Here is a 144,179-nt window from a genome sequence, read left to right as displayed (position 1 = left end):
AAAACGAATTTATCTTACATCACAGCAGTTTCTCCATACACATGCACTCGGTCTCATTCTAATGAATAGCAAACCTCAATTACTGAAGATGCCAAATGATGGGGAAATTCTGGTCACATTACAGATGCCACTAGTTCCCCCAAAAAATGTTATTGCAAACTTGGACTTGCCTCATTTCAACTACTCACAAAACTCAGAGACATAAACAGACAAGGCTCCCTGGCAGAGCCACAGAAGAGCTCACTTCCTTCCTTTACTGGTAGTCTTCTAATTGCAAAACCAGCAGCCTAATTAAACAGGACTATGATATAGTGTCTATTAAAGACAAAAATTATCAAAAATACTCACAGCATACAGAAAATTTTACTTCAATTTCTCAGACTTCCACTGATTTGAGTCATTGACTTCTCTCACTTCCATTGCCTCATTCTGATACCAAAAAAGTAGATATGAATCTATATTATTTTCACTACACAGTCAGCAGTACTCTTCACTTATACTTCTCAGCAGGATCAATTACCAATGAATAATTAAAGAGTCCTTGAAAGTCCAAAAATACAAACTGTAAACTGAAATACTTCCAGATGTATGCGTGTGCTTTATCAATCAATTTTACTGTGGCCAATCACAAAATATTTCTTAGCTTTCTTTTTCATGGCTCAGATTAATACATTTGGTCCTTGCCAGGTAACATACAAAAAACCCAATCATTTCAATGAGACCACAGTTTTCAGGGTTTTTTTTTATCTTTATAGACCAACTTTAGAGTAAAAAAAAAAAAATAACTCCTGCAAAACATACTTGAAATTTAAAAAAAACCTGACTTTTAAACTTTTGACATCTTTTTTCACTATGTTTTCTGTTCTTAGGAACCACTATACATAAAAGCAGAAGTAACATAACAGAACAGATTACTATATTATCTTCCAGAGAGCCAAAATGGATTGGGGGATAACAAGGTGAAAGGAAAGTTTCAACAGCCAAAAGTACTGATATTGACTTCCCACTTTACCTCACTTGCCAGATTAATCCCTTGTAAATGCTTTGTTCCTAGTAATGCAGCATGTGACCTGCTGATGAGAAAAAAAGCCTCAAAGTCCATGCTTACAAAACTGCTCCTTCTCCATACCCAGCAGGGATGCGTGATGCTATGCATTTGTAAGCTCAAATATGATTTTAGAACACAGAATCTCAAAACCCTATAGATTCTGCTCAAGTATTAGGGATGCCAGTTATAACATTACAGTTCAATAAAAAACACAGCAATAATAGCAGCACAACAAAATCTTAAACCACAGCAACCACTGACACAGAAACAAAAGAAGCTACTTACCCTTGAAAGGCCACAGGTAAAGAGAGAGATCTCCAACAAAACGCTCTCGCTTCCACTGCCAACCCTTAAATGAGGTTTGGGAAGGCGTGGATACTGGTTTCAACCCTTCCAGTCACTCAGGTACACTACATGCACCTGAGCTCCCTTGGGTTGGCCCTGCCTTCCCACCAGGTGCTCAATCACCGCTTCAAGCTGTGACTTAGCATTTCCACTACACCAAACTTTCATCCCTGAAGTCTGACTGCTTACTTGAACATTCACTGACAACCCTAACCACCCTCGTCTCACATCTCAGAATTTCTATTTAGAGAAAATTGGGATTAAGTGAGGTTTATGAAGATAATTTGTAACAACTACTCTCAGCAACTCTAGTCACTGCCTTCTAAACTGGCAGTGCTCTCCTATGTTACTTTGGGTTTTTTTTTCAGAATTTGTAGCCAGATTTTGTTTTACTTTCTCCCATTCCCTTAGAAAATATTTCTAAACTGTTTGTGTTAGTCAAATGGAAGCATTTGTGCTTGGAGGTCTCCAGAACAAGAAACAAAGAAATTAAACATTCACAACAGACAACAATTAAATGAGCAAAAATATTTCAGAAGTGCATCAACAAATTTATAGAATACTTTAAAGAAAAAAAAACAAAAAAACACTGAACTAGTTCATGCTTTCTGAACTATACAGAAGTATAAACACAATATTCACAACTTCAGTGAATAATGAATATACATTTTATGCTTCTTATGGGCAAAAAACAAACAACAAAACAAAACAAAAAAAACCCAGCATGATCATCAATAATTATAATTATAAAGCTTGAACCATGTATTTACGAGTAAATATATAAACTCTTCACAGTGTCAAAAGTGTACTTCAGTGCATGAGAAGAGCTGGCTGTCAAATAATGCTAACTAAAAAAAAGATTCTTCAAGAACTCTGGTGCTTCCTGAAAGTTCTAGCAGAGTAGTAACCAATAACTAGGAACACTGATGAAGCTTGCACAGTATCTGATCTCATAAAAAGCAAGAGAACTTTCTTGAGTTCAGCGACATAAGCCCTCAGTAATTATTAGCTAACAAAAACCAGGCCATTGCAAAAACAAAGAATTGCCAGTGCTGTCTTTTCAGATATCTGTATCTATTTTCACATACATATCATACTCTGAGATGCTGGATTGTATGGAAACTGTTGAATCACAGCCTGAACCACTGATTAATCACCTGAGGTGAGCACTGAGTCAACCACAGGAGCACAGATGAAGGCAATGTACCTGTGTGACTGGAAGGGATGGAGTCCGGCTTCACCTTTCCCAGACCCCACGTGGGCTGATCACGATTAGAGAAAGATCTTTTGTTGGAGATCCCTCCCTTGTGATATCCTGGGTGAGTCTTTATTTACTGGTTGTATACCACCCAGATAAGCCCTGCAAAATATATTATCTACCTCATTGTTTTCTGTGTATATTGTTTTTGTGAGGGGGAGTTATTTACCCTATGCTGGATGGTACTGCTTTTCCAGTGCTCTTCTACAAAAAAAAAAATAAATAAAAATAAAAAAAAAAATTGGATTGTTTGTTTTAACTAGCAAACAGGGTAAATGGGGGCACAGGAGAGCAAGCATGGCAGCTCCAATTTGTGTTCTAGAGCTGTTTTACAGCAAGCAATTGTTGAACTGATATGCACAGTCACTAGAAAGTTGATGGTTTTCTTAGAGCAATACCTTTATGAGAGACTTCCACGCATTCTACAGAAGAGAGGCTTGGTCCTTGATGATAAGGATTGGAGGCAATTCTCATCTTCCTCACTTGTCCCAGATCAGGAGTGAAGGTACACAGAGCAATACAACACTTGTGTGGCACTAAACCTAAGAAGAGAGGTAAAAGTATATTTTTCTTTGAAACTGACTGGTTTCTGGAAGAATACACATAAGCAAAAAAGTGATTTGATTAAACTCAGTGTTAGTTTTCAGCTAACTAGCATTGAATTCACAATAGATCTACATCTGATTGCTTATTCTTTGTAAAGTAAAGCAAAACCATGCTGTTCTGGTTTGGTAGCATTTCACACTCTGCATGGTGAAAGGTTATGGTGAAATGTTGCTGAGAACCAAGCCCGGGCACTGTTACAAGCCTTGGCTTGTTACACTGGGGATTTGCTAGGAACACAGCTACACCGGTGCAAATCCTCTATTGGCAGAGTCAACAACTGACATACAGCGCATTGTTGCAGTCCTTGGTGGTTTCAAGCAGAGGTAAACTTCTGCAACTCAGGTTAGACAGATTCTTTGGACACAGTGCTTTTACCAAATTTTGCAAGAGCACACAACCCCATACAAATAGAGGGACTTCTTCCCTATACTAAATCCATCCTTGAGCTCTGCGTTTTCAGTGTAGGAGGAAGGATAGGATAGGAATTTTTTATCGGTTCTTGCTCTTGGCTTTACATCCGAACTCAAGGATGGAGAACCTTCAGACAATCTAATACTATATTATTTTATGATTCTTTTCCTCTTGAATCAACTGGGCTTTTTAATGACATCATATAAGCTTCACTTGCTGAATTTTGAAGATAAGTTAGGTGTGCCTAAATGCATTAAATGATTGTGTTTTATTAGACCACAGAAATTAATGAAGGGTTTATTTCTGTAGTCTTTTTCTATAACACTATTGTTCTTTCCAGTGTTCTTTGGAGTGTATTCTTCATAGGTTTGTCCAACCAGGTTATAAGCTTTTTTTACTGAACAAGAAAAAGCTGTAAGAAAACATCACTTTGAGTGATGCTTGATAAACAGAAACCATCTGTCAAAGCAGAGCTAGTAGAATTTTGTTTGTAAGAACTACTAGACTTCAGGAATTCTGTTGTCCCTTTAATCCTGCCACTTCTGAGACCTAAAGCAATAGGAGATAAAGGTAGGCTTGCCAAAATTAGGGATGGATCCCCTCCGCATGACTTTGTCATTGTACTATAGATTTGTCACTTCCCCAACCTAACTACTATTTCTGCTCAGGCTAAAATATTCTACTGTTACTATAATCTGCCAAAGAATTTTTTTCCTTCTCATGTAGTTTCCAAGCCAGTATCTCTATCCAACCAAGCCTCTTCCAGGCTTACACAGATTTTTGTGGTACAATCACAAAATGATTCACTGCAGTCATTGCTTCAGCATTTATATCAGCCTATAAAGATGATCTAAACCTTTGGCAAAATTTTATAAGATGCCTTCTGACGTTACATTCAGCTGTTGGTCTGCCCACAATTCCCACTGAACAATGCAGTGTTTTATATGTGGGCTTGCCAAAACCTCATAAGGAAGAACTAACATCTTTCACTTCTCAGGAATGATTTGTTAAAATACAGCTTTAAGATATCATAAGGCTTTCTAAGAAAGGCTCTAAAAGTCATGAGTAGATGAATCACTGTGATTCTGGTGTCTTTTGGGACTTACAGCCAGTACAACCTTTGCCACACAGAGATGTGGAGGGCAAGAATTCTGCCTATCATCACATCAAATAACAGGGGATTGAAATGTATACCAGAGCTGGGCACAGCCTGTGGGATGTTATGGGCACAGAGAATACTCAGCAATGGGATACCACTATCTGAAGCCTATTTCTGGTGTAGAAGTAAAAGGCTGTGTTGACCACAGCCATAATTCTGAGAGTACCTTTGTGGCAATAGAGAATAAAATATTAAAAGCCTCTCAATGAACTGTAGTACAATAAGCCATTGTCTTCCAAGCCTAGCTGGGAAAGCCAGAGGCTTTACTTTCCTTACCAGCTCATCATTACCTCTCGTATGACCTCCCCTGTTACCACAGCCCAGTTTGCAGAAATGAGTAGATGAACACTCCTATTCCTCCTATTCCACCACAGCACAAAGGCCTGTGCTTTGTTAAATGTGTGAGATATCATGCTCCTGGGCACTGTTTGAACACAGGTGTTAGTTTAGGTAGTGCACATCCATCCTATTTGCTCAGTGGGTGCTGAAGAAGAAGACAATTGCGCCACTCACGCAGAACAGTCTTTATATCACTTTTCTATGGAACAAAAATATATATCAAATCTATTATCTCAGATTTATAACGGAAAGCATGAGTCATCTGAAGCTACTGTAGTCAGAATAACGTAACTGCAGCTCATTTACAATGGTGCACTAATGATAAGACTCACAATCATAAATATTTTTGCCACTACAGTATCTGCTGTGAATGGGGAGCAGTGTAATCACAGTTTTGACATCATGACTGGTATCAGTTTGTCTTGTGTCTGAGTTCAAGAGATACTGTCATAAAAGTTACACAACTGTCGGCCAACAATTATTCCTGACAGCAAATTTAATAAAATACTCAGTAATCCATTCTTGGAAATGTAGAATTTGTGTGGCTTCTGCTCATCTATTCCATGCCTATTTTGAAAGATAGTATCACACTCTCCATGCCTTATTATAGATTCAAGACGTTCAGTTTTGCATAAAAAGAAGCTACATCTTAAAAGTATAAATGCATTTGTCTGCAAAAAGCATTACAGATGATAAAGTTGGTGAAAACACAATAAGTATGCTGTGAAGGCAATTAGGTTTCCATAGTTCTGCTTAACAGTACTTAAAGGCTGAAACAGAATAATCAGATGTTAGAAAACCGATGGATTACTAATTACTTGCTTTTTTTTAATTAAACTTGTAGTTTTAGTATCCAGCATATAGTTTTAATGTAAGATATCCTAGACCCAGTAACTATACGGTAGTGAAGAAAGAACTTGACAGTTTAAAAAATAACTGCAATCCAGTTTCTGACAACTTATAAAATATTTTCCACTGATAGGCAAATATAAAGATTCCAATTTTTCCTCTTCATAATCTTTGTATTTCTGTTAGCAAAAACAACCTAGCAAACTTTGGGCATCTTGACATTGTAGTATCAAAATGTATTTAGTATTCTTTTCTAATAAACTGAAAGTTTCCTTGATAGTTGAGGAAATTATTAGAAACATATCAAATTAAATTACCTTCAACATCCATGAAAAGCTGGTGTGCCCCAAAAGACAATACCTGCTACTACAAGAATTGCTCTGAAAGTAATGTCTTCTATTTTATTCTGTTGGCCCATAGTGTCAGAGGCAAATGTTGGAGGTATGACAGTAAAGGCTGAATCTCTTCACCCATTTCTGTTCCATTCTGTTGCTGTGTGACAGATGGCAACAGAGGGGAAGTCTGACAAATGGCTTCTGACCTGAAATCACAGATGAAGCAAAGGTGTGGAATTCTTCCATGTAGAAAAAAAAAAGGCACCTATTGATGTTCATCAACAGTTGCTGAATGTTTCTGGAGACCAACTACTGATGCAAGCACAGTGAGGTGCTGTGTGCTGCATTTCAGTAGCAGAGACAGTGACAGTGGTTTACTTTCTCCAGTGCAGATTTTTACAAGTGTGGTGTGCAGCCTCTTGTTCGCTGCTGACCAAAAACATAGCTAATGGTTGTGACTAGTTTTGTAGGTGAGAATTTGCTCTATCAAACAGTATTATTGTGCTCTTTGTACTTATTAGAGTTTTCATGGAAATAAATAGAAGGCATTACTTTTGGAGAAACCTATGTATTTACTTGATCATTATATACTGATATATCATGCAATCGGTGATTAAGAAATCATTTTTAAGTTAACAATGTAGTCTTTAAGCATTTTGTATGGTTACTTAAATTATACTTTCTTTCAGTTCATCCCTATAATCCGAAGTCTTTTGCAAAAGTAGAGTTGTTTTGTACTAGTTGATGGACAGACCCAAATAGTAAGATTTTCTTTGTTGGTTTCTGCAATTTACACTGTTTTTTTGAAATATTCATCAAGTTACTTGGTCTAGGTATATTTTCCCATTAAGTCTTAAAGTGAATAGCCAGGCACAGCCCCCAGGAAATCTCACCTTTGCTGGTATAAACAAACTACCCTCAACCTAGAAAAGTTTCCTGCCCAATAGCACTGAGAAGCCTGCTTGCTTGTGCTTGTCCTAATCTGGGGTTAAATGCAGGAGTTCAGTTTTCAGGACTGTCAGTGAAGCACCTCTGACACAGACTAAATTCATTTTGAAGTGCTCAAGAAAGGCACAAAAGAGAAGCAAGTTCTTCAGCATTCACAAAAAAACCCCAAAAAAAAAAAAAAAAACCAGCTGATTTAAAGCAAACCATATCACCTGTTGCATGGGTTGACTTTTATCTTGCCTGAGTTTTCTAAGCAGAGCTAAAAATATTAGCCAATACAAAGTTTGAGGCCATGTTCTGAACAAACGCAGACGATAACCTTGTGAGCTCAGCTGTCTGCTCCAGTTGCCTTGTGAATGATATTGTGTTTTTTCAGCATGAGTTACAGGAATTTAGACAGAGTTTGTACTAATTGAAATTGCACAACTATACACTTCTGCACTCAGATGGAAGCACAGTGGAAGTTTTCTCACTGGGTTTCTGAACGTGGTTTCTAATATGGATAAACTCTTAGGAAGCAAAAGAACCCTTCCACCTGACACAGTAACTCTGGCCCAACAACGTCTTTTCCCTTAATACCATACATGCAACAAAGGTCATTTGCTTTCAGGATTTACTCAAAATTTTAAAATACAACCAACTTACTAACACCTTTTTTTTGTTGTTGTTCCCATAGTGAGGGGCTCACAGTAGTGAGTGTCATCTATTTTCAAGACCCATTTCCTAGAATCCTATGAATATCCTCCTACATTTTTCTCAGTTAAAGCACTGTGTATGCTGGTGCTTGCCAGTACCCTCAGGCAATGATATATGTGTTGCAGGCAGACTAGCCAAGGCTGCCTGGAGCTCCATACAGGCCAACATACCCTGCTGCATGGTGTAGCATATTGACACAGCATGCATGACACTTATACAGCAGGTACAGCCTTCCAGGCCTTCATCACTCCACAGGAAAGCACATGAAAGAATCAAAAGCAGAGTAAATTCAATGAACTCAACTTTTGCTCTCCTTCCCACGGTTTGGGGGCTAGGTTCTTTAGTTCTGTACAGAATCGTGACTTGCTTCTGCTGTTCAAATGGAAGAACAGCAAATTTAGAACGTATCTCCATCATATGGCTAGCTCGAGTTGTCTGCAGGCCTTGTGTCAGGTTCTTCTCCACCTAGCAGAGCTGCGCTGTCAATAACCCTCTGCAACCAACACCGGTGTCACTGCAGCAGGTGACGCTCCCACAGGCACGTCGGTGCCGAGCACCTCCGCTCCTCCAAACTCCCCACACAAGGCTGACAATGGAGACACCAAGTCAGTGGTGCCGTGCTACGTCCGCTCAGGGCAGCAAAGCTCGAAGCACCACAGAGCACCGCAACGCCCGCAAAGACACCGCGTGCTTCAGCGCGGTCACGTGACGGCGCGGTGCAGCCCGCCCCAGGAGGCTGTGCTTGGTTGGTCGGGCCGCCCGCAGCGCCGGGCCGGGCAGGGCGGGCCGTGCCGCGCCGAGCGCAGCGCTGCGGGTGGAGGCGGCGGCTGCTGTCACTTCCCCTCGCGCTTCCCGCTCAGGTGAGACGCGCGGGCCCGGGCGGGGAGGGACGCGCCGCGCTCGGCTGCCGCACGGCTCCTGCTCGGGGAGGTCGGGCGGCGGATGCGCTGCGCCGGAGCTCGGGCGCGGGGCGGGAGCCGCTGCGGGGGAACGAACGGATGAGGCGGGAGAGGCGCTGCCCGGCGGCGGGGGCAGAGCCCGTGGGGAAGGGCACCTGCCCGGCCCTTCCCTCCCGCAGCGTGCCGGAGAGAAATGCTAAAATGCCGCTGGAAGTATTTCTTAACGCTGTTTCGCTGGATGAGCGCGGTGTCAGCAGTGCGTTTCATGGCACGTCTGATACGACTTTGGTTTGTTCGTGGAGAGGGCTTTGCTCTTGCTGTTTCCCTTCGTTTGGAAACTCGATGGGCAGAGTTTCAATCTGTACGTGTTTTCCTTTCGGAATAGCAATCTGGCACATCTACTGCAAAAACTAAACTTTCTTCTCGTGTAGATTCTCCGGGCGCTTTGTGAATGGACTTTGTTTGAAAAGCCATTTGCCGAATTAACGTAGCGTGCACAGAGATAACTAGAGTTGACGTACCAGTGAAGTAGCATCTATCGCGTGAGCAAAGATGGTGTTCTTGCCCCTGGGTTCCTTAGTCTTAAATGATTATTGGATCTGTGCACTATACAAACAAAACTTGGAATGGGTACGGAGTGCAGATACCAGTAAGTAAGAGGACTGGTTGTGCAAGTCAGCCCCAGGAGGGGGACTGCAGGGGGAGAAGAGTGGGCTGCACCTTGCCCAGCAATACTGCAGCTCTCAAAACAGGAATGAGAAAAGGGCAGTGCTTTCTGCGGGGGGATGGGGAACGTAGGAAATTAGAGCTTCAGCACATGCTTTGGTTGAGTGCTTGTTTGACCTCACTGTGGACACTGCTTATGAAGCATGTTAACGGCATTGATGGTACCCCACTTTCTTTTAGAACCTGGCTGCCGAGTTGAGTAGAAGTATTTAGAGCACACATGTTTGATTACTTCGTCTTAAAGGAGAGCTCGGGTAAAGACATATTCATAAGGACTGATGTAGGAAAGGTGAAACACTCCCATTGTACCAGGATTCTGGAGCATTAAAGGCTTGAAGATGTGTTCAGAGGAAACGCTAGCTTAGATATCAATGGGAAGTAAGATTTCTACTGTCTGTTCAACCGTGTAATGTACAGTAAGTGAGGTGTGTCACAGCAGAGATTGTAACAGCAAACTGAGTTTCTACTCTTAGTTTGATGTGAGCTTTTTCCATACTGACAATCTTAAAGGGAAAGTTTGAAATGTATTAAAGCAAAAACATCATATTTATAAGCCATTTTTTTTTCTTCCACATAATGCCTTCAAGCTTGGTGAAGAGGTTTCAGGCAGACATACTAAAAATGTTTAGAGTTACAGAAATGTGAAATAAATAGGTAGAAGTGACAGGCTGGTCAAAGTAGGCTTTTATGTAGTTTGAGATGATAAAGTTCTGCAGTATTGTTTGGTAATAATCCTCTTAAAAATAAAAATTGGAAAAGAAAAACAGGTTGTACCAGCATAAGCCACTGAACAACCCAAAGGTGCAACTGTTCAAGGAGTAAATTTTACTCTGTCAATCCCAGATGAATCCTCTGCAGTAGAAGAAACACTGGCTCTGAGGGTCCATCCAAGGAGCCCAGCATTTCACATGGTCTCATCTGCATCCCTGCTGGGCCTGGCTTGTGCTGTAGCTGTATTGTCTGCCAGTCTGCTGCAACAGCCTCCTGCTCCTCCGCTTCCCAAGAGTTTAACATAAATCCACCACCTTAGAGAATTAGACCATAAAAGTACTTCCCTCACTGAATTACTCCTTGCTCCAACTGGCTTTTTTTTTCCCCCACGGTTTATGATGTCTGCACTTTATGTCCTGCAGACAGCAAGATAATGCTCCTGCAACACCTATGTGTTGCATATAAGCATCAGTCCAGGCAGGAGCCTGTTTCCTGCCTGAGTGAAGGAACTGCACTGCCATAGTCAGAATGAACACTCTGTAGCACAGAAGTGCAGCGTAAGAAATGCTTCAAGCCAGGTCTCTACAGCTGTGAGCTCATTAAGACTCAGATAAGGAAGTTACACTTGTTAAATCACTCTGCTCTATTTCTGTGATGACGATCTGCACTTCGGAAGAGCATCAGGTCTGCCTCCACTACCATGGTAGTAAAGATCCTTTCTAAGTTAGAGCTGTAGTAAGGAAGTGCAGTGCTAATTAAGAGCATTTTATCTTATGGCCTCAACTACCTTCAAAACCAGAAAGAAGTAAGACTGAAGGGCATGGGGGTGTGTGTGTGTGGGGGGGTGAACCAGAACCTTTTTTTCCTTTCTTTTTTTAAGCGAACTGGAACTTTTAGTCCTTTCCATAGTAATGATGAAAAAATCAGATTTAACTGCATTGTCTGTTTACACACAATTAAATAGTCTTCCAGCAAGCTGGAGAGTCTCATTGTGGCCTTTAACAGAACAGCAGTGTAAATAATTAATGATTTCTGAAGAATTATGAATGAGTTAGTGGGAAGGCTTTGCACATCTGCTTGAAAGTAAGGAAGATCTTAATCTATCAATGGAGGCACTATTTGTGGATTTTAATGAGGACAAAGCAGAGAAATGCTGTTTGAAATCCTGAAATCTCAGTGAAATGAAAAAAGAGGGAGCTGTGAGTTTATGATAGATGCATCAAGTGTTTTTTTGAAAAATGTTGTCAAAAAAGATGCAAATAACTTTGAATCTGACATCAGTACTGAGGAAACAAAATGCTCATGAATGCCACAGTGTCACACAAATAGGTCTTTGAACACTTTGTGAGTCCTATGTGCACCAATATCTACTTTGTTCATGATTTAGGGTTTGTTCCATTGTGGGATTAGGCTGTGATTTGCTAGGGTTGACACTTAGAGGCTGTTCAGGCCTGCCCTAATGGAAGTTGGGGTGAAGGTAATAAATAACATGCTGAGAAGATTCTTAACACACAGCTGCACGAAACAGCAGCTGGAAGACTAACGTGGTCTTGGTAACTAAAATACTTTGGGCTGATTAGCAAAGACACTCCTTCTAGGGCAGCAGAAGTACTAGATGATCTTTAGAGGTCCCTTCCAACCCTTGCAGTTCTGCAATTCAGCCCTAAATTCAACTTGGATTATTCTCATAAAAAAGGAGGTGCCTAGGAAAGCTAATCAGGTCACTCTTCAACTGAAGAATCTGCATTTTGCTTCTGCTTTTCAAGCTAACATGGAACCTCTAAAGCTGCTTGGCACTGAGCTTCCAGGGCACCAACAGGGGTAAAATCAGTGTTGCTTCTACCTTAGGTTCTTAGAAAATCTCAATACTGCTCCTGGATGAGAACCTCACCACAATAATGTAGATATTTACCACCCAACATAACACTTCTCTAATTAATTTCCTCTAGAACTGAAGGTGGATGCAACGCAAACAAGAAAATCAGGCTACCACTGCATGTCTTAGACAATCTTGTTACTTTGTGGAAGGCAGCAACAAGAAGTTGGTTAGTCTGTTGCTGACCTACGAAGAACTGATTGACAAGTTCCTGATACAACAGTGTTTGGTTCTAAACCATAAAGTGCTTTTTATATCCACACCTGACAGGAAACTACATATATAAAAAAAGCTTTTTTTTTTTTTAATAAACAGAGGTGAATAATTGCCAGGTACGCTTCAAAATCTCATCTGTACTCATCGTTTTTTCAGTGCACTGGAGTGAAAACTTTGTGTTCTAGTGCAGATACTCAGCTTACCCATGTTTGAAACTTTGCAAGATTGTTTCGTTGACTAAGCAATCTTACTTTACAATGTAAATAATGATGTCTTAGGTATTATTTTTTACAATCTTAAGCTTAAAATTGTAAGGTTTATGCTCTCCTTTTTTTCCTCTCTATTTTCCCCTTCAGGAAAACCACAGTAGAAGACATGAAATGCCTTTAATGGAATTCTGATTCTGATCAAGCAGTTAAAAATGGATATGAATATTTTCTCTAGTGAGGTAAGTATTCTTAAAGAGAAATTAAAGAAAAACTGATACCTTCTGCTTAATATTGCTGTTGCCACTGTTGTTATACACGTTTTCAAGCTATAGCATCTGTAACTTTGAGAACTCGGTGCTGAAAGTATTGACTGAAAAGTCCTAGGATTAATCCGATCACTTACAGAATTACTCAACTTTTTACAAGATTTTACCCTAGATAAAAACAAATGTTAAGCGATTTGTGTTGTTCCAGAATTGGTGTAACGTGTGACTTCTACACACTGTACTGTTTCACCAGTGCTAGATGCCTTTCTTGACAAAGCATTGGAGAAATAGAAGCTGCTAAGTCAAACCTGTAAGAATGAATACCGAGTAACTGCAGACAGAGGAAATGAATGAAATGCTAGGGTAAAGGAGTTTATACCGCTTATTTTAATGCATTCAAGCATCCCTCCTTTCTGTGCAGTCAGGATATAAGTTGGGCTATTGGTTGCCTGGATTACAGGCACATATTAATAATGCTTTGGCCAAATCACATCCTCAGCTTCTTCAGTAATGTGCTAGACTTCTACTTTTCTACTTATTCTTCCTTAAGAAATAGCTAACATCCCCTGAATTTAGGATCATAGGAAAATTCAGGTTGTAAGGAACCTTAAAAAATCCTGCTCAAATTTTCCAGTAGTCAATGAAATTCAGACTAAAAAAGGCCACTGAATTAAAATGACTGTTGTGTGTTCAAAAACAATAAGAAAAAATGAGTTTATATTTTGCCATCTGTATTAAATGTACATTATAATAATGCAGATAGGAATGTAACATGTTACTAAAATTTACTGAAGGGAAAATATTTTAATTAAGAAAGGATTGCTAAATATGAATGTAATTTTTTTCTTAATGGAGGAAACAATAAATCTCTGATGTATTCATTTCTTGTAGTCACATATGAAGCTTCTTGAGATCATCTAACACAGTTAAATGCTGCAAATATTTTTGAGAATAGATTCCCTGCAAGAATGACCCCTTTCCCCCCCACTCAGACATCTCTAGGGGATCTATTTATTTACTTTCTCATGTAACCAAATTGCATTCTCACAATAAAGGGAAAGGAAGTGAACACTTCTCTTATTCTGAAATGTGTTTCTGAAACATTTCCTCTGGAGTATAAATATTTTTTCATGGGATAACAGTGACAATGTAAATAAAAATAAGCATATTATCAGGAAGCTCTCTCTCCCCCGGTTTCTCAAAATAAACACAAACCCAATGCCCTTCCTCACCTTCCCCTCCCACACCTGCTCCATCCACCCCTGCAGTTCCACACTACAAAACAGAATAGCTTCTTACATGCACTGGCCAGCAAGGGCCATCCAAACAAGAGGTTAATATTGTCAAGAAGAATGAAATTCAGCATTCAAAGCCTGTTAGGAGACTCACAGAAGGGAAGAGACACGTCCTTGTTTACTTTGGATTTCTGCTTCTCTTAATGTGCTTTGAATTGATCCCTCAAAATTGGTAATTTGATAGCTTTAATAGTTGCATTAGTAATTTGACAAGCCCCCTCCAGCACACCATCATTAACAAATATACATTTTGTGAACAAAAATAGAATCACAGGCAGTGCAGTTCCTGAAAGCCGGTGTATAATATTACATGTATGGAAGTAGCAATGCTATTAATTATTTAATATACAGTGAGAGGATTTCAGCATCATGGATGTATGTATAGCACAAGGTGGTACATCCAGGAGCTTCAATAATGCTCCACCCTCATTCCCAGTATCAAGTTGCACTTCCCAGTTCAAGAGGACTTAATCTGCAGGTCCATACAGAAATTAGCTTATATCTATCACATAGGTGATACAAGCTATGTCTGTGGAAGACATGTATGTGCAGAGTTGTTCTCAGCTCCTTAATATCCCAGTCACAACTTATTTTCTTGTGGGCATCTGTGCCACTTGAGGAGTTATAAGACAGCTAGTAGTAAATTTCTCTCCCTGGCTAAAGAAGCTGCTGCTGTCTCAGAAATGACTTTCTCCAACATCACTAAAATAAAATGGGTATGTATGTTTTACTGCACACAATGATGCAGACTCCAGCACTTAAATTTAGGTGCCAATTCAAGTCAAGAAAAAACCATGCTCAGGACTGCAAAACCAACAGAGAGGCCTATTTGTGTGTGAAACAGTAACCAGCAGTAGAACTAAATGTAGAACAGGTAATTTTAAATCCTAAAATTACTTGAACTAGTTCTTCCCAAGCTAGTGATTGCTTGTGAATAGGGAACATGAACATTAAGGTACTGCTGTGTGTTTTTTGTTAGTGCATAGAGGGAAGGGGCAGTGATGTTGTACCCGTAGCTTTTTATCCTGAGAATTAAATTTACATTCTCTAAGTGTTTATCAGACTGCTGAAATCCTGTGCTATGTACGTTCTTAACTTCTGTGCTTTCATAAAGAATAACTGATTCTCATAGCACCTATGCTAGAACCAAGAAACAACTACCTGTTACTGTTAGGTGGGAAACCACAAAAAAAATGCTGCAGTATTGAAATGTCCATTAATTAAGGGCTCTTGAACAACAAGGTACCCAGCACAAGAAATCCAAGTTGCAATATATATAAACAGCGCTGCTACTCCAGAGCATCCAGTTGCCAATTTGAATTACCCTCACCTCCCACTTCCAGAAGCAAGGCTTTTGCACTCTCAAGATGAGTATTACCAGCAATAAAAACATATAGAGCATGATAGCAGTACTTGGGTTTTGGTTACTTGCTTTTTTTCACTGCTTTACCAGTGACAAGATGGACCTGATCTCTTGAGGTCCCTTCCAACCCCTATGATTCTATGAATAGTTCTGAGCAATAGCACCATTTAGACTTGAGACATATATCATTTTGTGGCATTCTTGACTGTCTGCATGTTCTAGTTCACGATTTACAGCTGTAACACCTCTTAAATGTGGCTTTCTTTCAGAAGCATGTTTTTCACTATTCATGCATACTTAAAGATGTAAGTGAATTCTTGGTCACTAAATAAGGAAGAGTATTTCTACAAATAATTTCCACTCTTCTAAGGGAAACTGTGGGACAAGCTTTACTTGAGGCAGCACAATTGGTCCCATTAGCATTTCTTCAGGTTTGAATCTGGTTCCTTTAATCCTCCGTTCCTTGTGCGCTCGCAACAGAGGTTCCCAATGTAATTCCATAATTAAGGAACTGGTAATGTTTCTCTTAGAGTAGTAACATATTTTTGCCACTGCTTTGAATTCCAATTAAAAAGCTAGCATGAAGAATAAGTATTTTGTTATTAATGTAATAACATTTTTCCATCATTACAATTTAAAATGTTTACCTCCTGTAACATATATTGTTTGACAAATAATTCATATTTTTTTTAATAATTTTGGAAACGAGTTGGGGGAATCATTCACTTGCAGCTTCTAAAATGCTATGAATTGCATTCTGCTGTAGCACTTCAGCCAACAGGTATCAGCACACAAGGTTAATAACTAACTCTTCTCTTCCATTCTTGCTCAGAAAAAGAGATCTTGTCCTAACTCAGAAAATAGCTTAAAATGTTCTTTAAAAGTAAAAATCTACATGCCTTTCTGCCTTATTGAAAAAGTAAAATATATCTACAAGAGTTCAAGAAATCTGGTTGCTATAACTTCCAAGAAATGAGCACACATTTCAAGGCTGTGGAGCACTTCTGACTCTGTTAGAGCTTCACAAATGCTGGATTGAATTTAAAACTAATGCTGACTGTTCTGGTTAGTTCCTATTTGTACAGTATTTAATTCTGACACTGGCATATTTAAATACATTAGTTATCTGTTTGCATATACATAATTGGAAATTGATGTCTTCTTCATATTTCACAAACCACACAGTATACATAGAAACTAGAATTCTCTAAGTTCTTCTTTTCCCTAACTTGTTTTTCAAATGTGTAATGTCAGTTTGACAGCTCTTAAAGGCAGTGTATTCCACACACTCTGTAAAAATTGCAAATACATATAACAAGGGTGTGCTTTCCCAGGTAATGGCTTTTAATTGGTAAAGAAGGAAAAAATTCTTATACCATTCCTGATAAAAAAAACAACTTGGGAAAGACCCCACACAGGTAGCCTGCAGTGAAGCATGCACACCATCATCTACTTCTTCTGGGGCTTTCTCCTCAGGTTAGAAGAGTGGATCTCTTCCATGCATTTCTCTGCAAATCCTGGAGTTACCGTTATCCTTCAGCTACACAATTGTCTTAAAGATTATATAAATTTTTTCTAAGGGAGAAAAGTTTCAACAAGGAGCAACCCCAGTAAACTTTTCACATGTGATATAAGGCCTTGACTCATCAAGGAAGTAAAAACTGTGGCAACTGGATTTGTTTAGGCATACTGAAGTAAACCACTAAAACAGATGAGCAGTGTTTGGACAGTGTAAACCCAGGCTAATTCATGGAATTTCAGTTGGTTTTGCAGAAATAGTCTTGGCAGGGAATCTGTGCCTGGTGTAACGTCATCATTTAATTATAATTAACTAATAAACTGGTGCAAATAGCTATGGGAAACAAAGTTCTACATTCCTGGCAATGTTTTCTCTTTAAAAAAGTTTCAGAAGCAGAAGATGCAGAGTAAGTAATAGTGAATTTGGATCTTGAATTATTAAAGCCACATGGAGAATCACCTAGTCAAAATAATTGAAGGATTTTACTACAATCTTAGACAAAAATTGTAATCCAAAGCAATACATTCTTTAAACAGCCTAATGAAAAAACAGTAAAGTGGTAGGTGTTTCATTCAGCACTGTTTTGTTTTAGCTACTTGATGTTTTTCACTTTATTCTAAGATCTGCATGTTGCAACTAATTCTACAGACTTTCTTCTTGAAATACCACCTAAATTGAAATTCACAGGGGTCAAGTGGAAAGTTTTACTTATCACTCTTGGTAGAATTAATACAGCTACCTATAGAATAGAGATGCAGGAGTAAATCATATTTAACAAGGCTGTTTCAAAGATTAATGGTGAAATTAAGCTGCCCTTGATTCTACTATTTAATTCAGCTCTTCTGTTTTCCAGCCAAGAAGGAACAGAATGTGGTTGTTGGATGCTGCTGTTTTGTGTAAGCAGTGATTCAAAGACCTATACTAGTCTTTGACTACTATGAAAAGGAAAGAAAATACACTTCCATTCTCTTCCTCTTGCCACCTCTAACCTACACTCATTGCTGTAACTAGATATCTCTGTTCAAGATTTGTCTGCATGGTGCTTTATAGCATAAATATCTTGGAACAGCAACTTCACATAGGTGCAAAGTCTCCTATTTATATATTGCTCCTGTAGAAGTGGCAGTCTTTGAACAATATATCATCTTTTAAAATTTGATTTGCATTTTGTATCTTCTACTTATAAAGCTACTACAGTTTTAATACATTAGGTGACTTTCACAGGCCTCAAAAGGCAGGCAGAACACTCATAACACTTCAGAGAGTGAGAGCAGATCTATTTATGTCTGGCTTTTAAAGCTCAACAGCTCAGATCAGGAGGGAGAAGCAGAGACAGTGTTTGCCATTGAGAGCCTCTTATTATAGTTCCCAGATACCGCTTGCTGTTCTAGACTCGATATTCAGAAGTGTGTTCTGACTGATCTGTACAGAGAAGAGACTGAAACCAACAGCCAGCTAGAAGGTCAGAAAGCAAATCTTCCCCAGCTGACTTTTTGCTATGACTCTCATTTCATTCCCCAAAGGAGTTCTTACTGTTCCATAGGCATCTGACTGGATAGCAGAAATATTACAAGAAAGTTTTAATGGCCATGCAGACATTAGCACTACAGACAAAATAAGTGGATAACATACTTCAGACATTAAATAATTGTTTCAAGATGAGGATTTGCTCCTAGGGCTAACCTTTTATGTACATGTGAACATTTTCCTATGAAGTAATAGTAAGGAACTTCTCTAGACTTTAAACGTGTTTCTGACATGCTTCCACCACATGAACAAAAACAGTAGTTACAAAGTAGTCAAGATTTCAGAATTCTTGCATTAAACTTTCACTACTACATTTTTATTTATTTTGTCAGCGTGATATTCTATAATGCCTTTGTAACACAATGGAAAGCAAAGCAATAACTGTAGAACAGCAAGGTCCTCGGCTGCAGCAAGTAAGAATTTGATCAAGTACAACAGACATAAGCACAAAAAGTAAAAAAAAAAGCAGCTACTTACCTTTAGAAGGCTTCAAGTACATAGGGATCCCCCCCCCCCCAAAAAAAAAAAAAAAAAAAAAAAAAAAAAAAATCACAGCTACCACTGCCAACCCTTAAATGAGGTCTGTGAAGGGCTGGATTCTGGCTCCACCCCTTCATGTCACTCAGGTACACTGCATGCACCTGAGCTCCCCTGGGTTGGCCCTGCCTTCCTGCCAGGTGCTCAATCACTGCTTTAAGCTTTAGCATTTTCACTACATGCTCAAATATTGTTATAGAGAACAAGCCATTGATTTTGAAGATGAGCCTCCTCTACTTTGAAAAACCCCTTCAATGCTAGAAAAAGTTGGTAAAGCTGGCATGCTCTGACTGGTTGGAAAAGTCTTACAACACCTCAGGGTAACCACATTTCTAGATTTCTTCCCTCGTGGGAGAAATGTTCCTACTAGTCAACGTTTACTATTTAGTTTGGGTTTAAAAACGTTTATAAGCTGATTGTATGGAAACTTTTGAATCAGGGCCTGAACCACTGATTGATCACCTGAGGTGAGCACTGAGTCAGCCACAGGAGCACAGGTGCAGGCAATGTACCTGTGTGACTGGAAGGGGTGGAGTCTGGCTCCAAATCTCCCAGACCCCATTTAAGGGCTGACCACACCTGGGGAAGGGTCTCTTGTCGGAGATCTCTTTCTTGTGGAGTCCTATGTAAGCTCTCACTGTCAGTGACAGGTGAGCCTTTCTGGTTTTATTTGTTGTCTTTATGTCATCTGTGTAAGTCATACAGAAAATACTGTCTCCTTTCATTATTTTTGTGTAGTTACTATTCTTTCAGGTGGTTCACCCTACAGTGGTTAAATCTTTTTCACTAATGTAGTAATTCTGAGGCTCTATAAGCAGCGTTTATAAACAAAGGAAGCTGTTGCAAGCATTTTTTCTTTAAAAAAGTAATTCTTTGTTTAAAGCAAGACTGTGTTATTGCCTCATTCTAAATCCACAGCCCAGAGAGAGAGCTGTAACTCTTCTGTTTTTTCCCTTGGGAGACTTTTATATAAGAGTTCAGCTGTTCCTTTTGCTGTCCTTATTAAGATGGAATTTTATTTTGTTCAATTCTATCTTGGAAAACCTAATACTACAAATGGAGGCAACTCATGTGAATTCAGTCTTTTAAAGACCAAATGATGCAGCCTATGCAGAAGAGAAGAGCACTTTTAAAGGCGGTAGTATGGTTCTGCAAGGTTTTGAGACTGACAGTAGAACTAATATTATATCTGAGTCAGCAGAGTGCTCTTCTAGAAGCTGAGGTTTAGCCACATTCTGGGCTGTACTGGTGTATGGGAACTGCTGAATCACGACCTGAACCACTGATTGGTCACCTGGGGTGAGCATTGAATCAGCCATGGGGGCACAGGTGAAGGTGATATACCTGTGTGATTGGAAGGGGTGGAGCCTGGCTCCACCTCTCCCAAACCCCATTTAAGGGCTGACCACCACCAGGGAAGGATCTCTTCTCAGAGATCCCTCCTATGTGGAGTTCCCTGCGAGCCTTGACACCTTGAAGGTGAGCCATTTTCTCTTTTGTATTATTTGTATCCCATCTATATAGAACTACCCAAAATATACTATCATCTATACTATTTTGTTGTAAAGTACCATCCTTGGGAGTTATTTACCTCACAACTGGGAAGAGCATAGCAAGGTCAATAAGTGATTTTTTTCTTCATCTTAAGCACTTGTGAAGCTGCAGCTGAATTAATGTAGTTAGGGGCCTGAAATGAAGATGTACAGGGAGAGACTGAAGGAACTCTGTTTATCTGCAGGAGAGAAGTCTAAGAGGGAATATACTTAGTATGTTCAGTTATCTAATAAAGGCCTATTGGGAACCAACTGGTCTCTTCTTAAAGCACCACAGCGAAAGAACTACTTAAAATATCTGTACATTAAGCATTTTGTCTCTTTCCATTAGGGAGAAGCAATGTAGAAATAGAATTCACATGGCAAACAATAGTCACTAGATTTCATTTGTAGAATGTCTCAATAAAATCCTATGCATTATATATGTTTCTAAAGGAATAATGGTCTTGTACTGTGTTCAACATTCAGTGAATAATGGTGAAAAAAAAGTAAATATATGATAGTCTAGAGTTTCTGTAAGGCATTCAGTGAATATACTATTGTATACATTACATCTCCATCTCTGAGAACTGCAGCAGAATTGGGTGGGTACTATGAGAAGGGATGAAGCTGACCTATTTGATTTGCTTTCTATCACAGTTGGCTGACAACAGGTGTGAGATCACTAAGTAGAAGCACCTAATCTCAAACTCTTAAGTTCTGTCCATATTAGACAAAACAAATTACCTTGCTGAAGGACTGCAAACCGTACATAACTTAAAAACTTACATTACTTGTTCATGTTCTTCTGCATTGTTGAAGGCGGGTTTCATAGATTGTACCTTCTTCCCCTGTTAGTCTACCAGATGCAATGTACAGTTTGTAGCCTTAAAGGCTCATATAACTTTCTTGGTGTTACTGAATCCATGGTAAAATTTGTATTTAATTTGGCTAACAGCTTTTTAATCTCAACATGCTTTTAAGTGCTTTTCTAATATAAGAGCCCCAGCATTCAGGAGTAAAGGAGGGAGAACTCCATTTTAACCCTGCTGACTTTGAGGCTGCCTCTATAATGTCAGATCTGCTTTAAAATAATATAATAATTCACATTAGAAAAGTCTAAGATCATGCATTCCAACTGTACACCCACCACTGATGTTGCTCTTTAAGCCATGCCCCTGAGTCCCGCATCTACCCCTTCCTTAAACACCTTCAGGGATGATGACTTCACCAGCCTTCCTCAATGCCTGACTACTCTTTCAGAGACGAAATTCTTGGGAAAAGGAAAAAAATTAGGGAATGTGCAGCTTGAACTTCTCCATCACAACATAAGGCTATTGCCTCCTGTCTTATGGTTATCAAGGAGCGGAGTCAAACCCAATCCAGTAGCTGTCTGTGCTGTTTATAAGTGTATGTCACTTGTTTTAGGAAACTGTAGTTGTGCTTGGATATTACTGCCATAAATGGGGAGGGGAAACAATTTCAGATGTTCTGAATTAAAAGCTTGACAAGCAGTTCCAAGCTGGTAGAAACTTCTCTAAGGAGTTCTGCTAACAACGCATGTTGGAGGAGCAGCCTCTGAAGATGAGCTAACTTTCCAGACCCAGGAGCAAATAAGTTATTTCTAACTTCAGTTAAGGTTTATACATAGCTAATGCTCTCTCATGATGCTTTTAATCTGAGAAATGCATTCTCAAAAAACAAAAGGTTTATTTATCCTCAGAGTAATGTATAAGATATTGAAACATATGGGAATATACCCTTACATTTGCACTTCCAAATATTTCTTTGTCATTTAGTAAATCTAAATAGTTCTAAGTAGAATTCTCTATAGGTGTGAATGCAGTTTTTTATTTTTTTAATGAAATTATTAAGTTTCGTGACGGTCTTAACAGCACATAATGGAGATGCAATGATGGGATTCACTTGGCAGTGCTTTTTGGGAAGCTGTATGGACTTGGCAATCCAGATTCTTGTTAAATGCTAGTCATTGTCCAGTGCCATGTCCTTTGGGATTGCTTGTAGAGATGTAATTTATTTCCTTCTCCCTTTTGCTGTTATCCACTCCATGATAACAGTCAGAAAAGAAGAATCCAAGCTGGCTACCTGGAGTGCTTATACATCTGATTGAGTAAAGCTTTAACAGTTGGACATTTTTAATGCTTATGGTAACTCAGGGGGAGCACTTAAGAGTTTCATATAATCTTAGAGTCCTTAGAGTTTATTACTGTATCTTTTTATATCAAAACTAGAAACTGCCAGTTGCTGTACACTGAGATGCATTCCAGCCACTTCTGAAGATATGTCACTCAAGTTTATGATCAGTACTCCACTGTTCTTTTAAATGTTTAGAAAAATGTGAACACTGATTATATGATGTTAGTGTTTTATACATTAGGTGAGAAGATACAATTTGAATTCTTTAAGAAGTCATTCATTTCTGATGGGCAAGCACTAAATGGTAGAATTTGTTCTAGATGGTCATTAAAGTGGAAACTCCTTAGTAGCCTGGAGCTATTTCCACAGCTGCAGAAGCGTTCAGGCTTTGGATACCCTTTCATGAGACAAAAATAAAGTTTCCTTTAATTTAAAAATAAAGGAAACCTTAAACCTGTATTTAAGCCAATCAAAAGCTAAGCCCTATTTTTTCCCCTTTTTAACCACCAGTCATTGCTGGGTTCTGTTATTTATACTGTTGTATACTAAAACTAACACTCTCCCTCTTCCTGCCCTCATTCTTTACTCCTGTAGGACAATGCTGTACGAAGCCTGCAAGTGGGGATAATGTTATTTTTATAGCAGTCTGGACACTACTAGAGTATTACCAGAACAAGTCTGGTTGCTTTGCAGCAGTTTTCTCCTTGGTGATGCTAACTTACTTGTTAAAACCACAAGGTTCCCTCTGCAGTAGTGGTAGACTAGGTGTCTTTAAGAGACATTGGTTATAAATTTGTGATTTGTCTTTGAAGTGTCTGGACTGTAAAACAAAAGTGATTATACAGAATTAAGGCTTTTCATACTGAAACAGCAAGATTAATACCCTCTGTGTCACCCAGCTGTTTATCACCCTACTTTGCCCAGCTCCTAGGTTAAGTGAGTTGAACCTGGGCCTTGTTGTTTCCTGAAATGTTGTGTATCCTGCAAATAAGTGAATAGACAGGTTTTTTTTTCTTATATATGATGAAAAGTTTTCAAAAGCATTGGTAGAGCAAAAGTTGCTCATGTGGGGCATGAGACTTGAAAAAATAATGCTTAATATTTGCAATGACAGGAATTGTTCTGCTGTACCTAATTGCCTCTGGTGAAGTGGCAGACTGTAATTTTTCTTGACGTAGCTGTGCTCAACTGAAAAGTGTTGCAGTCTGACTTGGCTGATATGAGTTTTGCTTCTGGGTATTTAAAAGTTGGGTATCATTAGTCTGTTATTAGTACTGGTCACTGTTATTGGAGGGAGATGCTCTTTAAATAACTTTGTTTTCCTGTCCAGCGAGGCCTTGGAGACCTCGTGTGCGTTGTACGCGCTCACTCCGCAAACACAGGCGCACATCCTTTCGCTGGGGCTGTAGATGCGTGCAGCCCTCCGCAGGCGGCAGGGCGCGGTGCGGTGCACAGCTGGCTGCTCGCACGCCGGGCGCTGGCGCAGGACCGGCTCACGCCACCACCGTCGCCGCCCCTTTACACGCGGCCCCGGTTTCATGAATGAAATCCAATCGCCGTGCTATTAATAGACCGCGGGGCCGCAGACGTCACAGCGCGCGCAGCTCCCGCCGGCCCTGCCGCCGCCCGAGCGTCCGAGTCAGCGCCGCGGGCCGGGCGGGCGCAGCACCGCCGGCGGCATGCTGCATCCCTGCCGGGTCGGGCTGGCGCCCGGCCTCGCCCCCTCGCTCTAAGAAGCGGTGGGAAGGGGCGCGGCGGCGGCTGCAGCCCATGTCTCCGTCCCGCTGCTCGCGCCCCGGCTGCCGGGCATCCCGCTCTCCCGGGTAGGTCCCGCGTCACCCGGGCGCGATATGGCTGCGGGCGCGGGGCCGGGTCGGGCTCGTGCCGCGCGGTTCCTGTCCGCTCAGGTGCGCTCTCCCGTTCCCCGAGGTGAGGGAGCCGAGTCCTCGATGAAGCGGATCAGTCTGGCTTCCTCTTCCAGCGAGGCCACAAGGTGCGCGACAAAAATAGATGGTGCCTGTGAGAAGCAGAAAGCTCCTGGTGCTTGGCGCTTCTGAGTGTCATTTATTTAAAACCTGAAGGTTTGGAAAGATTTTTTTCCCTCTTTATTTCCCTCTTCTGCTTCGTCTGTGGGTTGCTGTGACAACAGCAGGAGGCTGCTGTGGGGTGCTCGCAGCAGTTTATCAGGTGTCTGTCGGCTTTGACCCTTCTGAGGACCGTGGAAAGGGGCTGCGAAGGAAAACGGGAGTAGGCATTGACTTAAGTCAGCCTTCGGTAGATTATTGTGGCATCCAATACCTAGGGCAAGAGGAAGTCAGTCGCTGACAGACCGTTGGACTCGTGAGAGAGCTCGAGGTTGCCTTCTGCTGGTCAAAGCATTGCGCTGGCTACTAAAAGCATTGATATGCTTAACGGTGGTGGTAACAATTGTAAAAAGCCCTTGAAGCTCTACATATGGTCACAGTGAGAGCAAGGAGGTGATGCCAGAATATTCTCAATGACTTTGTTCATCCTCGGTTTGTGTACTATTTCAGGACACACAGCTGACTCAAAGCCAAACGTTCAGCTTGAGCTGTAAGAGAAGCTGGGCTGGAAATGAGTTTGTTTGTTCAGTGTGCGTCCAAGGGGAGATACTAAGCCAGTGCTATTTCTAGGCAAAAATTAAATGTGTAGAGAGGAAAACACCATTGTTATGTTCTACAGACATAGAGTTGCTATATGATTGTTCAGTGGAGGTGCCAACTGAATGGGATATATTTGTATGTAGGCTGTACTTCAGGACTGGAGATCACAAAACATGGAAACAGAGCAGCTCGATTTCTCTTTAATGATTTTCTGAGGCCCTCTCTCATTAGGTTCTGTTTTTATTTTATGCACGTTGCATTTGCATGTCTGACTTTGTGTCAGGTCTGTGATGCATCCATTCACAGAAAAAAGTAACTTGGTGAGCAGAATGTCCTATGGTTCTTTATTAAAGGCACAAAGATCTGGGACATGCTCAGATGTGTGGAATTATTTTTATCCAAGAAGAAATAAACATTATTTTTAACTCTGCGCAGCTTTCTAAATCTCCTGCCCTTTTAAAACTTCAGAAATACTGTAGAGTAGTATACTGAGAGGAAGAGCTGATTGTTTGACCAGGAAATCCTACTGTTTGACTCTTTGCTAATAGATTTTTTTTCACTAGAAGAATCCTTAAGTCCTGCATCCAGATGTTGTTCTGTGCTGAAGGAGCTGAAAGGACAGATTCCTTGAATTAGGAAAGCAAAAGAGCAACAGGTGTTTGACTTGTCTTTCCCTTGCTCCCATCTTTTTTGCCAGGAGAGTACACAAACGCTATAGAGTGTATGTACTTTGGACCCTCTCCCAGGCAGAATACATTAGAGGGGGAAGAAGTAAGGCTGAACAGTCATTGCTACTTACAGCACTCACAGCAAGACTTCACTGAGACTGAAACTACAGTGATCTGACTAAAGTGTCCTTGGATCATTCATTGGGTTCACCTAAAAAAGCTCAAAACATTGTGGTAAGAGTGGATGGTGATGCATTGTGAGAGCTGGAGTTGCTGCAGACTTGGGTACGTGTGGTGATAGTTACACCCTTAATTACTAGGGGTAGGTTTGTGATATTAAACTGAGAATTCCCTTTGATTCCCATCTAATGCCATTATGTTTTTCTTCTTTCCTGTGCTTTCTGTCTGACATAAAAGATAAGGTATGGCAATTTGTCTTCTTTATTACTAAATAAATAGGCAAATGAGTCTCTGGATAGCATCTAGATGTTACAAGTAAACTTCACACACGCTTGCTTCCAGCATGGTTCAGCAAGTGTCATGGGATTTGCATCTGATATAGAAATTCAGAACTTGATCCGGAATCCGGAAGGGGCATTTATTGAAAGTCTTCTGTCTGGAAGAATTTGCTTTTAGTCAGTGTTTAGGTGAGTGTTTATGTATATACATAATATATATGGGGGAGAGAGGTTAATCTCGATGTTTCATTCACTGTTTATAGTTTCTTTGTAGCAGTCGCGTGTGAGAGTGAATAAAGTCACAGAAAATCTTTCCAAAATATCACTGATTAATAAAATATGAGAAATGTCACCTAAAGTTCAAGGAGTGAGAGCATGGTTCTCTTTGTGAAGAAAAAAAAATCACAGAAAGTGAGTTCTTGAATAGCTTCCTGTGCTGAAAAGTTGCCAGCATCTCTAGAATATTTATCTTTGCTGTTCTAGCAAAATGTGATGAATATTTTCCCACAGAAATGTATGAAAGTTGGGAGAATGTCTTTCTTTTGGGTTGGTTAATTTGTTGTTGTTTCTCCCTGCTTTGTTCCAGGGGGGAGCACTGCTCAGAGTAATGTACCAAAGAGTATACAGTGTCAGCACCTGTCTATATAGTGGGTAAAATTGGTGATAACCTTAATATGGTATTTGTAGTTTAATGCTCTTAACTACATAAGAGTAAAATTAGGGATTTGATGGTGCTTATTACCATGAAAACCAGTAGTGCTGAATCAGGCTTGTTCAGTGACACATCTCCCTTTAATCCCTAGTTTTATATTATATCCCAGGTACTCTTGAGCATTGTAGCCACTGAGTGTTCAGCTGCGGTTTTGCCCTGAATACTGATCCAAACATCAAATGAGGGGCAAAGGCATCTGATGTTCTGTCTGTGTTAGAGATTCTAGTGGTGCAGTAACAAGGGATCTGGAGAGGAAAATGTTGTTGCCAAGGACCCAGTGTCCATGCAGCACGTGTTTCAGGGACAAAAGGGTTTGCTTCAGATTACCTTTCATCTGATGGGAACTGAACACTTACTTGTTAGTAGTGGGCAGATTTATCTTCCACTTCAGATTCATCTGAAATGAATTCAGTTTGTGCTTTCTGTGGCTGCTTCTGATGTAAACCAAGGCATAGTAAGTGATGGTGCCTGGGATGTTTGCTTCAAAAATGTTTTCTTGTCTTAACTAAAATGCTAGTGGAGGTGCACCCTTAATCTGCTACTGAAACAATCTTTTGCTGCAGAAGCAGGAATAGTCTAGGGATTTAAAACACAGTAGTATTTTATATATGGCTGCTCTATGAGGTAACAGCTTTCTGGTGGCTTTTACCACCTGGTCCAAATGAGTATTGTCTACTCTTTGGTTATTCAGTTATCATATGCTTTTAGTTGCATCAGCCGCAGCTGACTTCAGTTTGTGTTGATATGCCATATTATGTAGGATGCACAGCAGTGCTAGAGTTTGTATGCTGCCTTGTCCCCTAAATCTGATGCAGTAATTTCTAGTGAAGGGAAAGAGCAATCAGTTGGAGCCATGTGTATCCCGAGTCCTGACAAAATGCATTTGCAAAACTATATGAGGGCCATAGATCAGTAATGTGCCACCTATTTTCCTCTTTTCAGGTTTGGGTTCAGTACCTCCCTCACATATTTGTATGCTAAAGAAGAAACAAAAGGAGCAGTAAGGCACTGTTCCATGTCATGGCCTGTTTTTGAGGTAGGCTGGGAAGAGTTGGTGAAAGGAGGGGTAGCAGTGTTGCATGCTCACCCACAGCACAGTATCATTCCAGGTACATGCCTTCTGAAATGGCTAAATGTCCTTCACCTGCTCCATGGATTAATTTCTAGAGAGATGATTTCTTCACAGAGGATATTGCAATGTATGTCACAGGTCAAAGCAATATGTAATCTACTCAGAGTAATCAGCTTGTTGACTTTGCACTTCAGGTCTTCTAAAACCTGTTAGAAGACTGACGTAGTTAAAGTTCAGTGCTGAGCTTTGCATTTAGTTCCATATCATCTCTGGATGTCTGTAAGTGTAACACAAGCCCTTTGAGAACTGCATTTCAGGGGTCTCAAGAATATCACCATTTTTGTGTTATCCAAGGAGGTGCTTAAAAGGTGCTGTGTTACTGCAAAAGTAGGTTGGGTTTGATAAAGGGCCCTAATCCATGTTCAGTTATTAATTTCTTATTCCTGCATCAGTTTGCTCTTTTTCAGTCTTTTCTTAGTGTACCTGTAAGCTGATAGAAATTCAAACTGTAGAATCAAATAATGGAGCAGGGCAGTGCCTCATCATTCTGGATGAGAATAGTGTCCCCTGGTGACCTAGTTATCTGATCTCACCTTGAATCTTGTTACCCTTTGTCACTATTTGGTTCCCAGATGCTGAAGTGGTACAGGATTTGCTTGTTTAGTTTAGCAGTTGCTCCTTTGGTCCACCTGTGATTTAATAATATTTATAACTTGTTTAGGTTGTTTTGTGACCTTTCAGCAGCTGGTACAGTGTATCTTGTACTTCATGTTGTGGTTTATTTTTCTAATATACTTGACAAGGCCCTAACCTCATTATTAAATAGAACCAAATCACATACCATTGTTTTTGCCCTCTTTCCCCAAATCAGAGCTGTTTGTGAATGGTATGCCCTTGCAGAAATGAACAGTGAATATCCATGATTTTCCCCCTGACATGTGTGTTAATCTATTTAAATTCTGAAACAGCACGTGGCAGGTTACATACTGAGAACAAACATTTCATTTGTTTGTTCAGACTCAGGCACTCTTTGGACCTCACCAGAGTGCTGGTGCCTTGTGGTTCTGCCCTGTAGTGTTTCTGCTGCCTGAAGAACTTGCCATTTTGCTTCTCCTGTTCCATTTTTGATGGAATTTGCTTTCTCTTGTGAGTTTTTTATACTTATTGTTACATTATTATGTAATGGCCATCTGATGGAGTCACTTCAAAAGAATGCTCAAAAGTGTCTTTAGACTGGGCTGGAATATGGAAATGTTTACAGACAAGTGTATTTTTCAGAAATAAATGTTGATGGACCTTTCCTTTGGCCTGAGTTTTACAAATGATTTCCTCTGACACGCCACACTGTGCTGTAGATTTCAGTGTCTCTTTAGATTTCATTGTGATGATGTAGTTTTGATTGACCACCTGTTTTGCATGTTAGGTTAGTTTACTTGAACCGGGTTGGAATTACTGATTTTTATTTTTCCCGTGGAATAACTTAAAAGCTTTACTGAGTACTCAAGGTCCTGACATGCTGTCACTCTGAACTTTCAGCTTAACAGTTTGCTCTGTATGTGAGAGCTAAGTAACATTTCTTCCTTGTTTTCAGATGCTGCCTCCATCATATTGGATGTGCTTAAGCATTGAGCTAAGAAGTAAACATCTGCAGAGTCACTTTATAATCACTGATTACTATCGATACTTTTGGTGATTTATCTGTGATGTTTTGCTGAGAGCAGCTGATAATTAGCTGCTGTTCTTTCAGTCTTGGCTATGTTTTGTATGTGTTCAGTGATGATGCAAGACATCTAGATATTTCAAAGTGGGTAGTTTGCTGTATAAGCAGTGAGGGCTGTACGGGTAGGTTCTTGATCCCACATAGGATTTTAGAGGAATGGCTCACATGGAAGTTGCTATTGGATTTGGGTTGTCATCCGTTTTTGTTGCAGCAGAGAAAAATATGATTATTGCTTTAGCTGTATTAAACTATATTTCTAAATCAGAACAGGTTCATGATTAAGGTCTGGTTGTATTTTGTACATAAATATTCTTTTGGCTCATGCTGAGAGAGAGTTGGTGTGTCTACTGTTTGTTCTGTGTCCCAGTACACTAGCTGAACTGATAGGCTCCATCTACAGATCTTTTGGAAAATTTCTCTAGAAAACAGTATTTCTTCACTGAGGCTGACTTAGCCAGAAGGATCTGCTTGCCGTAATAACCACAACTGCATTTCAGTGATTAAAAACAACTGGCTCAACAGTGAGAAAAATCAAACAAAAAACAAGCTCCCTTCTTCAATTAGAGTGAAGCAACAGGGGGAAGCAATTAGTGTCTTTTAACAGTTTGCAAGCTATGGTTCAGGACAGTAACCTTATACTTCGTAAATAAATCTGCTTCATTCAAAGTAGTTCTTTCCTACTAATGAAGTTAACTGATAACACGGTTTTATCTCGGATCCTGATCGTATCTGCTCATTTTTGACTGCCTCTGTCTCCCATGATACACATGCAGTAATCACAGGTGACAGTGTAAAAACAGAAACATCCAAAGAGGTTTTAGTGAACCTATGTTTTCTTGTGGGTATCTTATTTCATTTCCATCCATCTTCCTTTAGAACTAGTTTAAGGAGCAGGATCTTTCACTGCTTTCCTGGTAGGAACAACTGTATTTTATCTGATGGAATGTATTTTTCTTGATGCTCTGCATTTGCTCATCTTGCAGTTTTTGTCAGTGCCCTCTCTGAGACCAGTCCCGCTTCCAGTAACTTTCCTCTTATTTTATCCTATTTTCTGTAGTTAATAAACTAAACTATTGCCATTGTAGGTCGGTTTTGACTAGTGTTTCATTGGTCCTGGAATGTTATGCTGTTTTTTCTTGAGCCTTGTATAAGCTGGATTGCTCTTGCCTAACCAGTTTTGTTTTAGCTCCAGTTGGTTTTCTCAGATGTTACCAGCCTTTCAGAGCTCATTCTAGATTTATTTATTTAAAGTTTTGCAAGTACATGTTTGGCATTTTTAATCATGATGCTTATGTAATAGACTTAACATAAGCCTAACCTAGAAGTTATCTTAAAAACACAACAAATGAGAAACTGATTGTGGCTGTATCTTAAAGGTCTTTTACATGTGCCTATGATGATTCTGTACCCCAAAGGATTCTGGCAACATCTGTAAGTTTTTGTTGCAAGATTGCTTACACTGTAATTTGTTGTCATTGTCAGATTTTGTTTGAGATAGTTAAGTATCTGGCTAGGTTTATCTTGGCCTCTTCTGGAGTTCTTTCCTATTTTCCTGTTTTCTCCTTTTGAAAACTACTGAACAATATTGAAGTGATCTGCATTTTCAGGATAGTGATACTCTATATCCACTGGAGTGGTTTTAAGAGCTTTTCTTTGCACATCCACAATGCTTTAGTATTGTTTTAATTCCTAGTTTATTTTGATCTCTGTCCTGTGCAGTATTGAGTCATGCTAAAAATATCTTCATTAGGCTGCCATTGATCTACAGCAGGGCATTCAGGCATGCTGTGTCTGAGTTGTGTTAACTATGCTTTCATGAAACTTTTGATATGCTTATTTAAAAAAAAACACTCATTTTTGAATTTCATTTTTGTGTTCTTTTCATAGGACTCTCAAGTAAGGGTATTGATTTCTCTTGTCTGTATTAAGATTTTCCTATTTAAAACTTGCTTTCCCAACTCAGTACTTATGCTACAGTTGGGCCCAAAATATGTAATAATTTTGCAGAACTGCCATTTAAAAATTCCTGAAAATTTTTGAAGTCAAACTCTTACAGAAAGCTAATTGGACTAACAGTGTTTTAATGCAGTATTGGGTTAGAGGGAAAATGGTTTGGGCATCACTGTGCTTGGTAGTTTAAAACCAGGCAGACATGCTGGCTAGCTGTGTGCTTTCATTTTGTTTTCCAGCCTTGTAAACACATTCCATCTGTGATGTCTAGTCCATGCATGAATAAAATATGAAGCAATTTAATACCACATAATATGTTGGGGGTTATTCTCTATTCTCAGATGTGAAATGAAACTATTTTAGATTGCGTATTGAAACCTCTTGGGTTTTTTTGCAACTCATTCAGGGCCCTGGCTTTCAGGCAGCAGTGTACAAATAATGTCATTTTCAGTAATGTGGAAAACACGATATTATGTGTTCTTTTATTTATATTGTAGCTGTATACTTGGAAGGGATGGGTGGAAGGAAATACGAGCTATCTCTCATTCTAGCTTTCTTATACTTGGTTTCATTGTGATCATATGAAGCCCATGATCCATTCCAGGCATCAGCCTCCTGAGAGCTTGTATGCAATGAGCAGCTGTGGTTAGATGGCAGAAGTAATTGGAAAGTCTCTGTAGTCCTCTATCGCATGGCTATTCCGCTTTCAGGGTGTGGGTCACAACTCCAATGAAGGGATAAAGGCAGGCAGTACCTTAATAGCTTTCATTTCTTATCATCTAAAATCTCTGCACCAGTATAGAATAGTATCACAAGGCCATTGGTTTTACATGTAGTAAATACTACTCGTGTGCTTGGAACTATATTATCTGCTCTAGAGTTTCTGGGTCAGTGTAGACTAGTATAGGACAGCTCTCTAAAATGTATGTGTGTGTGCTGGTCAACACTGTGGCTTTTCTAGAAGCATTCAGTGTCTGTGAAAACATATTGGAGTAACACAGTAGTGGCATAAACTCACTCTTTTAGAGCTGTCAATGCAATCTCTAATTCTACACAGCCACATAAATGCAGATTGAAATAACTGTCATGGCCATTATACAGTTTCTCTTGCAGTCCATGCTTAAAATCTTAAGTGTTTTGATAACATTTAGTCCTAATGCTGGCTTCTGTTTTTGTTTACTTCAGTTAAAGTAATGAAAGAATACATTTAAAATCAGTGTTTGATTCCTAATTACAAAGTATTTTTTTCTTAAATCAGAACATAGTGTCTCTTACACAATGAAAAATGAGCACCGAAACAGCTTCTATCACATATTTTAAGTAGTCTAACAGTATATATTTTATATTTAGGAGCTAATGAGATATGACTATTAAAAAAAAGCTGTTGACATGAAGACACACAGTAATCTATCTGTTGTACTTTTCAGAAGGATAACTCCAGATGGTTGGACCTGTGTTTTGTCAGTTAAACTGTTGTAGGTTTCATTGCTGAAATAGTTGTTAGACAGGTCTTTCTGAACATGTTTGTGCCTTGCACTTTCCTTTTTCCTCCTCCTGGACTGCATTCCCTAGCAGAGACCAGATTGCTGAAGAGAGACTATTAGACACTGGAAAATCAAAAGCTATGATCCTGCATCCCTGTAGTAGGTAATGACAGAGTTCTGTAGAAAATGGGAGAAGTTAATTAAAAAAAAAAAATGAACAAACAAAGTCTCTCGAATATCCTTCTGTTCCATCTTACTTTCATACCCGAGCATTTAATCGGTAAATTGCTGAAGAATATTTAAGTAAATGTTTTCAATAATACCTTTTACAATCAGGATTGTATCTTCAAAAATCTCATTCTCTTTGCTTTCTGGTGTCATGGAAAAAAGTTCATTAGTATACGTGAGTACATTTGCAAGTGCTTGCAGGACTGTTTGGTTTCATTTGATTCCCTGGTCTTTACAAACTTTCTTGGAAAATTAAGAGTATGTAATACATGCAGGAATTAATAGGAGTTGTGGTTTGTAGAGAAAAGAGTCTCTGGAGTAATCTTGCAAAGTCAGTTTTATTGTGTGCATAAAACTAAAACAGTCTGTGTAATTTGGTCTCAGCAATATTGTTTGGAGAGTCCTAAATCAAGTCCTGAATGAGCAAGATTACAGAAGGCAGGTTTATACTGGAGTCTTCCAGGTTGAATCCACTGATGTCCAGTCTTTTCTCCTTAGCATAAAAATTTTTAGCAAGCGGTAGGCTTGTGCTAGCTGTCCTTGTTTCACCAAGATCTGGCTTCTGCAAACAGGCTTTGTTTACAGAAACCAAAACGAAAATAGCTTGTGAACAGCATAAACTGACTGCGGTCAAAATAGTCCTGCATTTGCATAACTGTGAAGTATTTAAAGGATCGGCTAGCTTGCTTTGGTACAGCTTACTACAGACTTTTCCTTGAGACTTAGTCTTCCTCAGACATCTTTGAAGCAAAAGGGTCTGGTTCTAAATAGCCTTATTTCCACAGTGGTAGAAAACAGTTTTAACTGTCTTGTTACAGTTTTTGGTAAATGGACATTGACATGGACTACGAAAGGCCCAACGTTGAAACAATCAAGTGCGTGGTGGTGGGAGATAATGCAGTGGGGAAGACTCGTCTGATCTGTGCAAGAGCGTGCAACACAACCTTGACTCAGTATCAACTCCTGGCAACTCATGTACCAACAGTCTGGGCCATTGATCAGTACCGTGTCTGCCAAGAGGTAAGGACTGAAGACTTACAGAATATGAAGCACGTGCTTTGGAGTTGTGCTAATACTTATTGACTTGCCTTTCTCTGCCAAAATGTAACAGTGCACACAGAAATATTGCATATGTGGTCTCTGCTGCAGCCAGTCTGAATGGCAAGGAGGGTTGCCATCTCCCCCAGTCTGTCATGCCCAAGTGTGTTGTTTTCAATTAAAACTATTTTTAGGAGACACGTGTACTGCTTGTGTTTATGGAATATAGTGTTCAGTGGTGACCACGTGATAGACTCTTGGTGTAGCATGTTTTGTATCTCCTTAGGAGGCAAATTAGAAATGTACTTGTTTTATGGGGGAAAAGAACCAAAGATGTGCTCTGTTCTAGGTCCTTGAACGCTCACGAGATGTTGTGGATGAAGTTAGTGTTTCTCTCAGGCTGTGGGATACTTTTGGGGACCACCACAAAGACAGGCGTTTTGCTTATGGGAGGTAAGTTGACCCAAGCTGAACTTTAAATAGCAATTGCTAGTAAAATTTAGAGCATAAAAATTGTCAGATCATCATTTTTGAAAAGCAAGGACTCAAATACGATCAAGGGTTTTCCTATTCCTGCCTACTGCAAAGAGGATTATATACTACAAGGATTAAAAAGAGAAATATTTTAAAAGCAGTGTAGTTTTACTACACAACATTTCCTTGAAATGCCTATGGAGTGCTCTGTCAACAAATGTCCCATTTCAATTTTTAAAGAACATCACCAGAAATAAGGTTGTGGTTTTACTAAACTGAACATAGGCTTCCTGATAAAGCAGCATATGATGTAATTGTCTATTTACTGCTGAAATAACAAGAGATATTGGGAACCATTGCTAGCGTTCATTGCAATATTTCTTGTAACAAAATGTGCCACGTTGGTTGGACAGCTCACATGAAGTGGACAGCTTACACTGAATGAGCAGAGCCCATTCTATGAAAGGTGAGGTATGCTAATACAATGGCAACAGAATGCCACTATGGGGCAAATATTTAGCTGCAGATGAGGTCTGAATAGTGTTTTTTTCCCATAACTAGCATTTGAACAAGATCTCAATCCTTGCTTTTTTTTAGTGTCAGTCCTACCTTTAGATTCCATTTTGCCAAAACGCACTTAGTTTTCCTTCACTATGTGATTAAATGAGCACCATTGGGAGATGATTGTTTTGTCTTTGTCCGTCAGAATAACTACAGAAGGATTCTGCTGTTTGAGTTCAGTGGTTAAATTTGTACAGTACAAAAATCTATAGCACTTGGTACAAACCGTCCTTTGCATACAGCCCTATGTTAGTAGTGTGCTTTCATGAATTAGCTTGAATTTCCTTTGCATCAGGAGCTAAGGTGCAGCACCACTGCAATACATGGGTACAGAACCTGTTCCGTTTGTCAGTAAGGTCTGTGTGTGACTTAGCACTGATTTAATACTCAGTGCTGCTCCAGCATGTGAGTAGATACTGTTTTAACATCTGTCAGCATATGGAGCCTACTTTGATAAGTAAGGGTGTAACTTAATGATTCCTGACTGTTCCTCTTTGGTGTGGCTTCCTGATATTCTGCAACGGATATTGTGCCACTGAGAAGATTACTTGAGATTAAGAGAACAAAATCAGGCATGTTCTGAACTCTGATCCACCATTTGCTGACAGGATGGGAGAGGGGAAAAACAGCATACTTAGTGTCTAATCCTGAAAACACCAAGCAAGACATGAATAACTGGAGATCTCTTGGGATTAAGTGTGTGAACATGAGGATTCATTTGTGATGGTAGCAGTACTGGGTGTATGTAGAGTCAGATTTGTTATACCTGGTGAACTTCAAAAGGCTGTTTTGAAAATTTACTGTAGCATTGGTGGTTTTTCTTCTGCAGTTCTCAGCAAATCACTGGAAACTCTAAACAAGCTATCTTTTCAATTTTAAAGTTTCCCAGATGTTAACACTTATCGAGGACTTCAAAAATGTGTACCAATGTTTTATTTTAAATAAGCTGTTTTGCACTCTATCTACTTTAGCATTTCTTAACATTTAACCTTTCAATAAATGTACTGAATATTCATGTTTATAGGAATTGATTTTAATTCCACGTAGATTGAGTAGACTGCGGCTCATAGCTGAGTCAAATCTTGGTGTGAACAGTTTATGCTAAATTGCTCAAGGCTACACCTAGAGATACTCAATGTTTGACTATCTAAAAGATTACTTAATGAGATCTTCTTTCAATTCCCAACAAAACTGTCTTATGCAGGTGCTACGTGTGCAAGGGAAGTTTTATTTCAGCCAAGCACTTAACCAAGACCTCTAATTGTTCTATACGTGGTGTAACAAAAACTAGCAGGTCATTAATTCACTTGCTGCATGTTGGACAACATTGTTTTGTGCATTTTTGCAAGATGTTACATAAACAGATACGCTATAAATGACAGGGCAAATGGTTAAGAGGACTTGCAGCAAAGATAAATCCCTCTTAATTCTTTATTTTTCAGATAGAAACATGAAAGAAGATTGGCAAAAAAGTTTTTCAGCTATTTTTTTTTGTGTGAGAAAGGCAGAAATATATTTTAATACCACCGAGGGTGGAATGGCTAATAGTTATAGTGTCATCCTTTAATATGCAAATGTAGAGTGAGATCCAGTCTGTGCTGTACTGCATGGTGTTTAGTATAGTAATCACAATGCTGCAGGAGCTTTGGGAAACAGATCCTGGCAGATTACGGGAGGGAAATGGAGGTTCCTGTGATTTACCGGTGTCCCTGGGAAGCACAAAACTCCATGTTTAAAATCAAGAAAACATCTTTCTTTACACTTCTTCCAGTTTGTCAGGATTCACCCTGTATCTTTCTTTCCAATCTGATTTTTAATACTTGTCAACTTGTCACTGTGTTCAAATTAATTCTAAAAGCAAAACAGGAAGAAGATTGGTTTGTATTTTTTCCCCTCATATAAACATACTCAAGCGCATTTTGATTAATAACCTACAGTGTTTTTTGATACATATAGCTCTAGTATGAGCAAACATGAGCTTAAATCTCATGCAAAAATCTCATATGTAAAATTGAGAGTTAATTCCGTCTTGATCAAATTTATCCTCAGTACTGTGAGTGTGGTTTGTCAGCTAATGCAGCCAGGGTGATTTATTTACTTGCAACTTAGATAAGAGCTGTAGACCAAACAAAATCTGTTTGTACAGATTGGTCCGCAAACTGCTTTTTCCTCGTGACTTACAAATGTGAGTGAGCCTTTCTGTGAAACGGCTGACAGAACTTCTTGAAATATGTTCAGAGTATTTCCTCTGTTGTGAATGGGTTTCATAAGCTTTGTGGATATTGTATGTATGCAGAGGTACACATGCGTTCATCTTTTCCTGTAGTTACAGTTTCCTTAGCAGGTTACTCCCATGTAATTGAATCCATAGATGTACACATTTGGATCACTGCTGAAATGAGTTCATGAGGGTAGATGTTTATCTTCCACAGTTTCCAGCAGTCTAATGGTTCTTTTCTTTTCTGGGTTTTGTTGCCGTTGTTGTTTTTTGGTTTTCTTAAACAGTGATGATAGTGTTTCTCTAACAACAAGACCCAGGTGGCTTTGATGTAAAATGTTATTTGTCTTCAGGAAATTTCTCAGTATTAGAGTGAAGTGTCTTTATTGTGTAACTGCCTTTAGTTAAATCAGTTAGATCATCTGTCACTTGCTGTCTGTGCCTAAGTCAGGAATGAGCCAGCAGCTTTTCAGAAGTGCTTCACATAGAAGCCCACGCTTTTCTCGGGACAAGGAATTCTGCTGCCCTTGTTTTTAAGTTAAGGTGTGTGGAAATAAGATCATTACTCTAAGACCCTTTTACTGGCAAGGGATGGAAGTGGAGCCAGAGATGTCTTTGTAGCAGTGGCACTTAAAATCTTTTGCTTTGCTGATAAAGGGCTAGCTGGTGGAGAACCTACTTGTTTTCAGATATGGTTATTTTTATTTTATTTTCCCTTAACTGCTTCCTTTTGTAAGTGTTTAGCTGCCACAAAAAAATATACATGTATTTTTTTACTATATCTTCAAGTTGTCTTCAATTACCAAAACTGAGCTCCTCCTTTAGAGTGGTTTATAGGATATTTGGGCTCTTCATCAAGTAGTTCTGAAGAACTGCAAAGCAAATTTTTGATATTTGATACAAAATATTTTTCTTTAGAGTTTGATCAACCCCAAGAAACACTATAATAAGTGGAGAGTTTCATAGATCACATTCTCAAGGGATTTTATTTTAAGGAGTATATATGCACAATTTATTTTTCATTATGTACATTAACATTTGAGGCTTTTCTACTCAGTCAGTGCATAAGCATTTGCTTTATGCACTTAAAGCAGTCGAATCAGTGCAGATACACTACTTGTCTTCTCTGCATACCATTGTGGTTCCATACTGAAAGTAGAAAGGGTTTGGAGTTGTTGGTAGGAGTTCTTAAAAGGGTATGTATCAAATGAACTTTTATTGAGGTCTCAGGCTCAGTTTGACATACATGTCTTGAGTAGAAAAAAAAACCTGTAATGAATCAAAGCTTTCACGTAACTCCTTGACTGAAGTAAAAAGGTGTATATCAACTATTTGCTGTATTACGTAGCTTTTCATTTTTTTTCCTTGCTGTCATAATTCACTGCCTGAGGGAGGGAATGGGAAGAGGGTATTTGAGCTGTATCCTAAGGACTGCAGCGCAAAACCAAACTCTTCCAGAAATGCTGAACTGGGAAAGTAACTTTGCAGTAATCTAGATCTGAATTTTTTTCTTTGTGAATATCTACTAGGTCGAGTTCTGCTCTAAAGCTCTTAATCTGAATTTCCTTATATATGTCAGAACGTGGAAACAAATTGCACAACCAGGATTTAATATTTTAAATGGACTTCACTTACTAGTAACTTCTTGACATCAACTTGAAAGTTTAAACTTCCTGACAGCAACTGTTACTGGTTTATTTAATTATTGTTTTGCTGTGTTTTATTTTTTAAGTAATAAATAATATGCTGATTTTGGTGACAGCCCAAAGAATGCAAAAGAAAGTATTCCTCCCCAGAGAAATCAACATCTGTCTAGCATCTGTTAATGTTCAGTTTTCATGTCTGCCATGACTTCAGAAGTTACTCACATACTAGATGCAAACCAGACCCTGTAATTCTCTCTACTCCTCTATTTTACTCCTCTTTTTGCCGTTCTTTGTCCCAGCCTTTTTATTGTTGCCTTTTGTTAGCACTTATAAAAACTCACACTGACTGTTAAGATCTAGCTTTGGATCTTCATTTGCCTGTTTGTTTTCCGTACTCATATCCATTCTTTACCTTTAGGGTTTTTTCTTAATTTCACAGATTCAGATAATATTTCAGCAGGATCTCTTCTTACCTCCTTTCAACTTGGTATTTTTTCTAACAGAGCATTAGTTCCTGGTATTTATGAAGTGGATAAGGTGGGAGTAAAGAAGGGTCATTTATTCTTGACTTTATTTTGTGCAGTATCGGTGATAGAAGTTATTGGTTCTCCATATACGAACAGCATGTAGTTCTCATCTGAAAGCTTCCTACTTTGGAAAGTGTAACAGAAAATAACAAAATAAGATTGAAAATGTCATCTTTCCTTCTGTCTGTTTTCTTCATTGTTTTGTGAGTTTATATTAATCTTACATCCAAAGACAGCAGTCAGTTGACAAAAGCATTATTAGCTGAATCATTACCAGTCCCTTTTCTATGATATTGCTGCCTGTTGCTTTTTTCTCCCTTGATTTGGTGCTCAGGTTTTGTCTTACTTTTGCAAAATCAGTGTTTCTGAATTAAGAATTTCAGACTCCAGTTAACTATCTCTGTAATTCTTTTTATCATGGAACTGTTATTCCTCTGTTAGGATTGAGGTAATCAATCTCTGCTCTTGTGGATGTGTATAATGCAAATGTACCATATTCCAAGAAGAACTTTACTGAGTGTTGCAGTGGAAAAAAAAAAAAGGCAAAATTTGGCTCAGGATAGTATTAAGGTAGTTTGCAGACAGCTTATTTCATTTGCAGAGTTCTATTTAGCACTAAGATAGTGTTTCTCTTATGCAAATGATGAACCAGATTTATAGGTGAACTTATGCCTTATAGCCAACAATAGAATGAACCAAATCCCCAGGCTCTCTAAGGAGTACTTTAAAAATAAAATTGCTTTTCTCTTGTTTCATTTTTCTACACACCTTTGGTATTCTTTTTAGCTGCTCAGACATTTGAACACTAAGAATAGCTCTTACAGGTTTCTGCTATGAAGGATAAGATATCTTAATTCATGATGTCAAAACATTTTTTGCTGCTTATTGCACATGCTCCACTACTTATCCCATGAGTACCTCAAAGGAAATAGACATTCTTTTTAAAAAAAATCATTTAAGAATGATGTGTTATGATGTGTAATGACTGTATGGGAAAAAATTTTTCACTTTCAAACCACAGCTTTGAAATATACATCTTTCTTAAAGGTAGCTTTATCATCTTATGACTTTTGTTACTTACTAAAAATGTTACAGACATTTTAGAAATAGATATGCATGCTACTCATCACAAAATCTGAATATATTTCAGGGCATTTTGACAGTTTCACACATTATACCAGTACTTAAGAATATCCACTGCTGTTAGTATAGAACTAATTGATTCTCTTGCTCGTGTCCAGGGCATTGCATGGTCTTGCCCTGCATTACCTGGATACCTTCAGTTTTTCACATGCTAGGCACCCCCCTGCATTTTAGCTTTCCTATTGTCTCATCTGTTTTGAATATGTGCACATAAGTCCTGTTTTTCAGGTCATTTTGTTATGCTCCATGGATCACTTAATTTCTTCTCATTTCATGCGAGGGCTGCAACTGCATTTACTAAAAACTTGAGTTTAACTGATAACATTTTATCAGTCTTGCTTATAGCTGTCGGCATAATTTTTTTGGAGCTCTGTGAGATGCATGCATGACAAAGTGTTGTATAATTGAGTGAATCTCTCTTCAAAGTATATCTGGATTGATGTGGAAATACAGCAGGATTTTGTTGTGTCATAAATGATATTGTGGATTTGATTCTTAGTCTTCTACAGCCTAAACCTTCTGTGTGTGCAGAAGCTGATGTGTGCACTCAGGCTGCCCTGTAATCTTTTCATTCATGTGGCCGTGCTATGCATTGTCCAATTCTGTCTCAAATAGCATTTGTTTAGCTGTGGCACAGTCCTTTGAGGAACTCCAGGGGAAAATTATGGGATGTGTAGAGGAAAAAAATGAGGGCAGAAGGAGCAAAAGCAAAACAGCATTTTCTTGATAATTAAACTTGTACAGATCAGCTGTTGGTAAAATCAAAAGAGTCCAGCAGTTTAGATGAACGTCTGCAATATAGCGTGCTCTTTAAAATTCTAAGAATAGACTCCCTTATTTTGAACTTGTTTTTTCTCTGAGAAGAAACGATATCTAGATATAGGGGGAAAAAAATCCATCCTGATCTTAAATTTTCTTTTCAATAGGTGTAACAGCCTTGTCAAACAAAATGTAATTTGTCTATCCTTGAACTGATTCTGTCAGATTTGACTCTTGGGTCTCAAGCTCTCTAAAATAAACTATGTACTTCTAACTTGTCTTCTAGAAAGACAAAAAGATAGCATAGCAATGCAGTTCAGCATTTCTCCTGCCTTCTTTCCCACTCCTTGCATTTATTTCTGTATCAGATGCATCTCTTTTTCAGTCTGTATTCCTCAGCTTTATTTCTTTCCCCTTTCCAAACCAAACAGTATTATTCCGTGACTATATAACAAATGGTACCCCATAAACATAACCAGCAGTTGTTGCACACAGCAGTTTTTCCCAGTATCTTGTAAACTATAAACTATGGGGAACTTCTTCATAGGTAATGCAGCATGTACGTTTCAGAAGGCAGCCTGTATGGCAGCACACTGTGTACCTGTCATAGATGTGGTTCTCTACAGGGTTTCTTTTTTGTTCTCTGAAGTTTAAAAGGGGTAGTTGCTTTCATGAAAAGTTGTTAATGTTCAAGCATGTACCACTGAATGCACTGAAGTAATACTTGTGTTTGTAGATGTGTGCATCCCAGTATGTTTATGACATGCTTTCTTTGTCTGTAATAGTTTGTCCACAGCTATGTTTTTAGAGCAAGCTGGGCACACATCAGATGTGAATGTTTTGCACTAAGAATTATTTCCCAAACATAGGTCTGCAATGGGTCTGGTCTGCTGAGCAATCTGGGGCTGTCCTGGGCAAGGAAACAGGTCACCTCTGGCTTGTCTCAGGAGCCCAGCTCTGTGGTCACACCAGCACTGGGCAGTACAAGCACTGGGGGTATTTGTTGTCATCTCCTGCTTAGGAACTCCTGCAGAGTATCCTTTACTTCTGGTTTGCAGAGATGTGTATCCTGTCATTTGTAAAGTCAGGAGTGTTGAGTACTCAAGGTTGCAATTACTTGGCTTAGATATCAGTTTCTGAAGATCACAAGACTGACTGCACAGTTATAGATAGTGCTGGCTGGACCGCCAACACTTCCTGTTCTGGAAATTGTGATCATCTTTAAGCAAATGGGCAGATCAGAATACATCTAACAGATTTTTCATTGTAGCTATACACTGATTTCTCCGTCCTGGATTCTAAGCAATTTTTTCCTGGAGTCTGTGTTGTTCCTGTGTGACCTTGATTGCAGCAAGTTTAAATTTGGTTGGTGTTTGCTTCAGTTATGCGGAAGACCCATGTACTGGCTACTCACCTCCCTCTGTTCAGCAGATAACATTCCAGTTTGAAAAGGCTTTGTCTCTAAATGTGGCAGACTTGTACCTTACATAAACTACAACACATCTGGAGCTGGTGCATTTCTCTTGCATGAGAGTTATGCTCTCAGCAGTACCTGTATTGTTGCAGATATTTTTAGAAGCAGTCCCACTGGCTATGTCTGTGCCCTCAGTGTAATGTAGAAAGCAGCAGTACTGAAGAGGTATTTCATTATTGAAAAGGCAAATGCTAAGGTCCATTGTTCCTTCTGTATATATTATGCAAGCAACAGACACAACATATTAATGTACTACATTAATGAGTAACAGAAGTGAGGTAGACATAGTATTGCTGAGGTCATTCTGCTGACAGCTCTGTACTAGTAAGTTCCCTCTGCCACCCCAAAATGCCCCTTCCCTACAGTCTTTATTCTTAGAGTTTCAATTCGACGTAGCTTTTTTATTTTTTTCTTGTTGCTTTTGCTTTTTGTTCATGAGAGATGCAGGAGTGTGAAAACTGCTTTGTAATGTCCCATTCTAGTTCATAAATAAAGGAATTGCCCCAGGATAGGAAGGCTCTGACACAAATACTCAAGCATGTCTCTGCATTAGGGTGCTAGGTCTAGCTAGTGATTTTGTGGCTGAACTCCAAACTTTAATCCCCATACTTGTGCTTTATAAAGCAGTTTTATTTACTGAAATATTGTCTTCTCTTAAAACGTTTAAAAGCTCTCAAACATCTTTGTGCTTGCACTGACTTAAGGTACTGTCTTGTTCTGTGCTCTATTGATCTTAACTTCATAACACTTTTTGTATTGTAGAAGTGACTATTGCTGTAAATTCTGTGGTAATTAATCTTTTTAACAGATAATTTATTAAAGATGTCAGAAGCACTGCTGTACAAAGTGCAATACAGAGGATACAGCCTCATTATCAAAAAATGCAGTAAATTCCTCTGTGACAAGCTGAGAAGAGGTCTGTCTGCTGTTGTGGCTTTTCTGAAGCTCTCTAATGCCTTTCTAATTCCTAAGCGCCAGTGATCTTTGAATTGCATTGAGGTATTCAGTCAGCAGTTGCAAGCAATGACAGCCCATGGACAAATGTAGTGTAAAAGTACAAAATGGCAAGTTCTACCTCTCTGTCAATTGTTTATATGTGCAGAGATCATCTCTCAGCTTAGAGGAGCAGTGCATCTTAAGTATGTGGCTTTGTGCTCCCATGCTTTTGTGATTAAATGCATAGCTTCTGTCAAACCTTTTGCATGAATACTGTGTATTCTGTTACTGGATGTCAGTGTGTTTTTCACAAAGTAGCTTCAAGCAGGAGTGATGAAAATAGGTGTGAAGTTGCAGTTGAAAGTGTGCTTGATAGGTTTTAATTGACATCTTTATGTTCCCTTTGTAGGTCTGATGTAGTTGTTCTCTGCTTTTCAATTGCTAATCCTAATTCCCTGAATCATGTGAAAACGATGTGGTATCAGGAAATCAAGCACTTCTGTCCTCGCACGCCTGTCATTCTGGTGGGCTGCCAACTAGATCTCCGCTATGCAGACCTTGAGGCTGTTAACAGAGCCAGACGGCCCTTGGCAAGGTAAAGTTTAAACAAGAATAGGAATTAAAGCTAAACCAAATTTAACTTGTAAAGAGAAAAAAAACAGAGCATGAGGTCCTTTTATTTCTTATTTTGTGAAGTTATATGTGCTTGTTGCTTCTTAGTTCTGATTGGGCTCGTTACTTCGTTAACTCAGCAGTTATTGTATGTTTCTGACAACATATTTGCTCATTGGACATCCAAGCATGCATGAGTGCCTGCTATAATGAAAATAATGATTACTGGGGGTTTTCATATATCTTTATCCATCCAAACATGTCATGTCCTACCCTGTCTTTTCTGTCAGATACTGTTTTAAACAGAGAGATTCTATTCATGTATCTTAATTTCCATGTTTTTTTCTGTAAACATAATCCTAGATCATGCCAGAATTTAAGTGGTCCAAATTAAATTGGAGATAGAGAGTTAGGAGTTCTTCTAGAGAAGCTTTGTTTTTCCCAGGTTCAAAAAATAAAATTCACATCTTGCTCGTAACTTTCCCCATTTCATAAGAATTTGAATGATACCAGATTTGTAAATAATATCTGTGAAAATATAGTTAAACTATTTATTGCAAACTGTTATCATGATGGGGTGGAATTGATATTGCATGGGTTCATATACAACTTTACATTGCCTACGTTCAAATTTTTGACTCAGCAATAAGATTTTCATAGGTTTTTTTAAACAGATTTCCTCTGTGTGTTGGGTAAGCTAGACTTTATGGTGAATTCTTTAAAGGGAAATATTTTTCAAATCTCAGAATCTTTCCTCTAGCCTTATCTTCCTTTGATTCGCTATTAATAAGTTGAATTAGGACTCTTCATGTGTAGCACAGACTTTGCCACCTGAACTGATTATTAACTGGCAGCAACAGTCGTCTGGACTGAATTCTATCTGTGCCAGGTTGTCTGTCCAATATCACATGCGGTGCTGAGGTCATATCTTCTGGATTTTTTTGCTGGGAAACTGGATCTCAGCCCAGATTCTTTTCTGATTTGCTTACATGTATCATGTACTAGAGCTGCTCTGGAAATTTATGAGATTCTGAAGCCAAAACAGGGCCTCTTGGTGTGTTTTTTTTCCTGTTACAATTCTGTCATAGGCTACTATGATTTTCTTTAAAAAGCGTAAGCCTAAGAGATGTTTCTTTCTCTATTTAGCTATATTTGAGGTGTTTCTCATGAGAGTTTTCGACTGAGCTTGAAGGATGAATACAAAGTAAGATACTGGTTGAATAGCTGAGCAGAAGAGGATCTGGGGAGGTTTTTATTTAAACAGTGAGAGTTCTCCAGCATCATTTCAGCTCTTCCTACTACAGATTTCTCAGTAATAAAGAGAGGAATAGCTCTGTTTTGTGAAAATGATTTTGTATGTTTTTTAGTAGCATAGACACTTGTAAAGACATCACTGAATCACTGAACTTGAGCAGTATTACATGAGTTATTCTAAAACTCTCTGGTATCAGGGTTGTATATTTCCAAAAGGTTTTGTGCACTTATTTCTATACTATGTATTTGTTATGATTACAATTCTCAGAATTGGTTTTGTGACATTTTGCAAAAATCTGTGCTTTCTGGGTAATTCTGTAGTGATCATAGTGTGAGGAGGTCTGTTTTTGTTTAACCCTAGGCCAATAAAAAGAGGAGACATTTTGCCACCAGAAAAAGGCAGAGAGGTTGCCAAGGAGCTTGGGATACCGTATTATGAAACCAGTGTGTTTGACCAATTTGGAATTAAAGATGTGTTTGACAATGCAATTAGAGCTGCCCTGATCTCCAGAAGACATCTGCAGTTCTGGAAATCTCATTTGAAGAAGGTCCAAAAGCCTTTGCTTCAGGCTCCATTCCTACCTCCAAAAGCCCCTCCTCCAGTTATCAAAATTCCTGAATGTCCTGTACCAAGCGTGAATGAAGCTGGGTATTTATTGGACAGCCCACTGTGTGCAGACGTTATGTTTGTTCTCCAGGAGCAGGACTGCATCTTTGCTCACAAAATTTACCTAGCTACCTCCTCTTCAAAGTTTTATGACCTTTTCTTAATGGAATGTGAGGAAAGTTCAGACTTGGATGAAACGCAGTGCAATAAAGAAAATACAAGTAAAGATGTTCTGACAAGTAACCTTGAGTCAAATTATGACAGTGATGAGATATCCTTGAAATCTGCTGATGTTAAAATTCCCGCACCAGAAAGTACTGATTCTTTAACCATGCTTGAACCCGAACCTGGTGAAACACTTTCTGCAGCAAGATCTCTGTCATCCTGGGGTAAGGGGTTTGTTAGTGTGCATAAGGAAATGCAAGTGAATCCTGTCTCAAATAGGATGTGTCCTGTAACTGTGGTAAAAATGGATTCCTCTGTGCAGGCTGGACCTTTTAAAACTGTTCTGCAGTTTTTATACACAGGGCAACTGGATGAAAATGAAAAAGATCTCACAAGACTGGCTCAGATTGCTGAGATCTTGGAAGTATTTGATTTGCGAATGATGGTAGAGAATATTATGAATAAAGAAGCCTTCATGAATCAAGAGATTACTAAAGCATTTCATGTCAGAAAAGCTAATCGGATAAAAGAGTGCCTTTGCAAAGGGACGTTCTCTGGTGAGTAAATACACGCTTTAACGGGCAAAGTGTTAATTCTGTTACTCATGTTAGTCTCTTCACAGACTTCAAAAGCTTATGTTGTTCTGAGAGATGAGAACAAAGTTACTCACAGCCAACATGGTCAACCTGAGATTCTGCAGTTTAACTTCTTCAGATCTACACAGAGGCTTTTAAACAAGTGGCTGAATTTTCCCAAGTGTTGAACACCCAGTATCTCCCTTTTAAGTTTAAGGGTTTTTTTTTTTTGCTGAACTGTGTAAAACCCTAGGGTTATCTTGGATGAGGGAGAAGAGTCCTTGGTTAACAATGTCTAATTGATACATACATTCTTGAGGCACTTTCACTTTAAATGCAGACTTGCAGTATGCTTATTTCTTTGTTCCTACGGCAGATGTGACTTTTAAATTGGAAGATGGAACCATAAATGCCCACAAGCCACTACTGATCTGTAGCTGTGAATGGATGTCTGCTATGTTTGGAGGATCATTTATTGAGAGCTTGAACAGTGAGGTATTTGTCCACTTTTTTTATAGTGTTTGATTGATATAGGGGAATGGAAGCATCATTCTGTGGCTACTTGAATGCTTACAATAATCCCTGGAATTATATTCTTGGGAAAAAATAAAGAATAAGGGATGCTTTTTTCTTAAAAAAAAAAAAAAAAGGCATTAAGTTGAAATGCCTAGGAGGGTGACATATTTTCTGCAAGGAATGTGACTTCCTCCAAATACTGGAGCATGTGCTTAAAACCTGAAATCCTATTTAAAATACTAAATGTCAAAAAAATTAAATATGAATCCCTAATTTATTTGAAACAAGTTTTAAAGATTTGTGTATATTTATTCTAATAGAAACATTTCAAAGAATACTTGGGGCAAGAGACATTGATATAAAAGGAAAATATTTAAAAATATGGAGTATTAAACTAGGGATGAGAGCTGGCTTCACAGTACTTTGGCAGAAAGCTAAGCTGTAATTCTCTACTGCGCCGTCTTATTCTCTTGAGTAAAACAGCTACAGAGTACAGAAGACCTCAAAGCTTTGGATTAAGATATTTATATTGGGAGCTTTATATTTTCAGATGTCTTCCTGGTCTGTTTTTCAAATTCAAAACACTGCTAACATTTTTTTTCCTGTGTCATACTGTAACTAGGATTTTATATGAGGCTTGGTTGGTTTTTGTTTTAATTTTCTTAGTCCTTTTTTACCATGAAACTCTTATGAAGAAATCAGGTACTTAGTATTTAATGTTCTGAGAGGTTGTGTTCTGCTTTAATTTTTCTTGTTTCTTCTAATACATCTGTAAACAATTTCTTGCCTGGAGGCATGCTCAGCAAGTAGTTCATTTAAAAAAAAAGACAAAACACAGTTTGACTGTAGTTAGCAACACTTGGCAATGGAGAATATGCATCTGTTTTCTACCACCTAATTTTAATGATAAACTTAAGTCTTAGTTCATCTTTCCAATTTGAAATGTTTAGCTTCCACTGTGTAAAGTGCTCACTAATGACTTTGTAAGTTAAATGTGTAGATATGAATTTAATTTTCTTCTCCAATTGGTATACAAAAACAAAATTACATATTTCTTACTTATTACTTTTTCTGCACTTCAGGCACAACATTCTATAAAATCATTCACTGAGTTTACTATTTTCTGAATTAACGAAGTATGTAAATAATGAATGAGTTTCACAATTAGCACTTAGATCTGAACATTTTCCAGAGCATCTGATGCGCATAAGAGCATGCTTTAGCTCTAGCAAATCTGAGTTTGATTCCCACCCAACCAGACAGAGCTGGCTGAAGTCCAAGCCCCCAGAGTTAACACCTAGCTACGTGAGAATGATTAATTCAGTTCTAGCAGGAATTATGTACTGACTGCTTTCAAGATCTTCACAATACTGTAGTGGCTTCTTCAGTGCCAACATCTATTGAGTTGTGAAGATGTAAACTACAAACTGCTGATTAAAGAGATCAGCTATCTTGGGCATTGATTGCCACAACTTGAGACCCATGAGAATCAGTTTTGCCACAGGAAAAGACAAATGTTAACTGTGGTTGAGATGCTACAGTGGTAGGTTACAGTGCAATTTTCTTTTCTCTTCTTTTAAGGCATCCTTGTGGTGACAAAGATTTTAGGGTTGCATTGGTGAAATATTAAATAGGTCTTGTCCCAGTCTCAGGACTTAACGTTGCACAGTAGTTACACTAACTTACATGTGTGTCAGGAGAGGTTTGCATTTTCTTTGCCTCATTTCTTCAATTCTCAGTCCTTTCCCAACTGTCATTTATTTAGATAATTTGGTTATTTTGAATCAGACTGAGAAGGTCTTGGGTTTTGATTGTTGTTTTTCATTGTTTTTCTTCTTAATTTGGGGGTTGTGCCTTTTTTTGGTGGTTGGTTGGTTGATTTCTTATCCTTTCATTTCTGTTATTCTCAGATTCCCCAGAATATCCCTGCTGGTAGCAGATTGCATTCCTCAAGAAGTCTACCAAGGGAGGTCTGCATGGGAAGTGCTCTGTAGATGTTATTTCTAACAAAGCTGTCCATTTGTGGGCTACAAGACGTTGCCTAGATTTACTGTTTGATTTGTAGCCAATTCCAGTAAATTGGTACAATTGTCTGTATTTGAACTGACAAATAAACTGACAAAATGCCTGACTCTGGAGGTAAACTTGCCTGTTGGCAGCTTATTGAACCTGAATGGCAAATTCCTCTTTTGGAAAATATTTTCCTTATATTTCTAAGATGACTTGAGTAAAAAGGGACAGTGCAGCAAAGTGGCAGAAATGATACATGACCCTTATATGAAAAATCCTTGATTAATGGAAATTTTTTGTATCTTTTCCAGGTAGTTTTGCCCAACATAAACAAGACTTCCATGCAAGCTGTTTTAGATTACTTGTACACCAAGCAATTATCTTCCAGTCAGGAACTGGACACACTTGAGTTAATTGCATTGGCAAATAGGTTTTGCCTTCCTCACCTGGTTGCTCTAGCAGGTAAGAACTTGTGACCATGGCAATGCAGTGTCTTCTGCAGCAGCTTAAATGTGTCTTAATGATTTTGGAACACACAGGATTTTTTCACATGTTGAGGAAAATATATTTCTTTCCCTGGAAGGAAAATTATAGAACAACTTCATGTTTTTGCTTATGAAAATGTATTTATCTTCCTCTTGCCTGTTTTAGTTTTGTGCAAAACCATCTTGTTGAAGTATTTTGTTTTAAAAATGGGAAGAGTTAAACCTCTTTAGCCTTGATGCAATATCTGGTTTACAGTATCCATTCTGTTGTTAATTATTTACCTGGAAACAGGATGGACCCTGAACTTTTTGTTGTGCAATAAAGTGTTCTATTATACATTTCTCTTTGAAGAGGTTAACTGAACCAATTCAAAACTCATCAAGATGTCCATGGGTTTTTTTAGAAATATTGTCAGTATCTCCTTTTGCTGCCCAGGTGAGAGTTGAATATTTTGGTATACACATGGGTATTCAACCTTCATTTCACTAAAACTCATCTAACATTTATTTAGAGAGAAATAACAAAATAAGTTACTATTCTAGTTTTAAGATCAAGTCTGCACATCCCCCAGGCCTCTGGAACATATTTTTCTTTGTGTGTAACTTGCCTTGGCCATGTCTTCATAACAACGTCCAAAACTGTCAAGAGATGCACAAAGCAAAGCTTACATGTATTAATAGGAAATAAATTTTGCAAATTCTAACCACTTACCAAATCCTAGCTCTCCTTCAGTTGTACATCAGGAATGTGTATCTTGTCTTCATTGGTTGCGACAAAGTGTTTATTGCCTGATTATTCTTTTAGGAGGTTGAAGCATAAGCATACGTTTACTGTTAAGGATATTTCATTCTATTTAAATCTTGCTCAAGTAATTTTGAGCCCAAAGACTTTTGCCAGCAACTTAACCCTGAAGGGCCAAATCAGCTCACAACTCCCAGCAAACACTGCTGCCTCTAAAATGTTTATGCTTCTAGGAAAGGGTTAAGGTGAATCTCCTGAAGTAATGTCTTGAACATCAGCCCATGTTTAGATCCACAGTAACAAACAATCTGAGAGGGCCTGAAGTGAATTTTTCCTTGTTAGTGCTGCCAGTATGCTGTTGCCAAAAATGTAGCTATTATTTTTTTGGGTAGTACAAAAGCAAAGCTGATGTATTTTTCTAATTTATATTGAAGTTTGTGCGAATCCATTCTGCCAGAAGGAGACAGATGGCTGCTGAATTTTGTACTTCTACAGGTGATTATTAGTTGCAGGCTCATTTTCTGCAAGAGAAAGATAACAATTGTATGTGAGAACAGAAATGAATTATTTCAATTGATGCAAAGAGGAAAATACTGATATGGACTGTGCTCTACTATACTGAGTTTGTACCACTGATGTAGAATCTCCAGTCATAACTGTGAAGGCCACAATTTGACTGAAGTCAGATTTGAAGTTGCTTAGGCTGCTTAAGTTGAATGTGCCACTTGCACAATACTAGAGTTAATGATGGAAGAAGGGAAAGCATGGCTTCTTGGATCTTTGTTACTGATGGATGATTTCACCTTGAAATGTGACTGTTTCCCATGTGAGTGATGTGTTTTCTCCTGTAACAGAACAGCATGCAGTACAAGAGCTGACCAAAGCCTCTATGAGTGGCATTGCAATAGATGGAGATGTACTGTCCTGCTTAGAATTGGCTCAGGTTAGTGTGCACTGTTCTTTAAAGATGTTGATGTTTGTGCCAACTGTAGCACTTAGTGTTAGCACTTATTGGTTCTGATCATTACACTTAAAGCCCTTAGCTCTGAGAGTGACCGACAATATAACTGAGTTTTATTTTCTATTGTAAAAAAAAAAAAAAATTTACATTGGTTTGGAGATGAAATATCTGAAAGTAATCTGGAGGTAGTTTTGTTTCAGATAAGCGTTTTAATACTTCTTGATCATTGAGCTTTCAAGCTCTTCATTTTCATGGTTGTGTCACAGCAACTTGTCGTGTAATGAAGCAGTTTAGATTAGCAGAGGTAGCAAGTGCTCAGGTTCTTCTCCATTCAGTTCCTATAGATGTTTAGACCTATAGGGTAGCAGCAAAAGCTTTTATATTCTTAACACAGACTAGCTACTTGGTCCTTGGATAGCTCAGAGCAGGCACAAATATTGCTGCTTTCTGTTCAGACACATTTCAGTGTTTGTTGAGTCCCAGAAATCATGAAAACAGAGAACCCTCAACTCACAGTTCAATTGCACACCTCTGTTTTTGAAACAAAAGGAATGCTATAGCAGTCTCCCAGATAGAGTAGTACAGGCTAAAAAAAAAAATTATTCTTGATTTCACACTAATGATGAGTCTGGCTTCGGCTTGTTTTCAAGTCTGGAATTTAATATGCACCGAAATACAGCCGAAGCTGACCAGCATGCAGGACTTAAGCAGCTGCTGTCAAATTCCTCTCCTGCAATACCTTTAAACATTGCTGCAAAACAAAGACTGAACCTCCTTCAAGAAAAGGCAGCTTACTTCACTGGATTTTCTGAAGGGTTTTTTTTCGGTTGCTTGAAGACAGAAGTAGTAATTGTAACCACTGTTAAGATATCCTCACTGTCCTATACATGTAACTATGTTATGTTTATATCCTGACATCATAGTAGACAATGCCAAAATGGAAACACGTGCAGTGAAGCTTGTTTTGCATGACAGCTGTTTCTTCCTTATGACTGTAGAAAGCTTGTACTAGGTGTTGTATTGAGCTTTCATTAATGCTTGATTTTTGTCTGTGAAGCTAGGTTTACGGGAAGTTATTTCAAAGCAGGCGTTACAATAACTTATTGGTACAAACATAAGGGAAGAGTCAGATCCAGCATGTCTCAGGTTCAGTGGAACCAAATGTGGTTTGTGAGATGCTGTATATTCTAAACACCTATTTGTAAGGATTTGGGGCCACCATTTGCACTAGCGCAAAAGTGTGACAAGGGCTAGAACATGTAGAGGAGAATTCAGCCTCAAAAGCTTCCCTGTATACTTGTAAGAATGCTGCCAGATACAACTTACTGGGGATCATATTTGCTTTGGTTCTTAGTTGGGACTGCAGAAGGAATGATAACCTCAGGAAATGGAATAAGCTTCTTGTTTTTCTTCACAGTTTCACAACGCTAACCAGCTGGCAGCTTGGTGCTTACACTACATCTGCACCAATTACAACAGCGTTTGCTCCAAATTCCGCAAGGAGATCAAAGCTAAATCTTCAGGTATGGGCAACACTTCTCAGTTTTTGTAAGGTCTCCCCTTCTAGGACATTTAACAAAAAGATAGCTCAGCTGTGAGACTCATCCTCCGCACAGTTATGTGTAGCACTTATACTTTCTTTTAGTGTACAAAGAAGGGCCATGGTCATTAGCCTGATTTCTAGGCAAATGTTATGTTATTTACCTATTTCAGAGATGCTAAAAGGAGCAGAGCTATTTACAGGCCTCATAATTGAAGATAGGCTCTGCAAAGGGTTTGCATTTTTATACTTCTCAGGTGGTCTGAGACTTCTCAGGTATGATTGCTTTCAAACTCTTCACCCTGTAAGTAATGCGAATTGGGAAACTAGGGGAATTTCTGATACGCAAGCTAACACAGAGACTGGATAAATGATTAGCTACATAGTTTTCTGCAAACAATCAAGGCATTTCTGGGATTTGTGTAATTTATTGGTTTGTTTGGGGCTTTGTTTCTTTTTAATCAGATAATCAAGAATATTTTGAGAGGCATCGCTGGCCACCTGTGTGGTATTTAAAGGAAGAAGATCACTACCAACGAGTTAAGAAAGAAAGAGAAAAGGAAGATTTTGCACTGAATAAACACCATTCAAGGCGGAAGTGGTGCTTCTGGAATTCCTCTGCTGTAGTTGCCTGAACAAAGCACATAACTGGAAATTCATAGCCACTATCAGAAGTTAGTCTTCTTCTTAGAAATAAGATGCAGTATGAGTTTTCAGGAAACTGTGTTCCGCATGTGTGCATTTATTACTGTTAGGGTCAAAAGCACAAGCCCACTGAAAGTGAGCCTGGAACAGCTCCTCTAACTCATATGTATATTTTTGGCTAGTAAGAAGATAAATGTATACCATTATTACATTTCTTTTTATATAAAAAATAGTAGAGTATTAGTGTTTCAATCTCCAATTGGGAAATATTTTTATACTGTCTAGTGTATTTTGTTCAGATGAAATTCAGGATTATTGTTTAATTTTACAGACCACAGAACCATGTAGCAGCTTTGTATTAGATTTTAACTATTTTTACTACATGAGTACAGTGAAATAGACAATCCTCAGTCATAAGAAACAGCTTTTAGAGTATCTCATAAAAAGTCATTTTAGGAAAAAAAAATCAAGCTGCCTAGTATAAAAGTTGTTGTTTTTTAAACTAAGTACTGTACATTTGGTAATAAAATTAGATGGGTATTTCTCCTTTCTAAAGTAAGAAGTTAGAATAAGATCCAATAACTGCAAGATATGGAGTGCTTGATCTTTGCTCAGCTGAATAATAGGCAATATAAATTACCTGTTCAACTGCAGGCAAATGTATTTCTAATATTTGCCCTGTAAGTGCAAATAATTATGACCGTGAGCCATGTGAAATCCAGTGATTCTAAGTATTCAGAGGTTTTAAGTGTCTAGATCAAACAGGATATTTCTAAAACCATTTAGAAGGGCTTAATAATGTATACCTTTATGAGTATGGATATGAATACAGAATGCAGTTATACTGCTTGCATTTGAATTGCTGCATGGCAGTTACCTTGTTTGATGTAATCTCAACCATGCTGCCATTCCTCATGCCGAAGTCCATTTTATTTACTTCGGTGCAAGCAAATGGAAGGGCTGCAAAAAATAAGTTATCTAGTAATTATAGTCATTTGTAAGTGAAGAATGACCCTCACACGCTATCACTTCAGCTTGGCCCAAGTTTTTTGTAGCTTTTTCCCAGGTAGAACTCAAAATGGTAGGGTGGTTTTTATTTGTTTTGTTTTGTGTTTTTTGATTAGGTCATGTTTTTCCTCTGGAAATAGATATTCTCTGAAAGCTGGGGGCAAAGCAAAGGTAGAAAGGAGGGAATTTTGTGAAAGCAACGTAAGGAAAAAAGCCTCCAGTGTTTTCTAATATGCTGTTTATAACTTTTTATTAACTATTGCTCTAAAGCTGCAGTGTTATACTAGATTACATAAGAATGAAGCATTTTTAAAAGACCAAAAGTAATACATATAGATTATAGTACATACATGTGCAACCCTGCACAGTGTCTCAGGCAAAATTCTGTAAGTTAGGTATTGTATATTAGGTTTGTTAATACTTTTTGTGCTGGCATCTCAGCATACCAATGTGAAAAGCGTTGTTTTTATTTTCTTTATCTGCAGGCAAGGCAGTACAGTCGCACCCCCATGCTGTTGGTCAGGAAAGCCATATACATCTCTATCTATTTAGGTTTCAATTGGAATAACTCTGGGCAGGTGCTACTGCAGGGTGGTAGAAACTGCTTAGCATGGAATGAGATGCTGCTCTACATACTTTAAGGCAAGCAAGCGACAGATTCCTATCCCTATAACAGATTCATCACTGTACAGTGATGAAGAAGGGCTATAAATGATAGTTGCAAACACAGTCTCCTTACTTCTTGGTCAGTGATGATGGAAACTGTGGACAAGAAAGAACGAGAAAAGGTGTGTCAAGACAAAGGTGAGATAAGTATTGTCATAAAGCATTAGCCATTTTAAGTATTACTACTAGGTTTTACACAACCAAAGCTACTATATGATTGTAATTTTGCCAAACTAATGGATATATAAGTAAACCTGAGGTATATGCAATAAAATCCAGTTGTGCTAGTTATCAGCTACTATAACCAAGTGGCTGGTTCATTTGGTTAATGCTGTCTATGGCCTTCAATCTTGGTGGTTACTTCGTGTTTTTTATTTTGCAAAAAAGCCAATAAAACTGTTTAGTTACAAGTGGTCTCTCTTCTTTTTGAAGAAGCTCTCTGAATTCCTAAGAAGTTTGCCATGCTTTTTGGAGCTGTTTGTAAGCATTTGGCTGTGGGATCATACAGGGATATTTGCTGAGCTGGTATTTGCATGGAATATTAGGATTTATGGCTGGGAATATGACAGGGAAGTCATACAGTGTTTGTATGGGACAGGGATGGGGGAAGGTTGGTGCTTGTCACTCACTATTCAACAAGATAACAAAAAGTCTCCTGCCACTTCTCCATGTGGTTTCTACTGCTTAATTACCATGATACTACCCAAGGGGTATGAAACTAATTAGTCAAGACAGACATGGGGGGGAAAAAATTGCGGGTTAACAGCAGGAAATCCGTAAGGTTTTCAGTATGCTTTAAGTTTTCAACAGGGACTGTTTTTCCTGCTTTCTCACTACTGAGGTTGTTAGCCATTGTACACAATCACTTATTACCTGTGAGTGGCCTCTCATCAACCATGTCCTCATATACGGATATTAAGATTTATAATAGTTAGAAAGATAGTGCTCTTCTTGAAGACTGGTAAGATGTAATGCAAAGAGTGGCATTTATCATTTTTCTTAAACCATTTCAGCAATAGGAAGGACAATAAAGAGTAAATGCTTTGAGCACACCATGTACATTTGTTCTAAAGTGCTAACTTGCAAGAATGTTAGTATCAGCAATCTGTTATATTTTTGGAAGCAAATTTTCATTCAAGTTTGCCATTAGAAAAGGTCATGTCTCAATACAAAAAGCAGTGATAAAAACAAGAAAAATGCTTCTGATTAAACCAGTATCGTGGAAGGATCAAATCAGAATTGTTTCTCTTGGAGCTTTTTGTATGTCTGTATATGCATACAGATATAGTAAAAAGCATAGGTAAAATGCTCAATGATAAATATTTACTTGCATATAGACATTTAGAGTAAGTTGCATAGCTTTTGTTTCTGAGGATACTCAGCTTATTTCTTAAAAACAGCATTCTTCTGTTTGTTTTTCTAAGACAGCAAGAAATTCTGCAAGCAATTGAGGTCTGGCCTAGTGAACTCGTATCACAACTGCACATAGCACTCCAGGAGCCAGAAATTAAGCATTTTGTGAGTAATAATAAAAGATTGACCAGCTGTAATTCACTAATTTCATTTTCTGAAGATGTAGCTGTCCTTGTCTTTTAGTTAGATTAGGTTTCAAGGTGTGTCAAGGAAAACAAGATGGGATTAAATAAGTGGGTACACTAAAAAGGATTACCTCATAGAATAAATAATCCAGACAATTTCAGAGCACTGAAAGCATGATGGTGCCAGAGGAATTAAGGGAAGAGCGGCGCTGTAGTTTATTGGCATAATTCTTCATGAACTTATCCACAGGTATCCATCAAGAGCAGAGCAATTTATACTCTGAAGTGTTTAATTTGTAAAGTGTAGGGCTTTCCCCGTGTTCCTGTGACAATCACTTTGTACAGGAGATGCTTTAAGATAGACTCTAAGTAGGACTGATTTTGATACTCCAAGGAAATGGTGAAATATTTCAGTTCTTCAACTCTGAACAAGATTTCAGTTTGGTAAAGAGATTTGCTGACTTTGTCAGATTAAGTCATGGTTTTTGTCTATATTGTCCCCTTTTTTTTTTCCTGATAAGTCTTTTGTCATCAGATAAGCCAGCATTTATTTGTTCTTGGTTGGAGTCCATGTACTATGCAAAGGTATTCTAAGGTGGCTGTTTGCCACTCCTGAATTCCTTTAGACATTTGTTCTGTTGAAATGGTATACCAGTATTTGTATGAGTCTATTTCTCCTGCAGGTAGAGTTTCTATTGAAATCGATGAGCCACTCTTCAACCACACTTTGAGCCTTGAGTTGCCACCTGATGAATTTACACATTACCACTTGCCTTTGTTCCAGATCCACTAAATGAAATTTATTCTGTGTACTGCATGCACGTACAGGATGAAAGCATGTTAGCAGCAATAATCCCCATCCAGCAGGCTCTGCAACAGGATAACTCATTGTCAGCTAACATATGCCTTTGCTTGCCTTCAGGTAAAAGAAAATCTGTGTCAAGATTCATTTCGCATTAGCAGCCAGTGTAGTGAGACTATTGCATGTCTACACAAGGAAACTAAATCCCTCCCTGCTTCTTATGTGAAAGCCTTGACTGTTTTGGTAGAAATATAAGAAGTTTTTGGATTAAGGCTGCAGCAGGCTGTGAAGAGAACTTGAACATGAGATATGAGTTACACTAATGTATCTGAACAATGAAGGAAGTCCAATGAGAAGATACAATTCAGAGATAGCAGTTAACATAAAACCAAGTTGTGATGGCTCCCTTACAATTGTTCAGCCTTACTATTTCATTTGCTAAGTAGTCATAATCACTACAATGCCCTGCTGGGCTGTTTTACAGGTATAGACGTGCTCTCTTACAGGTTCTGCATGCCCCATATACACGCTAATGTGAAAACATTTTGTATTGCTGATTCATTTCAGATCCTTTCCCATACTGCACTGAAACCCCACCATCTGACCTTTGGCCTTAAAAGGAGCCCAGTACCACCCAGGATATCTATTTTTTGTCTTGTGGAAGAGTATTCCAGAACGGCAAGGTCTTACCCCAATATGTAAAGGATCTCTAGTCAGTCTCTGTTACCAGGACAGCACACAGCAGAAGAACAAAGTTCTCTGAACAAAGACCTCCAGGGATTGGCCTGTTCAGAGATTTCAAGGTAGAGAAATTCATTGGCTTCTGAAAAAACAAAGTCAGTCAGAAAGCGAGTTGCAGATGCACAGGTACAAGCAGTGTGAGAGCGTTCCAGGTACCATGTAAAGATTCTAGACTGAGGAAGGCGAGATTCCCTGTAAATACTAAACCTGATTTTCAGCTTTAAGAAAGCAGCCTTCACCATTAAATAATTAGTGAGCTGGGTGCCATTCCTCTGTATTCTACAGGTCCAAGTAGCCACTCTAGAATAGAGTGTCTCTTTCCAGCTCCTACTCTAGCTTCTCTGAAGCTTAGATAAGCAGCCAGCTGATGTCACCTCACAACAATGATCTTTTATTTTTGGCCTTAACATTAAAAAAAAAAAAATTCTTCATTTCCCAGGGGAATTATTTTTGTTTTAAAGCTGCAGAATAGGCATTACTAATACTAGGAATGCCACGTGCTTAGCAGTCAAAATACCCTTAGAGGTTAAAAAACAAAACATGCAGCTTCTTGCAGATTCTGCAGGAAGAGCTGCACTGGCTTGCTTCGGATGTGATGTAGGGTCACTAGTTTTGCAGTGAGTAAGAGACAGCTCTCTGTAAAATAACATAAATCAAATGCTTGCACGCTCATTATTCATCTGTGGAGAGTATGATTTGTCTCTGCTTCCCAATAGGATTGGGTGCACACTTTCCCTGCTTCTCTCAGACTCGCCTGCTGAGGCAGGTCCTCTCTAACTTTGATCCCATTTGATTTCAGCTGGTTAAGGGCAGAATAGCTGAAGGATGTTGAAGTGATGTGTGACCCACCAGAGTGCATCTCTAGAAGTCTCTGTGGTCCGTGGAGAACTGTAGCCCTCACAGCTGAATATACTTCTCATTCTCAGATTACTAATGATGGAAAATGAATAGCAGTGATGATGAGCTGTAGAGACCAGTGTCTGTACTTCTCACAGCTTTTATATCCTATGGGGAATTTGTTTACTGTAGTCACAGCAAGGTTTATTTCCTTGAAACTAATTTAAGATAGGAAGAATAAAAAATAAAAATGACTGCTATGAAAGGCTTTTCAATAATTACCCAAGGACTTGCTTTATTCTCTTAGGCATGTCTCTCATGTGATAGACTACAATGAAAGTTCTGATGATCAGTACAGGTATTGCTGGAATCACTTTATCTTAACTGTTAATCAAACTTTGTAGCTGAGGAGTGGGGCAAAGAGAACGGTGTCTTACTTTATGATCTCTAACAGACTATGATTCACTACCTACCACCTCTTTGCAATTTACTGCAATAGGTGACGTTGGTCTGAGCTTGCTGTAGGGCTCTAGGGAAGGGTTCTGCAGCAGTACAGGGAGCAAACGTGTCATGTACCTGTAAAAGGTAGTTGCAGCTTTTGCAGAAAAAACCTATAGGTGCAGCATTTTATGACCTTGCTGTTCTTATCCAGCTCCATGGCTTTTCTTTTTAAATAGGAATAAATACCATGGAGACATTCCTCACATTCCCAGTCCACTAAATACAGATTATACTCACTCCAGGATGATGACCTTTGAATTAGAGCTACATTCTCCCCTCGGGCTTCAGAAATTTGTTCTCTTAAGCCTTGGTCCACAGACACCAAACAGAAATCCAGCAGCTTTGCATATTGCACTCCCTGTCCATCTGAGCTGGTTTAAGTCTTCGTCAGCCAGGCTGCCCGTGTAGAACAGTCAAACTGCAAAACTCACCATGTGACACTGGGGATGCAAAGATCTCACACGAGTTTACAAGAAATCTGGAATGGCTAACGGATTAAATATTTATTGATGCTAATAAACACATAAACAGTATGCCTGACTGAGCAATTCCCTGAGTCAAACAAATGCTGGGAATCTTCAGAAGAGGTAACGTTAACCAATCCCATTATTCCTTCTCTAGGTTTCAGAGGCAGTGCAAAGAGATGCATGCATCCTTGGTCTGACCTAGCACTGCCATTATCTATGCTCTAAAAAAAAGATGGGACAAGGGATGCAAGCATCAGAGGGGATCTTTTCCCATCTGTTCATGTTGTTCTTTTGCAATAAGCCATCTAAAAGGAGTGTTTCCCTGCCATATTTGCAGAACATCTTTTATGGTGCAAGCTAGATTTCTTGATGCTCTACTAGTGACAGCAGTCCCTGTAGTAGCAAGTGCCAATAATAAACCTAGGTGGCACTGATGGCAGCACAAATGGGAGAAAAAAAATTGCTCAGCTGCATTTTTTGCAGGTTAACGTACAGCCTTTACTACCACCTGCACTGAATAGCAGTATTGCTCATTCACAACACCCTGGCAGACTGGCATTATCCAACTTTCTCTCTACCAGTGACAGGAGTCCATTGTTCTGTAGCATGCTTCTCATTTCCTGGACATTTATCCCAAAGCTTTACCATACTGGCTCTTCCCTTTGGAGCAGCAGAGTTGAAACACGAGTGGCTTTTCCAGGACAAGCAGTGCTTACCTCTGATCTCCCTCCTTTTGGTGTACAGCTAGTTATAATTGAGGTTCTTGAATGGATTGTTAGGTATGAGCTAAGTTCACAGCTTCATCTACTGCTATTTCCTTTCAGGGACCCATCTAAGTAAGATATCTTCTCTTTGAATTCCCTTTTAGCCTTAACTGTAACACACAGTTAATAAAATAAAGCCACATTTTTTTCCCTTGTCCATTCACAGTTACAGTGTCATCTTCTGATTTGACAGCATTTGAGCGAATGCTAATCAAGTCAAAAAACATTTGATCTTTGATTTTCAAAAAACACTTGATTAGCACCTGACATTCAATGAATATGTTTTTCTGTTTTACTTTTTAAACACAGGCTACGTTTGGACATATCACAAAAACAGTGATTTCTGCCAGCCTGTTTTCTCTGAGTAGTCTGCATATTTGCAGAAAATAGCATACACTGGGAAGCCAGAGGGCTCCTCAGGAAGAGGTAGAAATCTTTTTTTGCCTGCTAAGAAGGCAGTCATCTGTATTACAGTAAGGGCAGTGTTCAGCCTGGGATGGAAAAAAAATTGGCTAAGCCCAAGCTTACAAAGGGTGTCAAGGGTATTGAGGAATAACTGAGCACTCATCTGCTATGGCTGTTCCTGTGACCCACCCTAGCTAAGCTCCAATCTCCATGTAGTTTTATTTGCTACTTTCTGTCCCGTGCAATGTGCAGAGCATATGAGCAGTCTGGGCTTTTATCCGGTGTCAGTTCAGGAGCTCTTCTCTTACCTTCTCAGTCAAGAGGAAAGTGGGAAAGCAGTGGGATCCTGTGTCTGTGGAAGATGGTTACTTTCTTGCGGTGTTCCACGTAAAGAATAAGTTCATTAGATGAGGCCAAATCCATAAAGTGCCTGCTGCTGCTTTGAACACAGTAGTCAACAGCAGGCATCATCTCCTGGGTGGAGATAGACCAGTCCTCCCTGGTATGTGTAATGAATGATGAAACCTGTCCCCAGAGTTTGCAGCAAATGCCAGTCATTATTTTAGATGATGCTAAATAACAGTAAAGCACAGTATGAATAAGGTATCTGTCAGAGATGTTAAAGTGCCTTGAATCACATAACTCTAACCAAGCGCGTAAGCAATATGCTAAATTCAGTGTTGTCACACACCATCAACTATGCTGCACTGTTCTTTGAGTGGCTTTTTTGTCTTTTGCTGACTTCCGCCACCTCACTCCAATTCTCAGTTCCAGATAGATGGTAGAGGCCTGGCATCTTCCCTGCAGTGGGAGCAGGGAGCAGTGTAGCAAGCTTGGGCATTGTGTGTGATTAAAGAACACTCACATCAAAGTAAAGGGGAAACTTAGTTCAGAGCAAGTACTATCATCATGCAGAGATTCAGGTAGGACAAAGTGAGGCACGGTCAGAGCTGCCAGCCTAGGCCAGCCCTTATTTGCCTGTGACAAAGAAGGAGCAGCTCCTCCTAGATGGGCTGATAGCAGATTGCAGTCACACACAGCACACTGCTCCATCTACTATAAATGCCTTTTGGGAAATACCCAGGTTCAGGTGAGGATTATATTCATACTGTACATATGTAGTGCCAGTATTTAATTGAAGGCTCAAGGCTTAGGGAAAACACTTGCATAAACATTGTCAGTACTAAGCTGGTTATCAAGAAAACCACTGTTTTTCCTAAAAATAGACTGAGGATATAAAGTTCAGGGAGAGCAGCATCTTTCATCCTTGCCCTGTGTTAGTGGCTTACTGTCAGTGCAAACTGAGCCCTTGAAAACATGATGCGTAATTCAATGTCTTTTGTACTAGGGGGAGGAAAATGCTAATATTTAAGTTAGGCTCTACAGAAGGTGGTAGATGACCCAAGGATGAATTTAGATGCATAGTTGCCACCCCTAGAGTATTCAGCCACATTTGCTTTAGCTTGAGAAGCGTGCTTGCAAGCCTCGTGCATGCAAGCAGCTTCTATTGCACAGCCACCTCTGACCTCCAGCTGCAGGAAAGCACTAGAGCAGCTCATTAAGCACTATCACAGGTGAGCTGCTAGGACAACCTTCATACTCACTGCATTTGGATGCAAGCCAGTCACACAGATGGCTTATTTTTAGCCTTGTTTTCTCCTGAGCAGTACGTATTAGAGCCTATCTCACAACAATTCGACCTTTGCATAGCTAGCTGCTGCATAGCTTTGTGGGTAGTTATAAGAACATCCACATTTCTTGATAAATTAGGTTATTTTCTATGTTTTGGGGTTCTTCACCTGCCTGCTGGGGGTTTTTAAAGGTTGCCAGAAACAGGACACAGGAAAAGTGTCAAGTAAAATGTGTTACAGCATCAGAAGTGGTAAAATAAAAGCTGAACAGATTGTTGGAAGTCTGATTCAAGCAATAGGAGTGGCTAATTTGCAGCATTTCTGTAGTATAGCATAGTGCTCTAAAAGCATTTTAGTAAGATTAATTAGTTTAGCACTATGACACCGTTGTGAGTTAGGAAGATTATACCACTGAAAAAGGAAAAATGCAGTAGATAAATGTACTCCGTAGAAGCTAATTGAAAGAACATAGGTTGCTTCAAGTGTAATATTTCCTATTTATTTCCAATAGATACAAAGAGCACAACAGCACTGCTTGATAGAGCAAATTCTCAGCTACAAAACACAATTTCTCAATATAGTCCCCACCGTTAGCTATGCATTTTTACTAGCACTGAACAACAGCCTGCATGCCACACTCATAAGAGTTTGCACCAGCAGAGATGACCCTCTGTCACTATTGCCACTGCTGACACATAGCACCCCCTGCCTCACTGTGCTGACATCCACTGCTTGGTCTCCAAAAGACATTCAGCAAATATTGCACATCAGTGGGCCCCATTCTTTCTAGATGGGGAATTCAATTCCATGCCTTTAATTCATCCTCCCTTCTATGTCAGATGCCATTCTGTCACGCTGCCCCTCTGCTACTGCATGTCACACAGCAACAAAATGTAACTTAACATTGGTGAAAAGATTCAACCTTTATTGCCACATCACTAACACCTGCCTCTGATATCATGGGGCCACAAAATTGGAGGCATTACTTCCAGAGCAGCTACCATCTGTCAGCTGCACAGAGATCCCCACACGTGCTTATCTTCAGCTGTTGCACAAGGCTGCAGCAACAATGCCTTTTATATCTCTGAGCAAGGCATTTTTTCCAGCCATTAATGCCAAGCTATGATTTAACTAGCAACTCATTCCTACAGCTATTAGATGTTTTACTACTCATTCCTTATTTAAACACCTCTTTCTTTTGCACAATGATGTAGCATAGCAGCAGGAAACAGAGACTGAAATCTAGAAATGACAGGAGCTTAAAATTACTTCCTTACAAGAGGCATCCTGCAGTGTCATAAACTTGCACAAGGCCAACCCCAACAAAGCCAGGAGAAGATTTCTAGCAAACCACAGTCTTGGATGCCAAAACAGAGCAAATGAAACTGTAAGGGATCCTTAGCTCAGTCAGTGAGCAAACATGCAGGTTAAGCAAACACCAACCTAAATTGCTACTAGTGTGTAAGCACTACCTTCTTGTCCAGCAATGGAAATTTCCCTGTGAAGTAAAAAGGGGACTTTCCACATAGCCCTTGTAAGACATATTTTTTTTCTTTTTTAAACTTAATACTTCTTACACAACAGAACAAAAATAACAGTTTTAACCAGGCAAACATGAAGCACATTACCTTTTGTTTCCTTTAACTCTGAACACTGCTCTATCCCCCTCCAGCTTTGAACTGATCAACACAGCTGCTGCTACTTCAGCTTTTATAGCCCTGCTGTTCCCCAGAAACCTTTGCAGAATTTCCTCTCTCTCCTCCTCCAGCCTTTATTTCAGTATTTCAGGTGTGGCATTGCTTTTTAATTCCATCTTTATCTGCTGAAATTGTACTGTGCTAAATGTACTAATGTTTTCTTGCTTTCGTTCTGCCACATGAAATAGATATTTCTTTAAAATAATTTAATTTAGAATATTTTAAGCTCATTTCTTAGTGGAGACCCATTCCCAGACTTTGAAATTCTTCTGAAAGCCGTTATCTGCTGCAGCCCTATATGCAATTTGAGGATTGGATCACCAAGAGGATAATGAACAGGCTGTTAAGGAAAAAGAGTCATTTTGGTGACCAGAAAAAATAGTTCTGCTTAATCCTTTTCTGTGCGCTGTTGCCCCTCCTTCAATCTCTAACTGAAGTTTTCCTGAATTTAGTCAAGCATAACCTTTTTCTTTTCTTGGTTCTATTAGCTGGCAAGGTATGCAGAAAAGGTCTTTACATTTTATTGGGTTTCATACAACATAAAAATGAAAACATCCCTTCATAATTGTACTGTGACCTACCCTACAGCTGACAGGATCATGGCTTCCTTGAAGAAGTAGTCTTTTAATTACCTGTCACACATACCACGGTCATTAAAAGTACAAGGAATTATACATCTTCATACGGGATGTATGTATGTGACTAAATATATAGAGGAAACACTAGGGACCTCCATGTGTTCGGGTCAGCTGAGATGCTCTGGAACACTGTTTTCCACAGCATTACGGAGGCCTTAGCGATGTACATTGTGGCATCTGGTCTGGGCAAACACCCTTCGTGACTTGTCTCCAGCTGTGAGTGTAGTTTGTAATGCAAGAAAGAGATCTGTATGGATTTGTCCAGAGGGCAGCTTCTCTGTGCCCACCACCCAAACACAAGTCACAGGCAGCAGCGTAGAGAGGGTTCAGCATGAGCTCTGGGAGGGCACATGGGTGTGGGCATCCAAGCCAAACCTCCCCCCTCCTCTCCAGGTCCCTACTAGGACTGGTGTGGGGCTGCAGGTTCCTGGGCACGTGCTGTGTCTGGGACACTTTGTACAAGGCAGTGACTGTGTCGTGGCAATAGATTTAGGCAGTGAAGCCAGAACCTTGTGCAGTTGGTTACTATCCTTGGTGTGGCCTTCTGCCTTCTGGACCCCCTGTGATACCTAGGGACTTTAAAATGAAACAAGAACCTGACAGCTGAGCACTGATAATCCCATGTGGCCACTGGACACTAAGCTGGCAGTATCTGTGTCTCGTAACTTTGGCTCTTACAACTGATCAGAAAGTTTTATAGGGCCAGTAGCCATCAAACAGCCCATAATTTTTTTAGCCAGAATTTACTAAAATAATTGTAATAAAGTAATATTAAACAATCACTTATTTTAAAACGAAGTAGTTCTGACATGACTGATTCCTCATGCTTAGGTATGGCACACATAGCTTGAAATTCCTCTAAATGGGAATCTTGCACTCTTGTTCCACAATAATGTGATTAAAACCCCCAAAAAACTGAGTTTAACTTTTGTATAGGTGAAGGGCCCTTTGGGCCTCCGTAGGATAGTTTACTAACAGAAAAAAGCTGTGCTTTAGAAGCCAGCTTATTAAAATGGCGAAGTCAAGCACTGTCAAAATCATTGTAAATGCTGTGAGCCTGTCACACTGAAATTGTAGGGCCAGATGGTGAGAAACCTTCCTGCTGGTCAGGGAACTTTCTGAAGGCTCAGTTACTCAGTTAGATTGATTTTCTTTTTTTTTAGATTTAAATTTTACTTTTTGTTTTTAATTTTGGAGGATAAGGACTAAACTGGGATTACCTCTCATTTGTCATAGGCTTAAGGCATTTATCACCTAGTACAGGCCAGCTGCTTTGCGGTAATGTGAAGTCCTGGAATAACCTTTTCATTTGACTGTGCCTTTGGTGAAGGAGGGTCTGTGTAGTTGTTTCATGTTCTGTGTTCCTTCACAATCTTCACAAAGAACTGAAATGCAGTGGCACGGGGTTTTTTTTGTCCTCACAAGAAATGTGAAGTAACAGAATGTTTTCAGATCAGGCATTAAGAGAGAAACGCCAAGACAATCCCTAATCAAACACAATAGATGACTGAAAGAATAACCATTGCTTAATATGGACCAGTTACTGACTTGACAGCTGGTTTGACTACACTGACAGTGCACTGTGAGGCTCTTCAACCAACCATACCAAGGCCCACAAATCTTTATCTGGCTTTGAAGAAGCTTTGCTTTCCCCGGTATTTTGCAGGCATGTCTTGCGCCCTGTCACTTGCTAGATTTGTTTGATGTGAAATTTCAGTCTGTCCGTAGTAAATTTTACTGCAGGAATGTGCTTATTTTGCTCTCTGCTGGAGGTAATGCTGAACAGTTTAGTTTCCAGTTTTGTTGACAGTTCAGGTCTGGTTTCTGTTGTAAAGGTGGTAATCACACTTTAGGATGAAAATAGGCTTGTGCCTACAGGGAAACAAGCACATGTATGTGAAGCTCATGGGAGGAGTGGTGCTAAAAATACTGATGGACATGTTCACAGCTAAGGTAGATCTTCTAGAGGTGAAGAGGCTTCTCCACAGTACATTTGCTGTGAGTATTGGTTTCATCAGCTGGGAAGCACTCCCCCAGTTGCAAAATATTCAAGGAATTTACAATCCCTTCACTCTTGACTCAGAAGTTAAAGAAATCAAGTCAAAGAAACAGTGGAACCAAAACAAAAGCACTTTTCAATGATGCTTGGTTGCACAGAGATTACAAAACAGCATCTTTTGCTTTAATAACACCTTCACGTTCTAAAACAACCAGCAGGCATATAAAGTGTAGGGAATAATCGCAATTATGTTGAGTTCAAATAACAATATGAAGGAACTAATTCAAGCAGCTAATTTTTAGAAGCTAGAAAAACTTGTACAAGCACTGCTTTATGTTATCTATAAACTTCCTTTTTTTAAGCTAAGACTATTCTTAACTAAGAAAGTCTTCTCCTACCACGTGACAAACATTTCATGAGAATTTTGTATAGAAATTTACTCTTCTATAGAAAGCAATTTTGTTTGCTTTATTGTAGCAGACCATAAGATCATAGCTCATACATTACTCTTCTTACTGACATGAGAGCAAAGGAAGCTACATCTTCTTCCTCAAGTTCTTCTGCTCAGCTTTGAAGAAACCATCCTAGTTTTTATTGCGCATGGCAGAGCACACACAAGATACATCTTGTCATTTCCACATAAGGAGAGGAAAAGCTAACAAACAACAAACAAAGCCATCTTCCATGGAGTTCTTGCTCAGCACCTTTTATTTAGAAGCTGAATAATGTCTTGAGCTCCTCAAACAAAACATTGCCTGCAGTGCCTCTCTTCTAAATCGGAGTTTGCATGCTTCACAGTAACATGCTGTACTCTGGCTGAGGATACTTGTCACTTACTGCACATGCAAACTGTGCAGTGCAGCATTGCTGGTGGCAAGGATCCTGGCTTATAAGCTGGGTCATCAAAGACGAACAGTAAGATTTAAATCGCACAGCCTGTCTTTGACACAGTTTCTATGAGTTGAAGAATGACCTATGGGGACTCCAAGTTAAGCCAAGACAGGTTTCCTAAATACTGTGTTTGTCTTTGCACTCAGTCTCTGTCCTTAGAACTGACATTAAGGAGATGAGCACATTATGTGTGATTTCTACATCTCTCACTAAAAAAGGCCCCATTATAAAAAAGCATCATTAGCATTTTTCCACACAAATAACAAATGCTTTGATGGGACCACGCCTGATAAGAATGAACAAACATATATTTTCATATATTTCTGCTCTTTGACCACATGTAAAATGCACACTTATCTAGACCATCTTGCAAGCACATGAATGAGAGTTGGGAAGTGATCTATCCACATACACCCAACAAATTAGTACTTGTATTCCTGTCTCAAGCAGCTCAGTGAGCAGAACTGTTAGTGTAGACCTGTGCTAGTCATGTATCTATGCATCACTATGTACACTGAGGGAAGAAAAGGATGTAATGGCTCATACACCAAAACTGGGGTCAGTTTTCCGAAAAATGTGACTGAGTAACCCCATGCCTCAGTGATCAAGTCATCTGGGAAGCCTTTTTCATTGTTCTGCTTTTATACAACAGCTTTTGCATTTTGGAGAACACTGTAAAAACAAACAAAAGCAAGATCTTAATGCCAGTGTTACAAGCTTGCTTACTAAATACATCTCTTTTTTTCAGCAAAGAATAAATCAAGCTTTTGAAAAAGTTTAGGAAATTACAGACTGCAGAGCAAGAAAAAAAAAAAGGGCTACTTTGCACACGCAACGTAGAGTGGGTATCTAGATATTAAACTTGCCAATTTCAAAATAAATCCACTGCAAAATTGCTCACTGTGGATAACTGTTGGGGACTCGGGAAACTGATTATTGGCTTGGTGTAGCCTAACTATATTGTTTGGCACTTCTGTGATACACACTTTATTAAAAAAGTAATTCTGATCATTAGTTTCAGCATGAAATATTTTTTCAGAGGCTTTTTTTTATTTAGCCTATGAGATTCTTCACTAAAGAAAGAAATCAGTATGTCAGTGCAGTACTGAACATCTTTGAAGTTAGCAAAATTTAACTGCCCAGATGTTTCATGAAAGGCTTTCAATTCAGATAGTATTTTCAGCCTGGCTGCCTACCAGAAAATAAATACCCTTCAATTTTTCATGCAGCCGTGAGATTGATAGCTTTTTCTTCTCTACAACCCCCCAAACCCGGCGTTGTGGCTTTTGTATTCAGGTCCCATGGTGCCACCTCGTGGCCAAGGAGACAAACGAATAATAAAAATAATTCAATGTGTGAAAATACAATTTTGTACTAAATATACATCAGGACTTCACCATGTATTGTCACTGTCACACCTAAAGGGCTTTAATCAACTTGTAAAAAAGGCTCCCCCATAATACTTTTTTTTCCTTATGGAGAATGCAGAACGCATGCTCAGCTGTCTGACAGTTCTACACTGTTTTGCTTTTTAGAAATGATTCTGCTGCTTCTATAAAAACTATTCCTTGTTTCTGAAGGTTTCTGAGGATCCATTAACTTTCCAGACATTCAGTACTCCCAGCATATGTCAGGATGGGATTTTGATATGGATGAGGCAATTTATAGAAGCAGCAATTCCTGTAAGATCGAGGAAATCAAATAGATGAGAACCCTTTCCCTCTTCTTTCCGTTGAGTTGAAAGAAACTTGCAAAGTGTATAAGGGGAAAAAGCAGGCCAGTGTCAGGCACAGTGCTTGGTTATGTTCAGAGACCAGGGCATATAATGTTCAGCAAACTACTGTGAAATATTTACACTGCTCTCCACAGTTCACACCTCAAGGGCTTGAAACAGAACACAGAAGCTCAGGGTTACTGAGTGCTTACTGAGTGATGAGCTACTGGACAGAGATTAGACAGAAACATCCAGGTCCCACAGGAAGCAACCAAAGATGAACCATGAAGAGGGATACTAACAGATCCTTAAGATTTCCCCTGCCTTCCTTCAACTAGTCAAATCCTTTCTGATCCCCACAGGTGGCTGAAGACTTTCTAGGTCACAGCAATAAGGTGTTTGCAGTATGATCCATTAGGAGAAAGGCTACAGGCTGAACAGAACTGACCTATCCTTTTATCCCTCCACACCAACACATGGAAGCATTTTAGAGCCCGAGCTCTAAGATATTACCAAGTCAAAACGCTCATACAAGAAAACTGCCTCAGGTAGATAACCCTCATCCTCATCTTGACTCTCTGTTGGAAGCAAGGCAGAGAGAGCCCTCAGCTTTCGTATGATGTTCTTCTCATCAGTCAGGGAGAACGGCCTTCTAAAGAGGAAGCAGAGATAGAGCTTTAAGTCACTAGACTCAGATAACAGGGGAAAAATAACACCGAAAGGTAGTTGCAGAGGGCAGGAACAGGAATAATGGACTGAATGATACCGGAGCAAAACCTCTCATTTTTAAAGGCAAAAATAATGTTTCTGAAAGATGGAACTGCCAGTTAGTGTCTTATTGCAAAGAAAAGCAATAGATGCAGAGTTAACTAAATGGAGGGGAGCTGCCTTAGCCCACATGGACTCCAGGCCCATGGGGAGCAGCATCCTAAGTGAGTCTGAGCTGCTATGGGAAAAGCTCATCTCTTCAGGATTAAGGATCCATTCTGGGAAGCACCGAGATTCTGACTCAGTCAGGAACACATTACTCTACACGTACTGGATATACTGTCAATTGTAGGCAAGTCTTCACCAAAATTAAATCGAGTATGTTGCCACTTAAAAGAGTTTAGGAAAATATTTCCATGAACAGGTTTTTTTCCAGCAGTCCAATCTAAATTCTACAGAGTTCAGCAAAAAGAATAGTACTAATTTAAACAACTGGAGAAATTTAACCCTTAAATTTAAATCACTAATGATCTTCAAATATATAATCTACTCATCGTTTTAGCACCTGGGAGAGACCAGCTGCCACTTGCACTTCTTCCATTCCAAATCAGCCACCAATAATGGATATGTATGTTTGAGATTAGTCAATCAATTAGCAGTAGCATCAATACAGATTGCAGCTATTGACTGAAACACAACGAGAAGATATTGAAATAGTCAACAGAGCACTCCGAAGAGAAATACTCCCTGGCAACAGAGGTGAACACTCAGTTTCCCACTGACATTTACACATGAGGGAAACAGCACATTATACAGGAACGTAGAGCGCAGACAAAACTGAGTCATTACCCCAAATCAGGTATTGATAAAGCAGACATACATCAGAGTAACTGATAACCAAAGCAATAGGAAATGTTTACATTGCCTCCAATCAGTCTGTCAGAAAAGAAGGTGTGGGAATTGAGATGGAAACAGAATCAGATTTAATGAGGTATGCCCTCCATAACAAGGTGTCTTGATTCTCTCTTGGTCTTTATAAAGCTGATATAGGCAGGGCCAGTAGCAGAGCAATGTCTTTTGAGTGAATGCCTGTATGCACCAAGCAGGAAATACTGCCATGTGAAGCTTTTTGGAAGTAACAATTCCTTCTCATATATGTTTTGTGACTCCAGCACACACATTTCCCATCCTTTCTGGGCCAACATAAATCTTATGTCTACTTCCTGCTTCAACATCTAAAGGAGTAAAGGCACCTTTTTTTAGTTCATGTCCCAGTACAAACAGGTTTCTGAAGACAATGAATAGAAGGGGAGGTACTCTGCATTATTCTTAAGAAGTCTGCCAAATAATTTGATGTCCTCTCCCTCCTGGAAAAAAGTGGTTATACAGACTTTGACAACAGATCTACGCGCAGCGACAAAGTGCCAAACTGTCTACTTCAGCACTGCAGGAATTGCACAGAATGCACATGTACCAGCAGTGCTGCAGGACTGGTCCAAGGTACTTCCTGGAGCTGCCCTCTTGGTGTACTTAACAGCAGCTTTAGTCTTCAGTCAGAAACTGACTTATGCATAAGGGACGTTCTAACTTTAATTGTTCAGAAGTACACAGTGTTTTCATTTAATGAAAATCTTTTTAATCATTAGTCTACTTCCTCTTGTCACACATTCATTACCCTACTTTTTTCCCTTTGGAACCAGCTCAGCACTCAGCATGAAGCAGCAAGTAGTGTTCTAGTTTTCCAGCAAATTTGAGCAGGGTCTCAGTGAATCCAGCTTTGCAGTACATGCACTCTTCTGGTTCTGACTGCTGCAGTTACACAAAGCATTGAAGTGTTTCTTTAACAGCTCAATTTGAGAACAGATTGTAAATGCATCAACTGCAACTTGCACACCGTGCTTAGAACAGCCACGTCGGATCCACGCGTTAAACAGATATTGCTTTGCAAACAAGTTAGTTGGCTAAAGCAGAGGTCAGTCATCTCTTTTATGGCTGAGTAAAGATGGCACATGGGCGTGTTTGGACAAGCAAATAAGCTTGCACACAAGCTCGTGTGGCAGTTCCAAGCTCAACTCTGAGGAGCTTCTGCTTCACAGAGCACCAAAAAGCAGTTTTTTCCCTTTGTGAGAGGTTTCCTGGTTCCCTTTGAGATTTAAACCCTTTTTCTGGAGTTCTCTCTGCTCCTTGCATTTCTTCTGTCTCACACTCTAAGCAGCATCCTGCTTTCTTACAAATAACCTTTTTTCACCCATTGTAGTTCCTCCTTCTGGTCCCTCCAACTCTTCAATTCTCTCTTTGCAAGTGAGGAGAAAGCCACTACCATTGAATTGTGAGGCTTAAATTGAAGATTTTGTGCTCCAGACAAATCACTGGACATCTCTCCACCTCAGCCCTTGACTGCTGTTCTGAGATGGGATATGCTAGTGCAGAACATCTGAGCCTGTGAGTGGGCAGTACTAGGTTTTAATCTCCCTGAATTTGCCTTCATCTTTCCTTATGAAATTACTATCGTAATGGCACTGATCCATTTCCAGGTGCTGTAAAGGTACACAGGCTGTGATAGGAAAATGGCCACAAGAAGATAAATTGCTGAAAAAGAGCAGCATACAAATGAAGCATTGTTTGAAACAGGTTAAGCACGCTCTGCCACAGACTTATCAGTTAACTTTCCTCTACCTGTTCATGTTAAAGAACGATGGATTCACTGAACACCACAGAACAAAGGCAGTACTGGAACTGGCCAGAGAAGGACCCTCGTGACCCTGACACCTGCACATGGAAAGGTACTGGTTTCTCCGAGTACCATACAGCAGGCTTTAGGCATTGCTGTTTTCTTTGTTCCCTGTAAGACCTCTATTTTTAAGAATCAATTATTGTCAAAGAAGCAGATGATAATTCATTTTAGTGAGGATATGTTATTATCCAAGTAAAAGAAAAGCAGCTGAGCTCAGCCTGTGAGTATCCAGTAGCATAGGTTGGATATTTTGGAGTACAACACTTGAAAGCACTTAGAAATAATAATGATAAAGCTAATTTGATCCGAGTCTTGTATACCCCAATTTTTTGCTCCATGTTACTTTGTAATAGGATAGAATACAAGCAATTTAAACAGTCTACAGTTCAGCAACATTTCCTGCTGGGTTTTTCCTATGCTATAAGCAAAAACACCAACCAGCTGCCCTAATACCAGAGATAACATGGATAAAACACTATGAAACTTTATTGCAACCAAGAGCAGACTCTTTTTTTCATCTCCCTCCCACCTTGCTTCTTCCAACACAAAGAAACGTGTTGCAAACCTGTGGGTCTTCAACAGGTGCTCGCTATCACTATAAAAACCCTTAAAGATAAATTAAAACTCAAGTGTATTACTATAATCTACATTAGGCAGTAATAATAGCAAATCGACACTTAATAACTATGTACCTTAGTACTGAGTCTACTGCACACTCAGTGGGAAAGAAAATACATGGACTCGTGGTCACTGCAGGAAAAACAGTGTTTTCTATTTTCAAGTAACCATTCTATCCATGGCCAGAAAAAAATATACTGGTTATTGCATGTTGGGCCCATGTCCAACAAATGTTAGCTTAGTACCATTCAATTGTCTAAATGCCCTCATAAAAGATTATGAACCAGTGAAACCCTGCCAGGCAATACAATGGCCTCAGCTGAAGGACAAAAGTAACATACTGCAGCAATTCAGTTGTCCTACTACACAGAGAGAGCACTCTCCATAGAGCTGCCAGTTGTTACCCACAGTGAGGCAAAACCCAGAAGTGCAAGGCAGCTCTGGTTATTACCAGCATAAAGTTTCAGGTGGCTGAAGCTTCAAGCATCACAAGCCCTCCTGATTTTAGGCCTGGACAGCATCACCAGTAAATTTACACTGTATTTCAGAATAGGTACTAACATGAGGCTTGTCACTGGCTATGATACCCACTGCCATGTCTGACCTCAGGCACTGATAGGTGACATTGTGTTCGTTTCTGTGTCCTATCTGCCAGGAGGATTCTGACAGCTACTGTTGCAGCTCTGCACGTGTTGTTAAAGCAGTGCCTGGGTTCGCAGCACAGAAGTTGCAGGCTCCTAAACTGCTGTTTTAAAAGAAGCTTTCTTCAGCAATTGTAGTACCAAAATCTTTTAGTTAGAATAGGCTAAAGCATTCAGCACCACATGAAGCTGAGACGGACGCTGGTACATACTCTACAGAGATAGGGATTAATCAGTTGCAAACAACGAAATTCGAGTTTGCCTAGCTGAAGCCTTCCTCTCATCACATAATGAACTTTAAGTCTGTCTACTAGAGACACAAACGTTAAGATAACCTGTTTAGACAAATATTTACCTTCTGATTTTCAGAGCGGTTGGCGAGTGCTCACCTTTTGTAGGTTCCCCCTTTACCCACGTGCAACCTGTCAGCACCAGCAATGCAATCCCTTGGCCGCTTTGCTCACGTCAAATTTCCCCACTCAAGACAGCAATTGAGACCTCTACTCTAATTTGTCTTGAAAATACATATTATCACTGGTGCTAATACTAGTCAGCCACAGCAATCTTCCACCCCTCTATCTTCAATTAAAAGAGAACTTTCTATAAAAGCACTTGAAAAACCTCTCTCCTCCTTGCTTGAATCATTTAGTTGTAGGCAGTTAATTACTGTGACAGTATCCAGATGCTTCTGGAGATGAAGATTGGTCCTGCAGAAGAAAGCAGTGATAGCCACCTGTAGGGCAAATAACCGCCAAGAATGGCACTAAAAGAAAATAGCACGGAAGATGGTACTTATTTAGTAGGCTTATGTAGGTGGTATACAGACAACTAGCAAAAGGGGGGGGCACGGACCCTCTGCAGGGGGGCAGGGGAGGGCTCAGTCTCGCCCTGTCAGGATGCCAGAGGGGGGCTCGGTGGGGGGGGGGGGTCCTAGGGCTGGAATTAGCAGGGTGCCGAGGGGGGCTCAGGCTCGCCCTGGCAGGGAGGCTCGGGGGGGCTCGGGCTCACCTTGACATGGTGCCAGACACATGGGACATGGACTCATGGGACACCAAGGGACACGGACCCGTGCAACAAAGGCACCGTGGGACATAGACAACCCGTGACATGGAGCCAGGGTGTCCCCTAAGATATGGACACCGTGGGACATGGAAACCACGTGGACACCACATGGACATCACTGGAGACAGACACGATGGCACAGGGACCCATTGCACGTGGATGAAGACCAGGGGATGCCACTGGGACGCCGTGGGGCACAGCCCCAAGGGACACGGGTGGACAAGCACGGGACGCACCCAGCCGGCGCTCGGGGACACACGGTGACACGGAGCCCCGGATACGGACACGGACACGGACCCCGCGCGCACGGAGCCCGGCGGGACGCAGACAGAAGCACGGCCGCGCGGTCCCGGTGCCAAGGCGGTTTATTGGCAGAGCGGCAGCGCGGGGCCGCGTTCCGGGCGCGGTGCGGCGGCGTCGGTGCGGGCGGTCGCGGCTCAGTAGATGCGGCGGCGGCGGCGGCGACGGTTTCTGTAGCGGCGGTACCGTCTCCCCGCGGAGCGCCGGGCACTCCCGGAGCGGCGGCGGCGGCGGGTGCGGTAAGGGCTGGAGCGTCTGCGTCTGCGGCTGCGGCTGCGGGTCGGGCTGCGCCGGTAGCAGGCCATGCCGGGCTGCGGCGGGACGGCTCCGCGGCGGTGCCGAGCTGTGTGGGACCGGCAGCGGCACCCGCACCAGGACTGGGGGCTGCCGCGCCACTCCGCTTTTATAGGCGCCCGCGGGCGCGGCCCTCTGTGACGGGCGGCCGTGTCACTGAGCGGAACGCGCCGGGTGAGCTCTCTGAGCACGGGGGGGAGGGGGGACAACGGGCGGCCCCCGACCCTCCGTTGCCGTCCCGCGTCCGGCGGTGCCGCTCCTCCGGGTCCTGCAGAAGAAAGCAGTGACAACCACCTGTAGGGCAAATAACCGCCAAGAATGGCACTGAAAGAAAATAGCACGGAAGACGGTACATATTTAGTAGGCTTATGTAGGTGGTATACAGACAACTAGCAAAAGTGTGGGGGGGGGCGGGCCCTGCTGCAGCGTGAGGTCCCTCCCGTGGGATGCAGTCCTTCCTTAGTTAATCCTACACGGGCTGTCCGTGGGCTGCATCCTCCTTCAGGCCACGTCCACTGCTGCACTGTGGGTTCCTCCGTGGGCTGCATTCGCTTTTCTGGAGTGCAACCAGGAATTTGTTTTTTAGTTTCTAACACTTACATGCCTCTACTTGCTTATTCATGCTGCTTTTCTCCTCTGTGGACCGCCATATGATTATGCCAAATTTAAACTTATCTGCATTGTGGAAAGATTTCCAAAACATCCATCCTGGGGAGGTTAATTTGAACTTTTGGCACACACAGACTTCTTTTAAAAGTAACTTCAGTTGGACTTCGTTTAAAACTGCTAGTGGAAACGCTGAGGAAATTGCGAGCATTGGTTAATCTCTGTTGTACCGGTTACTAGTACCCCTGGAAAAACAGCTGATGTTGCCTATCAAGCCCCGTTTACAAGGCTTAGCATGTCAGTTCCACTTCAAAGCGCCTGTAAATTTCACTGAAGCACATTAACGCGGGTGTCTGTTTGCTTCCATCAATAAAAATGAAACGCCTCTCCCCGACTCCAGCTTCCAAATATTTTCAGCTGTTGGGCAGGAAGCTTTCTAACAGCTGAGGCTAAGTGTCACCAGATGGAGCTATTACATCTTCTCCTCACGGCTGACGAAAGCTCTAATTGTTCGAAAAGAAGCCTTTTTTTTTTTTTTTTTCATTTATTTTGGACGTTTGCTGCAGGCTACACTGCGAAAGGAGTTTGCGAGCTCACAGGAGGTTGGTCGTGGCCACGCCTGGAGGACACAAGGCTCCCTCTGCACGGCCCCCCAAGTGCAGCTACTTTCTGGCTGTGCCCCTGCAGGGCTTCGGGGGACAGAGGCCTGGCGACGTGGACGTCTCATGCCGTTGCCACCCTGCCAGCACAGCACGGGGAGGGGGTGAGCACGGCGAGGGGGCTCAGCTCGTGGAGGCTGCGTGAGGAGCGGGATAGCAGCAGCACACCCGACAGTGAGATGCTCGTGCTCTGCCGTCAGCTTGCGTCGCGACGCGGTCGTGATCGCGGGACGTCGGGCTCCGCTCCGATGATGGCGTCGCGAGTTGCCAGGCAACCGCCGCGAGACGGCCCGCCCCTCCGGAAACGAGCCGCAGCCATTGGTCGGTCGCTTAGCCAATCAGCGCGCCAGACCCGTTCCCGCGGCTGCACGCGCCCGCTGTCAAACCGTCGGACGGGCACGTTCGCAGCGCAGCCGAGCGCGGCTGGGGCGAGGCGCGGAGTCCCGCCCTCTGGCCGCCTCGTGCACTGGGACGTGACGCCACTCCGGCTGCTGATTGGTGCGCGCGGCTGTCGGTTCGAGCAGCAGGCGCTTGATCGGCTGTCACGCGGAAAAGCGGTTGGGCTGCCGCTGCCGTTGCCGTGCCGTTGCCGCCATTCCTCACGCATCAGGTGCGTAGCGGCGGTTGGGCTCGCGCTTTGTCGCCTTTGCTTTCTGCCGCACTCCGAGGTGGAGCCGGCAGGGAGGACGTAACCCGCGGTGCGTGGAGCTGAGGGAGCCGGGCCGCGGCCTGCAGGCGGTACCGTGCCGTGCCTCGGGTCCGGAGCTGCACAAGGGGTAACGCTGCGGTTCGTGGGTCTCGACGCAAAGCGCTTTCACGGGGAGCCGGGCCCGGTCCTTCACGGAGTGGTAGTGTACTTGTGCTGTTCTATAGGCTTGGGGCAGAACGGCTTGAGGAATGCAGAGAAGAAAAGCACCTGGGGGTGTTGGTTGATGCTCGGCTTAACATGAGCCGGCAGTGTGCCCAGGTGGCCAAGAAGGCCAACAGCATCCTGGCCTGTATTAGAAATAGTGTAGCCAGCAGGAGCAGGGAGGTGATCATCCCCCTGTACTCAGCTCTGGTACGGCCGCACCTCGAGTACTGTGTTCAGTTTTGGGCCCTTCACTACAAGAAGGACATTGAGGCCCTGGAGCGTGTTCAGAGAAGGGCAACAAAACTGGTGAGGGGTCTGGAGCACAAGTCTTATGAGGAGCGGCTGAGGGAGCTGGGATTGTTTAGTCTGGAGAAGAGGAGGCTCAGAGGAGACCTTATTGCACTCTACCGCTTCCTGAAGGGGGGTTGTGGTGAGGAGGGGGTGGGCCTCTTCTCCCTGATAAATAATGACAGGACGAGAGGGAATGGCCACAAGTTGCGCCGGGGAAGATTTAGATTAGACCTGAGGAAACATTTTTTCTCTGCAAGAGTGGTCAGGCACTGGAATGGCCTGCCTAGGGAGGTGGTTGAGGCACCATCCCTAGCGCTGTTCAAGAAGCGTTTAGATGAGGTGCTAAGGGATTTGATTGAGTAGCTTAGTGGGTAGGGATGGTGATGGGAGGATGGTTGGACTTGGATGATCTTGTAGGTCCTTTCCAACCTAATGTATCTATGAATTTAGCACAGAGCTGAATCGGTGCGAGATTGTCTTAGGGGAGTTATAGTAAAGTCCTGATGTTTAAAACACTCAGGTAATTTGCCTTCAATTGTCAGTTCTTAGAAATAAGAAGTATTGCTCATCCTGGAAGACATGTCTTTCAAGAAGACATTTGTCTGCTTGGCTCCTTAACTTTGGAGCTTTTTGGAGTAGACTTTACTCCTCTACTTTCTCTCACATGAGATATTTTCCTGTCTTGTAGGATTTCCTGGGTGCTCAAAGATATCATCATGTCCCACGCAGATACGATGTCCCTTGACTTTGAGAGCGAAGCTCTGGAAATTCAGATTGAAGAACGTGAAGATATAACGAAGATGACTATACAAGAGAACAAGAGGTTAAAAAAAGTTATTCTGAAGGTTTATGTGACTAGTATTTCACCATCTTTTTGTCCTTTTCATTTTTTAATTTGTTTTACTCTTCTAAAGAGAGCGTAGAACTTGCAGTGCAGACTGAGTTTTGCAAGAGTGACATAGAAAGCTGAACAGATAAGATGACGATGCATCTAATGAGCCCTGCAGTGTCGTGTGTATTCCTCATCTCTTGCCCAGGCAGCAGATGGAGTGCTGACAGCTGCTACTTTTTGCTTAGTTCATAGCTTTTTTTGCATACTGTAATTAGATTGTCAGATTGCAGCTGCTGCTGGCTTAGAAACGAAGTACTGCTTCCTCATTCCCTGTTCACCTATGTGGTGGCCTTTCACTTAAGCAAATTTTTTGGTGCAGCTTTTTCTAGGAAGATCACGAGGTTAATAAATCTTCTCTGAGGCGTAGTGGGGTGTAAGTCTGTGAATACGTGCTTTGTGAATAGGTGGCATCTTTTTGATGAAGGGAGAAAACCAGAATTTTGTGCAAGCAGTTTATTTCATCTGTGTCTGCCAGACTTCAGTTGAACGCGTGTTGTTCTGTTTCAGTTGCAGTTGTTGACAGACTTTTCCCAGACAGGCTCCACCCCTTCCAGTCACACAGGTATGTTACCTTCACCTGTGCCCCTGCTGCTGGCTTGGTGCTTGTCTCAGGTGACCAGTCAGTGGTGAGCTTACACCACCCCACCCCTCCAACTGCTCTTTACATATAAAAATGAAGCTGCTTTAATTAAAACTAGGTTCAGCACTATGACTTCCATTTACTCATAAACATGAAAATAAACATCAAATGGACAGCATGTTATCTCCACTGCTGTTTCCAAGGCCCTCTCCTCAGCATCTGTAGGACGGGACTTACAAACTTCACTATTTTTGAGTGGTTTGCATTATTCCTTCCACATGCTTGACTTAAACTTGTAGACTATCATTACTATTCCACATTTGGCTGCAAGTCCTCCATTACTATTCCATGTTTGGCTGCAAGTCAGTGAGCGTAAGAGCTCCGTGGCTTTGAGGTCCAATAAAACTTGACAGAGGTGCAGTTCTGCAGCTCCAGATTCCAGCAGCTATAACACTATTTCATATAACCATATGAAAATCATACCATAATAATTTATTACTATATTATCTGATTAATTTTGTTGAGCTTTTATAATAGTCTCACCTGTAGAAATAAAGTGCTGTGGAACTTTAGGAAGCTTATGCTTTAATTGTGGAAGAGTCTGCAGACGTGCAACAACTCAGATTATCACATTTCATAGAGCATCCTTGTTAAATTAACATTTTAATTTAATAATAATTATCCCCCCCCGGGATAACCCGGGGGGCTCTGCCTTTAATGAGAATCAGATGAGAACTGCCTTACTGCTAAGCAGCTGAAAGGAGCTGTCAGTCAGCTACACATCCATATATTCTACATGGGGACTGTCTATATAACATCTCACACCTTAACTATTCCAGGAATTAGAAGTAGGCTGACTCACAAGTAAGCACGCCAATGCAAAATAAATTCTGGGGCCTTCAAGACAACAGAAAAGCATGCAAAGACTTTCCAAATACCTTCAGAAAAAGAAATCGTGGAATGAATTTGGTCAACTCCTTTGTTTTGAATTGCACATAACTGAAGCATCTCATTTCAGATGTCATTTGGTACATTCAGTACAAGATAAGTCATACATCTCATTTGTGCAGAGCAATGAAACAGTTGAACTTGAGAGAAGTTGTATCAAAACCTGTTTTGGTGAACAAGCAGTGACATACCAACCCATTCTGAAAGACTGTTTTTGCAGGAGTGGGGAAAGAAGTTCAGTCCTTCGCTACATTTAAAGTTTTATTTATATAAAGTTCACCGCATTAATTGGTTAATATTTACATTTAGGTAACACAAACCAAAACTAAGAAGCCACTACTTTAAGGCAGGCAGACAAACGAAGTTACAGACAGAAAACAATAAAAATAATCCCAATTATTTTACTCAGATTTAGTCCAAAGGTTTAGAAGCATGGAAGCAGATTAGCAGGAAGAGTAGATTTGTCCAAGTCATTGAAGTATGGATGTTTCAAGGCCTTCTTGCCAGAAATTCTTTTTGCAGGATCATAAATTAACATATTCTGGAAGGAAAAGCAAAATAAATATTTACTTCTTCATGAAATGGGCACTCAGTGTTAAGTAGATAAATATTTAACCACAGCAATAAGAGACAAGTTCTTCCCTATGTTCCGTGATATCTCATAGAAGTCATTTCTACCTACAAGTGAGAACACATCCCAAAGTGAAAAACCATTTATCCTCCTATTGATTAACTAAGCCCACACCTGTATCAGGGTACCACGTGCCATCAACCTAAATTCAGAACCAATTATCAAGCAATAATGATTATTACTCTCAGCTTCCCAGTTAAGGGAAGCTGGGAAACTTTAGGCTGCTAAAGCCTAAAATACTTCCATGAATGAGTGTTCCTACACTTGTTTTTTTCACACTGATGTTGAAGAAACTGTTGTGAAGCTGCTTATCTTCAATTCAGTGCAGCTGTTCACAATTGAACTATAGCAACTGTTCTGCTACAGGACCCTGATTAGGAAAGAAGTATACTTGCATGTGTAAAGCAGATGGATATGAAAAAGTCACAGTTGTATAACATGGATTTCTTTTCTAAAAGTAACTTTATTCAGCTGAAGATCTCAATACTGAAGTTGATGAGAGAAAATACAATGGGTGCCGTACCCTCTGAAATACCCCTTGAAACTTTCTAGAACAGAAAAGAGACATGCTTTGCTATCTGTTTAGAAAAAACAGCACCTACAGTTTATAATATGCAATCTAGACAAAAAGAAGGCAAGTACAGAGCTACCCCATGCAATTGTACAGCTGCGTGCTTGCTGGTAGACATAATTAAGTCAGACACCCTGCAGTCCTCCTTCCAAGCCTCATATGGCTTTGGAACAACCCTTTGTTTTCATATCTAGCATAATTCTAAAATATCCTAACTGCTAAAAGCTTACTTAAAACTAGCAAAATCCCTGCCAACAGTCCTTTCCAGTAAGCGTACTACCCCTTTTTAAAACTAGCTGTCTTACATAGCACTTCCATCTTCAACAGTCCACAGAATTACAAACACTTCAATTACCAAATCTACACTAATGTTATAGGAGCAAGCTATCCATTTCTGTTGCCTTTAAAATTATATCACTTAAGCCTGAAGCACGACTGTAGGAAATTTAAATGGATTCCAGATGCCTCAAAATGCAGCCATTAATAGGCAGCTATAAAAAGCTAAGATTTTAGCCTTAATTCAAAGCAAAACTTTATGCAACTCAATATTCTTCAAGTTTAGTATGCTGTTAAAATCACTTGATTAATGACCTTTTTGCCTGCATTAGTAGCAGCCAAAACCTTTGTTGCTTTTTTTTTCCCCATGATGAAGCCACCACTAAGCTCAGATCAGTGTTTAGCAGGCCAGTTAAATGACTGTACCCAAAACACTCCCCTGGCTGTTCAATCGCTTTCAGCTTTTAAATAAAAATAGTAGCAATTTCTAATTGATTTCATAGGGATGCTATCATTGCACAAGTTCAGGATAATTAGTCTGCAAGTCAGCTATTTCTGCATAATACTTCTACAAGCCTCAAAAAGCTATCAAAAAAAAAAAAAACAACACCTACTTAACATTGTTCAGTTTGCCAGCCTGAACTGTGGCTCTGTTTTCAGGAAGAACAAGTGAGACATTGTAGTTATCTGAGCTCCTTGAGTAACACCACTCCTTTGTGCAGAATAAATGACTTTTACATCCGCTTAAAACAAGAATCAGCTACAGGGATAATTGCTGTACATGGTTCTCCTTGTAGCAAGTTGAATCTGAAGTTCCAGCTTATCTTGAGATGCACGGAGCACACTCCACTACGTGCAGATCTGTTCTGTGTAAATGGAGCTTTAGCAAAGCCAAATGACAAAGTCACCAAGGTACACCAAAGTACCAAGGTGCACATAAGATCATTTAAGAAATAAATGTAGATTAACCTGCAAGGAGCTGGAAGAACACTAAATGAAGTCTGACGAGGAACTTGTCAAATGAACTTGGCCATAGTATTTGAACTACTCAGCCATGAAAATAAAGCAAACTCATCCTAGCCACAAAATACAGAAGTTAAAGTCATTCAGCCACAGCCCAAACCTCTAACTTGATATTAAAATGCAACTGGCAGAGACCCTACATGCTAATCTAAACAGCCTCCAGTTTTCCAGCTAATCAATAAATCCAGCTGTTTCCATCACTATTTATTCATTTAAGACTACAACAAAAGCTTAACCAAAACAAGCCAGTCACTATTACTCCACGTGGTACCACATAAAAATATTCCCAACTACACAGTCTTAGAGACACATCACAATTAATACCAGTGCCAAGAAGTTATCAGCTACAAGACTGTAGAAACTGGAGAGTACTTGAAACTCCCTGCTCTTTTCTTCACAAGCAGTTTAAGAGAGAATACTTACAGACAACAGATCGAGTCCATCCTCATCTAAATTTTGGATGTGTGTTCCCAGGCTGACAGGTTTCCATTTTGGGAAAGTGTTTTTATAGTCTTGCAAGGATTCCACACCAGGCCACACGTCATTGTTGGGTGTCCCTAAAGCTCTGTGCAAGCATAAGCAAAACATTTGATGAGTTTAGGATGAAGACTGTATTATGATTTTTTCATAAGTTCTCAGCAAGGGAAAGGTTCAGCATGACATACCTGAAGATTCTGAAGAGCTGGTCTATCTCTGAGTCCCCATGGAAAAGTGGCTTTTTAGTTGCTAGCTCTGCAAATATGGTTCCTATACTCCATATATCTACAGGAGTGGAGTATCGAGCAGATCCTAGCAGTACCTCTGGAGACCTGTACCACAGTGTCACTATCTAATGAACAAAAATTTTTTTTTTAAGATAAGTTGATAGAATCAGATCCTCTAATTGACTGCAACTATAACGGCTCAATCATTAGTAAGGAGCATGCAGGTTTCTTTAATAAAAAACATATCAAGTTTAGACTAGAATCTAGAAGTTCCAGTGAAAATACTTGCATCAAACTTCACTTAAAAATAAGTGTATAAAATCCTATTGCAGTAGTTTCTACTGCAAGCAAAGCAGTTGCCTGCACTCCTTCATAAAGTGCGGGAAGCACGACACCTAATTGGTTTGGCCTATCTAACTCACTGTTAGGGTAACACTAGCATTCATAAGATGCATTAGCACTTTAAAACAGTCAGGGGTTGGAAAGCCATCAAGTAAAACTAAGCTGAAATATAACCCTAATACTATTAGCTTATGTCAACTTTAATAGCTCCATGATTCTACTTCTGGCTTTTCCACAAAGAGTTATTACAAGGAAGCAAATAAGCCTTGCCCAAATTACCAAATGTGTGTTCAACTCACTTCATGAGTGTACACCCGCACTGGAATTCCAAAGGCTCGAGCCAATCCAAAATCTGCCAGTTTAATCACACCTTTGTCATCTATTAGAAGATTCTGAGGTTTTAAGTCTCTGTGCAGAACTCGTCTCGAATGGCAGAAGACGATACCTTGTAAGATCTGATACAGGTAACTCTGCAGACACGAGGTGGAAGGGAGGAGGAAAAAGAAAACAGCAATGTGACCTTCACTAAAGTTAGTGGTTCTACAACATAAAACAGTTTCCTTACATAAACTCTGCCCATAGAAGTAGATCCAAAGCATTGCAAATATTGAGTTAGTATCAATTAGAAATCCATATAAAACTGGGTGTTTACTTGTATTTAGTAAAAGGCAGTTAATTGCATAATTGAAACAAAAAAGTTGCATTTGAGAGCAGAACTTTCTTAAAAAAAACAAAAAAACAAAACTCCTCTTATTATTCACAGCTGCTTATTCACTCCTTCCTTTTTACTTGAGGTAATAGGAAGAGTTAAGGTAAGAGCAAGCTAATAGCATTGTAGGTCACCTCTGATTTATAGATTATATAAAGATATTTTCCTCATTACCTTAACACACGAAGGATCTAAATATTGCCCAGATGGTATAGTATCCAAGTATTTTTTGAGGTCCATGGAAAGGAATTCAAAAACGAGGTACAGCCTCGCATCCTGCATAAGAACATCCTGAAGACTGAAAATTGAGGATACAGTTAACTTCACTGCAGAGTGCACAGACCTGCTGCTTTGTTTCTCCTCTCTACGTGGACACAAGCCGGTGTTTCTAGGTTCCTAATCAGAAAGCTAATAAGAAAGGGTGACAAAGCTTTCTCTCAGTCTTCAAGGATAAACAGCCTTAGCAAGTTGCACTGTTGTTTGGAAAACCGAGCATATACGAGACAGTGCCAAACTGAGATAAACACCCTGTATGCTTCCTCTGAATCTTGTGTTTCCTCTCGCCCTGTATGAGGCAGGGGAAGTCTGAGGAAAAGAAAAAAAAGTTCTTTAAAGAAGTCTGCAGATATTAGTGCCAAGATTCCATCTGACTCGGGCTTACTATAGCAGAAATAATGGGAGAGTTTAAGGGCTCTGCATTGGAATAGGAACCTACTAGATGCAACAGGAGTTGTATGGGTTTTAAAGTATCCCCTCCACCCTTAAAAGATTATAAAGGTTCCTAAATACACATATTCATAGACTGGGACACTGCCTGTCTGAAACTTGGCCAGTTTTAGATCACATTAGATGCAATATATTTTGCTGCATTAAACCACAAGTATTTTATATCAGACAGCTGCTGATGGAAGTTTCAGGCATAGATCAGAAGTACCAGCTGTAAGCATTATAGTGCAGCACCTCCAGCCCTGCTATGGGACGGTAAGGAAGTGACTGGTGACATAGGCCCACATCAAGAACACCAAGGTCAGATAAATAATTTCACAATGAGTTCTGAGACTGACTTCAACAGTTTTCAGAAAGCACACAATTGCTTAAATAACTGTTCCAAAGATAATGACCAAAAATACTTCTGTTCAATTCTTAGAATAGGTGCAGCAGAAGACAGACTTAATTAAAAACCAGCATGACCTCAGGATTTGGAACTAAAGCATAATCTGTCTGCTTTGCAGCAACTACGTAGAATATCTGCCTCCTTACTAGAACAGTGGAAAAACAATTTATCTGAAGAGACCTAGTGTCCTTCAGAGCATGGACAAATACCAGCATATGCATACCGGACTATATTGGGATGATGCAGCTCTTTTAATAAAGAAATTTCTCGGATAGCAGTACTTGGAACACCTTCTTCCTCATTTTCTAGACGTATTTTCTTCATTGCAACCACTTGACCTGTGGTTTTGTGAAGCCCTTTATACACAACACCATAGGTACCTGAACAAACAAACAGGGAAACACATACAGGAAATAACTGTTTCAGATGTGGATAAATCATTGCAGATAAAAACTGCTATACAGGCAAGAGTCCTTGCAACCAGGTATTTTTTAATAGCGCTGTGGGGCTCAGCAGAAAATAAAGCTGGAATCAGCAGTAAATCTCAAATTAAATAAAAAAAAACTATTTGAACTGTCATCATTGACAGAAAAAGAACTCTTAAGGCAGTCAAGCTGTTTAAGTATTCTTTCTACATTTTCTGAGGAATGAGTTCCTCACACGAAGCTCAGACCGGTTTATTTCAGGAAGAAAGGTGCATTCATGAGGCTTCAGCTATGAAGCACTTTAGCCAGTACGAAACAGCAGGTTGCAATTCACTTAGTGGCTTCTCAGAGTAACATACTGCAGGGCCTCAAGTGTAGGTAAGGCTAAAGCATTATAAAGGACACCAGCTTCTACATTTGACAAAGGAAATGCTCCCAATGAAAGGGAGGTTGGAACAAGCATCTGCACTGGTCTTCTAATACAGTACAGTGCCTTATAGTAAATCAGCATAGTTGTTTAGAACGTGTGCTGCCTTTCCCATGACAAGTGCAGTGACAGGACGCAACCCCACTAAAAACAACTGCACACCCACTTCTCCCTAGCAAAACAAAGCACACCCGAAGTGCCACTTTGGAAACAACTTGTAAACAAGTGCAGATGCCAAGGAATGGATACGTTCCAGCTTCCCAAACAGGAAGGCTCATTTCTGGTCTCAGAATGCTTTCGCCCTCTCAGAGGGGAATCGCACTGTAGATGTGAAGGGAGATAACTCTCAGCACTGATCAGCTGATTCAAACAGACAGCGGCATCTTCAGAAGTAATGCAGTCTGCATTCACGTGGAGATACTGCGTCGTAGAATACCAGCAGCTGTACGGATAGCAGGGGTCACAAAGCTTACAACAGCTGGCAGTCCAAGCTGCAGAACTCCGCAAGGCACCCGGCAACCTTACTCACCTTCCCCAATCTTCTCGATTTTTGTGTAATTTTCCATGGCTGTGGGTATCCCTGAAACAAAAAGCCACGAGGGTCAGCAGGCGGTTCCTGTACGCGTTCAAGTCCCAGAAGTTACATCGGGACCTTAGAAGTTCGCCTAAAGATATAGTGTGGAACGTTTACTATTCCCCTCTACAAAAGCGAGAAAAACAGCGTTAATCCGGGGACGCCACTAAAAAAAAGGACAGAGAAAAGAGGGCCCCTTAAGGCAAGCTCGAGGACGGAAGCTTTCCAAGTTAGCACGTTAGCAGCAGAGCGCCGGGCCCGCGCTCCCTCCCGCCCCAGGAAGCCGCTGTGCCACGCGGGGGCACCGAGCGGCACCGCCCGGCCCCAACCGATGCAGCCGGGCGCAGCTCTCAGTTCCCCACCAGTAGTTCGCACCGCCGGTGGCCGTGAAGACCCGAAGAGGTGCGCACCGCGGCCGCGCTGCCTCCGCCGCTGCCTCCGCCACCGCCTCCGTAGTGCTCAGCCGCCCCTCAGTCACTTGCCCGCAGCAGATACCGCGGCGATCCCGAGGCGCCGCCGCCGCCGCCCAGCTCCGCGCTGAGGGGGAACTCCTCGGCCGGGCGCCGTTAATTCAAAACGGCCGCGCCGCGCCGCCGCCGCGTCCCACCAATGGCGCTGCGCCGGGATGATTCAAAGTGGCCAATCACAGAGCGCCGCTCCGGCGGCGCCAAAGCGAGACCGAAAGGCGCCGGGGAAGGTGGGCGCGAGCGGCACAGCGCCCCTTGCCGGCGTGGCGGCCGAGGTGCGGGGGGAAGGCCGCGGCGCTGGGATGAGCGTCAGTGCTCCGTACGCCGCGCCGGTTCCGTGTGCGCTGGGAAACCCCAGGCACGAGCACAGCGCTCTGTGGAAAGCGGGTCCGGCATGCTTTGTACAGACACGCACGAGCTCTCTCCAGCGTACCCAGGGCAGCCATGCTCAGCACCGCACCGGCTGGCTGCACAGCTGAAGCAGAGTGCATGTGACGTGTCCGTCACTGCGCGGCCAGCGCGGTCAGCCCGTGTGTGCTCAGCAGCTTTGTAGGGCTTTTGTATCCTGTACAAGGCAGAACATAAGTTGTGCTGGCTTATCACAGGCTAATCAGCGCAGGTGCTGAAAGAAAAACACTGAAGAAAAACTTAAACATCAGTCTAGTTCTACCTTGGCAACGTAACATTAATTACCATTTTATTTATATAAACCGGCAAAGGGAGAGTATATTAAAACATCTGCATTCAAATCTTCTCCATCCTCTTGCTTAAACTGAATTGCTGTTTGTAGGATCAGGCCTACAATGCCAATCTCAGATTATAGTATTACAGTTGTATTCATGGCTAAGAATCCAACGTAATACTCTGAGCAACTTCTATTCTGAGTAGAGGACAGCTGCAAGAGTCAATATAGACGTGTCTTTCATATGATGATTATATTATCCTCAACAGCATTACCGTAAAGAAAAGAGACTGTATTTTGTCTTTTACATAATGATGGGATTTAAAAAGTTGATTTGTTTGTAAATATTAATTAGAGCATCTGAAATGGATTGTGTCCACTGCAGTCCAAAGCAGATAAACACAAATAGTGATGGGCTTCTTTTGGCACCTGTTAACAATAAGGGATTGTTTTGTTAGTACAAAAAGTGGAAGTACAGTAGGAGTTCTTTAGTAGCACTTGGGAAAGAAAGGTAATATTAAAGGGCAACATCTCTTGGGTGCAGAACTTGTGTGATTGATTATTTTTGCACGTTAAATGCATTCTGCTTTGCAGGGCAACTCCCACGATCAGAGAGATGGGGAACTGCTTTGCTGCTCACATCCTATGTTAATGTTTTGGCTGCAAGCACAAACAAACTTCCAGTAAATGTTTGAGAGCTGATAAGGAAAAAACAAAGCAAAAACAAAGAAAAAACAACAAATTAAAAGGAGCAAATAGTACTGCTTTTCTTAATTACAGCAGACTTAGGTTTTCTCTGCTCTCCTTAGTGCATGCTTTTCTTGGCACCTGCTGCCGGGCTGTACTGCACCCAGCACGCTCCGATAGCACGTTCAAATCCCAATCCTCAGGCAGGGAAGTGCAACTCGAAACGTGTCCTGCAGTGAGGGAAGCCGACTTCCTTCCTTCCAGGCATCGCTCCAGCTGCCAAGAGAGGAGGGATTTTCGTCCAGGTGGGACCGTAGATGAGACAAGAGAGGTACGTGAGCCTGAGGAAACGAGCCCCGCCCGAAATAAGCGGAATAAAGCCATTAAAAGTGCGGGCAGCGTCTCCCGCTCTCCTCAGAGCGTCCCGACCGCGGGGCGGAACAGCCGCGGCTCCCGCGAGCGGTAGCGGAGCTCCGGAGCCGCCGTGCCCGGCTCCACCTGAGGGGGCGGCGGCCGCGAGGGGCAGTCCCTTCCGCCGGTGGAGGCGAGCCCGGGACGGCTCTGCCCCCGCGCTGGGCGAGGTGAGGTGCCGAGAGCGCTGCAACATGGCCTCCTCCTCCTGCCCCGCGGGACGGGGCGGCCGGGACCAGGTGAGTGCGGGACCGAACTTTCTGCTCTCCCCTCTGTCGCCGCCGGCGCTCCCGTTGGTCGCCGCGCTCTCTCCAGGTGCGAAGGCGGCGGGCAACCGAGCCGGTGTTCGTAGCAAGCTGCCGGGAGGGCTCTCTTCTGCTCTCGTACATTTGTTGTCCTGGGTGAATTCTGTGGGGTTTTGCTAGCGCTCGTGTTGTGAACCCCGTTGCAAAGGGATCGTGTTCTGTCATGTGCAGTCCCTCTGGCACGTGCAGGTATGGAGGGATGCTGGTACTTGCCTGAGGATAGGGCTGGGGACTTGTGTTACCGAAAACGGTATTGTGTGGCCTTTCTATCCCAGGTAACAGTTTGCTGGTCGCATGCTTTGGTTAACAGAGCAGTAAATATTCATCCTAGTGAGGAGTTTTGTTGTTTTGTTGTGTTCTTGCATTTACTGGTGGATAAGTATTTTCCTTTATTTTTCTTTCAAAAATCTAATTTCCAAGCTTTGTAGTGAGTCTAAACTGCTGTAACAACACAGGGAAAAAAAGCCAGCTTGCTTTTAAACCTGCTCTTCCAGCACCAGACTTCTTTGCTGTTAAGAAGTTGGGATGTACAAGAGTAGCATAATACTTCAGCTCTTGTTCTCCTGCTGTGGTTGTTCTGAGTTAACTGTGATGGAGTTGTGTTCTGCCTGATGCTGCTTATATGTGATCACTTTACCTAGCTGAACAAGTCTGGAGATTGACTGAAACTTGTAGGACATCGTGAACCAAGTTCTAGGAATTGTAAGTTCATATGCTTTATTCACTGTTTAGCTTAATGTAAACTCAAGGCTCTCATGGGAGAAGAGAGGAGACAATGGTATTACTGTTGTGCAGAAAAAAGATTCCTGTTTATCTCTTCCAGAAAGATTCCTGCTCATCTTTTACCCCTTATTTCCAACATTTTAATTTTTTTTTCCCCTTTACTCCAAAGTTCTCAGAGCGCTCTTCTGATATTTTCTGTTTCTCACTACTTGGTAGCTGTGTATTCAGTGCTCTTGATGCTGTGTAAAAACTGGCACGTTATTGCAGAGGTTCAATACCCACCGCAGGATATTTTTGCCACTCTGTGTTGCCTCAAGTGTGAATATTTCCCATATACATTATGGTTTGCATGGGGCTGTTGACAATTCTACTTGTAGCCCTTTTGGCACAGCTTTCCTGGGTGACAAAATAGGACCTGGCACATGGCTTTAATACTGAGGGTAAGCATGCTTTTGCAATCTTTAATCAGGCAAAATTTTATTAGCTCTTTGAGCGAGCTTGACAATGACTTGGCCCAAGGAAGACTTTTTTAAACACTTAATTATTTCTCTGGAAGAAGCTGAGTGGCATAGAACCTGAGGCATGAGGGTGTTATAAAACATTTGTGTGGGTTCTCTGTGAGGTTTCTAAACTGTTTAGTGTTTAAGTAGTATTTATAATGTGACATTTCTAGGAAGGAAAATAATAATTTGAAGGTTTGAGTATTTCAAAACAAATCATTCAGAGTAGGTTTTTTATAACATATTCTTCCTTAGCATGAGCAGGCTGTTTTGGATTTCCATTACTTTATTCCCTGAAAGCACTGATATATGTGGCAAAAATTAGAAACAGAACTTATTACAGTTATCTTCAATGCTGGGGCTAGGAAAATGAAGAAGGAACTCTTACTCTCATCATTGGTGGAGAAGTTCACTGAGAAGTGCCAGAGTTTTGCTGCCATTCTGGTAACTTGCATGGGCTGCTTGATGCTCTTGCTCTCAAATTTTAAACTATGCAGGATAAATGCATTGAAAATAACAGTTGCTTGCCCTGTTTTTTTTTCTCTCATTGTTATTGGGGTTTGTATGGCTGCAGAAAGGATGTGTTGCAGGCTGAGAACAGCACGTGAGGGAAATGAAGAGGATGCCAAAATAAATTGCTGTTAAAATATTGAGTAGTGTGAATGTGAAGTTCTGAGGACCTTGCTCTGCTTGTGTCAGTCATTGCCCCATCCACATGAGGATTTGTTCGGTTGTAGCCTGTCCCAGTTTTATTTTCATCTTGAATGAAACCATGCAGTGCAGTCTTGGAGCAGTGGCTGCTGTTCCTTCCGTGCTCCCCTATGGTGTTCTATAGAAATGAGCTAGTATTAACTCCTTAGTCATGTTGTAGTTTCTTCTACTGAATCAATTTAAAAGTTCAGTTCCTGCTCGCTTGTTGAAGAGAAAGGAGTTTACCATCTTTCCTTCGATCTCCTTTTGTAACTGAGGGAGTTGTTCTCCAAGGGCATGTCTGGGTTGATGCCCTTCATGGAAGAATTTGTTCCAAGTTTCCATATAATATCTGAGGCATGCATCAGTTTATCAGTATGTGATACCCTTTCTATCTGATTATGACTTCAAACTCCTTCCATTAGCTTGCAATATTTTCTATGTAGCTGTAGTGGGGAGTGTTCATGAACTGTAGCTTTCCCAACCACCTTATTGTGCTGAAGCAAGAGCTGACTGAGCTTCTGCACTCATCTTCTGAGTTATGCTAAACAGGTCATGATGACAGCTTCTGTTAGTAGGAGAAAGGAAAATAATCTGCAATGACAGAGGAGTTGATAGTGTGTGTTTATCATACAGGAGCTTGCTTCTTACACAGTCTTTGTGGATTTTAGGCTTTAAAACCTCTGATATTACACCTGCATTTGGAAAGCCATCCTAACAGAGTAACTCATACTTATTCTATGCATGGTCTATGATCTTTGCAGACTACTTTTACTAGTGCTGCATGTGTACTTTTTTGTTTTAAGAAATAATTATGGATTTTCCACTGCCATTAGCTAATTCATTTGTTCTATGTGAAAGTAAAGGTTATGAGTAATTAGGTCCTGACCTAATGATTCTCAGAGGTTGTGCTCTTACTTTCTGCCTCTTACTGTATGGAAGCTGGTTATGGAGTTGGGGATTAGCTTGCATTAAGAACATTTTCAGACTGACATCTTTTTTTTTCTTCCTAATTTGGAAGTCTGTTGGGGTGAACCTTGTGGTGCAAAGCACCTGTTTTCATTCAAATGTATGAAGTGGATTCTTGCTTGTTTTTTGCCTTAATTTACTGTCCTGTGTATTTACATTGTATCTGCCACTCTGAAGAGTGCTTGTATGTTGTTTTTTTTGTTGCAATTTTTTGGGTGGAGGTTTATTGACATTGGTTTTGTTATTGCTTTTCCCATACTGTGATATCATTCTCACTTCTGACACTACAACAGCTTAGTGCTGCCTCAGGATAAAGAGCAGTTTCTGACTGGCCCTGTTTCACTCAAACATCTGTTAAGCTTTAGGACTGTTTCAAAGAAAGTTTATCCTGAAGTTGCTGGACATACTGTGCCAAGAATTCCAAAGCACAGTGGAGAGCAGCTGGGACAAAGCTGACAAGTCAGTAAGTAGTTGGAGTCTTTTTCTCTTGTTGAACCTTCCTACAGTGGGTAGTTAAAAGCTCCAAAGCCAGGGTCTTGCTATGGTGAAGTAAGGCTCATGAGGGTAAGAAGGAAAACTGCAGGTGCTGCTGATGGAGCAGTTAAATTGGGTGAGGTTCTTGCTTGTTTCTTCACCTTTCCTTTACTTTGGAGCTTTCTGGTTGTGCTGCAGAGGAATCCTGAGATGCTGACAGCTTTGCTTCCTGCTGCAACACTCAGCATTTGAGGTAGGTGTTCTGGGAACTGATGTGTAAAATCTATTTTGTAGTCTTGTGAGCGGGGAGGGGAAACCATTCAAGGCCAATTGACCCAAGCATGCTCTTCAACTTATAGCTTTGGGGCACGATATAAAGGTAAATACTTAACAAACGGTATGTCAGCTGGCCTTCAGTTCTAACTGCATTCAGGGAAGAACAAAAACTCTTAAAAATAAAAGCCAACAAAATGTAGGTGGGAGGGGAATAGTCTATAATATTGAGGAGTAACAGTAATAATCATGTGATGAATGTATGGCAGGGTAATTAACTTGCTGAAAACAGAATTAGAAGTGACTTTATAGTAATTGTAGTTGAAAGAGAAACTCAGAATCAATACATTATATAGCATCTTCAAGACTTTAAATTGCTTGTTTATTTTCCAGTGGCCTCAGTGCTCCTCTGTAGAAGGGGAAGGAATTACATGGTATTTTTCACTCTGGTGTGTTTTTTGGTGGGCCATTTCTTTTAGAGGCTATCTGTCTTCAAAGTGTAGATTTAAGGCACTGTGAAACTGTTATTGTTCTATCTCTGTACTTGTATGACTCCCTTGTGTTACCTGTGAGGTACATAAACTGATACATGTCATCCAGAGCTGTGGAACAAGATGCCTTTAAGGTGAGGGAAGTGGAGAGGGAAACAAAATCAGAAATGGAAGGTACTCTGAACTGTTTGTTAGAACACTTCATCTGTGAATGTTGCATGCATTTGGAGTTGCTCTTTGCGTTGGAGAGCTAACATAATGTCTACTCAGCCATTGTGTTGGTAGGTTTTGTTGAACTTTACATTAGGTAAAGATAAATATCCAAAGGGCTTCTGAGTCCCTGGCCTTCTTGGTTTTTTTTGATCTGGATCAACATTTACCAAGTTATTGCTTTGAGTGTCTACAATGTGGAGCAGCTGCTTAGTGCTTTGACTTGAAGTAGTATAGTTTCTGTTTAACCACAGCCTCTGTAGTATCATGCTATGGTACTACATGCTATTGCTCATTGCATTCGTACCACTAAACAAGTTGACTTATTTTTCTGCAGAGACCTATGAGCTGTCTTTTACCTTATTGTGGAATTAACTCAAGTGCTAAGGGCTCTGTGCTTGCAGCCTGAGAATTGGAGGGCATGAGTGTGTCAGGACATGGACTTGCTCCTTCTGTGACATTTCATTTGAACAGTAATGACTTGTGCCACAGGCATGACCCCATTTTGTAGGTGAATGATCTGTAGGTGTGATTGAATGTTTTGAGTCAATGATGACAAAGCCAATTTCCTTTCTACTTACTCTGACACTTTAGTTCTGCTTATTCCTGTTCAAAGAACACTGCAGAGAGCGCATGTGTCTGTCTGGGAAGCTGGGTCATTTCACAGCTCATGATTCTGCTAATGCTTGAGTTAGCCTTGCTGTGGGAGAGCAGCCCCCTTGGTGGGAAGGTAGGAGCAGGTCAGAGTACATAAGAAAAAAAGCAAGATCTCCTCAACACCATCTCCCACTTAGAAATGTGCTGCATGGAATGGTAACAACTGGTGTGGGTTTAGTTTCGTGGCTGGGAAAGTCTGGGCTGTAGCAGTGGGTGTATCACTAAGTGCTAAATGAAATCTTTTCTATCCAATCGTATGAGGAAAAAGCAGTGGTTTCATTATAAAGGTCAGAGTTACGGTCCACTCTACTAACTGGGTTGGTTGGTTTGTTATTCTTGTGTTTTTAAAGCAGGAGAAGATGAGGGGGAGCATGCGCATGAGCCAGCTTGTTTCTTTTGCACAGTTCCTGTGTGTGGCCTGGATTTCTTTCCACACTCTGCCCCTGCAAAGCCTCTTTGTGATCTCAGCCTTGATGTGGGTCAAAAGGGGAGGATTGTTAACATTCCTCCTGCCCTTCTCCATCACCATCAGCAGCTCTCAGTGAATATCAATCCACCGCACTCCTGTGGGAGAGGACAGTGGAATTTTGGGCTGCTAGCATTTGCTCTCCCAGATATTTCTCTCTCTCTCATCTGGCCAGTAGTCCAGCTCCCAGCTTTTTTTGCTAGTATTTCGGGCAAGTTAGTATTTTCATACTTTATTAATGCTCATATGCTCATCAAGAAGTATGATATTAAAGAAACAGCTTCTAAGCGAATTATGATTGTAAGCAGTGTGCTCCATAATTGCCCTTTAGGAGTTATCTGCCTTGTCCCTTGCTTGCTTATTTAAGGCTGTTGCTTATTTATGCAGTTCTTTTACCCCAGTTTGTTTGCGCTTTGTTTTCAGATGCTACAAGTTTAAAGCTTTGTCTGTGAAAGCTTTGGTCTTATAGGATGCAAGCAACCGAGTTTCTTTTTTTTTTTGGTGTTTGACTGACTAAATAAAAACTGCTTTCAAAGTCAGGTGTTCTTTGTTTTGTAACTGCATTAGACCAGATAGTTTTAAGCAATTTGAATTGATAGCTATGGTGATTTGAGAGGGTAACAACATGCTTCTGAACTGATTAGGCACTTTTCATTCTGTGTTGCATTTATTGCTGTCATCATAATTCTAATGAAATGCATGTTTTCTGTGGTGTCTTTCCCTTGCCTTTAATGTGCCTGTCTTCCTAAAGAGCATGTTAACTAACAAGCTCTTTTAGTAGAAGATTCCCTTGATCAAACTGAAATACAATATTCAACGGTGATTCAAAGCTTATAAATCAAAAGCGTGCAGAATATCCTCATGCTGAGCTCAGACATGTGGGGGAGGAGGGAGTAAAGCATATCAGGTAGTTATTGTGAAGTTTAGGCATTTATGAGAAATGTACTTAAAAACAGGATCTCTGTTGTATGTCTAGTATATAGATTGAACGTTTCAGGCGGTAAAATTTACTTAAGTGTTATCTTTAAGAAGGCACCCAAATAAAATGGCAAAGCTTTTTTTTTTTACTAAAAAAACCCAAGTTAATCTTTCTTTTTATGTTCTGCCTTCGCTGCAGCTAATAAAACTGGTCCATTGTAAGCAAATGAAGGGATACTGTTAAGATTGCTTTAATAGAAGAGCAGTAGTTATCTCAGACACCTGTAATTTCATCATCAGGTTATTTTTGTGCTGCTTCCAAATGATGCAGGTGATTTTGTCAGTTGAGCATAATAAGCACGCTAGATTTTCTGCAAGAAGGATGCTAGTACTGGGGGAGAACTGTCAATACCCATGTAAATAAACCACTTGATTATTTTTTAATGTGTAAAACTCCTATTTTCTTGTTTTTGTGACAGCTGTTGTTGGTGTAAGTGCAGCAAATCCAGCCATACTTGTCACTTGAATTCCTCACTGGGTTTGCTGGTCAGTGAAAATTACATGCAGTGCTCTGTAATCAGAAAATAGGAGTGTCAGACTAAGAACCTTGGGAAGTGCTGATATATGTTAATGTTTTTAAGTGGAATATCCCAACAGATTGACCTGTGTGGAGGTGTATCCATGTATTAAGATGAATTTTATTCAGGAAATTTATTTAGAACAATATTAACAAAACCACGAAATAAAAAAATTGTCAAATTTTTATGTCTCTTTGTGATGGAAAGATGATGTGATGTGATTACTGCAGTGTATGGTAGTTTGCCTTGGCCAAAATAAAGTGTTATTTCTTAGGAAAGTGATTCTGTGGGGAAGTGGAGTATCTGTTTTTAATGGGATCATAGCCTTTGGTTGGGGAAGTGTAATTGGCACTGGCCATTGTGTGTGCAGAGCCAGGCACTGGTTCTGCTTCTCATAGGTGCTGAATGGCAGAGGCTATCACCACATTTGGAAGAAATGTAGCTCATTACAATAACAGACCACGAGGCTGTATATTTCTGTTATAGAATTCTAATTTAGGTCACATAAGGACCATGCAAAACAATGATGATGCTATCCAGAACTGACAGCTTATGTGATGTATCTGGAATTCTAGAATTGATGTGTATTTTATAGGAACAATTGATTGATTTATGTAGTTTACAAGAGCTGCTCTGAAATTATTGCCTTCTGATGATGTCAGAGGTGGATGTTGGTGGTCTGATATTGAACCTTCCCACTAATATTTTGCTACATGTTGTTGATGTGTGATGTATGGCAGCAGAGGGGCAGTATGACAAAAAGGATCTGATGCGGAAGTGAAGATGCAAAGATGTGTTATTGAATTTCTTCATGTGGAAATGTTGGCACCTATTGACATTCATTGATGTTTGCTGCACTTTTATGGAGATCAACCAGTGTCTGTGAGCACAGTGAGTGCTGCATGTCAGCAGTAGCAACAGCAACAGTGATTGCAGAACAGCTCCACTGGTGTAGATTTTTATGAGCATGGCATGCAGGCTCTTTTTGATCGCTAGCAAATATGCACAGCTACTGGCAGTGACTGTTGAAAAAGTGTTTTGTAGCTGAAAATTTTCTCCATATGTGTGTTATTATGTTCTTTGTATTTGTTGCAGTTTTCATGGAAATTAATGGAAAGCATTATTTTTCCACAGCAACTTTTTGATTTATAGGTTTATGAGATTTCTTCTAATGAACTTAGGTAAGAAGAAAACATCATGGTGACACAAAACAGAGGGAACAGATAACCAGTTAGTACACGTGACTGGATTACCAGGGTGGTAATGCTGGTGGGGAACCTCAGCGGACAGATTACATCAACTGTAATACTTTTGGTGCCTGAAATTCCAACCATAGCTGCTCATCTGTCTTTTATTGGCTTGTGTTTTTGTCAGCCACCTTGCAGGAATCTCAACCTGGAATTTTGGGGTGGATTAGTGTATGAAGGCAGGGGGTGCATGGAGAGTGGCCTATGGGAGACACTCAGCAGAGGGCAGGATGGAAGAGAGCCTGTGACTTTCCTGTCTGCCACCTGTACTTGCTGCAGTTCTGGGTATTTCCTCCATAGCAGCTCTGTTAGGTCCTATGTTCAGCTGCCAGTTTGGGCAGAGTCCATCTCGTCCTACCCAGCTACTGTCTGACCAGGCTGGCATGGCAGATGAGTGTGGGTTTTCACTGTTTGGTTGCAGGTGTTATTATTTCTGCTGTGTTCCTAAATGTGCCTGACCGTGATTACAGTTAATCTGGAGCTGAAAGCTGGTCATACAGATTCAAGAAATAGCTTTGTATTTAATGACCCATGGCAAATAAGGCTCGGGCTCAAAGGCTGCTGAGATGGATAGAATTCTTGAAGCTGATTATGGGTGCTGGGGTGGGTCTCTTTGTGACTGATGTTATGTTAACCTTCTCCACTTCAGCATCTTTTGTTTGTTTGTTTTTCTTTCATAGTCATTAGGTAGATAATGATTTAAAACTTGCATTACTTGATGTTCTCCTCTCTGTCCTTGAGTAAACACACAAAAAAAATGTAATTGTTGAGTTCAAATGCTGATGTGAAAGGAAAGCTATCTGTGAAGCTATCTTACTGGGGATGCCCCCGACTTTAGTGCAATAGAAGACTTGTGTCGGTGTGGAACTACCTGCGCATTCCCATGCCTACCAAATCCCCTTCAAAAAAAAAGTACAGGTAGTGAAAGCTAACGCCATCATTCTCTTCTCTGAGATCTTCAGTATGTTGTATTTGTTTACTTTTATTCCCTCATGCCCTCAGGGTTCTGTGGGACCTCTGATTACTGACATGAATGATTTCTGCTTTCTGGAACTGCTGTGTGATCAAATTTTGTCATGGGTGCAAAGCCAGAGAGGACTGGTGGCAGCACTAGCTTAGGTTAGGAAGAAATACTTGGTTTTCCTATGTATTTGGCACTTCTGGCTCTGAGGTTTGCAATGATGCCATCAAGTGCTGAAGCTTATTTCTGCCTTTTTTTCATGATTATTTTGGCACTCATCAAAAGAACATGTGTACTGGCACTTTCTTATTTAGCATTATATCTAGCATAACCAGACAGTCCAGCAAGAAACAGGGATACAAGTCTTAAGAATGCTTTCTTTCCTATTTTAATTAACTTTTCCAGTTAATGATTGTTTGCTTGATAATAAGCATCAATGCCCTTATTGTTTCAGACATCTGATAAATGGGTATTTGTATATTGATACGCAGTAGTTTAGAAGGACAGTAAGCTCATGGGAATACCCACTAATGAGCACATCTTTTTATTAAACATGGAAAGGCCTCTGAACTACACAACTGCTAATTTAAAAAATATTTTTTTTTTCTTGGAAGTAGATATTGAGGTTTGAAGAGAAGGAATCAGATAGCGTTGTATTAGTTAACCTTTTCAAAATGTGCATCTTACTGGGGCATAAGGACTTGTAAAACTGTATTCAAACTCATTGGTTGTTCCTAATAAATGACTGTAGTTGGTAATTTAACTAAAGATAAAAATGAGTCCAACACATCATTTTTAGTTTTTTTCCCTTTTCCTGATGCTCTGCCTTAACCTGAGGGCAAAAAATCCTCATCTTGTTTTGATACTCATAAGCAGTAAAACACTGCTTTTTATCTGCTTTTATTTCTTTGACGTGGTTAACGTCTAATAAATGAGCTCTGTTCCTCAATTGAGATTCAGTGGTGTGTAGTCTTGTTTCATAATCATATTTAAATGATTGGCCAAGTAGAAAATTGTATGTTCAGTAGAAAACCAAATTGAAGAGGGTAGCATTGTAATATTAATCTTCATCGGACTCTGGATGCTTTGAAATGGAAGAAACGTGTATTACATGACCTGTTTTATTACTAGCAGAACGTTCTCCAATTTGTAGTTGTATATAAATGGCTTTTTCCTTGTGCTTCTCCAGACGAGCAAGTTAAATCAGTTTTTGAAATTCAGATCATATATGAAATTAGAGAACACGCACACAGTTTCTGGTTTGTGGATCTTATGTGTATAAGCTTCAGACATCCTAGGTGTTCTCCTTGTTGATTGTCCTCCTACCCCAGTAGTTATGGACAAGTGTCAGGTTTAAACAAGTGCTTTTGGCATGTTATATATTTGCCCAGTCTCTACAGGATTCTTGAGGATCTCTGTAGTATTGGTACCCCTCAAAATTCTTCAGAGGAACAAAACCAAAAATGTGACTTTAATACCCTGTGTTCTGAGAGATGAGAAGTACAGGCTACTCTGCAATTGTGGCAGAGTTAAGGTTTGAGGATTCACCTGAGCTGTTTGTGACCATGAGCGTCCTACCTTTAGGCTGGTGTAATTTGTCTCCTATAGCAAGCATCCTGAAGGTATTAGTTTAGGATGTTACTGGTACTCAGCATGTCCTAAGAAAAGCAGTGGAAACTTTGCATGGTAAGTACAGTCCTGTTGCAGCTAGACTTGAGTCTATGAAATACTTTTTTCTACTCACAGCTTGGCTTTCTCCTGCACACCTGGATAATCTGAGGTCACTTCCAAGAGCATTCTTCCTTCAGACTCTTCTTATGGTGTTTCTATATACTTTCATTTATTCTTTTGTGTCAGAGGGTTAAATGGCTCTTCTGTAGCTTGGACCTTTATGCAAGAATGGGAACGTAAGTAGTCTGCGTGTTTCAGTGTCTAGTGATCTTGTGTATTATTTCTCTCAATGTTGTTTCCAAAACTATTTTCTTTGCTCAAATGAAGTAGTCTTGTCCTATGCCACCAAAACAGTAAAAGCAAAGTAAGAAGTACTTTGCTTTTCTTGTATCTTGGTATTCTGGGAAATGCTCATCACTTATCAGTGAGGGAAGGTTGCTTAAGTCAGAAAATGAATTATTTTGTGTGCAGAAGCTGCAAAGATGACAACTACTTTATCTAAAATTCAAAAGTTTGGCCTTAAGCTGCTTAACTCTGCTTGGATCTTGAGTTAATCTGATTTGTTTTTGTGTTGAATCTCTGTTTCCCGATTGAGCTGACAGTTCCCTCCAACAGCTGCATGAAAAGCCATTGCAGGAACCAGGAGTAACACAAAAGAATACTGTACTTGTCAAGTTGGTCTTCCAATAATTGGCTATTGTGGAAGAAAAATAAACTGGTGCACATTTCTGTGCCAGATTTTCTTGTGTCCCCATTAATTTATTTAGGCTAATTGTTTTTAGTCATAAAATCTGGGGGCTAGTTCTTAGAAGTGAGCAAGCAGGAACTGAATGTGGAAAGGAGCTAGAAATGCAAATACTTTAGGAATCTATTGATAACATTAGCTGTATCTTTCTATAAATCTAGTGGGTGTGACCACTTGCCTATAGGAATTTGTGTGGATTAACAACTGCAGAGCTGTAAGCATTCTTGCAGGACAGTATTTAGGAAAGTATGTCAAGAAACCAAAAATCTGCAGGGTAAATACTCATTCAGAAAAACTTTCTTTTTTTTTTTTTTTTTTTGAGCAACAACAAATCTGAATGCATGATCTAAATTTTACTCTATTGCTTCCTTAATAGCTACTCAGAGCCCTGGAGTGTTTGCTCCGTTTTCCACTTGTGTAATAAATGGGCTCTGGGCTGCTTCAGCACTGCAGCTGCAGCATCCTTAATACAAATATCTATGCGTTTTCTGCTCCCTGGCAGAAATAATGGCATAAAATAACGGCCAAGCAACTAACAGTAATATTGTGCAGATATTTTTGCTTCTAGTCCTTTTTCAGGTAGGCAGCTGACAATATCTAAACTTACTGTTGGCCTATACCACCTGATGAATTTTTCCCCAGTACAACATCCCCATGTATTCCTGAGTCAGATCCAGCAGCTTTGTGGAATCGACATTTTCCTGGAGGTTTCTGTGTAAGATTCAAAAAACTGAAGTTTCAAAGCTGAAACTTAAACCCAAATTACTGCCAAATTCACGTAGTAATAGGGCCTTTGCTCTGCTACTGAAAAAAATGTTTTGGCTAAGTAATGTAAATTTCAAATTTCTCCCTTTGCTAATGCTATAAAATCTCTCCAGCAGAGAATGGAAGGGAAGAACTTTCATTCTTTTATTTTTCTTTTTCCCAAAGCATAAATGACAAAAGAGGTAGAGGGTTGACCAACTCCAGGACTAGGAAATTACAAGTTCCTCCTATTGTTGTCAGTTTTGTTGGTACTTAAGAATGCGTGGGGACTGTTTTACATGTGTACTTAATTGGTTGTTGGAGTGCCAAGAAGCAGCCATTCAGCTAAATCACTATTTTGCTTTGCAGCTTTTCCTTTTGGGGAGGAATTGCAGGTGGGAGGTGGGAAGTTCATAGTAATTACTTTTCTGCTGTCGTTAAAATGAGATCTCCATACCTATTGTATGCTCTTGCCTCTGAGGTGTAAACAGATTATATTGCTGAGATGTTTTGGGAAAGCAATGAAGCTGTTAGAGGAGGAGTGAGATTTGTAGCTTTTTGGGCTTCAGTGTTTAGCTGAAGAGCTATTATTTTGTTTTCTTATAATTGGATCAGCACTGAAATCAGTGCTTGACCAATGTATGGATTCATGTAGCAGATGCAATTTGTTGTGCTACGTGTGCATCTTCATTTTGTTTCAGTGCTACTCTTCCATGAGGATGCTGGTGAGGGAAAGCTGTCTGTGGCTGCTTCTGTCCCAGCTGTCTGTGTGTCTGGCTGACTGGCTGTTCTGGCAGCAGCTTGGTGGGGAAGCAGCAGCTGCAGGCAGCGCAGGCTGGGGCAAGAAGAGCAGTGCGCAACTGCTACTGCTTCTCTGCAGTTTCTCATTTTCACTGCCCCTGCTGGTTTGTAAGTGCTTGGGAAGGAGCTGGCAGCTTGAGAAGAGATGAGGGTGTGGAACACCTCCCTTATGAGGAAAGGCTGAGACACCTGGGTCTGTTCAGCCTTGGAAAAAAATAAGACTTAGGAGGGGATCTGATCCATGTCTATAAATATCTATGGAGTGAGAGGCAAAGGGATGAGGTCAGACTGTTTTCAGCCATGTGTAGTGATAGGACAAGGCCCACAAACTGAAGCATAGGAACTTCCTCACAGATGTTTGGGAACTTCATCAAAGTGCAGGTGACGCAGCACAGGTTGCCCAGGGAAGTGGTAGAGTTTCCTTCTCTGGAGTCATCAGAGACCCACCTGGATGCCTACCTGTGCAATCTGGGCTAGGGAGCTGCTTTGGCAGGGGGTTTGGACTCAGTGATTCCTAGAGGTCCCTTCCAACTCCTACAATTCTGTGATACTGTGAGATGAAAACTGTGGGCAGAGCCAAGCATGGTAAGAAGCCTGGATCCTAAAGCAGCATGCAGCAGCTCTGTAAGCAGAATCATATAGGGGTTGCTGCTAGTTGAGAGAAAGATCATAGTCAAATCACTAAGATATTTTCATCTGCTAAAAGCGATACTGCTTGACCTATTAAATATGGAACTCTGCTGTGAGTTGACAATGTTTTTGGTGAGAGAACATACACTTCAGCTGGGTTTTCCCACAGTAATCCTTTCAGTTAACCTCTCCTTACTGATACTCAGCTGTCTCGAATTACTTGGCTGCTTTCAGTTAAATTTCACAAAGCAGAAACAGCCCAAGTTAATTTTCCATAAGCTTCGTGAAAACGCATGAGCAGAAAAAGGGGCTTCAACAAATTTGCAGTTCCAGTTCCTCCACAGTGGTGTGAGCTTAGCGGTGTTGCTGCGCATCAGAGAATGTGTGGGACTGAGGCACAGATGAGGTAAGTTCTGGAGTACACAGAATGACTTAATTGAGTCACATGCTCATAAAATGCTGCAGCACAAACCTTTGTTAAAGTTTACAAAAAAAAAAGTTGAGAGCTGGCTCGGTAGCTCTTTGCTTAAAGATGCAAAGCACATTAAAGAACCACAGAGGTTTTTTCCCTTTTAGACATTACATGGTTATTAGCACCTTGTGCTCAGTGGAAACATTGCATAGTGTTAAGGCTTAAGCAGGATACAAGATAAACAGGACAAAAAAACAACATAGGATCTTCATACCTACAGAAGTAGGTGGATCTTCGTCCTCCTATCTCTGTAGACTTTTCTTCCTTTAGCCCTGTTGGTGTAGAAGTTGCCAGACCTCTTCCTCTGGGTGGCTGACCATGCTTTGTCACAAATATCTGGAGATCAGCCCTGTTAGGTGTAATGCTTTCCTCACTACACTTGCAGTTCCTTACTTGTTACTTCCTGCTCCCTGTCATCTGTTGCTTCTGTTCCACACAAGTCCATGTTAATCTTGATTTATTTTTGTTTGGTGTTTCCAGAGAATTTTGTTTTCTTGGCTTTATTTGTACTATACAATTAGGTAAGTGGTTTTACAGTGTGAGAAAACTGAACAGTGGTAAGTGACTGCTGATTCAGGTTTAGATGTTTAAAGAATGGCCTCGGATTGCTTCAAATATTGGTCAGAATCCTTTGAATGCACACCAGGAATATGCTATTGTGCTGGTTACTCTGCCTGCATCTTAGGCCAAACTGGAGGCTTGGGAACATCAGTTGTGCTCACATACAATTTTTTTGTGATATCAAATATTCTTGCTGGGTGCCTGATGAAGCCTTTCAGCCCAGGAAAGCTAGAGAGGGATTCTTTATCAGGAGTGAAGTGATAGGATAATTGGTACAAGTCTAAATTGAAAGAGTAGTTTTAGATTGGAAGAAATTCTTTCCTGCAGGTGTTGTGGAGCACTGGAGCAGCCTTCCTTGGGCAGTTGTGGATTTCTCATCCCTGGCAGTGTTCAAGGCCAGGTTGGATCCCACATTAAGCCTTGTGGAAGGTGTTCCTGCCCATGACAGGGAGACTGTAACTGGATGATCTCTAAGGTCCTTTCCAACCCAAACCACTCTATGAATCTCCTCCTTAGAAGATGGAATTAAAATATGCTTCAGCACTTGGAAAGAGCTGAAAGGAAAGTGAGATTTTTGTTGTCTTATTTAATTTTTAAGACAAATAGCCATTAACTGAGAAGTGCAGTTGCAATCAATTTTGTGGCCATTTGCCACAACAAGTATTAAGTGTGATACTTTAAATTCTGAAGGTGTTGGGCTTGGGTTTATTATTGATAGTCGATGCACTGAGGTGGTGTTTTGTTGGTGTGTTTTAGTGGTGTCAGTTTGCAAAGGAGGTTAAAAGTTAACTACAAAAATGTTTGGTAAACCAAGACATTTTATATAATATAGGAGTATTCATTGTTTTTGTATACACAGCTCTTAAAAACACAAGAGCTTCATCTTGTCTTCTAGGCTTACAGATTTGTTATCATTCAAGAGGAATTTGTGGTAAAGAGTTTGTGCCTCAGGCAATTTCTGTTCAACTCATTTAGTTGGTTTCCCAGCTGTGAGCCTTTTAGAACTGAAATGACAAATTTGCATAAGGCAAGTCCCTACTAGATCTCTGGTAGATCAAAGTGATGCCAAAGCTTTCTTGGTTAAATGATTGTTTAAACTGTTTTTGTAACCTTTCTATCAAATGGATACTTAAATTCTTAGATCGATTTTTTTGTTTTTTGCCTATGCTTGGATTCAGAAGCCTTATTTAAATACTGTATTGTAAATGGTCAGTAAGATATTACGTATGTATTGAGCAATTCAACTAAATGTGCTTTTTGTCTTATTTAATGTGGCAGCTGTTGCCCTGGAAACCCTCTAGAAGCCCGGTGTTAAATATTTTCTAGTTCTTCAGCTTTATCTGTGACTTGATTTTCATTACTGTATAGCTTTCTGTACTTGTTAGGCACTGTTGTCATTAGAATTACCCTTTCCATCTGTGCAACCACTGGAGGGGGAAAAATAAGCTATGCTTCATTAACAGAAGTATTGTATTGATTTAAACTTTTAGCTTCTCTTTCTACTCTTTGTCTTAAAACTGAAATAACGTGCTGGTGTTGCAGTAGCATACAAGTTTTCACCCAAATGAAAACCCTGAGCTCCTGGAATAAGAACATGGGGAGTAGGGTGGCTTTGCGTTGTTCCTCAGGTGAGTTCTTAAAACAAATGTTCTTTTGAAGTCGATGCGCAAAGGTCACATAACCCTTTCAGAATAGAATGGAAAAGAAAAACACTTCCCTCTTGAACTATGGCACTGTTAAAATTAGTGTGGTATTGAATTAAGTTTCTGTGTAGATAAGGGCATGGATGGTGGTTGCAAACAATGAGGTTAATTCCATGACCTATTCTATAATGTGTTTACATAAAAGTAGCATTTTAGTAGTATTTAGACATTGACCCTTTAATACACATAATATGAAAAGAAATTGAGGTATGAAATTTGTCTTTTTTTTCTGTAGTAGGTTCAGAATTAGCTGTTTTCTTTCTTCATATTTAATTAGAAAACGAATCATTCCAGGTACTTCATTGTATCAAATGTGAAACGTAATCCATATGCTTAAGGAAGCATTTAGAGCTAAAATGTTTGGGAACTACACCATAAAAGTGTTTAATGGAAATGCCTGTTACTCAAGCATGCTGTGGAAGTTGATTACTGTAAAATCTTTTTTTTTTTTTCCCCCCTCTAGTTCTATGATAAACTCATGAGAGAGATTTGTCAGAGTGAAATTGTTGCAGTGTTACAAAGATTCAGGTATCTCCAAGTGCCTTTCACGTAAACCAGTTGGGTCTAGGTTCTGCTAAGCATGCATACACTCCTGTACCTCACTGGCTTTGACTTGAGTCCTCAGTGCTTTGCTGGGTCAGACCTTCAGCCCTTAGTTACAGCTTTCAAATGTTTTTTCAAAAGTAATGACTGACTTCATCTCATGTTGTTAACAGTCTTGGTGAGGCTGAGCTGAATGCTCTCAGAGCAGTGCTCCCATGCCTTTTTAAAGGGGCTTGTATCTGAATTGAATGTAGATGGCTTCCAGTTCAAAATGATTGTAGCTTGTGTTAGGTCAAAAATGTCTTGTCTTGATTGCTAGCATAGGGGTTAAGAGTTGCAATAAGATTGCAGTTTGCTAGTTTAGTGTAAGGCAGCTCAGTATTGTGAAACAAATAACCAAAGTTCTATTTTCATAACAGCTGTATTTGAATTTAATCCTTCTTTGTAAAGTGTGTCAACAAATATGCCCAAAATCTAGTACACATCTTGTAAAGGCTGTGAATACATCAGTGATAATGTTATTCTGAAGACTTAATTTTAATGGAAGTAGAATTTAACTTGCTAATAGTTGCAAGCAAGAAAGGTCTTGGAGAATAGCAATCAGCAGAGACAGTTTTACTGTAATAGGAATTTGGAACTGATCCTAAGACATTAACATTAAGCATATGCTTTTGGACATTCGGCTCTATTCCACTGTCTGGTATGTGCTTACACAATCACAGCAAACAAAACTTGCTGCATGATGACCTGAGTGTTATATTTTTAACCTTCACTGAAATCAGTCATTAACCTTCACTGAAATCAGTCACTTTGTTCTTGACTGACCTCAACTGTATCAAGTTCTGGTTTATTCCACTTGATAATGGTGCATTTCCTTTGCCTTTAGTGGGGAAAAGAAAGCAGGGAGAGGCAAACTGTATTTTGTAGTCTTTAATAGTATAACTAAAAATGTGTTGACTTCAAAGTCTTTCATACCGTTTTTCAGTTGAAAGACTTGTTCTTTCAAAACCCATGGGAAAGTCTCCAATAAACTTACAAAAACATGACTTGATAATGGCCAACAGCCTTATTCAGTTTGGCAAGCTCAATGATCAAACTCCATTCCAAAAACAGTGAACTCTGTTACCTCTGTGTATGATGTGATGATTTTTGTTCCTTATACATGGCTTTCTTCTTTAGCAGAGCTATGTGTAGAGCTCTTAAGGAAAAAAAGGACTTGGGGGTGTTGCTCTATGCTCAGTTGAACGGGAGCTAGCAGTATGCCTGGGTGGCCATGAAGGCCAATGGCATCCTGGCTTGTATCAGAGATAGTGTTGGCAGCAGGAGCAGGGAGGTGAGAGTCTCCCTGTACTTGGCTCTGGTGAGGTCACACCTTGAGTACTGCATTCAGCTTTTGGGGCCCCTCATTGCAAGAAAGACACTGAGGACCTGGAGGTTGTCCAGAGTAGGGCAACAAAACTGTGATGGGTCTGGATCACATCTCTTAAAGGGAGTGGCTGAAGGAACTAGGGTGCATCAATCTGGAGAAGAGGGGGCTGAAGGTCGACCTCATCACTCTGTACAGCTACTAGAGGGAAGACTGTGGTGAGGAGGGGGTTGGCTTCTTCTCCAATGTAACTGGTGGTAGAACTAGAGGGCTTTTCCAACCTTGCTTGTGTTTTTATATAAAGAAATATTAATTTCCTGTTGTTGTGTGGGTTTAGTTCATGATGCTTTCTGAAAAGCATGAGGTGTGTGGACAGACCAATAAGGGACAGTGAATGCAGAAGAGCTTCTCTTAAAACTTGAGCATTTGTGTATGACTCTAAAGTATAATGCCTTGAACTGTCAGTTCCAGTGCATGAGAGAGAACGCACCATATGTAGTGCAATTATGCTTAGGATTTCTTTATTGCCAATGAATTATCTAATGTTAATGCTTGGATAAAGATATTTAATCCCTCTTATTCTGTTTTCTTTTTCTGCAAAGATAAGAATTCTTACTTGTGCAGATAAATTCCTGTTATTCAGCAGAAACTGAGCTCATTCCTTCTTTTTTTTTCTCCTTATTTTCACTTTTGTGAATAATTCTGACTTGCTTCAGTGTTCATGCTCTCCTCTTAGCATCTTTGCTGCTTTACTGCTTCCTGTAAGTTATGCTCCATGAACACACCTGAACCATTTTGGGGAAGAGAGGAAGGAAACATTTAATTTCCTGCATGTTTGCTAGAAGCAGTCACCCATTCCATCACTCTCTTCCAGCCATTGCTGTGTGGTATTATTTTGCCACGTTTCACTTACTCAGGTCAAACAATGACTACAAAGGTGCATATTAATTTCCAGGAAGGTACTGCAATTTGCCCTGAGCACCACGTCACAGTTATTTGTACTTAATGCATTTTTTAAGCATTGTAGTATATTTTACCTCTTCTACAACTTCATTGTGAAGATGGAACATGTAGCTACAGACTCACTCAATTTTTAACATTTTAAAACAAATCTTCCTGTATATCTCTTGTCTGGGCTATGGATTTTATTTGCCAATATGGTCAGTCCCTCAGTGTCTGCAACAGGAGCTTTACAGGTCACGTGGCATACTTTTATATTGTTGCAGTGCAAGTTTGCTAAATATTACTGTTATATGTTGGTGTACAGCAAACATTTCTGTTTATGATGGGAATACCAGACAGTTTTGTCCAAAGAAATATCCTGGAGTTGAGGACAAGCAGCTTTAGTCCTGGAGCTGCTGAGGGGTGGGTGCTGGTTGTAATTACAGTGATTTTGTTGGAGCAGCAAGAGTTGGTTCAAAGTATACAAGACTTTTTTTTAAATTAACTTGTTTAACTTTGACTTTTATAATATGTGAGACTACAAGACTTTGGTTGCATGAAACACGTCTGTCTACTTTTCTCCCACCGTTTAGTTTAATGAAGGGGTAATACCTCCTTGGCTTATTGGTGAAGCTCATAACTACGCGGTGGCCCTGCAGCTGGTATCTTTAGGAAACTAATGGAAAGTGTAGGGGAAGGAATAATTTCTTCATTGAATATTAAGAGGAAACCATAGGAGCAGAACAGTAAGCCATTGTCATTTCCACAGTTATGTGGAATTCTTGTTCTACCAAAATGCTAAGCAAGCACATAGACTTGGTTTAAACATATACCTACCTGTGACAAAGCATACAATGAATGCTACCCGGTGTTTTTAGTCACAGTATGATTAATTAAAATGTATTTGCATCCTCCCACGCCAGCCCATCACCCAGTAATGAAAGGGTAAGAGAAAATCTCAGATCGGCCGGTAGATGGCCTTCAGGCCCTGCAGTTGCACAACCATAGCATGTGAAATTAAATCCCTTCCCTGGCTTGTGGCTGTGTGCTCAGATGACTGCACATCTCTACTTTTAACATTTGTAGATAGTTAAATACATATCTTGGTAATACAGTTGTTTGAAGAAGAGATTCGGAGAGGATCAAAATTTTGTTAAATGCTGTTGGCGTCAGGAATATCCCTTTGATTGAATAGCTTGATAATCATAGGTTTTGAGTTTGGCTTTTGCTATGTTTAATAATGGTGTGCTTTTTGTATCCTGTTTTACTGTACATCTTGTCTGAAAGGTAATGAAACTGCTTCTCTAAAGCATGCACCTCTGAGTGCTATTCCCATATATATGCTCCTATGTGCTTTGCTGAACTGGCCAACTCTATGCTCAAAAGGATTCTAGCTTTGTGTTTCATATGCTTCTAGTTGCGTGAATTTAAGCAGCAGCATTTGGAAGTGAATGCCTTTTATCTGAAATGCATGGCAATAGGTTTTTAACATCCTAATGGATAGCTGTTGAATGAAACGCTGTAAAGAATGAAAGCTCATCTATTATATCTATTCTGATGTCTTATCTCTTCCTCTTTCTTCTGAGAAATTTAGTTTGTAAATGTATTGCTCTTGCATTACCATCTTCATCTAAGACGGTTGCGCCTTATCTGCAATGAAGAAAGCGTTTCTAAATTCTATATGCTTCTAAGAAATACCACCTCTTCCTGTTTTCTAGTGGTATAGATTGCCTCTAAGTAGAGGCAGTGTTAATTCTTCATTCTTTCTGCAGCATGTTATGTATGTTTCCCTTAACTTGCCTTTCTCTGGTAATTGATCTTTTCTTTCAGCATTTAATCAGTTTAGCAGGTCTCAAGTGATGCCTTTTACATTCATGACAGGTCTCTGATGTATGACATCTATTCAGTAGCTATGGAATGAGAGCAGGAGAAATGTAGGAGGTTGTCACAAACTAGGTATATAAAATAAACAATCTAAGAAAAAATAAAATGCAGTGGTAAATGCTTCACAAACAAAAAGAATAAAGGTGAAGTGATTAAGAAGATTTAAGGTTCTAATAGCTTAAACTGATTGGGACAGATATTCATGCCTGTCTTATATGGGACATCCCACAGCTTCCTGGACGACATGAGACCTTTTAAATCGTTATTAAAATCAGCTCAGTTATGTAGAGGAAGAATTATGCAGACACTTATCTGCTGTCTTCAGGAGATGGCATCTGGTTAATTCGCCCTGCTTTCCTAACTGTCATCTTCAACTGCTGAAGTGTAGGGACTGTTGTTTTTTTTGTATAATATAGGTTCCTCCTTGCTTTTGCTAGAGCAAAGCAGAAAAACCTACAGAGTGTCCCGCTCCAGTTGTGTCGAGGGTATTTTATAAGGCTGATTTATGTGTGCGTGCCCTGCTGTGTGAGAGAAGTGATAAGCAGATGCAATAGGCTTGGCTTGGCAATAGGCATTTCACAGAAGCAGCCTTTGCATGTATGTGGCCCAAGTGAATTCTCAAACAAGTTCCTAACATTCTTAACATGCAAGACCCGAAATGAACAGTAGTACATGGTGCTATATAGCTGGTCACTTTGTGGCCCATGGTATCATCTGTTACTTTAAAAACAGCCAAAAACAGGTATCTTTATTTACTAGCAAATGGCATGAAACATCCTAGTAAGCGAATGCCTTTTGTCTTTTTTAAAAATTAGTAATTGCAATTGCCAACCACAGACCCAACTCAGCATTGTTTTTCTTAGCAGGCAATAATGCTGAACTATCCATCTAACGTGACTCCTTGTAATATAAAGCAGTCCCAAAGAAATAGGAGTACAAGAGAACAAGAGTAACAATTTTCATCTTGAGGAGGGAAAAAACAAGGAATAAAACCATGTACACAAAACAGCAGCAAAATATTAAGGGAAAAGTAGAGATTGAAGTTAAAAACTAGACTTTAGAATTTGGTGTACACACGGTGTGCTGCTCTGTATTCTTAAAATTTAGTGTAAATCTAGTAAATCTAATTTTTGATTGTTTCTATTTAAACTTGATCACTTGGTGCTGACAGAAGGATGGTTTGTATATTGGCTCTTGTAGTACTTAGTACATAAAATAATTTGAAATACCACTTAAAATAGTTAAAAACAACTGAATTTGGTGCTGAGCAACCAGGTTAGACCCAAGATGACCAATTTTACATTGCATAATGCTTTGTGTTGTCACAGCAGTAATGCAAGTCCTGCTCCTCTATGGAGAAAATTGTTGTTGGTAAGTCTGCCATGGGATACACTTATTGCTTGGTGAAGCAATTTGTTAATCTGCAGTCTGTTAAGCTGCTTAAAAAGCAGTTTGCCTTGCTCTCTCTCCCTCCCTCTCCCTCCTTCCTTTTCTCTTTTTTTTGTAGTTGTTGTTACTTAGACTATACTAATTGAAGCTTTTGAAACTAAAATGTTCATTTAATTCAGTGAGCTCTTTTGTCTTGAGAAATTGTTTTAAGGAAACTGATCCTAAATTCAATACCAGGGCTACGGTCTGCATTTGTATTGCCATTTTATCCCCAGTGTTTTTTTCAGGTCTCTCTGAGCGTGCCAATTATCGTGGTTCTGCAACCACAGTAAAGTGGTAATGTAATCATAGCTGGTGCTTGCACTAATCTGATAATGCTGGATGTGATTATGTTGATTTAATATTGTTTGTATGCATGTATTCAATGCATTGTGGCTGCAGCAGGAGCATTTGGAAGCAGAAAAGCTAATTCTTGCATATTGGCCTGGGTTAGCTCCGTGTTGTAGAATATGCTGTTGCTAAGAGCTCTTAACACTTGGCTTCAGATGAAAAAAGTCTTTCCAGTTTAGCTGATGCAGTTTAATTCCTGCAGCAAACCATAGAATGACTTGCTTCTGTGACTTCTGTATTAGTGAACACAGACCTCTCCTGGTACCCCGCAGTGGGGAATTCATGAGTAAGTGTGCTTGTAGTTCCTTCTGGCCTCTTTGGAAAGATGGCTGAATGCAACTGATGCATCTGATCTAGGTCAGAAAGGTAACTTTTGTCACGTGGAGCTGCCTCGTCTATGCTTGGAGTGTTTTGCTGGAGGGACAGTGGTTTGGGTGTTCTACTGCTAGGGTGGCACCAGCTGTTGCAGTCATTCTGTAGTAGTGAGAATCTGACACCTGAGAAGCTCTGCAACTGTGAGGCTGCTGTGAAATACCTTGCACGAGGCAGATTTCTTTATCCCACGTTGGTGACATCATTGCTCTGTCATTTAGGAAATGCAGCCACTGATCCATTTATACCTGGAACATGTTGCAGGTCATCTTTTGGATGCTTTTGCATGGCTGTTGAGGTAGAAAAAATTATATCTAGTATCGGATTTTATAGTTGATAGTAGGGGCTCATGCAAGGAGTCCTACGTTATCAGAACAAAAATATAAGGGAAAAACCTTAAAACAGCTGCTTTTTTTAACATCAGCTGCTGATACAAGCTGGAATTCCTGACACTTGTGTTCCCTGGGATGTTCTCTGTGACAAAGAATGTTTTTGTCTCTTGATTGGGCTTGCTACATCTGAGCGTACTCCTGGGATGTGCAGCACAGCTTTTCTGTAGTGCCACTCCTCTTTTAAAGGAAAGGCGGTTGCTGACAGGATGCCTGAAAGCGTATTTGATTTCTGGTGATATGTGCAAAACGATCTGGGAAGTGTCCTGAAGTTCTGCTTTAGAGAGACTATTTTAAAATACAGTTACGCTGAATATCACTTAAGTGATCATTTTTATCACAAAACATTTGATTCAGGTGATATGCAACTTTCAACTGTGGGTCCCTTATCTATGAATAAATAACCCAAAGGCACTGAGGTGCTGGAGCGTTCTTAAGAAGTGACAGGAATCCTTGCCATGAGTCCTCTCTGAATGCCAAAGCAATGCTTCCTGACCTTGGAACATGAATTGCAGCAGTTGCCATATGGAAAACAGAGCTGTGCTCTGTGCGGGGAGGAGCAGCTCCTTTTTGCTGATCCTACAATACACAGAGCATTGTGTGCAGGTAACTGTGATGTGTTACAGGTTGACAACAGTGCTTATGTGCAAGATGATGCTCTCTTTGTGTGTGCCTGCCCCATGTTTTTTGTTTGTGAAATTGAACACCATCCTTAGCGTTGCCTTGAAATAGGATTTTCCATTTCAGCCATGGCTGTACAGTTTTGATGCTTTGCATGACCGCTGCAGCTGTAACATTTTGCAGAGCTCCAAACCCTTCAAATCTCACACAGGAAATGTACAAATATATTTATAGCCTTTGTTATAAATGATACATGAAGTATTGGTCTCCAGACATCTTGTCGTGTGCTTTGTGTTGCCATGGGCACTCTTTAGTATTCCAGGGAGGCCTGGTTGCCATGGAGATGTGTGTAGTTGTACCGTGTTCCCATGGCAACCTCTGCCATTCTGTTTCTTCCATGGATCTGCTCACAGATCTGCCTGGCGGAACCTGAACTGAACTGCTGGGGGCATTAATGTGTTAAATAACACAGCCAACGTACCCCTGCATCTGGAAAATCTTCATTACGATGTGCACCATTGGGTCACTGTAACACAGTGCTGTTCTGGATGGAAGGAAAATGGAGTTCATAAAGCAGCAGCAGGGGATAGCTCGACCTCTGAGGATGTTAAAATAGAACTGTGTTTTGAAGCAGTTTATAGTTTTCACATGTTCTTGTGCGTGTCATGATTTGAAGCCAAGACATCTAAGCTTGCAGCTTCTGTCTTGAATGACCATCCTCAGTAACAACCTTTTTCTGTGTACTTCTAAGCGCATGTGGTCGAATTCTTGTCTCGGAGCCTCTTTTTAGGAAGATGGAGCCAGTTACCTGCTGGTGTAATGCTGTGTTTTGTTTAGCTGGGGATCAGTTCTATGGATGGGTAGCTTTGGATCAATAATGTTTTCTGTTCATTGTGGGAGGATTTGTTTTGATGCTGGAGATGTTTAAATATTTGGAAAGCAAACTAAGATCTTTCAACTATTAGCAAATGAGATGCTGTTTGTTTGCCTTAACTTTTGTTTTCTTTTGTACGTTTTTTCAGTTTGTAAAGTACCTCATCAAAGGAGCTGCAGGAAAAAAGTACTTCTAGAAATGCTTGAGCAGATGTGGAGTGCTCCCTTGTAGTCTGTTCAGATAGGACAGTTTGGCATGTATATATCTGCCCACCCAGCGTGTTTTGTTCTGTCCTGGAAATGGCCTAGTGAAACATACAACTGCGTGGAGTGGGGAGACTTGTCCAATGCTTTAATTTTTATTTGTGATGAGGAGAAAAAGAACCAAAGTAAAACAAAACCTCAAATGCCGTTAATGTAGTATTCCTGATCAGTGGGATTTGATATGTCTGGAAGAACAGAATTTTCAGCCTTAAAGGATAGTTTTTTGCAGAGGACATGAGTTTTTTCACATTTCTCATTATTTCCTTGTTGTGGCTTATAAAACTGCCTTTAGACAAAGCTTGCTTTCTTCATATTATTTACAAGTTTGAACTTCAGAGATAACTTTATCGGCTCATAGCCTTATTCTTTTCCCTTTAGACTGATAAAGCAGGCTTGCTTGGATCCCTTGGCTTCTTTCCCAGCTGCATGTAGAATTTCAGCTATTTCTTGGAGTCCTTTTCTTGAAAGCTGTTTCCCAGTTCAAATGTCTGCGCTGAAAGACTTTTTTTTCCCTAACCTTGCTCAGAAAATGACAAATTTATATATGATAATCAAACAACCAAATTACATTTTCAAGCAGTGCTGTCTATCAGCATCCTGAAAGATGATAGCTGGGAAAGCTAATGCTTTTTCTTTTCTCTATGCTTCTTCAAATTGGGTTTGCTTTTAGACTGAGTCAGGCTGTATGGTCTGAATCACATTGCTACTTCTAAAAATGCTTTCTCACAGTGCTTTAAAACTTTATTAAGGGAAATATGCTTTTAAGCTCTTGGTTTAAAAAAGATGCTTTACAAAGGGAAGCAATATATTTTTTCATGAACTTGTTAATGCATTTTGCAAAATATCTGTTTCAATGTCACTGCAGTTTTGTTTTGCAGTGGATTAGGAAGGTTTTGCAATAAGCAGTTACTAGCTTTGTTTAATTATAGTAATTTATGTGCAGGTGTAGCTGTAGTTGAGCATGTGGCTCCTTTGAATCGATGCCTGTAAAGATGGGTATCTGCAGTGACCAGAATAGGCTTTCTTTTCATCCTGATTGCTGTTATTTCTTTATGCAACTCTTTCTTATACTAGACAGATTTTTTGAAGTAGGATTTTTTTGATAATACTTTTTTAGAGGCAGGATGTGTAGTATGAAGAGTTGGCTCAGTGAAGAGCTGTGCTAATATGAGCAGACACTTAAGCAGCTTTTGATGTATATGTGCTGCTTTTTTTTTTAAGAGAACTTCAGTGACTGTCCTTGTTCCCTAGCAGATATATTGCATGTATGCTTAAATTTTGCCCATGTGGGACTTCTCTCTGAAGCACTGGAATTAATGTATGAATGAAAAGAAGATTCCTAAGTATTCAGCATGAAGATGCTGCTCTTCAGTGTCCGTTCTTGTGCCCTTAACTTAACCCTGTCAGAATACCTTATGCTTGGCTACTGGAAAAATTTCTTGTCTGCAATCTTTTATGCAGAATCTTAACAGTTGCATAATAGAGCAACTCAAACTATTGCCTAATAACTCTATTGTGAGTTTTGTTTTCCCTCTTGTCAGCTGGGAGAGTATGTTGAAAGCAGGAATTAGTCTTGAAATAATTTTAGTCCATGGGTGTTTGTAAGCAATTGATTTGAAATGCTTTCTCAGCTTATGAGCTGTGCTTGCAGAAGGATCCTGTTCTTCACTTAGAAGAATGTAATCCTTTGGCATTCACATTAAAAGATAAGTTTCATAATTCAAACTCACTGAATAGTCTGCCGTGATCACCTTCATTTTCTTTGCAGGTGACTATTGTTTGAGGCAATCAGCTGTGAAGGTTACTGTGTATGCCATGTGAACCTGTTAAAAATGTTATGTGAACATTTGTATGTGCTCTTTATCCATTTCCAGCACTGACAAATATACCTCTGCTAAATGTGGGAATGGTGAAATTTCTTCATCTATGGAATATTAACATAACCATAAGAACAGAAACTGTTGGTCACTCTTGCATGGATTCAGCAGCTCCACGTAGAGAGCCGGTGTAGTGACAGTAGAGTGCAGAACATGTCTGTACATGCTGCTGTTAAAGAGAGGGAGATGATATAGTTAACACTTCTGTAATCTGAACTTGAAGAGGTTTCTTTAGGTAATACATGAGTACAGCTGAAAATTGCACGCAGCCAGGATGTTATCCAGCTCTCTGGAAGTGCCTAGCACTTGTCGCTTTATCAGATCACCCACCATACTCCACCAGCAATGACTATCTTGAGCTTAGTTTGTCACATCTAAAGCAGTATTCTGTAAACAAGATTACAAAGCTTATTCAATGAAATTAGACAGACTGCTGTAATGCTATGTGAATGCTTTTCATGTGAATGCTTTTCATGTAAATGCTAGGATTCTGGGGAGAGAAGATTGTAACAGTGAAAGGAATGAATTTTGAGATGATACCCATGGCATTTGTCACCATTTTCACTGCTGTAATATTGATGGCAGTCTTACAGAAGTGCATTTTGAATAGAAGCTAATTATTGTTTTCTGAAAAATATTTGAAATTGGCATGAGATTACTTTGCATTTTCATTCTTTTATACATATGCTTCAAGTGGTCAGCTCTCAAAAAATAGCCAGTTGTTTACTTATTAGGAGCTCTCTGATTAGCTATTAAGATGTCAGTAGATCACTGTGAAATATTGAACTGGATGTTGAGGGCACTTATAGGTCTTTAAGCAAACATGTAGATTTGCTGATGCACACAGCACTTCTGTACAAATTCTTACTCAATAGGAAGGCAGCAGCTTGAAACTTGAAGATACTCTTCTGTTTTAGTTGAGTAATTAAATCCAAGCAAATAGTGTGTTCTGCTGCTGCCAAATGTGCTGTAGATGTACTGAATTAAAATGAGAATAGAAGAGAAATGTGCAGATCTTCAAACAAACCAGCCTAGACAATTTAAATCATATCATATTCTAGAAATGAATTTTTGCAATATGTTAAATAAGGAGTAAGATATGCATGTATTATGCTACTGAGGTAAAAGCTACTACTTTGCCCTTGCACTTACTTTATTTCATTGATACATTAGAATAACACCGGTTAAGATGGTAGCAACATTTCAGCAATCTTAGTCATGTTAGAAAAATCTCAATATAATGCAAGTTAAAAGCAGTAACTCTACGTGCTGGCTAATATATGGGTGTCTGCTGGGGCACTTCTGTTGGTTTAGGTGGTCTCACAGATGACTACTCCTGAGACAAAAGTATTTTTCTTAAATGTGTGACCTGAACAAACAAAGTTCTCATTAAGTTCTCTCTGGGATGAAATGAGTAAGTGTGGCTTGCTCTTGAGATTAAAAAATGGAAGTAATTGCACAGACTTGGAGTTCAGACTCTGATTTTTTTTTTTTTTTTTTTTTGCAGAAGTGAATGGAGAGCAAAAGGTCTTGTCCTGGGCAAAAGCAACTCTTGAGGTTATTGCAATTGATTAGCGTGCCATTATTTAAAGAGCTTAAAAAGTGATATCTTCATAACTTTGCCATGTAACCCCAGATACAGTCATGTGCTCAACAGTGGTGAATGAGAGCACTCTGCGTTCTGTAGTTGTGGATGTGCACATGTGGCAGAGGAGTAATGCTTTGAAGCTTGTCTATGGAATGCTGCATGTGCCAGAGGCAGCATTAGTAGGATTGACATCTCTGGTGCCAGCCAGTACTGGTTGCAGTGTGTACTCTTCCAGCACTGGGTTTTTTAACCATTTCTTGATGTGAAACAGTAAGGAGAATAGGGGAATATATTGAGAGTGATAATAAACTTGTAGGGGGTCATACTCAAGATATCTTTACACCTCTGAGAAAGCATGATTCATGAGGGTTTTTTTTGTTGTTGTTGCTGTTTTTTTTTTTCTTTTGCTGCTGCTGAGATGACCCTGAAAACAAAAAGGATGTGACTTCTGGTAGCTGACTACAGCATATGCTGTCTCGGTTTTGGAATTAATGTTGCTCCTTTTGAACTATGTAAACAAACTGGGGTCTTTAGTACTTTCAGCAGATGGATGAATCAAAAGTGGTGTTGATCTGCTTACGTGTGCTGCAGCTCCTTCAAAGAGGTGTAAGGGCAGTGGAATGTGGATTTAGTAACAAAGGTTGACATTAAGTGCACCACCGTATTACCATAGCTGGAAGGTAGTTGCATGTATTGTATTGAGTGGGACTCCTTGTAACATTTTTGGAGTAACTGTTTTCATGTCTCCAGATGTATTCTTTTTGGAAGAAAGAATACTTTGAATAAGACAGTTTTAAAACATGACTAGGAAAGGGCTGCATGAGGAAATACATTCAGCTGTAGGACTCAGTCTGTTGGATGTGACCTGCGTAAATTGTAATGCAGTGCCTTTCACTTCTGATAAGTGGGAACGCAGAAATAGAAATATGAACACTGTCCCTGCTAACCACTTGTGAGAGTTCTCCTTCAGTCTAAGTGTTGAATGGTGATGGGAAAAAAGGAGGTTGCTCCCTTTGGGAATCAAGCCCTTTATTCAAACTGTAGTTCAGTGACTGAGCCCAAGAAGTCCATTAGCTAGCAGTGGTGGTGCTTGTATCCTCTTTGCTGCATTCTAGCTACTAAATGGCAAGACATTCAAAATGTTTTAACAACCTGTGCCACCAACATTTAAAATGTACCACTTTGTGTGATAAAGAACACCTTGGAATTCATGCATCAGCTGGAAGTGATGCTAACAGTTCATAGGGGAAATAGCAGTCTTAAGTAGAATATGGAAATTTATCAGAAAAAAATTATACATCGATACCTCTTTTCTATGTTTTGGTTAACTGAATTTAAGTATGTGATGGGACTTACCTGAGCCTGTCATGTGATTCCAGCAGTAAGGATGTGGTGTATGAGTGGTATATGTGCCTGGAAGATGTGTCCCTAAACATACATGTTCTGTGGGACAGCAAGACATCTGCTGGTGGTGTGACACTATTGGCTGCTACTTCTGAAATGCAGAGGCAGGAAGTCAAACTATTATCTAAAAATTCAGTCTCCTAAAGATACACTTCTACCAGCATTACTGTTTAGATATTTTATTTTGAGTCACTCTTGCAAATGAACATTTTGCTGAAGGTAGAGCTCCATAAGCTGTTATCAAATTAGTCTTATAAAAGTCCTGCAACTCTAATAATATGTGGCTGTGCATATTAGCTTTAACGAGACACAGAACACCTAGTAATGCCATTCTCCTGTCTAATTAGAACCACTGTGTGTAGTTCATATAGTTCAGTTTGGTGCCTTGTACAATACAGAAATAAAATTTCTGCCTCGGTATGAGAAACTGAAATGGCACCTACTGCTGCTGGAAGTATGTTTGTTTGCATATAATTAGTGAGTACTTACTAGTCATCATATTGCTGACCATACTTAATGCATCTGCTGCTGCTGTTGCTTCCTTTGATTCTCTTCGGCAACTATTTAAAGTAATTCTGTCTTGTAAGAGATCCTTTGAATTGACTGCCTGGTGTATTGCCTAGGCAGGTTTTGTTGCAGAGCGCATGCACGTTTGGTAGTTTGCCAAATCTTTGTACCTGAGAAGCTCTGTTAATTTTTTTCATTGATATTCCAGCTCGGCCAGTACTCACTGGCAGGTATAGGAGTTGTAGCTGCTAAAGGTATTGGGAAACATGGTATTTCCTCCTTCATCACAGAGCAGGTAACAGGGTTGGCCTTGTTTGTGGTGCCTAATCAGAACCCAAATTTTCAAAAACTGACAAGTGATTAAATTTTTGTATTACTACTTAAATATCATTTACACTGCCAAAAAACGTAGCCTAATGTCTTCGTGTACATTTTTCTGGACTAATTGGTGCCTTTTCATAAATATCAACATAAAATCAGTATTACAGTGGCATAGATAACCACGTATGCATGCATTTACACATAGGAACTTAGTTCACCTGGACTCAGGCATGCAAACGCAAGTATTAGCAACTTTAAAGAAGTTGTACTGAGATAATTTACCTTAGTCATCTGAACCTCTGTGGAGGTCAGGATGTTGTATATCTGTATTCTGTCAAACTTTGTATACAGAGATACCACACACAAGCAGCTGCAGGACTACGTGTTATAGTACTGTCAGGTACAGGCTCTTCAGTGTAGCCTAAGAGTAAATGGATGAGAAAAATGAATTGCTGAAGAAGATTCTATTATCTACAATCTATTAAAAATGAGATCATTCAGATTGTACCTTTGGTACTCGTTGTACCTTGCACTGCTTATGGAAAGTACAGATATATTCCACTTCTTCCCCACTGTCCCTCAACTGCAAATGTGCAACCTATATCCCCCAGCTTCCAATCTGTCAGAAAAGGTTTTGTGAAAGTCCAAATATAGCAATTATTGGGTCTAATGATTATCAAGTCCCATTGTCCCTTTATTCCTAGCCCAAATTTTGGGGAATGTGGAGAGTGGTGATTTTGTGGAGTGTAAGAAATATTGCTAAGAGCAAGTACCAATTCTGAAATGTTGGAAACCATGTAAATGGGAAAGGAAATAGACTTGGCTGAGTAGGGATGTTCTTCTAAGATTTTAGGCAGAAAAAAAGGTATGTGGGTACTGGAACTGAAGTTGGGTGAAACAGGAATGCTGCAGAATTTGTTTGCCATTGTAGGGAGAAAGCTGGAAAAGCTCAGTTGAAGTTGAACCTGGCAGGTATTGTGTGAGGGAACAAAAAGGGCTTTTTAAAGTATGTCAACAGCATAAGGAGGTAACATTGATCTGTTACTTGGTGAGTTTGGTCAACTCCCAAACAGAGTTGCAGACAGAGCTGTCATGTATTGTCTTAGCCTTTCTCTTCGACATCAGTGGAGGGTCCTGAGGCACCTAGAGAACCTAGTTGGAGGACTGTGACTGCAGTAATAAAAGTAACTCCCAGTCAACCCCTAACATTTGCAGGATTTGCTGCTTCAGCTGAATACGTATAAATCTATAGGACTCAGCAGAGTTCATCCCAAGTTACTCAAAGACCTGACAGATGTCATTGTTTTTTTTAAAGGCCTTGGGAATGTGGAGAGGCCTCTGCCAAGTGGAAGCTGCCAAACATTATTCTAGTTTTCAAGAAGGGAAAGAAAGAAGACTGCCAGTTACAGACCCTTCTCCTGGTTTCAGTTGGGATGGAAGGAATCCTTACTCCTACTGGCTCAGCTATTTCTGATAGAAGCCAGGATGCTGTTGTCCTTCTTGGCCACCTGGCACACTGCTGGCTCATGGAGCTGGTGTGGTGCTGTGTTTTGGATTTAGAATGAGAGGAATGTGGCTAACATTCTGGTGTTAAGTACCACTTAGCAACTGCTTAAACACTGAGTCATGGACTTTTCAGCTTCTTGCGCTGTTGTATGAGCAGGAAGCTGGGAGGAGATGGAACCAGGACAGCTGACTCCAAGTGGCCAAAGGGATAGATATGGCACTGTGCTGAACAATAAAACATCGAGGAGTTGTCTGGGTAGGTGACTGCTGCTGCTTGAGGACTGTCAGGGTGCTGGTCAGCAGATGGCAAAACAGATTATTGCCCTGTGCATAATCTGTTTTACATATCCTTTACTACTGTTATTTTCTCTTCCTTTTTCTGTCCTGTCTTTATTTCAATCTACTAATTTTATCTTCTTTTTTTTTCTCTTCCCCTCTACCCCCCTGGTGGGGTGAGGGTTAAGAGTGTGCAAGTGGCTGTGCTGTGCTTAGCTGCCCAAGTTAAGCAAGAATAGCCTGTCAGTCTCACTTCAGTGCCTGGTAAAATTGTGGGGAAGATTGTTCTGGGATTTATTGAAAAACAGCTGAAAGACAATGTAGTCATTTGTCACAGCCAACATATGTACGGGGGAAAGCTCTGTGTAATGATCTTAATTTTCCTTTATGACAAGGTTACCCTTGTATGACCATGGGAAGCCAGCTGATGTAATCTTTTAGGATTTCAGCAAACCTTCCCATAGTGCTTCTTACATTGTCCTTCTGAACAAGATGTCCAGCATCTAGCTAGCATTATAGTAAATGGGTTTATGTGGTGTTGCTGGCCTGTCACTTGGTGTTGTTGTGCAGGGCTCCATTTTAGGGCCAGTTTTCTGCCTCCTTCTATACGTGTTCTTTATAATGCCATAGACCTTATATTACCATGTTATCATTCAGACTTTTGAAAATAATAATTGGACTGTCTTTTAGCTGTGTCTTGGTTTTCTAATGCCTTTCATCATGCCAATTGCAAAGGTTCAATAATCACCCTTCATGTATTTTCTAGTCTTTTTGTAGTGTTTCTTCCTGTTCTATGGAAATAGGTAAAAAAAAAAATTGTTCTCAAATCTAACACATTGCTTAAATTATGAAGTTGAGTACTTGCCAAAGCAACATATGTGAGTGTCATGAGCAGGATTGTAGTAAGCAGCCAGTTACACTGGTGTCTTAATTCATCACCCAGTATGGGAGAGTGAGAGTTTAGCATATGGTCAGTCTCCTCAGATTCTTGTTCGATGTTTCAGTTAAATTTAGGATTATTTAGTTCTTCCATTTGGGAAGTGAATCTGGTTTGCATAGCAGGTTCTCCTTGTGAGCTCTTTGACTATTTCCTGGTGGTATTAAGATTTCATGTTCTGATTCTGTGAAGTTAGGGCATGAGTGAATTAAAGGTGCTCCTTCTATGCCAGGAGAGGATGGCAAAAGGGAAACATGAATTATTCACTAGGGATTTTAAAAATGTCCTCAGGTACACTGAGGATGACTTGTTGAGTGATCTGCGTGATGCTTAGCATAACTTAACAATTAAAATGGTAGCATAATATTTTCAGAGGCAGAACCTGTTGTTTAGAATTGTAGCCAAATAATTACTGAACTGGAAGGTTGTTTGAGTTTTATTATGGGAAATTTTAATGGTTTGTTGAACAATAGTATTTGCTGTATTTTGTGTTGTTTTTTCCTCCTGATTATTAATGTAATGTTTTGCATGGAAGTTGGGTCTTGGAACAAGATTTTGAGGGACTTATGGACATGTTTTAGTTTTCATTACTGAAGTTATTGGAATAAGCACTGAATATGCTTACATGGGAGTCTCTCTGAGCTGTTTGGCTTCTCGTATGATACGTGATGTTATCTGACTTTTCTATAGAGATTTATTGTTTGAGTTATGGCAAATTCTACACATCAAGAAAACCATCGCATTCTCACTCTGACAAAAGAACCAAACTAAGTGTATATATCCCTTGAGCTTAATTTCTCTCATGGAATGTAAATATATTGAGAAAGAATGGTTGGAAATGAGCAATGGTCTGTGATCTTTTTTAGTAGGGCTGCTTCTGTAGTAAGTGGTAGTTGTCAGTTGATTTTCAGCTGTGACAGTAAATGATACAGTTGTTCTGCATACGTTTTGCGACGCTGTGTGTTGTATTCACTAACAGAAAGCAAAGATGGTGCAGCAGTTTGAAGCTTAGCTAATTTTTTTCATAATTGGTGTTGAAATCAAAGCGAGTGACTGTTCTGTGGGAAGGCATAAATTATTAAAAGAGAGAAAACAGTTTTATTTAGGACTACTGAAATAATGTTTTTCGTGTAGAGAACTGGATTGATTAACACTCACACCTCACAGTTTGCACATCTTTCTGTAATACTGTCAATGTACTTGTATTGGAAATTAAAAACCTCTTTACATTTCTAATATATCTAAATATACATCTGACAGCAGGCAGTTCAGCACTGGAGTCACACTGACACTGCATTCATTCATTGTTTTACTTTCTGTCTTTTGAGCCAGCGAGTTCAGACAAATGGATGTTGAAAAAAATGTCAGTGTTTCAGTAACACTGTCAAGTTCAGCTTCCTACTTTTGCACCTGAAATTGGATAGTCCTGATTCTGCAGATCACTCTGGGTAGTGGTGACATAACTCTGCGAGATCTGCTTGGCCTTTATCCCACCCCCTGCTGAGAAGTCATCTGTTACCTGCTTGTGTCATTGACCACTTTCCTCACTGAAGCATTTGGTCAAGCACTGCTGTGGGGCATCTAGAATGTAAAGCTTAAACTGAAATATGCTGAAGAACGTGGACTGTCTCTGTTCGTGTTATTTTCCAAGTAGATGAAGCAGATGTCTCTGCTTATTTTTTCATAGGTTTCATATTGCAGGTTTTTTCCCTATCTGTAGGTTTTGGCAGATTTAGAAGGAAAGTTATCAGAAGTTAAAGGATGATCTCATGCTTTTTCAGTGCTCTGCAGGGTTTTGGTTTGCTATTCCATTCTGTCTGTTCTCTCATGATTTTTAACTTTTTTTCTTGTTTGCAAGGGGTAATTTGTGGGTCTGTTTAGAAAAATGGTGCACTGGGATTTGCTAGTATTTTTTTTTACTTAGGTTAAAAACTACTTGTATGTAACATCTCTCTGGGACTGAGGAATCATTCTGTGGGATGTGAAATGTGACATCAGTCAATTGCACTGAGACTTCTTGGTTGTGTTGACATGCTTTACATTGTATTTGTTTGTATGACATAGGATGGCTATTTCTGAAACCCTGTTTAGCCCACAGTAGAGCAGATAATACTGATTTGTTTTCATGTAAGCATGGTGTTTATTTGTACCACTGTGAAGATTACTTGATCAGTTTTAATTCTTCTCTATTTCATTTTATTTTTAGGTTTGCCCTAGATTCTACCCTCCAGGAAGCCCCAGAAAGGTAAAACCTCAGAGTTCCTCTTTTATTCATTATCTGAGCTTACATGTCAGTTTATTTCTACAGCTTCTATCCTGAACTTACTCAATACATCTTAGCACTGGAAGGAAGAAAAAAAAAGTAAAATTGGATGCTTTAAAATATTCCAGGAACATTGGGACAGGAATATTTTGTCTCCTTCTCCCATTTCTTTTTCCATCTGTTTTTCCTTGTCATCTGGGTAGCATATTTCTCACAAATGATAAGGCCACATGGTGCACAGTGAATTTATTTCAAGCTGATTTTCTGTTTTTTGTACTGTAATCAGACAGTTTTTTCCTTGTCATTACTGTTACCAGGTCAAACAAGTATGTGCACTGGAGATGCTGTGTCAGACCTGTTGCACCAACTAATCAGATGGTTTTACTGATTGTGTGTCTCAACTTTGTCTTTATTCCCCTTATTGTGTCTAAATTCTACTCTTTAGATTTGTGGAATTCCTTCATGAAGCAGAAACCTCTTACTGCTCACTTAAATCTTTTGCTTAAAGTAAAAACATCCACCACCCAAACACTTGACACAGCTGTCTTCTCACTTTAGTTTTGTATTTGTTGGAGCTTGTGATATGCTTAAATTTCAATGGACAAATCTGTAACCTAGTTTTCCATAGTATTTTTGTTTTTTTTAAATATCAAGGTATAGAAGTACTCTTAACTTTGCTGTTACAAGCACTGTTGCCATCGAAGCTACTGCTACTCAGCTGAGAAAGACATGTACTGGTCCTGAAGTTGCCATCACCTTGGTAGAAAGTAAACATTTTCAATTTTTATTCAATTCCATATCTTCCAGGTGTCATAACTAAGCTCTCACATTGTTAGTGTGACCAGTCATGGACGACAAACTAGTACAAAAGTCTTGGCAATGCTGTTAGAACTTTTAAAATTGTAGTACTTTTAAATAACTCAGAAAATCTACAGTGAGCGAGGGATGTTTTCCTTCAGTCTCTTTTCTGATATGAACATAGTATAACACACTTCATGGAGGAGATGTGGCTCTTTTTCAATGCTCTTGGGGCTAGAAGGCCCTCTGTGTACTTTAACTCACTACCGATGAGAAAGGAGCATTTTTTATATATCTATTTTGCCAAGACCAGCTGTTTAATTATTCTATGAAACAAAGCTTCTGAATTAAGGCAACTGAATTATGTGGTCCTTAGGCATGCACACAGCTGACTAACATCTAACTTCAAGTGGCACCAGGTGGCTGCTGCTTGCCTGCTCTGCTGTGCTCATCAGATATCCAACCTGACAAGTATCAAGTGGCTGTGCAAGCAAACCCTGCATCGCTTGCTGCTGGGAGGGAAAAGGGAGAAATGGGAATTTTCAAGGAAACACAAGGAATTGTTTCCACACAACAGGCAGTTCTCTCCCTACCTTTTCTGCTTCCTTGTTAGCATTGAACAGTGATAACAGCTGACTAATAACTAACTACCTGTGACGAGAGTGCCTGAGCTATACTGATCTGTGGTGACCACTTTTTCCTTTTTAAACCTTATATCCTGTGTGCTGTCCCTGCACACGAGCCTGTGTGCTTGGTGCCTGCTGAGCTCAGTAATATTCAGTTTCTATTTTTGTGCCCTTTAAAGTCTTGAAGTGCAGTGCATACTTAAAAGAATGGACAGTGAGGAAATTATACCCACATGTTAATTACTGTCTTAATGCTGGAAACACAATGTTCCTTTATATTTCAGTGGCTACCTCTTTTTTCTTTTTTGTGCTATGATAGGTAAGCTGAATGTAAAAACACCATAAGGACTGGAATCTGTGATGAAGAATCGTGAATGGAAAAGAGATCTTAAACTGCTTTTTCTTTACGTTGTACCTTTTTAAACTGACAGTCCCAGTCTGAAAGTAAATTGCTTTTTATTCTACCTGACATTAAGTATGTTCTTTTTATTGTTGTTAAGAAGGTTATTTCTTACCATTACAGTTTTACCTTGTCATGACTCAATCCAAACTCCAACATTTTACTGATTTCAAGAGCTTTGAACAAGCTGATGTTTGAGATGAAAGCTTTTTTCATTACTTAGATTACATATTTGTGTGGGATGAGAATCAGATGGCAGCATTTTAGAAATCTAGTTCACTGCTTCAGTCTTTTGTGCCAGTTATCTGTCTGGTCAGGACTTTGACATAAAGGCTTAGAAATTAGAGTTGGCATCTGTAGGCCTTTTTGTTTGAGCTGTATTAAGTTAATGGAAACAGTCATAAGTGGGGACTGGGCGGGCAGAGGAACAAACTCTAGGGCTGATATTCTCTTGGCTGGAAGGTGATGGCATGATGCTCAGGAAGCAGTGCATAACACAGTGGGTACAACTTTACTGGAGGAACAATGTCTTTTATGGCAATTATGTAGAATGATTAAGTATTGCATCTGTTACGTTGCTGATCCAAGTTTGTCATGCCAAATTCTGGAACTGGGGGAATGTATATGTGTGTATATATATATATATTTTGATCTTGCACTTAGCAAATGCTATTGGAGTAGCTGAGGGTTCAGCTGGCTTGTCTTTGTGGCACACACATGTTGTAAACAAAATAAAGTGGAAATCCTAAAAAATACTTAAATGGTTTTCAGGGAAATGTATTGGCTTGGAAAATTTACAATTTTCACTCATATTTTTGCTATTAAGTGTCTTATGGATAGAATGTGGCCATGATTAACTGCAAGTGGGAATTTGTGCTTGAATTAGGTGCTTCCTCTGGTGTTTGACCACCAAATGAGTATTTTTAATGTCAACTGGTGGGGAAAAAAAGAATTAGAACACTAGATCTGATTCTTCAGCTGGTAGAAGAAACTGCTGCTAGTGATGCACGCTTTTTACTTTTTAGCTGTGTTTGTGCAGGGCTTTGATTGATGAGCATTAGAAGTTTTTAAAGCTCATGTATGAAGATACTATAATGTGACTGCATAGCAAAAACATGAGTCTGTCAAATGCACTGTCCTGTCTGTGCTTATGTTTCTTAAAAGTCCCATCAGGTCAATTTATAACACAAGGTTTTCATTCACTTGCCTGTACTTCAAACTACAAGATTGTTATTTGTAAAAGTAAACCTATACATGCTAAAACAAATTTCTACAAAGCACAGTAGTTAAAAGACAAAGATTGGTAGGTGGTAGAGACAGTGTTAATACATTTTCTTAATGCTGTGGGAACATATTGTACAACTTGGTATTATTTATCAGTATCGAGTATTTTCCAGTGCTTTGTTTAGATGGTGTATTTGCTGGTGAACAGAAGCATCCACAACAATAATCAGATCTGCTGTCTTGAGTTTTGTGGGCAATACTGCTACTTCCTTATTGAGGAGCTGTTTTTGTGACCTAATTGTGGTGGCACTGTATGGTCCAATGGAGCCTTGTATCCATCACCCTTCTTTAGTTCTACATATGTTGACGAAAGGACTTGTAGGACACAATTTATCATTTTTAAGACATTGCTCTTCTATCAGCATCATGCCTGAGATACTTTACCTCATGTATACTGTGGCATGCCTTTTCTGAGTGTGTGTTTTTCTTTTAATAAAGTATCAAAAGCAGTTATCAGTCAGCCATCAGGGACAGAGAAAATAATTCTTTCTAGATCTTTTCACTAAAAAAAAGCAATAAAGGAATTTTGTTTTAGTTCTTCATAAGACATTTGAACCTCAGTTTATATATGTATGAATTTTTTGTTTATTTATATATTTTGCATATAGCCAGGTAAGTGAACTTGTAGTTTGTTAATAAGTTCTAATATGACAACAGATCATTGTATACAGTGTATGTATATATGCATATAACATGTATATAAAAATAAAGAAAGTTCTGTAAGCTCAGTGTCAGAGGCATGTGAGTTGGGACAGATGAAATACTACAGTCCCAGTGTACTGAGTGGCAGAGGCACACAAGCATTCCTGAGCTGTAAAACAAACAAAAAAACCAACCACATCATAATTGGGGTTTCTAGTTTAGCTTTTGTCTGCAGAGCAAATCTGAAAGTTGCTTTTCTTTTTCCTCTGGAGTACAAATCAGTCAGCTACTACAGCTATTTTTGGCAGGCAAATATTGCTTTAGCTAGGAACCTGTTGTATGCTGTTCCTTTTAGAACGTTTTCATAAATACATAAATCACAGTAATGGTTCTGAGCAAGACATATTGTTCTTTCAAGTTTTAGTTAATCTGTTTTGCCCTACTCTCTGCAAGTAGGCACAGTGGTAGATAGAAATGAAAATGATAAACACCTTTAGTGATACCTCAGAAAAAGTAGCAGCCATCAGTAATATCAGTAATCAGTAAGACCCTGCTTATTTCAGTTTTTAGTACCAGTGAACTATGGTTGTTTTGTTTCCATATCCCATTTGATTTTTCATCAAAATGATCTCACTTCTATTGGAAATTATTCAGAGTGTAAGAATAAAAAATTATCTTCTGTTATGTATACTTCAGCTGGAGTGTATTCCTGAGGGTTTTTTTTTTTCAGTAGAAAGAATATTAACAACAGGAAGCTGAACTCTGGTATTTTCTCAGCTTTTCTCAAATCACTTTTTTGAATTTTTCTAATGTAATTACAAGAGTTACCTTTTTTCTGAATGTAGCAACTTTATATGCAAAATGCCAGAAAGGTTTGGGTGCTAACTTCATATTTTCCTGGCTTTGGAAGGAACAGGCCAAAATGATGCCTCGGCAGAAGATGGCAAGGCTTCTGGGCTTATCTCCAAACCTCCATTATGCAGTGGCTTTGTATCTGTGCAGCACCTGTTGGAGGAGTGGTATTGCATGAATCCTCAGTTTGAGCAGTGGCTGCTGACAGAAGCAGTCAGCTAGGGACAAGGAAAACTATCTGGTTCAGGCAATCCTTGCATCTTTAGTAATAGAGATTGCTCAAAGGATGGGGGGGAAGAAAATGAGTGAACTGTATGCCTGAAGTTTCTGGAGTGCCAGCCACTCTAAAGCAGTCTTTGCTGATGAAATGATGATGGCTTTATAGAAACTGCTCCATTTTCTATCTTCCTGCTAGTAGCAAAACTGTCTGGTTTCCTCAGGGCACTGGCCAGGGAACTCTTCTTCCCAAGCACAGAGAGAAGCTGTTGTTAACATTCACATCTCCTCTCACAGTTGCTCTTTTTTCATTTTGGTCACCATGAAAGGATTTCATCCTCTTATCTTTTAAGATAAAGGTAAGGAAAAGGTGCTAGTGATCACAGCAGTGCGGCAAACAAGGGGGTATGCCCCAGAAGGGTTTGGCATGGTGAATAAACCATGTTCTGAGGAGCCTGGAAGTTGCATAGTGTGCAGTAAAAAGGAACTGATTAGGCTGTTTAGAACCCAATCCTGGAAAGGGTTACTAACAATGCTGGATGAAATGGGTGTGGATTGTGAGGAAAAACCTTGAAGGCTGAAAGCACATGGGAAGGAATAAAATGGGAAACCTTCTAGTCTTGAAAGTGAAAAAGCAAGGATGAGAATATGGTGCAAGATGCTTAGAAAAACCCAATGGCTAGGTAGATGCCAGCTGTGTGACAGTGCATTATCTGTCATGTCATGCAGAATGCAAATGATGCTGAGGTCTAAATTGAAAGTGAGCAGTTATTCAACAGTGCCTGGAAAGGAGTGAAAGAGGTCCAAAAAGTAAGCCTTGAGTATACCAGAACTGTAAAGGAGTGGGAGAGGGTGACTGGAAAAAATCCAGGAAGCAGATGGATGGAGAAATTAGTGGAGTTCACATTTGTCTCAGGGTAGAGTAGATGGACATCGGAGGGCTGTTGTAAGTACTGATACCAGAGGATACTGTGTGTGTGAGAGGCTAAGTCAGATTTGTGAGCAAGGTGGCTTGTAGAAGGAGTGGATTTGTGTAGACAAGGTGCCTGAAAGGAGCAGGAGGAAATGGAGGGTCAAAATTTCCTGACTGGTATGAAGTTTCAGTGGCTGTTCTGAAGCAGGACAGTGTACACAAGTTAAGAAGATGCTGATGACATAATGAAAGAGAAGGTGGAGAGTAATTAGTTTAAAGGGAAAATGAAAGGTAATGGGAGTGATGAAAGAACCTCAAATGAAAAAATGGCTGAATAGCAGTTATTCTTTTCAAAAGCAGTGTAAGAATAGCATGTTTGCTGTGCCACAGGAGAAAAACAAGAGGGCAGATTAATTCCTTCTGCGTAGGATGTAAATGGGTAAGTATAATAAAGTGAAAGAATTACATTTGTATAGAGAGTAATCCCTCTATCCCTGTTTGGCACGAATAAGTTTATAAGCTGTCATAAAGTGAGTAGTGATCTCCTTCATCTTTAAGATAAATATTCACAACTTAGAACAGTGTTGGATGACTGACTTTTTTTTTTTGCAACTTGGAACTGAATTGTTATGTAGATTGGGGCTTGAAATAACTCCAATTTTATGCTCTGAAATGGGGATAAATCAGTGCTATGTACAGTGCATGATCTTTGCTGCTTTGTTTTTTCTAAATACATGTTAACAGTGATGTCTCTGTGAAGCATTTATGACATGCCCTGGGTTTTCATAATCAAATGGCAGTAATCTGTTCTCTTTGTCAGCCAATGAGACTTTGAAAATTGACTTCTTGATTGCAACATTTCTAGCCAGTAGTCATTCTGACTGACTTGCATGTCATGGTAATGAAACTTAAACTGCTTTTCTGGTTATCAGAATTGTATAAATAGAAGCTGAAACTCAGTCTGAAGAAGGCCACATGCAGATAGCAAAATGTGAACTTCATTAATGCAGTATGTGGAAATCTGTTCCTGCTAATGCATCCTGTTATCAGAGTAAGTATTGCCATTACTGCTGAATGCTTTCTTGGTCCTTCTTCAGCAAGAAAAAACTGTAAACACTGCCATAAAATAACGTAGAAATGACACAAGTATGATGTGCAGGAGTTTGTCTTATGCTCTAGACACTGTTCTGATTTTTTTATATACCATGAAGAATGAATGATATAGAAATATGATGCAAGTCTGCTGTTTGGAGACCAGAGAAATAGATCTTTTCAGAATATTCCATGTTTGAATTGTTTGATATGACTACAAAGGTGGAGGCAGTGAAGTTTGCTAGCAGCTTTCTGTACAGGATTGAGATGTAGGAAGCCCTTGGAGGATGAAGTGGGCATGACTAGTGCATATAAGCTTCAAGGGCAATCGCATAGGAGGATGGAAATGTTGTAGTGATGCACAATTAAACAAATGTGTGATGAAGAAATATACTGAAGAATGCATGCAATGTTGTGAAATGCAGCTAAGTTCTTTCTGGAAGAGGACTTTCGTTTTAGGATTGACACTATGGATAATTCTGAAGAGAAATTGAGGCGCATATTCCTTGAGATGACTGAATAGTGAGTAAACAGTTTTCACACTGAAGTGAAATACACTTCACAGAGCACTAGAGAAATCGCTATTTTCAGTTAAATAACACTGCAACTGTGCATTGATGTTTGAAAAAGCAAACAGCACTTCTAAGCAGGATGTCCTGATTGGAATGGATTGTTTCTAATATCATTTTGCCACTTGGTAGCAAAGTGAGCATTTCTGAAGGAGGATAGGTTGTGCATAAAAACTGCAGAACTGGTAACTTCTTTCCAATGTTTTGGTGAGACCGTTGTATCAATACCACTTCCAGCTGCATGATGCGTATCATGTCATAGCTACAATGTCTGCAAGATGTGAATCCCTGCAAACCCATCTTGTGTCCTGTGTAGCTCAGTTCATGGTTTCTGAGAGATACTTTCCTTTTCAGCAGCCTCTCTTTGCTTAGGATACATAAGTACTCATGGTGGAAAAATATTGCACAGATGCGGAACTCCAGGCCATAAGTGCACATTAAGTATCACTTTGTATATGTAAGCTTTATATTCCATAATGACAAAGTGCATCTTCCATTTTAGCTGTTTAAGTGGTTTCTTTCTCCCACTCCCCATCCAGCTCATGGAAAGGAATAGGAAAATACACTTGGGTTCAAGAGAACGTTATGCCAGTAGTGATCTTTTTACTGACTTTAAGGGCTTCTTTGCTTTTTTGTTCCTTCTGTACGCCCAACCATTCTGTTGCTCCCCACCCACAACGGGACAAGAGATACTAAGAATAAAAAGCTCATGGATTATGATAAAAGACAGTATCATTTCTTACCAGTTCTCATCCTGAGTAAAATATCCTTGTTTTGAGAGTTAACTAATTTATTGGCAATTAAACATAGGACTGGTTGGTAATAAAGGCACAGACTCCCTGCAAAATGGTTATTTTCAATCAGATACTATTATATATATAAACTAGTAATGAGTTTCATGATCTTAAATATAAAGCATGAGAAAACCAATGTTAAGTAAAGGGGAAGTATTGTATCTTCAGTGCAGTTTGCATAGATAAATATTTTGAATTTGCACAACCTTTAGTTAGCTGTCTGGGAGGAGTTTTCTTGGTTCTCTTCGTTAATTTGCTTTTCCTCACAGATTTCAATTAAGTTAATCTCAAACTCTGTAGAATAGAAGGGAGCAGTTTGGGAGCTTGCTGCTTTTGACACCTCCTATTATACTCAGTTGATTTTTATACAGTGCCATAGCATCTATTATGAGAATTCATGATTTAATTATTTGCATTACAAAGCTTTTTCTGTTGATTTTATGAGAAGTTTAAGTTCTTTCCTTCTTTTGAAGCTATTCTAATTTAATAACAACTCAGGAACTCATATTGGCTTTTGACTAAAATGAAAAATCCATATTCTGCATTACAGATTGGGTTTGAGATTACAGATAGGGGACAAGAATACCTTTATGTGCTTGCAAACTTGTTTCTGGGGGCCTTTTTCCTCTGGCTGTATTCGAAGGAAAGGCAGTTGTAGCTGATGCAGATTAGCTGATGCTAAGGTCTTGTGGCTTTTGTTTTTTCTCATTTATAGGTGTTTTTATTCAATAGAGAAAATTTTATGTAGTTCCAAGTTGGAAAAGATTATTGGAAGTTTTACAGGCATAGGCAAATGAAATGTATGGATTTGTTCTAAACTTTATGGTGTGTTTTAGTCCTGAGTATTATGTGGGGTTATTTATACAGTCTATTGATCTATAAAATTTTGATTAATATCTGTTTAGGGAAGTATTTGACCAACTCTTATAGGTGGAAGTTTTTCTTACTTAAAGGTGTGTAAATTACTTCCACAATTGCAAGTGAAAATGGAAATTTTTAATTTATAGGTACTAATCCAGTGCAGCTTAAAAGCAATTTTGATATTTTTTAATTGCTGTTTTTGTAAAGGAAATTCTTTCATTCTTGTAGGTACGATATATATTGTGTTGGGCAGAAATTGAATTCCAAACAATTAGTTGCATATGTATGTATTTGAGATGCCAAACAAACATCTCTTTTCCTTGTCCTCAGCTGATCCCCCAAGAGAAAAAGCAAACACGAACAAGAGACAACCCCTATATACACATTTGTTGGTTATTTTACAATCTTTGGGACACAAAAAGCATTATAGAAGGAAAAGAAGTGACAGTCTCTAACTTTTTTTATACTGCTAACAATTTAATATATTTGTTTGTCCTCAAGTGCTTTCTCTGGTCTCATCTCCCCTGCCACTCCATTATTTGGAAATTTATTCACACCCATGTTTGCTCTAATGAGAGAACTCTTAATCATGGCCAATTTGCAACCTTGAATGTAAATAGGATTTATCTCATCATTTAGCTCTCTGAAATAATTATAGCCATCACTTCACATATTCTATATGTGTTACAGATGGCAAAAAATCCTGCTTTTATTGTTTGAGATTTAAAATGATAGTAATAATGAATGTTACTCATCATGAAAATGGCTTAGTGCTTCAACCTTTCTCTTTTTTCCTAAAACATGGAACAGATGTAAGATGTTGCACAAGAGAAAGGAATGGAAACAAAACTTTGCTCCTCTTTTCACACATCCCCTCAGTCCCCAAATATTTTTTCATGGAGATATTTTTGTCAGAATTTACAAAGAACTAGAAAAAAAAGGGAATTTCTCCCTCTGAGGAGGAAAATCTCACTTGATTGCTTAAACAAACTGATCAACCTCCAGTATGTGTTGTAGAATGGCTGTCTGTATTTATACAAATACAAACACAGATTTATACAGCTTGTGTTTCAGTTTAGATTAGATCTCATCCATATATTATACTTCAGGGCAGTTTTCTTTACAAGGTGATTGGCTGGATGACAGTTCCCTCAGTTTGCTTTCATTTAGCAAGCAAACTGAGTAGGTGTGGGCATTATTTGTTTTTCAAGAGCAGTTTCAGTTAAATGTTTACATGTATTTGTTTCAAGTAGACAAGGATAGCAGTAATCCATACAACTTTGGATACTATATTTGGAAAGTTTTTGGACTCTTTGGAGAAAGTCTTCATGATAATTGTTTCTCTATTTCAGGTCTAATTTGAAAGCATGACTGAGAATGTCAAATCGTATTTCCAGTCTTTTTTTTTAATGTGCACTTAGCTAAGAATTCTTTCTTTTCAGTCTTCATTCCTGTTCTGGTGTTTTCTCAGTAGGGCTATTCAACACAACAGCAGTGTTATGATGTGTTTCTGGGTCTGACTTAGAGTCTTTGGAAGTCTTCCAGCAGAAGAGATTTTCAAGCCTACTAAGTCTTTTCAGGAACAGGTGAATGGAGGTTTTCTGAAAACCAGTGACACTTCCTTTATAAACCTCAGGCACTACCAGGCATAATAGCTGTGAGACTAAAAATGTCTTGTTTCTAAATTCCGTAGTGAAAACATTCAGGTTGAATGTTATACATGTTTCAGTTAGTGATACCACTTAATGCTTTTCTTGCACTTTGAAATCTTGTTTTTTGTTTTTGTTTTAATGGTGAGTGCATATAGTGTGCTTTAAAATAAAAGTTAAGAGAGAAATTGTCACCTGATCAAAATGTCATGGAGTATTTTTTTCTCCCTATTTAGAGTCTAGATATACCTATTGAATTATGCTCTAAATGTAGCTCAAGGCAGAGCTTTGGTAATGTTGAAAGTGTTTTTCATTTTTTTTGTTTTTAAAGAGAACTGCTTTGCTTGTTGATGCACTACTATCAGTGAAAATCGGATGAGTGTGTGGGTTTAAGCAAAAACAAATAAAAAACACTGCAGCTTGCGGCCTTTGAATCAATACCAACTTCTTCCTGTTTAGCACTGCCAAGTTCATTAAAGTGTAGATTTGTGAATAATTTGTCTTTAGGGCTTATACATTTTCCATGCTTGTGAAGCTGTCTTTTTTTTTTCCTGTGATTGTCAGTATTGTTTTGGGGAATAAAGAGGTTGCTCGTGCTCATATATGTAGCTGTGCTTCACCTCTCCTGCGTTCCATTGTCCCACACACTTGGCTTAAGTAGACAGATGTTAGGTTGGACTTAATATTCACCAACTAGTGAGATGTGCTATTCTATAACTGTTGCCTGATGACTGATTTGTAAACCCCTGGAATGATGTGAGCCAGACTGGGGGCTCATGGTGGGGGAAGCACCACAGAGAAGTACTCCCACATCTCTCCTAGCCATGGCACAGCTATGCAGCATGGTGAAACAACCCTGGGAGAGGCAGTGCCTCAGCTCCTTTTCCTCTTCATTTCCTAATATAAAATGACTAGATGTTGCATGCTGGGAAACTCATCATACGCACTGAGATGTCAGACTCCCAAATCCTGTCATCTTTTCTGACATTAAGAAACATTTGGAATATGTGGTTTGAAGTATTGTTTGTAGGGTGAGGCTCCTTTGCCTCACTCTTGTTTTGATTTTCCTGCTGTAGAAGTTTGAAACAGACTGCTTTTGCTCTTATCCTTCTACTGCAGGGCTGTGCGAACAGTAAGGTATGCGTGCTCAGCATAAAACATGCCTCTGTAACTTAGTAGAATGGTCTGTTTTTTTAGACTGAAACTTCAAAGAACTCCCTATGAAATGTTTTCAGACTCAGAAAGTGTAAAAGTAAAATCAGAATCACAATCTGTCATCAAGCATCTCTTAGTATGTGAATGTGGGCTTCCACTGCTTGGATGAAAGGTATGATCTGTGTAACTATTTTCAAACTCACTTGGTAGAGAATTAATCTGCACTGCCTACCAAATTTTGTAAGATTTCTGTAGTGTGACTCTGTCTCCTTTTAGTGAACTAGAACTCTGACAAACCTCATTTAGGATGTCTCAAAGCAAGCTAATTCTTCTCCCAAGGGAGCAAGGGGAAGAATTCAATCTCTTAGCCTTCTCCCTCTCACTGAGTTTACTTCCCAGCTGCTCTGGGCTTCGCTCCCAGTCTCCGTTCAGTTCCATCCTTGAACGATTGTCCTCGAGGCTCTTAACTTCATTTAGGTAACATAGGTTAAAATAACTGTGAAGACAAGGCAGCTCAATTTTGATCCATGTTAGCATCTCATGTTCAGACCTGGATTTCAATGCACAAGTTATTTTTAACTTCTAATCTAAGTAAAAACCTGACTTTGCTCATCTTCACTTCTATTTTATGTTCAGTTTGTTTATCTCAGGTCAGAATACTATTTTATTTTTTTCTTCAAATGCAGGTATTTGTCCTCAAGGAGCTGCAATAAATTCTTGGTAGTAGAGGAGAGACTGCAGCTCTTTTTCAGTATCTAATCAGAAGGGTTTTCCTTCCTGCATCTTTAGTTCGCTTCTACTTCTATCCCAGAATGCTGGGGTCTGAATGATTGCTACACTTTCCATAAAAAGGAGGACAGAGACATGCTGGGTCATTGCCAGCCCATGACATGATTTTCAGGCCAGAATAATCTTCAGTGTGGTACTTCTGTCTATAGTGAACCATATCAGTAATCAGGCATGGCTGCTAAGTAGAGACCACCACTCTATTTTCTTGACTTCAGGCAAAGTGTTGTTTACTGGGAGTTGTTTTTCTGTTTGTATGAGTTAATGGACTTTTGCATGAGTGAGTCTTGTCAAACAAGCAGATTGACACATAGGCTGTGTATTTTCCTTAGAATGGAAGTTAAGGAAGGCAGTAATGGTGGCATTTAAATTGTGTTGGGTTTTTTTCAATTTTATTTTGTGAGAGAGGATTTAGAGTTCATTTGCCTTTTGGTCTCTCAGCACTTATTCCATTTCTGTCTAGGTAATACTTGATTTAACCTTGAATTCTGCCTCTTTGTAACAGAATATTGCTTGATATGCAAGAAGTACTAGGCAATTAATCTGTAAAGTGATCTTGCATTAAATATTGAGTGCCACAAGCTTTTATTAAATGAATTCTGTGGATTTCTACCCAAATAAAAAGCTGTCATTTTTTTTCTGCCTTGCTATTTCCACACAAATAGTTTTTTAGCTTTAGACTTAGAAGTTGCTCAGCTGTGTAGATTTGGGTGTTTTGGTATAGCCAGCAGCTTGCTCACAGTCTTCTTGTTAAAATCCTTTGCATGCAGTTACAAAACAGATCACCAATAACAAGTTGTGCACCCCTTGCTTCTCGCACACAAGTCACTCTACTTTATAAATAGAACTGTACTGATAGACAGAACTTGGCCTGTCCTGTTGTCCTCTTATGTGAGTTATTTTGATTTAAAAATAGAACTGTCCTAGTAGATATGTATCAACGAGGTTGTGAAAGTTCACTCCGGACACTACTGTAATTAAGCAGTAAGTTGCAGGGAGCGGTTTGTGTGTTCTCATCAGGAACCTAAAGAGTTCTTAAGTATGATGGAATTAATGTCAGTTTTCAAGTAGCAGTGCATTTGCCAAGTGTTAACTTTATTCCTTTGCTTTGGCTCATTAGAGTGTACCCAAATGCAGATACACTTCCACAAAGAAAGAACTTGTTTTATTTAAAACCAATCAACAAAATTACACAAAAATGTTCAGTGGGCCTGGACTACATAGACAGCAGGCAGCAATTGTTATTCCTGACTCAAACTGTACCTTTACTTGTGGCAGTACTACTGTATGTTTCAATATATATTCTTTCTGAATGCGTTTCTTTAGCGTACTTTTATGTAATTTTGAATTGCTACCGCTTTTTTTAATATTAATTGAAGCTCACTTCAGAACCATGAAATTTTCCTTGATTTCTGTTGCTTTTCAGAATCCTTTTGGGCTTTTCTTGTGCTTGCTTGTTTTTCAGGAATTTTTCACACTGTTTAATATGCACAAGGATTAGAATATTGAAAATCTTTTCACTTTCAAGCAGACTCATATGACTTTTCCTCTTTCCACTGCAGTTACCTTAGGAATTTAAACATATGGATTTATCCAGTATACACAGAAGGCTGGGGTTGGAAGAAGGTTCATTCGAATAACTTTTTTAGTATAATATTAGAAATTGACTAATTTCAACTGTCACTGGATTTTCTCTATCAGAGAAAGATCTTGTGGGCTCGACAGGGGAAGGAGTTTGAAAAGTATGATCTGAACATCTGTGCTGGTTATGTTTTTTTTCCTAAAAGCCTTTCTCAACTAATTGCTCACAGACTTCTGCGAAGTATTTTGTTTAATACTTAGCCTCTTCTGCTGTCATGGTGGCTTTACTTAAAGTAAAAACTTGGTAAATTTGAAGGTAAGGAGGAAAGGAAACAAAGTTCGTGGAAGGATCTAAATGTTGATGTGTGAAAGTTCTTCACTTGAATTGGGAGAAGATAGGTAAGTTACATTTCTTTTCAGCAGAGTTGCTATGGATAGCTGTAGAATATTGGCGGGATGGGAAGTGAGATCTTCCCCTACCTCAGAGTGAGCATCTTGTGACTATAAAATTCCTGTATTTCTTCATCTAGATTTTTTCATCTAGATTTTTCTTTCTTGTTCTATATGTATGTAGTGGGGAGATGCATTTTTAATTTTTTGTATGAATGAAAGAAAATGGAAGAAAAGGATAAATACAAAGGATTCTGAAATAGGAGGTCAATGAGGTTATTGCTGCTTCAGAAGTAATTAAGTGCCCTGGAAGATAGGAACGGGATATAAGAATCCTAAAACCTAATAAACATAATCTCATCTGATGAATTGAACTAAAAGGTACACAGCTAAATAATGACAGTTCATTGGGAAACTGGAACATTCCTCGATCTACGTACATTGAGCTCAGTGCAAAGTTTAAAAGTTTCAGCTTCTTGAGAGCTGTAACAGGTTGCTGTTAAAGAAAGAGTCCTTCCTTTCATTTCTATTTCTACAGAAGCATGGTGTTACTTTATGATCTTTTCATTTAGGAAGTGATTCTATAGGTACGTGATTGGTTAAGCATGCCACAAATTACTAATTTATCAAAGCTTCAACTTATTTTTGTAAGACATGATTAAACTGTGATTGCGCTCTACTTATTTGGACCTATTTCAGAAAATGTTCAGTGCTATGAACACAGACAAAAAGTTTTGAAAAAAGGAAGATTTTGTTTTTTGTTTCATGTACTTTTAGGATGGAATGGTATTTTGAGCATTTAAGCCTTGTTTTAACCACTGTTAACCAGCAGAGAGCACTTTAGTTTGACATAACATCTACTAAAAAAAAAAAAAGAGCCTGGGAGAGGCTTGAGCATTTTTTTTGAGACAGACATTAAAAACCACATGTCTGGGAAAATTAATTTCCTAGCTTTGTTTATTATCAACTTTGTTTATTATCAGTAGTCTTTGCATTTTGTACAAAATACTACTTAGTATTAATGATATAAGGGAGATTTAAGCAGTGGTCTCTGGATAGCGTTTACTTAAATTTCATACCAGGTGAGGTACAGTTCCTAAAAAAATATCCACCTTGTCAGGCTGGTAGAGAGAGTTCTCCCTAGCTTAGAGCCACAGGTTCAGCTGGCAATAGTCCATTTCCAGTGCATTCAAACAGAGAACACTAGGACTTGTTGCCAACATACAGAAGGCAGCCTCCATGCGATGGTGCTGTTGTGGTTTCTCACTGAAATTATTTGCAGAGAACGAGACAAGGAGGTAGAGCTGAGGCAAATGGTGCTGCCTGACAATGCATTACATCTTTTTTTCTGTCTATGCTATGTACACTGGTTGTCTTACTACAGAAATGAGAGTGAAGGGTGGGAAAGTGTGAGCAGATGGAAAAAAGGGAATTCTGATATTGACCTCAGAGCCCCCTAAACCAACCATGATTGTCACTTGGTACCTCTGATGTGACCAGAGCCCTCAGAAATGGGAAAATCAGTGTACTGCTAGCTCAGCTCAGTGGTGTGGCAGCAGAGGATGAGACACGATGTCTGATACTTGCTTTGTATTTCCCCTATCCCCTGTTCCCCTCCCACCAATCTTGGAACAGAGGAGACATTATATGAGAGAGAGTCAATATAGGAATTGAGGATGCCTGAAGAGACGTATGCTATCTTAGGTGTGGTAATGACATCAGTACAACATCTCTTGAATCACTGCTGTCATGGCTGTTGGTAACGCATGAGTTATGTGTAATGTGGCTTAATGGGCACAGGCTGGAGAGAGTTGTTATTATTGAAGTCTCTGACCTCTTGATTTTTCCATTCTGTGGAGTAGGTCAGCAGCATGTGGAAACATGATCTGAAACCTGCTTGTCATGCACACG

At 39.9% G+C, this 144,179-nt stretch overlaps 2 protein-coding genes and 1 long non-coding RNA gene across 5 annotated transcripts; 2 read left to right on the top strand and 1 right to left on the bottom strand.

Moving 5' to 3' along the window:
- The first annotated feature begins 12,780 nt into the window (after positions 1 to 12,780).
- On the top strand, positions 12,781 to 56,715 carry RHOBTB1 (Rho related BTB domain containing 1). Of its 2 annotated transcripts, none has more exons than XM_065747051.1 (10): positions 12,781 to 12,870; positions 34,562 to 34,763; positions 35,131 to 35,234; positions 44,929 to 45,114; positions 46,747 to 47,714; positions 48,109 to 48,227; positions 50,570 to 50,720; positions 52,340 to 52,428; positions 53,864 to 53,969; positions 54,452 to 56,715. In XM_065747051.1, the coding sequence occupies exons 2-10, from the start codon at positions 34,572 to 34,574 to the stop codon at positions 54,619 to 54,621; spliced, it is 2,085 nt and encodes a 694-aa protein (XP_065603123.1). In that variant the 5' UTR covers positions 12,781 to 12,870; positions 34,562 to 34,571; the 3' UTR covers positions 54,622 to 56,715. The 2 variants fall into 2 exon arrangements, with proteins under 2 accessions (XP_065603123.1, XP_065603124.1); XM_065747052.1 differs by lacking the exon at positions 12,781 to 12,870 and adding an exon at positions 24,787 to 24,908.
- Positions 56,716 to 82,364: 25,649 nt separating this feature from the next.
- Positions 82,365 to 88,935, bottom strand: CDK1 (cyclin dependent kinase 1). The gene is made up of 7 exons (XM_065746828.1): positions 88,868 to 88,935; positions 87,710 to 87,866; positions 86,547 to 86,670; positions 85,963 to 86,133; positions 85,283 to 85,446; positions 85,041 to 85,182; positions 82,365 to 82,657 (listed from the first exon to the last, which is right to left on the bottom strand). Exons 1-7 carry the CDS (start codon positions 88,902 to 88,904, stop codon positions 82,541 to 82,543), a joined length of 912 nt encoding a protein of 303 aa, XP_065602900.1. The 5' UTR covers positions 88,905 to 88,935; the 3' UTR covers positions 82,365 to 82,540.
- Positions 88,936 to 91,327: 2,392 nt separating this feature from the next.
- Positions 91,328 to 138,513, top strand: LOC136055160 (uncharacterized). Of its 2 annotated transcripts, none has more exons than XR_010622810.1 (3): positions 91,328 to 91,398; positions 127,604 to 127,642; positions 138,150 to 138,513. It is a non-coding gene; the product is annotated as an uncharacterized LOC136055160 (long non-coding RNA). The 2 variants fall into 2 exon arrangements; XR_010622811.1 differs by lacking the exon at positions 91,328 to 91,398 and adding an exon at positions 107,759 to 107,873.
- The last annotated feature ends 5,666 nt before the right edge of the window (positions 138,514 to 144,179 follow it).

The sequence above is a fragment of the Cyrtonyx montezumae genome, unplaced genomic scaffold (assembly GCF_038088225.1).
Source record: "Cyrtonyx montezumae isolate F1298 unplaced genomic scaffold, pur_monq_1.0 scaffold_4, whole genome shotgun sequence".
NCBI classification, from domain to species: Eukaryota; Metazoa; Chordata; class Aves; order Galliformes; family Odontophoridae; genus Cyrtonyx; species Cyrtonyx montezumae.
The sequence above is the reverse complement of the archived record's forward strand: the minus strand, read 5'-3'. Positions and strand labels throughout refer to the sequence as shown.

Bases quoted from the DNA above. Each gene is read 5' to 3' on its own strand.
- RHOBTB1 (XM_065747051.1), top strand. From the start codon at position 34,572: ATGGACATTGACATGGACTACGAAAGGCCCAACGTTGAAACAATCAAG. The intron at 34,764-35,130 runs GTAAGGACTGAA...GCTCTGTTCTAG, and splicing joins AGTACCGTGTCTGCCAAGAG to GTCCTTGAACGCTCACGAGA. The intron at 45,115-46,746 runs GTAAAGTTTAAA...GTTTAACCCTAG, and splicing joins GCCAGACGGCCCTTGGCAAG to GCCAATAAAAAGAGGAGACA.
- CDK1 (XM_065746828.1), bottom strand. From the start codon at position 88,904: ATGGAAAATTACACAAAAATCGAGAAGATTGGGGAAG. The intron at 86,671-87,709 runs GTATGCATATGC...CTCAATTTTCAG, and splicing joins CATCATCCCAATATAGTCCG to TCTTCAGGATGTTCTTATGC. The intron at 85,447-85,962 runs GTGAGTTGAACA...TTTGTTCATTAG, and splicing joins TGCGGGTGTACACTCATGAA to ATAGTGACACTGTGGTACAG.